This window comes from Hordeum vulgare, chromosome 7H (assembly GCF_904849725.1).
Source record: "Hordeum vulgare subsp. vulgare chromosome 7H, MorexV3_pseudomolecules_assembly, whole genome shotgun sequence".
Classification (NCBI taxonomy): domain Eukaryota; kingdom Viridiplantae; phylum Streptophyta; class Magnoliopsida; order Poales; family Poaceae; genus Hordeum; species Hordeum vulgare.
Genome location: NC_058524.1, coordinates 382353507 through 382497685, shown reverse-complemented (window position 1 = coordinate 382497685; position 144179 = coordinate 382353507).

Sequence of the window (144179 nt, the reverse complement as noted above, 5' to 3'; positions counted from 1 at the left end):
TCCAATCATGTTCATGCTCAACGCAAACACCAAATAACACTTATTTAGGTTTAACACCAATCCCGATGGTAGAGGGAGCGTGCGATGTTTGATCACATCAACCTTGGAAATACTTCCAACACGTATCGTCACCTTGCCTTTAGCTAGTCTCCGTTTATTCCGTAGCTTTTATTTCGAGTTACTAATCACTTAGCAACCGAACCGGTATCTAATACCCTCATGCTACGAGGAGTACTAGTAAAGTACACATCAATGTCATGTATATCAAATATACTTCTATCGACTTTGCCAGCCTTCTCATCTACCAAGTATCTAGGGTAGCTCCGCCTCAGTGATCGTTCCCCTCATAACAGAAGCACTTAATCTCGGGTTTGGGTTCAGTCTTGGGTTTCTTCATTAGAACAACAACTGATTTGTCGGTTCATGAAGTATCCCTTCTAGCCCTTGCCCTTCTTGAAACTAGTGGTTTTACTAACCATCAACAATTGATGCTCCTTCTTGATTTCTACTTTCACAGTGTCAAACATTGTGAATCTCTCAAGGATCATCATATCTATCCTTGATATGTTATAGTTCATCACCAAGCTCTAGCAGCTTTGTGGCAGTGACTTTGGAGAACCATCACTATCTCATGTGGAATATTAACTATCACTTGATTCAAGCGATTGTTGTACTCAGATAATCTGAGCACATGCTCAATGATTGAGCTTTTCTGCTTTACTTTTTAGACAAAGAATCTTGTCGGAGGTCTTATATCTCTCAACAAGGGCACGAGCATGAAATATCAATTTTAGGTCTTAGAACATCGCTTATGTTCCGTGACGTTTCAAAACCTCTTCGGTGCCTTGCTTATAAGCCATTAAGTATTACACACTAAACTATTACGTAGTCATCAAAAACAAGTATGTCAAATGTTTGCAACATCCACAGACGATGCTCGAGGTGCAACACACCGAGCGGTGCATTAAGGACATAAGACTTCTGTGCAGCAATGAGGACAATCCACAGTTAGCCGGACTCAGCCCGCAAAGTTGCTACTATCATCTTTCAACTAAATTTTATCTAGGAACATATAAAAAACAGTAGAGCTATAGCGCAAGCTACATCATATTACGCAAAGACCTTTTGACTATGTTCATGATAATTAGTTCAATTAATCATATTACTTAAGAACTTCCACTCAGAAAAATACATTCCTCTAGTCATTTGAGTGGTGCATGATCCAAATCCACTAACTCAAGTCCGATCATTACATGAGTTGAGTATAGTTTCACTGGTAAACATCTCTATGCTAATCATATCAACTATACGATTCATGCTCGACCTTTCGGTCTCTTGTGCTCCAAGGCCATGTCTGCACATGCTAGGCTCGTCAAGTTTAACCCGAGTGTTCCGCGTGTGCAACTGTTTTGCACTCATTGTATGTGAACGTTGAGTCTATCACACCCGATCATCACGTGGTGTCTCGAAACGATGAATTGTCACAACGGTGCACAGTCGGGGAGAACACAATTTCATCTTCAAATTTTAGAGAGGGATCACCTTATATTTCTACCGTCGTTCTAAGAAAAATAAGGTGCATAAAAGGATTAACATCACATGCAATTCATAAGTGACATGATATGGCCATGATCTTGTGCTTCTTGATCTCCATCACCAAAGCACCGACATGATCTTCATCGTCACTGGCGCCACACCATGATCTCCATCATCGTGCTACCATCGAGGTTGTCGTGCTATCTATGCTATTACTACTAAAGCTACAACCTAGCAATATAGTAAACACATCTGCAAACACAAACGTTAGTTTAAAGACAACCCTATGGCTCCTGCCGGTTGCCGTAGCATCGACGTGCAAGTCGATATTAACTATTACAACATGATCATCTCATACATCCAATATATCTCATCATGTCTTTGGCCATATCACATCACAAGCATACCCTACAAAAACAAGTTAGACGTCCTCTAATTTGTTGTTGCATGTTTTACGTGGTTGCTATGGGTATCTAGTATGATTTCATCTTACTTACGCAAAAACCAATACGGAGATGTGCAAATTGCTATTTAACCTCTCTCCAAGGACCGCCTCGGTCAAATCCAATTCAACTAAAGTTTAAGAAACCGACACCCGCCAATCATCTTTATGCAACGAGTTGCATGTCGGTCGATGAAGCCAGTCTCTCGTAAGCGTACGAGTAATGTCGGTCCGAACCGCTTCAATCCAACAATACAGCTGAATCAAGAAAAGACAAAGTAGGGAAGCAAATAGAACATAAACGCCCACAAAACCTTTTGTGTTCTACTCGAGATAACATCTACGCATGAACCTAGCTCATGATGCCACTGTTGGGGAACGTTGCATGGGAAACAAAAGTTTCCTACACACGCGAAGACCTATCATGGTGATGTTCATCTACAAGAGGGAGATTTGATCCACATACCCTTGAAGATCGCTCAGCGGGAAGCGTTAAGAAACGCGGTTGATGTAGTGGTACGAGTTCATGATTCGAATCACCGTTGTCCCACGATCCGTTCTGATCTAGCGCCCAACGGACGACACCTCCGTGTTCAGCACACGTACAGCTCGATGACAATCTCGGCCTTCTTGATCCTGAAAAAGAGCCGGAGAAGTAGATGAGTTCTTCGGCAGCATGACGACGCGCTGGTGTTGGTGATGATCTATTCCTGCAGGGCTCCGCCCGAGCTCCACAGAAATCTAATCTAGAGGAAGAACTACGAGGTGTGGGTTTGAGTTGCACCTGGCAAAGTTGTGTTTCAAACAGCCCTAAACGTCAATTATATATATGAGGAGCCAAGGGGTGGGGCAAGCCCTTAGGGCGCCGGCCAAGAAGGCCTCCTTGGTTCAGCCGACTTGGGGAAGGGAGGAGTCCTTCTCCAATCCCAATTGGATTAGGACTCCTTCCTTATTTACCCACCTATTTTGGATTTTCCACTTTTTCCTCATGGGCTTTCCTTGGATGACTTTGTCAGCCCATTATACCTTATTGTGCATCCAATAAACCCATGTGGACTGATACGTTTCCAACGTATCTACTTTTCCAAACTCTTTTGCCTTTGTTTTGGACTCTAATTTGCATGATTTGAATGGAACTAACCTGGACTGACGCTGTTTTCAGCAGAATTGACTTGGTGTTGTTTTTGTGCAGCAATGAAAGTTCTCAGAACATCCTCAAAATTTATGAGAATATTTTTGGAAAATATGAAAAATACCTGCGCAAAGATCCACCTGTGGGGATGGGCCAGTGGGCCACAAGCCGTGTAGCTGCCACCCCCTGGTGGCGGCTAGCAAGGTTGTGGGGCCCACGTGGCTCTGCTGCCCCCAATCTCAGCTCTATAAATTCACTTTCATCCCAGAAAAATTAAAAAGATAAGATTTCGTCGCGTTTATGATACGGAGGCGCCGCCACATCCTGTTCTTCATCTCGAGGGCAGATCTGGAGTCCGTTTTGGGCTCCGGAGAGGGGAAATCGTCGCCATCGTCATCATCAACCTTCTTCCCCCTCCAATTCCATGAAGCTCTTCATCGTTCGTGAGTAATCTATTCGTAGGCTCGCTGGGCGGTGATGAGTAGGATGAGATCCATCATGTAATCGAGTTATTTTTGACGGGGATTGATCCCTAGTATCCACTATGTTCTGAGATTGATGTTGCTACTACTTTGCCATGCTTAATGCTTGTCACTAGGGCCCGAGTGCCATGATTTTAGATCTGAAATTATTATGTTGTCACCAATATATGTGTGTTTTAGATCCGATCTTGCAAGTTGTAGTTACCTACTATGTGTTATGATCCGGCAACCCCGGAGTGACAATAACCGAAACCACTCCCGGTGATTACCATAGTTTGAGGAGTTCATGTGTTCACCAAGTGCTAATGCGTTGGTCCGGTTCTTTATTAAAAGGAGAACCTTAATATCCCATAGTTTCCTTTTGGACCCCGCTGCCACGGGAGGGATGGGCAATAGATGTCATGCAAGTTCTTTTCCCTAAGCACATATGACGACACATGGAATGCATGCCTAGATCACATTAACGAACGGGAGCTAGCCACATGTCTCTCCGTGTTATAACTGTTGCATGATGAATATCATCCAAACAAATCACCAACCCATTGCCTACGAGTTTGTCCCACTGCTGATGTTACTTGTCTTGGTCTGCTGCTACTGTTGTTACTACTGTCGCTTGTTACTGTTGCTACTTGCTACTGCTGTCACTACTGCTGTTCCTTTCCACTGCTATTACTCGTTACACTGCTGCTACCTACTACAATTTTGATTCGCTGGTCGTTGACGGGAACAGACAATTTCCGTCAATGGGCAAGTTCTGGCGCCATTGATACAATCGTTAGGAATTGTCTGCCGTCAACAGATCATTTCTGACACCGTTGTTATCATACTAATTTGCTACTGAGACTTTGTTTGCAGATACTAATCTTTCAAGTGCGATTGAATCTGACTCATTCAACTGCTAATACTCGAGAGTATTCTGTCACCTCGTGTCTGGCGTATCAACAAATTTGGTTCGAATACTCTACCCTCGAAAACATATGCGAACCCATGCACTGGTGGGCCATCAACAACATTCTTCTAGTTTCGTTGCCGGGGAGTGCTAGGAGCATTCTTCTGGTGCCGTTGCAGGGGAAGGTCTGTTGTCACAGAGTCAGCATTTTTCCGGTGCCGTTGCCGGGGAGGTATTGCTATATTCTCTGAGTCACTTGGGATTTATATCTGCTGATCACTATGAAGAATCTGAAGGATCCAAAAACCAAAGTCTTGCCCTCAACTACGAGGGTAGGTAAGGAACGGCCATCTAGCTCTGCACTTGATTCACCTTCAGTTATGATAAAGTTTGCTACATCACCTCATGCTAGAAATCTTGATATTTCGCCTATGCCTGATACTGCTTTGCCTGATACTGCTAGAGATGCTATGCCTGATGATGCTAGAGATGCTATGCTTGATACTGCTAGAGATACTACTTTGCGTGATGTTCCACTAGGGGTGTTCCTTGATGCTCATATTGCTAGAGTTACTGCCAATGCTCGTGATGCTTTTGAAACTGCCGATACTATTGAGATAGAACCTCCTTTTGCTCCTGCTAGATCTAGCTCTCCTAGATATGAATTGCATGAGGGTTACGTTATGGAGGGAGAGATAGCTGAGGATTTTCTTGCGTGTAAGGATGCCTATGACGCTGAGAAATTATTTCTCAACTGGAAGGAAAAATCTCTGAAAGCTAGGATGAAATACGACCCGAAGTTTGCCACTTCACCTATCTTTATCACCGATAAGGATCATGAATTCTCCGTCGACCCTGAGATAATCTCTCTAGTCGAATCTGATCCCTTCCACGGTTATAAGTCTGAGACGGTCGTAGCCCATCTTACCAAATTACACGATATAGCCACCCTTTTCACTAGTGAGGAGAAGATCCGCCACTATTATATACTTAAGTTGTTTCCTTTCTCTCTAAAGGATGACACTAAAGCCTGGTCACCTCTCTTGCTCCTGGATGTGTGAGTAGTTGCGAGGATATGGTCTATTACTTCTGTGAGAAATATTTCCCTGCCCATAAGAAGCAAGCTGCCTTGCAGGAAATATACAACTTTGCTCAACTCCAAGAAGAGAGTCTCCCACAAGCTTGGGGGAGGCTCGACCAGCTATAGAATGCTTTTCCTGATCACCCTCTTAAGAAGAACGAGATACTTGATATCTTCTATAACGGACTTACCGATGCCTCTAGAGACCACCTAGATAGTTATGCCGGTTGTGTTTTTAGGGAACGAACTGTCGAACAAGCTGAGACCCTACTGAATAACATCTTGATCAACGATAATGCTTGGACTATTCCCGAACCACCTCTTAAGCCAACTCCGAAGAAAAGAGGTATTCTGTTCATCAGTCTCGAAGATATGCAAGAAGCCAAGAAATCTATGCAAGAGAAAGGCATTAGATATGAAGATATCAAAAATCTACCACCTATCAAAGAGATCCATGGCCTTGATAACCTGATACAAGTAGTAGAAGTGAATTCTCTGCGTAGGTTTGACGAGAGTGATATTCCTTTTGACAAACCTGCTAGCCTATGCTTTAATGAATTTGACAACTTTCTTGCCCAACAATAGAGTTTCAATGATTATGTTAGCAGATATTTGGAACAAAGTACTCATATGCTTAGCCATTTAAGTGCTTGCGTAGACAGAAATGTCAATGATCTGAAGCTTCTGAGTAAATATGCCTCTATGATTACTACTTAGATAGAACAAGTACTTAAAGCTTAGAATGACTTGCTCAATGAATTAACTAACAACTCTGTCAGAGTCATTACTGACAAACTTTGTTACTCAAGGAATTAATGTAGATGCACCCAGTCATCCTAAGGAGAAGAAGAAGGATGATAGAAACCTGCATGTTAGTTCACCAAATACTGTCACACCTGAAGAACCTAATGACATTTCTGCATCTGATAGAGAAACACAATCTGGTGATGAACATGAACCTAGTGACAATATGGACAGTGATGTTCATAATGATGCTCAACCTAGCAATGAGAAGGATGTGGAGATTGAACCTACGGTTAATCTTGATAACCCACAACCTAAGAGATACGATAAGAATGACTGCACTGCTAGGAAGCATGGTAAAGAAAGGGAGCCATGGGTTCAAAGATCTATGCCCTTTCCTCCTAAGACATCCAAGGAAAAGGATGATGAGGATTTTGAGCGCTTCGTTGAGATGATAAGACCCATCTTTTTGCAGATGCGGTTAACTGATATGCTCAAAATGTCTCCGTATGACAAGTACATGAAAGATATCGTGACTAATAAACGGAAGATACCAGATCTTGAGATCTCCAGCATGCTTGCCAATTACACTTTCAAAGGTGGAACTCCTAAGAAACTTGGTGATCCCGGAGTGCCCACTATACCTTGCTCCATTAAAGGAAACTACATAAGAACTGCCTTATGTGACCTTGGAGCCGGTGTTAGTGTTATGCCACTCTCTCTTTATCGTAGACTTGAATTCGATAAGTTGACACCCACTAAAATTTCTCTACAAATGGCCGACAAATCAACTGCTTTCCCTATCGGCATTTGCGAGGATGTGCCTGTTGTGGTTGCTAACAGCACTATCTTAACAGACTTTGTTATCTTGGATATTCCCGAGGATGATGCCATGGCTGTCATCCTCGGAAGACCCTTTTTAAACACTGCAGGGGCTGTTATAGATTGCAACAAAGCCAATGTCACTTTCCATGTCAACGGTAATGAGCACACAGTGCGCTTTCCGAAGAAACGATATCAAGTACATTGCATCAATGCTATCGAAAAGACTTCATCAATTCTTATTGGGAGCTTTGAATGCCCTATTCCTCGTGTCAAGATGAAGTATGATTTGCTTGTTGGGGAGATAAATATCCCCATTGAGGTGACTTAGTGGCTATTCGAAAATTCTCCGTTCTCTCTTGCGATTCGAGAAGGTTTTGTCATGAGGACTTGATCAACCCCATTGACGGGTTTCTTTCGATGACCATGAAATGGATGAATCAAAGAGTCACCTACCTCTGTTTTAAGCTGTCACTTTTTGTTGCTTAGAAGAAAAATGATAGATTTAGTTTAGTTTTTCCTGTTTTCTGTTTTAGCGTCCCGGAAAAAAATACCCCGAAAAAATTTAGTATCATTTTTTCTAGAATATTTGAAAAATACTATGCCTGAGAGCTGGCCTGGGGGCCTGACCAGTGGGCCACAAGCCCTGCAGCTGCCGCCCCCTGGTGGCGGCTAGCAAGCTTGTAGGGCCCACAGGGACCTCCTCCACTCATTCCAGCTCCCATCCTCTTCTTCCACCTCTAGAAAAAATTGTTTTGCAGCTCAAACCCGTGTTATTGCTAATTTGGCTGTGATTTTCGATCTCCTTGCTCAAAGCACCATTCTCCGAACCGTTTTGGGGAAATTACTCCTTGGTAAGTGACTCCTCCATTGGTCCAATTAGTTTTTGCTCTAGTGCTTTATCCTTCGCGTATTCTTTCTACCTTGGTGACCCTGTTCTTGAGCTAGAAATGTGGATTTTAGCTGGTTCCAAGTAGTTTTAGTGTGTGATACGGTCTCTAGGCACTAGTAGGAGTAGTTGCTACGAGTTGGGTTAATCTTTATTCACTTTTCTTTCAAAGTCTCTAAAAAGTTTAGAATTTTTCAGAGCTAGAAAAAGGAAAAGAGGAGGAGGTTCTTGAGAGGCTCTTCAAGCCGTAACCCCAAGGAGGCTGAGGAGAACCACCCCAACTATGTAGTCCCTCGAGTCACAGAAGTTCGAGCATGCGAATGGCCAAGTGATGAATTTTTACGTGCCGCCGAGCTTTATGAAGACTTTTATTACTTGGTGGAGAACACAGGTCTTTCTGCGTTCGTTGAAGATGAGTGCTCGCAATACCTCCTCCTCACCAATATTTTCGTTCAAAGCATCAACTTTTATCCGAGGAAGAATCCTCCCATGGTTGAGTTCATGATATATGATGTCCCCAAGTGGATGACGCTACAGGATTTTTGCAATGTATGCAAATTACCTTATGTTGGGGATATCCGTGACCCTCGTCCACGGGACTTGGAGGATTTCATTGGTACTATTGCTGTTGGAGAGGAGAGAGGAGTGTCTCGCGCTAGAATTGCTAGCATACATTTTCCTGTGCTTTGATACTTCTCATTATTTGTGGGAAAATGTTTGATTGGCTGGATCACTTAGTTCTCCAGACCTTGCAGTTTTGCGCGAAGGCCTTTATAACCATAAAACTTATAGCCTAGGTGCTATAGTAGCCCAGCGGTTGAACACCAATCGTTCCAAAGGTGTCTTCTATGGAGGTATCTATGCTACCCGTCTTGCCAGACACTTTGAGATACCCATTAGATTGGGAGAGGAAGGAGAGATGCTTCTCCCTGAGAAATATGTGGATTATGACAACATGGTTCGCCATGATTTTCTGGATAGAGATGCTAGTAGACGGATAATTTATAACCTAGTATTTAGTCAGGGTACTCGAGAGACTATTACTTTACCTGCTCCTTCTTTGTTCGATCTTCATGCAAGCAGGTACACTATTATGCCCTCGGATATCTACTCATATTGGGGCTTGGCCCAACCACAGGTGCATGTGCCCGAGCCGCCAGTCGAGTACCATACGCCAGTCGAGTACCATACGCCAGTTTATCAGTTTATCAGAGGAGCTCACACCGTAGTGGCATCGACAGTCTGGTCCGGAGTATCCCGGAGCTGGTTATTTCCCACCTTGGGAGTAGACCAAGCGAGGCCAAAAGCCTAAGCTTTGGGGCGGGGTATGTGCTCCCACCGACCTTACATTCATGCTTACGCTTTCCCTTTGTTAGACGGTGTTTACACTTTGCCACTGTATTATCCATGCTAGATTATTTTCGTTTTCTTGTTTTGTGTCCTTTTGAGAAAACCCAAAAAGATTTTTCTTACTTCTTTTGCTTGTTGGGAGCTTTCCCGTGTAAATAGTTTTCTTTTTCTTTGGGTCAAGGTAGAAGATATTGTTTACAATGTTTAGTGGTTCTTGCATGCCTACCTATTTAGCTTTCAAAGAGCCATATTACTTTGTCTTCTTCTTTGTGTTTGCCTACAGATTTCATCTTAGTCCAATGCATGAGCACGCTTATTATTGCTCACATCGTTCGATCGTGCAAGTGAAAGGCAATAATGATAATATATGATGGAGTGACTGAGACTGAAAAGCTGGTATGAACACTATCTATTTTGATTTTATAATTATGACTAGCTTGTCATGTCTGATTCAGCTTTGTTGTGTGAGAACCATGTTTGCAATGACAACTTAGAGATCATAGTTTATGATGCCATGTTTAACTAGCTGAGATCTTATAATGGTTTGTCTTGAATGCCAACATAGATTTTGAGATGACTATGATGTAGTATGATAGGATGGTATTCTCCTTTGAGTGATTCAAGTGGCTTGACTTGGCGCATGTTCATGCATGCAGTTGAAAAAAATTCAACATAGCCTCTATGATGTTCATGTTCAGGTTGATTTATATCTTGTTCATGCTTGCATTCAACGTTAGTCAAACTCATTGCATCTTGATGACTGTTGTCGCTCTCTAGTTGGCGTTTCCCAGTCTTTTGCTAGCCTTCACTTGTACTAAGCGGAATACTGCTTGTGCATCTACTTCCATAAACCCAAAAGTTTTTCCATGAGAGTCCACCATACCTACCTATTTGCGGTATCTACCTGCCGTTCCAAGTAAATTTGCATGTGCCACTCTCTAAACCTTCAACAAATAATTTGTTTTGCATGCCCGAACCGCTCATGTGGTGACAGGGGGCTATTGGTATGTTCCATGCTAGGAGTGTTATCCTCGACATGTGTTTATTCACTGTCATTCACGAGAAAGGGGCCATTAATTGGAATGCCCAGTTCCACGCATAAATCTAAAACATAACTGTAAAACAAGACTCCCCCCGGATTGATGTTAGTATGGACGGTACCCGAGGATTCGGCTAGCCGTGGAGTGTGATTGATTGGTGGTGGGGGAGTTAAAACTTTACTTTTCCGTTTGGGAATCGCCTATAGCATGAGTAGCATGGAAGATATTGAGAACTCTTGGTCATTGCGTTGACAATGAAAGCATGCCACCCAAAACTATTATCTCTGTTTTCAAAGCTTGAGCTCTGACACCTCCGCAAATCAATGCTTCCCTCTGCAAAGGGCCTGTCTATTTATTTTCCTGTTGAGTCATCCTCTTCTTTTATAAGCACCAATTAGAGAGCACCTCGGTCATTTTTATGCTTTGCTTTTGATTGATATTGAGTATGACTATGACTGGATCTTCGTTGCTATGAATTACGATGTTTAGTCAGCCCTTGATCTTTGAAAGTGCTCTGCATTTATGTTCTGCGGTCTCAGAAAGAGCTAGCGAGATACCACCTATTCATGTTGCTTCATGCTTGTTTTGATTGAAGTGTTGATATTTGAAACTCATTATTATTTGCTCGTTAGGTGATTTCGCCATTGATATTAGTTTACCGTGAGACCTTTGTGTCACTTGCTTATGTGGTTAACTTGTGATCTGGCTGAAATTCTGGTTATGAGTTAGACATAGTTGCAACAACAAGATCAAACAGAGTTTGTCAAAGTTTTTCTTTCTCTCTCAGTTTGTCAACTGAGTTGCTTGAGGACAAGCAAGGTTTTAAGCTTGGGGGAGTTGATACGTCTCCATCGTATCTACTTTTCCAAACTCTTTTGCCCTTGTTTTGGACTCTAATTTGCATGACTTGAATGGAACTAACCTGGAGTGACGCTGTTTTCAGCAGAATTGCCTTGGTGTTGTTTTTGTGCAGAAATGAAAGTTCTCACAATGTCCTGAAAATTTACGGAGAATATTTCTGGAAAATATGAAAAATACTTGCGCAAAGATCCACCGGAGGGGATGGGCCAGTGGGCCGCAAGCCCTGTAGACGCCACCCCTCTAGTGGCGGCTAGCAAGCTTGTGGGGACCACGTGGCTCTGCCGCCCCCAATCTCAGCTCTATAAATTCACTTTCGTCCCAGAAAAAATAAAAAGGGAAGATTTCGTCGCGTTTACAATACGGAGGCGCCGCCACATCCTGTACTTCATCTAGAGGGCAGATCTGGAGTCCGTTTTGGGCTCCGGAGAGGGGAAATCGTCGCCATCGTCATCATCAACCTTCTTCCCTCTCCAATTCCATGAAGCTCTTCATCGTTCGTGAGTAATCTATTCATAGGCTCGCTAGGCGGTGATGAGTAGGATGAGATCTATCATGTAATCGTGTTAGTTTTGACGGGGATTGATCCCTAGTATCCACTATGTTCTGAGATTGATGTTGCTACTACTTTGCCATGCTTAATGCTTGTCACTAGGGCCCGAGTGCCATGATTTCAGATCTGAAACAATTATGTTGTCACCAATATATGTGTCTTTTAGATCCGATCTTACAAGTTGTAGTTACCTACTATGTGCTATGATCCGGCAACCCTGGAGTGACAATAACGGGAACCACTCCCGGTGATGACCATAGTTTGAGGAGTTCATGTGTTAACCAAGTGCTAATGTGTTGGTCCGGTTCTTTATTAAAAGGAGAACCTTAATATCCTGTAGTTTCCTTTTGGACCCCGCTTCCACGGGAGGGATGGACAATAGATGTCATGCAAGTTCTATTCCCTAAGCACGTATGACGACACACGGAATGCATGCCTACATCACATTGACGAACGGGAGCTAGCCACATATCTCTCCGTGTTATAACTGTTGCATGATGAATATCATCCAAACAAATCATCGACCCATTGCCTACGAGTTTGTCCCACTGTTGTTGTTACTTGTCTTGCTCTGCTGCTACTGCTGTTACTTGTCTTGCTCTGCTGCTACTATTGTTACTACTGTCGCTTTTTACTGTTGCAACTTGCTACTGATGTCACTACTGCTGTTCCTTGCCACTGCTATTACTCGTTACACTGCTGCTACCTGCTACAATTTTGATTCACTGGTCGCTGACGGGAACAGACAATTTCCATCAACGGGCAACTTCTGGCGCCATTGATACAATCGTTAGGAATAGTCTGCCGTCAACAGATCGTTTCTAACACCGTTGTTATCATACTACTTTGCTGCTGACACTTTGCTTGCAGATACTAATCTTTCAGGTCTGGTTGAATCTGCCTCATTCAGCTGCTAATACTCGAGAGTATTCTCTCACCTCTTGTCTGGTGTATCAACAAATTTGGGTCGAATACTCTACCCTCGAAAACTGTTGCGAACCCACGCGCTGGTGGGACATCAACAAGATTCTTCTAGTTTCGTTGCCGGGGAGTGCTAGCAGCTTTCTTCTGGTGCTGTTGTAGGGGAAGGTCTGTTGTCACAGAGTCATGGACCCCTTGGGGCATGGTTGGCCCACCCAGTGGGCATCCGGAACCCATTCGTCGCTCCCGGTACACTGCCGGCAGTGCCCGAAAACTTTCCGGAATCCAAACACTAAATTCCTATAAAGTAATTTTTGTTTCCGGACCATTCCGGAAACCCTCATGACGTTTGTGATCTCACCTGGGACGACGAACAACCTTCAGTCACCAACACATGTAACTCAACTATTGTAAAACATCATCTAACCTTAAGTGTGCAGACCCCGCGGGTTCGAGAACTATGTAGACATGACCCGAGACACTTCTCGGTCAATATCTAGTAGCGGGACCTGGATGTCCATATTGGATCCTACATATTCTACGACGATCTTATCGGTTGAACCTCTATGTCAAGGATTCATATAATCCCGTATGTTATTCCCTTTGTCCTTCGGTATGTTACTTGCCCGATATTCGATCGTCGGTATCCCAATACCTAGTTCAAACTCGTTACCGGCAAGTCCCTTTACTCGTTCTGTAATACAAGATCCCGTAACCAACTCCTTAGTCACATTTCTTGCAAGGCTTGTTGTGATGTTGTATTACCGAGTGGGCCCCGAGATACCTCTCCGTCACACGGAGTGACAAATCCTAGTCTTGATCCATGCTAACCCAACAGACACCTTTGGAGATAGATGTAGAGCACCTTTATAGTCACCCAGTTATGTTGCGACATTTGATAACCCACAAGGTATTCCTCCGGTGCCCGGGAGTTGCATGATCTTATGGTCATAGGAACAGAAACATTGACATGCAGAAAACAGTAGTAATAAACTGACACGAGCATATACTACATTTATAGTTTGGGTCTTGTCCATCACATGATTCTCCTAATGATGTGATCCCGTTATCAAGTGACAACACTTGTCTATGGTCAGGAAACCTTGACCATCTTCTATCAATGAGCTAGTCAACTATAGGCTTACTAGGGATAGTGTTTTGTCTATGTATCCACACATGTATTTGTGTTTCCAATCAATACAATTATAGCATGGATAATAAACGATTATCATGAACAAAGAAATATAATAATAACTAATTTATTATTTACTCTAGGGCATATTTCCAACATGTGGACCCCCATTTCGGTGCTCTATCGGAGGGGGGTCAATCATGGAGGGCCTCTACATCAACCTTGCTGCTCCCATGGTGATGTGTGAGTACTATACCATAGACCTACGGCTCTGTAGTTAGTACCTAGATGGATCTCTCTCTCTCTCTCTCTCTCTCTCTCTCTCTCTCTGTGTGTGTGTGTGTGTGTGTGTGTTCTTCAATGCAAAGATCACCGTGATTGCCGTAGTGATTTATCATATGTAATCATCTTTGCGTATGTTTTTTGGGATCCGATGAATTGTTGGTTTAGGTTCAGATTATTCATGAAAGTATATTGAATCTTTCTTGGTTATATATATGCTGATTATGATAGCTTTGTATTTGTCTCCGATCTATTAGTTTTGCTTGGCCAACTAGATTATTTTTTCCTTAGCACGGGTGCTGCGTTGTAATGGGTTCAATCTTGCGGTGCTCAATCCCAGTAACAAACGGGGACATAACATGTATTTGTATAGAAATATATGATTTATTCATATTAGTTGAGTTTACTTTGTCTACCTCATGTCATCTTGCTTCAAGTATTACTCTATTTTTACTTAATACTCTAGATGCATGTTGGATAGTGGTTGATGTGTGGAGTAATAGTAGTACATGTAGACAGAAGTCGGCCTTCTTGATTATGGACGTGATGCCTATATATATAATCATTACCGTGAATAAATATTACATAGCTATGCGCTTTTGTATCAATTGCCCAACAGTAATTTGTTTACCCACCACATGCTTTGTTCGAGACACAAGCCTCTAGCAAAAACTATAGCCCCGGGGTCTTCACAAATATAATTACAAAAACAGTAAAAATATTTCTACCTTTTATTTACTATTATTTTATTTGATATTTTTATTATCTATCTATGACTACTTATCGCGTACAAGTAAAAAGTTCAAGGGGATTGGCAACTGTCCCATCCGGTGAGTTTACAAATATTTGTACCAATTAAATTTTTTTGTGTTCTTGTGATGCTTGAATTGATTGCCATTTTCTTGTTTACTTGTTTGGGTTTTATTTCATAAAAATTCTCCTACTCTCAAGACTCATCTTCTTGCTCCAAATCCTTGCCCAATGACCATACCATGTGTCACGCCCAGGATGCGACCCTATCCTCAATATGGCACGAAGGCCTCGTCAGGGATAGAAGCGCATCTCGTCGTGTCGCAAGAATGGATATCGTTACAAGTACATGTAATGAAAAGAAGAGATATATATATAGAATTGGCTTACACTCGCCACAAGATACATCATAGTCACATCAGTACATTACATAATCATCAAGAGTAAGAGCAGGGTCCGACTACGGACGAAAACAAACAACAAAAGAAGAATGACATCCATCCTTGCTATCCAAGGCTGCCGGCCTGGAACCCATCCTAGATCGATGAAGAAGAAGAATAAGAAGCAACTCCAAATGAACAATCAACGCGCTCGCGTCAAGTAACCTTTACCTATAACTGCAACTGGTGTTGTAGTAATCTGTGAGCCACATGGGACTCAGCAATCTCATTTCCAAAGGTGTCAAGACTAGCAAAGCTTAATGGGTGAGGCATGGTTAAGTGGTGAGGTTGCAGCAGCGGCTAAGCATATATATAAGGTGGCTAACTTACGAGTACAAGAATAAATAGGGGGGATGATCTACGCATAACGGACGTGAACTACGGTTGATCAAATGAATGATCCCGAACACCTACCTACGTCAGACATAACCCCACCGTGTCCTCGATCACACAAGGAACTCACCAAAGAGACAATCACGGTTACGCACACAGTTAGCATATTTTAATTTAAGTTAACTTCAAGTTATCTAGAACCAGTGTTAAACAAAGTTTCCACGTTGCCACATAACCGCGGGCACGGCTTTCCGAAAAGATTTAACCCTGCAGGGGTGCTCCAACTAGTCCATCACAAATTACCACAAGCCACACAGAAATCCTCAATCACGAAGCTCGCGATCTCGTCGGATTCCCTAGTGGAAAACCTCAACTCTGAGATTACCCAAAGCATCACCGGAATCCCGATGCACAAGATATTCCGTCAAAGATAAAACTAATCCAGCAAGGCCCCCCGACGTGTAGACGAACCCGATAGGAGTCGCGTAACTCGTTCTCAGGACACGGCGGATGGAAAGGCCTACAGGTACCAAACCTCGAGTTACCCCGTGGTGGCCCCGTAGTCTGTTCATTTTGGACCAACACTCATGAGGAGCACAGGCCCGGGGGTTGATTAAAATATCCTCGGGTTAATTACTCCCTATGCAGTTCATTAGTTATTAGGCAAATGTAGTACCAAAGTTGGGCCCTGCCAGACCAGCTTTAAACTAAAACGAATTATCAAGGGGGTCCCCATAACAACCCCGATCATGTTAGGAGCACTCATTTATGGAACATAACGCCGGTAGCCGAAACTAAGGGGGCAAAGGTGGAACAAAACACTAGGCTAGAAAAGGGCCAAGCCTTCCACCTTTTGCCAAATATATAGGTCCATTAAATTTAAATAGCATTTAATAGGGTGATATGATAAGGAACCCATGTTATCACATGGAAGCAACTACACCTGCAACTAGCAACGCTATCAACAGGGTTAAGCAAGCAGTAACATAGCCAATCAGTGGTTTGCTAGATCGAACAGGTTGAAGGTAATCATGGCATTGTGGAGAGGATGATATTTAACAGGTGGTCGGCAACGAGACAAAAACGATAGAAGCGATAAACTAGCATGGCAATGATAGTAATGGTATCTGGGGAAATGGTCATCTTGCTTGAGATCCCGCTTCGAAGAAGAACTCCGTGAAGTCGGCGATCCAACGTAGTCGAATGGGTCCTCACATTCCGACACGCTTGGGGAACTCTATCGAGACGGAGCAAACCGGAAACAAACATCAACACAAAAATTCACCACACGATGCGCAACATGATGCATAACCTACTATGATGCATGATCAGTTCAATGATGCAAGGGATGGCATGGCAATTCACCTCACGCAAACTCTACACATTAAGTGAAGCTCGATATGCAACTGGTTGCATATCGACGAAACTCCATGTTTAATTATTTAATTCACTCCTGATTATTTATGCGGCATATTAAGTTGTTGTTAACATGGCAAGGGGTGAAGCGATGATTCTACCTGTCATACTAGTCGATAACACGCGGGACTTAGAACGGAGCTATGGCACAAGAACATGCAACACAAGATGTATATGCCATGAATGTGTCATGCATGCGAATTCATAACACGGGCAAGAAGGGAAATAAACATGTGTCACCACGGCGAGCGAGAGGGAACCATGGCGGCAAGACGGAAACGAAGCCACGGCAACGTTCCTATCCCGATAACTCATCAAGATATCGTGCCAACGTATAGGGAGCGTGTGCGGGAACGTTAAATAAAGATGGGGTGATCCCGGTTACTGGGTTCCCATGTGTCGCGGGACAACAAATGAAGTACACGTGCAATGAGCAACATACGGTGCATACATATATTCAACTCATACATCATATGTGTTCGGTACACGACATGTCCCATCGATATACCTTCGAGGCGTGCAATTCGGAGGGGTTCGGTGAAGGTGAAGGGGAACAACGGTCGTCGTGGACGTCGTGGAAGTCGTGGTACCGGTCTCGTCGACGGTAGTCATTCGCTCGGCGTCGTGGTTCACGGTCTTCAGCGTCGGTCCATGGTCTTCGGCGACGGTAGTCGAAGTCATACCTGGGGTCGTCAAGGACGTCGTGGAAGTCGTGAACTCGTCGAATCCACGGCGGCGGGGTTGGTGCACGCGGCAGCGGCAAGCGGCAGCACAAGCAAGCGACACGCCAAGCAGGGCAAGCAAGCAACAAAATCTATCTAGCGGCTACAGATAGCAAGCGCAGCAAAAATCTACCTAGCAACAACAACATACAGCAGCGGCTACCATCTAGCTAGCAACAAACAACTACGACATGTACTAACAACAACTAACAACCTAGCCTAATTAGCTACAGTTAGAAGCAAGCAAACGACAGCAGCTCTATGCATCCTAGCAGCAAGCACCAATAAACAACAACTAGCATTTGCAGGCAACAGGCAAGGCAGCAGCAAAACAACATCTATAGCCAGCAGCAAAACGGCAAGCAGGCAACAGCATTAGGCACACAGGCAAGCAACTAACACCTACTCACAACAGCAACTAAGCAACGGCCTGCACAAGCAAGCTAGCATGCATCAACTACACGCAGGCAACGCGGCACAAACAAACAGCAACACAATCGGCTCAGGCTAGCTACAACACCAGGCATGCATCCGCAAAGCAGCAGCGACAGCAAGCGCAGCAGCTATCTACACGCAACAACGGCAGCAGCACCTGCACAAGGCGACAATAAGCAAACCAGCAGCAAGCAGCAGAGGTGGTCGGGGTCGTGGAGGCGGCGGCCATGGCCGGCGGCGCGGGCAGAGCAGCGAGGAGGAGGTCGGGGGCGACGACGACGGGAGGCCGTGGACAAGGCCATGGCGCGGCGGAGCAGCACGCAGGGAGGCCGGCGAGGCGAGGGCGAGGGGCATCGAGGCCGAGGGCGGCAGGGTGCGGCGACCTGGGCGGGCGGCGCGGCGACCACGCGTGGACGGGCCAGCACGGGGCACGGCGAACACCGGCGAGCATGGCGGCAGCAAGCCAACTCGAGGCCATGGCAGGGTAGCACGGAGAGGGGCGAGGCGACCTGCGCGGGGCACCATGGAGAGGCGAGCAGCGAGGCAGGGGAGGTTGACGGCACTGCGGGGGAGAATGACGCTGGGGGAAGGGGATCGCACGGGGAGGACGAGGGGCTGCGAGAGGAGATGGGGCTGGCTGCGCACGGGAGATGGGAGCTACGGGCTGGGCTAGGTCAGGGTGTATCCGGCTCGGCCTTGGGCCTGGCCAGCAGCTCCTCTCCCTTATGTTTTTTTATTTAAACTTTTAAAACAGGAATTTTAAAATCAAGCAAGGCTTTTAAAAAAAATGCCTTTGACCCCTTTTTGAAAAACAATACTCCCAACTATAAGAAATAGTTGGGCATTTTTAAAAGAAATAATATAAACCCTTTTGAAGAATTAAAATTAAAACCCGTTTTCAAAAGAATAATAAAAATCAAACCCCTTTTATAAATAAAAGGGTCACTAGTTTTAAAACAAATAACAAAGGGAAAAAATAAAGCAAAACCTAGGGGTTGCCCCCACATTTAATAAAATGATTTTCTTTAAAAGAAGACGAATCTATATTTTTAAAAAGAGGGGTTAAAATGGAACTTTAGCAAAACCACAAAATGAAATAAGAGGAGAGAGAGGGGGAACTAGTATCGCTCTACGACTCGGTGATCACTCGAAGCACAACACTCATAACCACATGTGATAGACGATGCAAGATGCCGTGTATGATGCGACGATGCAAACTAAATGACGATGCAACAAATAAAACTACTCACAGGATGGAAACGGAAATAAGAAGGGGGAATCTTCTGGAGCGTCGGTCTCGGGCTGTCACAACTCTCCTACACTACAAGAGGATCTCGCCCCGAGATCCAAGAATTAAAGGGGGAGAGGATGAGAAAGAACAAGAGGTAAAAACTTAGTCCCTTCTTGACAAAGAAGTGAAACCAACGATCCTTGAATGTAGCAAAGCGATGAGGAATGATATGAGAAGAAGGAAGAATTCACGGAAAATTTCGGCAGCACTTCGGTAGGAAAATGGGACAAAAAATTCGATAAGATGGAAGAAATAGACAATATTCACAACCAACAACTAAATATAACAAGGGAACACAATGATCTTGATAGAACAACAAGATTGACCCAAAAGAGCAATATCACAAAGCCTCCGAAACAATAGAATATGAACTAGCTCAAGCGGAAGAAGAGAATGAAGAAAAGAATGACAACTACCATCACAAATGAACTTGACAAGCACCCTTGGAAGAAGGATTGGAGGAGTTGTTGGAAAAACAACAACAAAAAGAACAAGATAGTAGTGGGCTTATGAAAATCATCTCAACAAATATGAGGTGCCAGCCAACCACTAAAAGAAACAAGGGTAGATGAAAGCAAAGATATCAAAACTTCTTACACCAAGAGGGTGCATCAGAACTAGGATTAATGACAAGCACCATGATAGCACAATCCATAGGGAAAGCTTTAGGTGAAATCCAGCCCAAAATAGCTCAATGAAGAAATCATGGGTTGAAAATATCTCATGACCATAGAATTGGTGGGTTTAATTATCTCATTCCTGAAAGGAAAACTCTTCGAGGCTCCTACACTAACAAGAATGCTATAATACCACCTCAAAGGATAAGGAAGAACAATGCACTGAAAATGGAAGAGAAAGGATACTTGAGGTATTCCAACAAGAATCTTGAAGAACACTTGAGAATGGATTGAAATCATGACGAGCCAGCATGAAGGACCTCAGTATACCAATGAATGGTGCAACGATATAAAGGTAGAAAGAATAAGATTAGAACCTTGCCAAGATTTAGATGAAGCAACCCGAAGAGATACTTGAGAAAACTTGGAACTCCGGAAAAGAAAGATAAGAACACTAGAAAAAAGGAATTGATATCGTGAGCCACTCCAGAAGAAGAATTGAAACCATCTGATGAAGTAAAAATAAGTATTATGTTATGCTCATCCTTCATCAAGTAAATTGATGACAAGCAAGGGATTTAGCATATCACTTATTCCTCTTGAAAGAATCTTGAAGAGATAGAGAGAAAAGCACCATTTGAAGCATAATTGAAGGAAGCGCCGGTAAGAATTCACAATTGAATGGGAAAACCAAGAATTAATGGAGATACATGACAATGATTAGATCATAAGCTACCTGAGAGAAATCTTGAATAAGGCACCGGAATAATCGAGAGACGACGAAGAGACAACAATGGAGAAGAATTGAGGATGAAAGCTGAAAGCTGAGAACGAAGAATCTTCTGAAATGATGGCCTTCGGAGGATCGAGAATGAAAACAACTCACAAAAGCACCGGATAGCAAGAAAGGGATTACTCATGATTGGAACAGATAAGGTGACGAAACCACGCTGAAATGATGAATTTCCAAGAGCATGGACCAAGATTCAAGAGAAACACTCCTTCGGTTTGAAAGAAGAGAATGATGAGAAGAACACCACCAAGAATTAATGAGACACTCCGGAATAAAGAAGAATGAAATGTTGAGCCCATATGAGAATTAATTCAAATAGATTTTGAAGAAGGGATATGAATGATGAACTCCATACTTACATCATAGCTGAAAAGAATTAAATGATCTCCGGAAAAGATTAAAAGAGCCAGGAAAAATCCTGGGAAAACCTGTGGGTTATGGGCCCACTCAAAGAAACCACCGTTGAAAGGACTGCTTAGAAAGAGATATATTGCACCCATAAGAATGAAGACTAGATGAGGTTAGCACCTCGAAATATTTGAAAAGATTGGAAACAAAAACTACTAAGATAGCTTCAACGCCCCGGATAGAAAAGAGAGGAATGAATAACAAGAAGACTGACAAGAATTTCCAACATAGGAAAGAATTACAGGGATGAATAGGATATAGAGAACACGGATAGCTTGAACTGAATTCACCGGAAAAGATGACAAGAATGAATAAATATGACACGAATCACTTGAGAATCTTCACAATGAATCACCGGGTAAGAGAGAAAAGAACAAATAGCGGAAGCACCATGAAAATAAAACTCATGGATGAAAATTGAATCACTGAAGAAAAAGGGTGGGAGGGCGGGAAAAAACAAAGACAACTTGAGACACATGTGATAACTCCGGAAAGAATTGAGACAATGATCTCCAAAATTAGGGAGGATTGAATTCACTAAAGAGAAGCACACCGGTTGAATGGAACTGATACGATGACTCCGGTTGAAAAAGAATTGACAGGATAATTGATAGAGCAAAAGAATTAATACTCTCATAAAAATATGAGAACACCTCTTAGAAAAGATCTGAAATCACCACTTGACATCGAAGCAACACAAATTTGTTGGAAGATCGTCCTATAAGTAACTACTTGATTTCCCACCTATGAATTCCTGAAATATCTGGTCATGCAATCTGGTACATGGATACAAGGAGTATTTCACACAACTCCTAAACTAACCCATCACCTGTATCACATCCGTCAAAACACAACCAGAATCTTGAACCTTCATCTACAACAGACCCTCGTTATCACAACGATACAATGTATGGCAGTACTCCCGAACAATCTGCACCAGTACTGGGGACATCGGGGTTATCTCGCCACTACTAGTATTGAAGCAATTACGAACATCCTTTGTTCTGAGATACTACGAAATCTGAATGATAACGATGTGCTCAAGAATCCCCTGGAGCTCAACTCCCCTGAAACTCAAAGCAGATAGGAGGCACCAAGACAGAACTCCGTAACATCGGCATCATATAGATCCCAAGAATATCCGCGTGATCCTAAAAAAAATTGAGGGAGAAGAGGAGTAGAATTAAATTATTATGTCAAGATTCCTCACGAGAGCATAGAAGAGGAGAAAAAAGAATCCTACCCTCCGATATATAACTAGACTCAAAGCAGTTTTTTACTAGACTCGACTCGGCCAAGATCAATCAATCAAGGGGGCTCCTAGGTCGGTACTGCTCTGATACCAACTTGTCACGCCTAGGATGCGACCCTATCCACAATTTGGCACGAAGGGCTCGTCAAGGATAGAAGCACATCTCCTCGTGTCGCAAGAATGGATATCGTTACAAGTACATGTACTGAAAAGAAGATATATATATATATATATATATAGAATTGGCTTACACTCGCCACAAGCTACATCAGAGTCACATCAGTACATTACATAATCATCAAGAGTAAGAGCATGGTCCGACTACGGACGAAAACAAACGACAAAAGAAGAACGACGTCCATCCTTGCTATCCTAGGCTGCCGGCCTGGAACACATCCTAGATCCATGAAGAAGAATAAGAAGAAGCAACTCCAAATGAACAATCAACGCGGTCGCGTCAAGTAACCTTTACTTGTACCTGCAACTGGTGTTGTAGTAATCTGTGAGCCACATGGGACTCAGCAATCTCATTTCCAAAGGTATCAAGACTAGCAAAGCTAAATGGGTGAGGCATGGTTAAGTGGTGAGGTTGCAGCAGCGGCTAAGCATATATATAAGGAGGCTAACTTATGAGTACAAGAATAAAGAAGGGGGATGATCTACGCATAACGGACGTGAACTACGGTTGATCAAATGAATGATCCTGAACACCTACCTACGTCGGACATAACCCCACCGTGTCCTCGATCGGAGAAGGAACTCACGAAAGAGACAGTCACGGTTACGCACACAGTTGGCATATTTTAATTTAAGTTAACTTCAAGTTATCTAGAACTAGTGTTAAACAAAGTTTCCACGTTGCCACATAACCGCGAGCACGGCTTTCCGAACAGATTTAACCCTGCAGGGGTGCTCCAACTAGTCCATCACAAATTACCACAAGCCGCACAAAATCCTCAATCACGAAGCTCGCGATCTCGTCGGATTCCCTAGTGGAAAACCTCAACTCTGATATTACCGAAAGCATCATCGGAATCCCGATGCACAAGATATTCCGTCAAAGTTAAAACTAATCCAGCAAGGCCGCCCGACGTGTCAACGAACCCGATAGGAGTCGCGTACCTCGTTCTCAGGACACGGCAGATGGAAAAGCCTACAGGTACCAAACCTCGAGTTGCCCCGTGGTGGCCCCGCAGTCTGTCCATTTTGGACCAACACTCATGAGGAGCACTGGCCCGGGGGTTGATTAAAATATCCTCAGGTTAATTACTGCCTATGCAGTTCATTAGTTATTAGGCAAATGTAGTACCAAAGTTGGGCCCTGCCAGACCAGCTTTAAACTAAAACGAATTATCAAGGGGGTCCCCATAACAACGGCGATCGTGTTAGGAGTGCTCATTTATGGAACATAACACCGTTTATCACATGGAAGCAACTACACCTGCAACTAGCAACGCTATCAACAGGGTTAAGCAAGCAGTAACATAGCCAATCAGTGGTTTGCTAGGTCAAACAGGTTGAAGGTAATCATGGCATTGTGGAGAGGCTGATATTTAACAGGTAGTAGGCAACGAGACAAAAATGATAGAAGCAATAAACTAGCATGGCAATGATAGTAATGGTATCTGGGGAAATGGTCATCTTGCCTGAGATCCCGCTACGAAGAAGAACTCTGTGATGTCGGCGAACCAACGTAGTCGAACGGGTCCTCCCATTCCGACACACTAGCGGAACTCTATCGAAACGGATCAAACCGGAAAGAAACATCAACACAAATGTTCACCACACGATGCACAACATGATGCATAACCTACTATGATGCATGATGAGTTCAATGATGCAAGGGATGGCATGGCAATTCACCTCACGTAAGCTCTACACATTAAGTGAAGCCTGATATGCAACGGGTTGCATATCGACGAAACTCCACGTTTAATTATTTAATTCACTCCTGATTATTTACGCGGCATATTAAGTTGTTGTTAACATGGCAAGGGGTGAAGCGATGATTCTACCTGTCATACTAGTCGATAGCACGCGGGACTTAGAACGGAGCTACGGCACAAGAACATGCAACACAAGATGTATATGCCATGAATGTGTCATGCATGCGAGTTCATAACACGGGCAAGAAGGGAAAGAAACATGTGTCGCCACGGCGAGCGAGAGGAACCATGGCGGCAAGACGGAAACGAAGCCACGTCAACGTTCCTATCTCGATCACTCATCGAGATATCGTGAAAATGTATAGGGAGCGTGTGCACGTGCAATGGGGTGATCCCGATAACTCATCGAGATAAATAAAGATGGGGTGATCCCGGTTACCGGGTTCCCATGTGTCGAGGCACAACAAAAGAAGTACACGTGCAATGGGACACATACGGTGCATACATATATTCAAGTCATACATCATATGTGTTCGGTACACGACACGTCCCATCGGTATACCTTCGAGGCATGCAATTCGGAGGGGTTCGGTGAAGGTGAAGGGGAACAACGGTCGTCGTGGACGTCGTGGAAGTCGTGGTACCGGTCTCGTTGATGGCAGTCGTTCTCTCAGCATCGTGGTTCACGGTCTTCGGCATCGGTTCATGGTCTTCGACAACGGTAGTCGAACTCGTACCGGGGGCGTCGAGGACGTCGTGGAAGTCGTGAACTCGTCGAATCCACGGCGGCGGGGTTGGTGCACGCAGCGACGACAAGCGGCAGCACAAGCAAGCGACACCCCAAGCAGGGCAAGCAAGCAACTAAATCTATCTGGCGGCTACAGATAGCAAGCGCAGCAAAAATCTACCTAGCAATAGCAACCTACAGCAGCGGCTACCATCTAGCTAGCAACAAACAACTACGACATGTACTAACAACAACTAACAACCTAGCCTAATTAGCTACAGTTAGCAGCAAGCAAACTGCAGCAGCTCTATGTATCCTAGCAATAAACAGCAACTAGCATTTGCAGGCAACAGGCAAGGCAGCAGCAAAACATCATCTATAGCTAGCAGCAAAACGGCAAGCAGGCAATGGCATTAGGCACACAGGCAAGCAACTAACACCTACTCACAACAGCAACTAAGCAACGGCCTGCACAAGCAAGCTAGCATGCATCAACTACAGGCAGGCAACGTGGCACAAACAAACAGCAACACAATCGGCTCAGGCTAGCTACAACACCAGGCATGCATCCGCAAAGCAGCAGCAACAGCAAGCGCAGCAGCTATCTACACGCAACAGCGGCAGCAGCACCTACACAAGGCGTCAACAAGCAAACCAACAGCACGCAACAGAGGTGGTCGGCGTCCTGGAGGCGGCGGCCACGGCCGGCGGGGCGGGCAGAGCAGCGAGGAGGAGGTCGGGGGCAAGGACGACGGGAGGCCGCGGACAAGGCCATGGCATGGCGGAGCAGCACGCGGGGAGGCCGGCGAGGCGAGGGCGAGGGGCGTTGAGGCCAAGGGCGGCACGGTGCGGCGACCTAGGCGGGCGGCGCGGCGACCACGCGGGGACGGGCCAGAACGGGGCACGACGAACACCGGCCAGCACGGCGGCAGCAAGCCAACTCGAGGCCATAGCAGGGCAACATGTAGAGGGGCAAGGCGACCTGCGCGGGGCGCCATGGGGAGGCGAGCAGCGAGGCACGGGAGGTTGACGGCGCTGCAGGGGAGAAAGACGTTTGGGGAAGGGGATCGCACTGGGAGGACAAGGGGCTGCGGGAGGAGATGGGGCTGGCGGCGCACGGGAGATGGGAGCTACAGTTTGGGCTAGGTGAGGGTGTATCCGGCTAGGCCTTGGGCCTGGCCGACAGCTCCTCTCCCTTCTGTTTTTTGTTTAAACTTTTAAAACGGGAATTTTAAAATAAAGCAAGGATTTTAACAAAAAAAATGAAATAAATTCCTTTGACCCCTTTTTGAAAAAAAACACTCCCAACTATAAGAAATAGTTGGGCATTTTTGAAAGAAATAATATAAACCCTTTTGAAGAATTAAAATTAAAACCCATTTTCAAAAGAACAAAAAAAATCAAACGCCTTTTATAAATAAAAGGGTCACTAGTTTTAAAACAAATAACAAAGGGAAAAAATAAAGCAAAACCTAGGGGTTGCCCCCACATTTAATAAAATGGTTTTCTTTAAAAGAAGACGAATCCATATTTTTAAAAAGATGGGTTAAAACGGAACTTTAGCAAAACCACAAAATGAAATAAGAGGAGAGAGGGGGAACTACTATCGCTCTATGACTCGGTGATCACTCGAAGCACAACACTCATAACCACACGTGACAGATGATGCAAGATGGCATGCATGATGTGACGATCCAAACTAAATGAGATGCAACAAATAAAACTAATCACACGACGGAAACGGAAATAAAAAGGGAGAATCTTCTGGAGCGCCGGTCTCGGGGTGTCACACCATGTGTATAGGACCTAAAACTACTTTTAGAAAAATGTTATTCTCACCAAAAAAACATATATTTGACTTAAGCTTTCAAAACCCTGTGAATTGAGGTTTGTACTACAAGTAGTCAAATTAGGGAAGCTTTTTACCCCAAATATTTTATTTGGATCCTATTATCAAAAAGACTTCCCAAAACTACAAAAATGTTATTTTTAAAGTTATTTTTATATTTTATTTAAACACCTTTTTCTAAGGCCAAAAATATTCTTTTATAGGGGAATTATTATTTTTATACTTCAAAAATATTTGAGAAAATTTAGGTAAACTCTATGGACATATATTTTCCATATAAAAAAGTTTCAACACATGGTCATGTTCAAAATATTGGACAAAACCCTTCAAGACCTTTTCTTCCTAATTCTATAAGAAATATTTCTATAAGAAATATTCTCAAAAAATTCTAGGGAAATTCCAGCAATTCACACATGATATATGTGATGATCTTGCCAAGTTTTTTCTCAATCCTTATTGTTTTGACAAACCAAAATATTCGAAAACTCTCTTTGTCTAGATCCAAATTTGAGCAACTCTACATTGCCAAGTTTCCCCAATTGATTCCAAACTTTGTGGGAATGCTTTAATCCCCAAATGATGCCACCACCCCAAGTGGTGCATTAAGGAGAATTGTTTTGCATGACTAGATCTAAAGAAACCTATTTTTCCCCAAGTTTAGGGTTTACAATGTTTGCATTGTCAACTTACCTCAAATCTGATCAAACCTTGTGATCAACCTTGTATTTACTTGCTATTTGACCGTCTTAAATCTCATAGAAAGTGAGCAAGAGTATCTTGCCCAAAGCAGCATCAAAACCTTGTGGTGATTGGTAAAAAATCATATTTTGACCCCTTCCACTGTTCTCCTTGCTCTCAACTTTTTATCACACTACCTACCATGTCCCTTTTACCCCTAGTAAGAACCCCATGGCACAAGATCAATCATGGAGGGGCAAAAACCCAGGTTTACTCCTCTCGACAGCCAGGACCAACAACATTTCTACCTCTCCTCCTTTCTTACCCTATTTCCCTTAGCCTCACTAGCTCCTAGAGCATCTCCAGACCCCCCCCCCCAATAGCTAGCGGGCAATGTGGGTCACGACCAAAACGCATGCAACATGCCATGGCATACAATACACATGCTCTAGAGTGTGCTATAGTGCCAATCCGCACTTGAGCCCCCCTATTCCGAGGCCCTGACAGCCTCCGGCTCCCCATTCTTGCGACCTTGTTGGCCTCGGTGTCTCGGACATGCGGTGTTGTCAGCCCCCTCCTATCTCTCCCCCTACCGGCTCTCTCCGCCAGTAGGAACACTCACATGCACAACGCACCTGGCCTCGCCCCACTCACTCGCTCTCCTCCCAGTCGTGGACGATGTCCACCAACACCCAGACATGCCCTCGCAACTCCTCGTGCCCTATAGCAATAGCAATGACTGCGTCGACGCACAAGCTCGTGGTACACCATCGCGCTTCCAATAAAAAGCCTCCTCGAGCTCTTTCTCCCCTCTGGACTCCCTATCCACCTCCTAATCATACGCCAGAACTACCCAAACTCCCTCCCAAGCCCCTTGCGCTCGAGTCGAATCGGAGCTCCATCGTGTTGGGTATCCGGTGATCTCAAGGTAGAGAGCTTCCCCGACCCCATTTTCTTTCCCCAAAGCTCTCTCTCATTGCCCTAACATGACCCCCCTCTTTCCCAATCATTTTCAGCAAGGGAACATCGATGGCGATCATCCCCGAAGCTTCTCCACCGCAGGACCTCATTGCCGATGAACCCGTGCACTCCGGCGACCACCACCACCTCCTCCCGAACGGCGACAATGCCCTCACTCCATTCCTGCCACGAGCTTGCCTCCGTGTTGCCAGAATCACTGTCGGTGAGCTTGCTGACCTCCCTAACCACGAGGTTTAAGATGACAACTGGCCCCCACCTGTCATCCTTACCTCCCTCTCCCCTCCGCCCTATGTCGCTGATGCCCGGGGCCTGCACGCCAGGTTTAAAACCTGGCGGCGTGCGCGTCTGGATCGCCTCGGGCCGTTTTGGCTTTGCGTCGGCTCAGCTATAGCCTTCTTTTGCCCAGGGCACAATGCCCTTTTTATTTTTCCATTTTCTCACATTTTCCAATAATTCCTCGGGATTAATTAAATGACCAAATCCAAATATTTCACCTCCATAATTCATACAAGATTGCAACCTATTTAATGGCATGGTTTTCACACATGTCAAATAAACTTCCTTGTACGGTTTATAATTCAAATCTTGTTCTAAATATTAAAAGTGTGTGCTAAAATATATATTTTTTATATTTTTGACACTTCAAAACCAAAACCTATCAAGTTTTACAAAGCTAGTATTCACCCCCGGTATTTTACAAAAATGGGTTGACATTTTTAGGAGAGATTTATTTTCCTGTTTTTGTCGTGGCCTTATTTTTTCCAGTTATATTGCGACGATAGATTGCATTATTGTCGAAGAGCTTGGACAAGAATGATTTGAAGAACGAGAAGACTTTGTTGACCCAGGGAAGCGACCCCTTGACCATGTCTAAGAAACCTATTTATGCATGTCATATAGCACTTTAAGTTGATACATCGGAATCATGATGATATGGTGACCACTTTGGTGGATACCTTCGGTACTTTCCTCATTGATACTTGCATTGTGCATGACCCTAACTTCCTATGAATGTTATGCGGGTGGGAAATATATGGGATGCTAGTAGTTGCTACGTAACTGGGATAGGAATGCATGGTGTCAGAGACAAAATGATTTCAAAGACTTCTCTAAAAGCCCTTCTGGCGCCACTAATTCCCGAGGGAGTTGGTGTTGAGCTTGGTAACCACTTGAGAAAGAAGTGGTGTACCAGAGCAAGTTGTAGGTATGTTTTTTGGAAACAGATTAGATTTAAGATATGTCGACTGTTCTCAACCTTACATGTACAACCACGATATCCCTTATGGGACGGGGCTTTGTTGATTACTTTGGTTGGTACTGGTAGAGAGCCCGCATTACTAGTGGAGGGAGTGACGTGGTCACTCCCGATACGGGGTTGTGCTAGGTAGGGCGACCATGGGTTGTTATCACAGACACCGGGCACACCATGGTCAAGGACAGTTGGGTGGTGCTGCTTAAACTACGTTCATTGTTTACAAAACTTGGTGTGTGTGTGTGTGTGAAAGAAGATACTTGAGCTAAGTCAGATGACTTGACTTGATGAATGAACATGACATGTTCAACCACTACTTATACTGATATATGTAACTTGTTCATATGGATATCTACAACCTCATGATGCATGCTTTTACAAGTTTATTGATCATGTCATTGCACTCCAAATTAGCTTTCTGCAAATTACCTACTTAGTGCTATACCATGCATTGTTATACCTTGTTCCAAAACATGGGTTGCTTGCGAGTACATTCAAAGTATTTATTGGATTGCCACTGGTTATTTAATTCACCAGGCATAGAAGAGCAGGAATACCGTGAAGGTTACATTGGGACGAACATACGAACTGGGATGCTTCCGAGTCAGAATGCATGTAGGGTTATGGCACATGGCATGGGTTCACACTTCCGTTCAATATTTCCGATGTTAGTTATGTTTGGTGTTTGGCCTTCATGGCCTTATCTATGTAAGACTTGACCATGATGGCCTTTATTTGTGTAAGAAAGTAGGTATGGATGTAAGACTCTTGTTATCCAGCTTATGTGTCTTTGGTGAGCATTGATCTCTGGGATCATTGTACACATGCATTCGGTGATCATGACTTATGTGTCAGGGTCCCCACAACAACCCTCTTGCCCGCATTGGGTGCAAGTGTTTTCTCTTTTATGTGTAGACGCTGAAGACGGGAACTTGTGTGGTTGTCCTGTTGGTTCGATAACCTTGGTTCTCATTGACGGAAATACTTATCTCTATTGTTCTATAACTCACCTCCTCTTCGGGGAAAATCCCAACGTGGTTTACAAGTAGCAGGGCCCACAAGCCCTGGGCGCACGACTACTCCCTGGTTGCACCACCTAGGCTTGCGGGGGCCTTGTTCCCCGGTTGCAGACCCATATAGATTTATGTTTGGGTGCACTATCGAGCAGTGAAACCATTGGAGTGACCATCTTCATCAACCATGCTTCCTCCATGATGATGTGTGAGTAGTTTCTTTTGGACCTACGGATCCATAGTAGTAGCTAGACGGCCTCCCCCCCCTCTCTCTCTCTTCCTCTCTCTCTCTCTCTATATATATATATATATATATACATATATAAAGTCTATTTAAATCGTAGGTAAGAAATAACTTATTCTTCACCCTGGTCCATAGACCGAACCTAACGCACAATCAGGTTCAACTAGGGCTCAGCCTACCAATGTACTAAAATTTTTTCTCTGTCGATGTAAATTTACGGACACACGCTCACGTCCCATACCATAGTTAGAAAATCCGATGCCCCACCGCCCTGTCTGTTTCGATTCCGCCGCCTCCGACGCCACCATTCACCCGAACAATTTTTTGGTTCTAACATCAAAGGCTAACAAAATGTAGATCTGACCTGAGTTTCATATTTTTTTCAATCTAACCTCTTTGGCTGACGCCAACATCCGTGGCGTTTGGGTTGAACGGGAGACACCAGGAACCCTCGTGTTTGGCCTGGGCCCGTTCGATCCCCCCTGTTGTTAACCTGCTGATGTGGCAAAGAGCCAGATGCCACGCATCGTGGCGCCTGGTCGCGAGGTCCAAACGCCACACACCCTGGCGTCTGGCCGAGTTAAGTCAGCCAGCCGAGCGGTCCCGCCCCACCCGGTGCATCTTGTTCCTCTCCAGCCCTTAAACACATCTGGTTCTCGCCCCCTATTCGCCCTCACACTCCACCTCCCCTGATCTACTCCCTCCTCCACCAAAGTGTGTGGATCCAAGCCCCCCAATCATCCTTGAGGTAATGTCCCCCGATCCCTCCATTTTTTAACATCTTATTTTCTAAGTATTTGTGAAGAATGGGTGATGTTAGATAAGTAGATTATTTCTTAGTTTTATTTGTAGTTGCTAGTTTATATAGGTTTGTTCAATATGTTGGTATATTTTTTTGGTCTTTGGGGCATTTTCTTGAATATGTTAGTATATGATGTGTTGTAGATTTTTTTCAATAATTTAGTGCTGATATGATGGATTGATTTTAGGCAACCAAAAATTTTCATTGATGTGCTTAATTCATTATTGTTGTCTTTAGATGGGGAGACTTGTTAATGTTCATTATATGGACAAGGAGGCATTTTTGACTAACAATGACGATGGGGATGACGAAGCAATTGTTTTCTATACAAGCCCTAGCTATGATGAGGTTGTTGCATAAGTGAGACATATCTTAAAGTGGATGGACCTCAATGATGGTGTTAAGTTAATAAGAAGGTATGATGTTGGAGTTGGAGTCAAATCTCGCTTGAAAAGTATGCCTGTCACCTCTGACTTGCATTGGGACGTGTACAAGGAAAAAGTCGACAAATCAGAAGAGAAGTCAATTGAATTGTTTGCCACCAAGGTTGAACCTCCTCGGGCTGAAATTGACTTGAACCGGCTTGTCTCTTCCCCAATGACCGAGAGGACAAGTGTGCCTTTTGTTGAGCAAAGGATTATGATTGATGCCTCCAATGCTTATAGCCAACCACCAACTAGCAAAGAAAGTGAGGTTGAATTACATGCCCCTAATGCTTATAGCCCACCACAAACCAGCCAAGCAAATGAAGTTGATGTGATTGCTAGTGAGGAAGTCATTCGGAAGGATGGTGATGGTGATGTTGATGGTGATTTTGATGAGGTAGAGGAAGGGTTTCGTGGTATTGATATTGCTGACTTGGATGCGTACATAGCATAAAAGGAGATTGATCGTGAGTTACCTTGTAGGCATCTATATGGGTATGACTTAGATGACGAAGGTCCTTAGGAAGAATTGGACAAAGGTCGATTCACGAAGGAGGAAAACCAAATTCACTTTGATTTGATGGGCTTGGAAAAAACAACTCAATTGTTTTGAGATCTCACCCATGCCCATAAAGCCGTAGTTCATGGTGGAATGAGGAAGATGGAGATTGAGCCAAAACCTTGTCCTCATCGAGGGAAACTAAGGGATGAGCAGGAGGACGAGAATGCTTATTTGAAGAAAGGAGTGAAGTTCCCAAGGAAAATGGTTTTTTGAAGAAAGGAGTGAAGAAAGCAGTGAGGAGGACGAGAATGCTTATTTGAAGAAAGGAGTAATTTGCGGTTCACCGTGAAGTGTGAGAAAGGAGATGAACGATGCCCATGGAAGGTTAGTGCAAGAAAGTTAGAATAAACCACAGAATGGGTGTTAAGAAGTTGTGTTCCCACTCATTTTTGCAGACGACCAAAGAAACATGATCATAAGAAACATCGTCAGCTCACGTGTGAGTACGTCAGATACAAATTTATCAGAGACATAGTTGTTGATCCCACTGTCAAAGTGAGGTTTCTCACGAGGACGACAAAAAACTATATGGTTATGAAGTCAAGTATGGGAAGGCATGGAGGGCCAAGGCAAATGCTATATGCTTATGAAGTCAAGTATGGGAAGGCGTGGTGGAAAATCTTTGACCTGCAATTCATTAACAGAACAAACATTATTATTTGAAAAAGACAAGGTAATCCAAGTTGATTCACGTTAATTCAATTACTAATTCGTCATGCATGGGTGCGTGGTCAACTTGACTCCCTACGGTCTCTCGCACAACCATGTTGAAGGCATGATAACCTTCTGCAGCTGATGGGTCTTCTGACACCAACTCGGACCACTCCTCTTGAGTCCAACCGGGCTTAAGCTGCAACCAATAACCCTGCCCATACCACACAAGATATTTCTGGTATGCTGAATCATTGTGGGGTCTATTCTCTAACTCCACAAACATCTCTCTCTGATTCCACATTGCTATCCAATTATTGTGTTTGGTCGCCCAATCTGATATATCCTGATTGTTCCTTCGACTAAACCAACAAATGGTGCACGTTTTAAAGCATTAGCAAACATAGACTTTCAGAATGCTAGAGTACAAATCTCATCGGAATTTTTGCTCACCTATGCAGGTTTGTGATTGTCTCCTTGCTCTCCTCAATTGGAATACCTTGTAGTTTTCCAAATTTCCTGGCAACATGGTCTACAAAGTGCCACTCGACAGCATAAAAGAATATCATTGGAGACCTTCCCCACCAAAGAAGATTATCATGTGTGCACATCTCGTTGAGGTTGAAATCACGATCATTCTCATAAGGCCACGAGAAAACCTACAATAGGATGAGTTGAGATATTAGGTACACATTCTCATTAGGCCGCCAGAACACCTACAATAGGAGGAGCTGAAATGTTGGTACCTGCACACCAGTCAAGGTGTCCAGCTCATTCACATAACACTTGTATCGCACATGAGAGCTTCCGATGTAAACAGACACCTGATCCCAACAATAGGAAATTGTGGGGCGGCGATATGGATCGTGATCATCAAGCCCTTCATGCGGAACTACACACTAATTAAAATCCCTCTATATTTGTCAAAATCTACAAGTACACAACTATATCATCTAACATACTTAACTACAATATAATTAAAATGACCCAAAGGCCAAAATAAAATCTGCCTAACATATTGAACTACAAAAAAAATATCTAACATCTAATCCGATCCCTAAAACTAAGACAAAATCATCTAATCCGATCCCTACATAAAATGTACCTAACATATTGAACTATATCATCTAAAAATTACAAAACAATCCCTAAAACTAAGACAAAAGCATCTAATCTAACATAACCTAATATAAGAAAATACTATCAAAATAAGATGTTAAAATAAAAAAGAATTGTGTGGTTTGGGAGAGATTACCTCAATGAAGCTTGGGGGGATCCGATCTATTAGTTTAGGTGGAGGAGGGAGTAGATAAAGGGGGTGGGTGAGGGTGAAGAGGGGGGCGAGAGAGAGAGAGGAGATCGTGATCGTTCTATGGAGAGGAGGATGAATGACCGGGTGGGGCGGTCTCGTGGGCAGTTCAGTTAACAGGGCCACGCCTATGATCGATGACGTCTGATTGCCAGACCCAAACACCATTGTCCATGGCGTCTGGTCTTTGCCACGTCAGCCGGTCAACGAAGAGGGGGATGGAGCGGGCCCGTGCTATACGACAGGGTGCGTGGCGTCTCCCGTGCAACCCAAAATTCAAACTCTTAGTTTAGAACCAAAAAATTGTCCCATTCATCCACTCCCTTTGACACGCTTCTTGCACAGCAGACTCAACTGCCAGCACACGCCGCCGGCCATTCCTTCACTACCTTCCCTCCGTCCACATGCATCTAAAGTTCAGTCGGATCCAGAGTCTCCCACTACCGCCAATCTCCTATTCTCCCTGTACTCGACGGTAGGCTCGGGCGCAGGTTCTCCATTTCCTCATACTCGCTCCCTCTTTTTCTCTTTGTGTCCATCCCCTCCGCTCACCCTGCTAGATCTTCTTATTGCCTTGCAGAGATGAAGGTGAATCTCCGCCACCGTATGTCCAGAAGTTATCCCACGTCCGCGTTGAGTTCCACAAGATTGTTGATGCCTTGCATGGATGAAGGTAAGCTCTTTATATTCTATTCATGTAGACAAGAGCGGATATTTAATTAGTAATTTCGTGGTAGCAAGATCGATCTGCTATTACATGACATCAAGTAGCTTTTAGATATGCTACTGTAGACGATCATTCATTGATGAATGGACCATTGCATGGAAATTGATTTCATAAATTGTTGTCAATATACATAATTAAATACTTGAGAACAATTGCTCAAGACGTCTTGGACTTTACTCCGAGTGCTCAAGGGAAATATTTACTTCTCACTAAAGCAATCGTTTCTTTTTTGGATGGGATCTATAACATATGCTTCTAGTTCGAGTATATGCAATCTAGTATTCCCTTTGGAAGCTTTTAATGGTAAATTTTCATGTTGTTCGTATTTTTCTATTTTAATTAGATATTACTTGGATTTCTAAATAAGAAATAGTGGTACTCAATGAAATCTTGTTCATGCTAGCTAAGACATCAACAAACACTGCCGACAAGCTTCCACTATCTATGCACAAATTAAGCATCGTGTTGAGCGATTCAAAACTGGAGGTATATGTCGACTTGTATTACATAGGATGTAGTCATGAGAGGTGGGAGGTTGATACGTCTCCAATGTATCAATAATTTATGAATTATGCATGCCATATTCAACTATGTTTACAATACTTTTATGTTGTTTGATGCATTTTGCATAATTTATTTCGAACTAACCCGGACTGACGCTCTTTTCAGCAGAACTACTGTGATGTTGTTTTTTTGCGGAAATAAAAGTTCTCCAAATGCAACTTTTCGATTATTTTTTTGGAACAAAAGAGACGCTAGAAGCTTCATGGGAGGGATATAAGAGCCATAAGGTGGGCACAACCCACCAGGGCTAGCCAGAGGGTAGATTTTGCAATTGGTGTCTTGTGCTCTCCTCGTGGCCCATCTTCGCGTGATTCCAACTCCCAAAAATCTTATAAATACATAAACCTCCAGAAATAACCCTAGATGAGAAGTTCCCCCACCGCAAGGCCTCTGTATCAACGAAAAACCAATATGGAGAGAACACAGTACCATACCGGAGAGGGTAGATCATCTCCGGTGGCTATCTACATCATCTCGGTGGAGGCCATGATGAGGAGGGAGTAGTCCACCCTTGGGGCTAAAGGTTTGTGCTAGTAGCTATGTGTTCAATATCTCTCTCTCTCTCGTGTTCTTGAGATGGCACGATCTTGATGTATCACGGGCTTTGTTCATATAGTTGGATCATATTGTGTTTTCCCCTCTCTATCTTGTTGGGATGAATTGAGTTTTCCTTTGATATTTCATTATTATTGGATCAAATATTATTATGGATTTGAGACCACTTGATATATGTATTGCATATGAATACCCGTGGTGATAATGGGGTGTTCTATTGATTCACTCGATATATGTTTTGGTACTCAACTTGTGGATTCCCGAGGTGACATTGGGGTAATATATGCATAGGGGTTGATACACGTTCTTGTCCTACTTTCTCTGGTAGATTTCTAGGGGCACTCTTTGAGATTCTTTGTGTTGGATTCAGTATAATGAATCTGAAATTGTTTGATGTGTATCGTGTAATTAACTCATGGACACTCGTGGTGACATTGGACTATCTAGGTGACATTAGATTTTGTTGACGCGTATCATATGGTGTTATTTTAGTACAAACTCTTGAATAGATCATTCAAAAAGGATAACTTGGTATTATATTAGTACAAACTCTTGGATAGAATGATCGAAAAGGATAGATTTATGGTGCATTCATACCCTACAAGCAATTTCTTCTTATGTTCTCCGCTAGATAAGAACTTTGGACTGATTCTTCGTTGCACGTTGAGGGATGGTTATGTGATCCAATTAAATTAGCATTGTTGAGAGATTTCACTAGAGAAAGTATGGACCGCAGGACTTGTTTTCAACCATTGCAATACCGTTTGTGCTCAATTTTGTTACTTGCTACCTTACTTTTTTATTGTTACTATTACGAAAAAACTATATCTACTATCATTACTACACTTGTATCACCATCTCTTCGCCGAACTAGTGCACCTATAAAATTTACCATTGTATTTGGTGTGTTGGGGACAAAAGATACTTTTTATTATTTGGTTGCAGGATTGTTTGAGAGAGACCATCTTCATCCTACGCCTTCCACGAATTTATAAATCTTAGGTCATCCACTTGAGGGAAATTTGCTACTGTCCTACAAAACTCTAGGCTTGGAGTCCCAACACGAGTCTACAAGAACAAGTTGTGTAGTAGACATCAAGCTCTTTTCTGGTGCCGTTGCCAGGGTGGTTAGGTAAGAGGCACTCACATCCCGTCAACAAAACTCTTTTCTGGCGCCGCTGCCGGGGTGGTGAGTGCTTGAAGGTATATGTTTAGATCTTGCAATTCATTGTTTTAGTTTCTTGTTTTTCACTAGTTTGGTCTACAGAAAGAAAGTTACAAAAAATGGAATTAATGTGGTCTCATATCATTCATATCTATCATGTCTTTCTTGAAAATAATGGGAAGGAAAATTGTGCTCAATTGCTAGAGGAAGAATGTATGAAAATGCTTAATGTGAATTCCTTTAATGGGGAGCATGATAGTAATATTGTGTGTATGAATTCTCTGAATATCCATGCAAAGCCACAAGATTGGGGATGCTATGTTTCATGATGATATTTTTAGTCCCCCTACTTCTGATGATGATATTTATTATCATGAAATCATGCCTCCTATTTATGATGATTATATTGATGAAAGTGGGTTTGGAAGAGTGTCAACTCTAGGTCATGATTCCACTATTTTGGAGGGTGTTGAATATTTTCACAATATTGGTAAAAGTGGATTTGGAGAGGTCATGAGTTTATTTAGGGATGAATTCACGATTTTGGAAGAGGTTTCAATTGACTATTATGAGAACAAAGTTGCTATCTATGATGATTATTGTGATGGCATGTATGCTATGAATATTAATAATAACCATGAAATTTTTCATCATCATTTTAATTTTCATTTGGGTTATGCCAATCAAGTATCACATGATAGCAATTTTGTTGAGTTTGCTCCCACTATTATGAATGAGAAGAAGTATGCTTATGTGGAGAGTAATAAATTTTCTATGATTGTGCATCATAAAAAGAATGATGTATGTGATAGTTATATTGTCGACTTCCTTCATGATGCTAGTTAAAATTATTATGAGGGAGGAACATATGCTTGTAGGAATTGCAATAATATCAAGTTTCCTCGCTATGTGTTCAAAGTTTTAAAGTCATGCTTGTTTTGCCTTCCTACACAAGTTGATTCTTGCTACAATAAATTGTGTACTTGCAAAATCCCTATGCATAGGAAGTGGGTTAGACTTAAATGTGTTTTCCATGTGATTAATGATGCTCTCTTGCATGTTTCAACTATTATTCCTATACGAGCATCATTGAAATCATCATGCCTAGCTAAAAGGAATTAAAGAAAAGTGTTTATTGGGAGACAACCCAACACTTTTACTTTATATTTTTGAGTGTTTACATGATTAAACTACTTTATTTATCATGTTGTATTTCAATAAAGTGCCAATTAAAGCCTTTGGAATAGTGTGGATACTTGCTTGTTTGATTATGTGCAAAAATAGAAACATTTACGTCCAGTGCAGAATTTCTTTGATTTGATTGGAGCATCCAAAAATTCTGAAATTTTGACACAGCTTTGGTATGCAAATTCTATACGTTCTCCTAATGTTTCAGAATTTCTAGAATCAGGAAAGTATGGTTTTAATGCAGATCTTCACAAACTGTTTTGTTTTTGACAGATTCTGTTTTTTAATGCATAGTTTGCTTGTTTTCGTGTTTCCATTACTTATGTTGAGTGATATAAATTATGGGAATGATAGAATACAGTAGGTATTGTGTTAGAACAATGATGAATCTTTTCTTCGCAGCACCTAACTGAATGATCTATATTTGTCATATTAACCCATCTTACGAAGTTTTGTTAAGTTTTGTGTGATTGAAGTTTTCAAGTTTTGTGTGAGATGCCAATATGAGGAGAATAAGGAGCACCAAGAACCGAAGCTGGGGATTCCTAAGGCACCACAAGCTAATATCCAAGGTAGACTCAAGCGTCTAAGCTAGGGGATGCCCTCGAAGGCATCCCCTCTTTCGTCTCCAATATTACCGGTATATCTTACTTGGAGTTATATTTTTCTTCGTCACATGATATGTGTTTTTCTTGGAGTGTCATTTTTTCCCTCTTATATGTTATTTATAATCTTTATTTCCAATAAAAATTACCAAGAATTGCCTCTTAGGATGCTTGAGTCACATGTTTTATATGTGTTGTGTAAAAACAAAAACTTTTGCTTTAGTATTTGAATTATCATATTTTAGTGGGACGTGGAAAGTTTCTGAAATTTTTACAATGTACTTTCACACAAATTATTTATCATGTGCTAAAGTTTCAGAATTGTTGGAGATATAGAAGAACACTTTTTAAATAAATTACTACACACTTTTCTGTTTCGACTGATTGCTTTCATAGTTTTGTTATCTACTTATCCTATAATTTCCATGTCTTATATTGGTAGATATAAATTGTGGAAATGATAGTATAAAGTACCTAACGTTTGAAAATTATTAGCAACTTGTCTTGGTAGTACATAAAGAGTTGATTTACTTTTATGTGTACTAACCTATCTTACGAGTTCTTTTTATGTTTTGTGTGGATGAAGTTTTGATATGAGAGGGTTGAACGAGATACAAAAGGTCAAGACTGGGGCTGCCCAAGGCACCCCAAGTAAATATTTCAAGAAGTCTCAAGAATCTAAGCTTGGGGATGCTACGCATCCCACCTCTCTTCGTCAACAACTATCGGTTAGCCTATGTTGAGCCTAAATTTCTATTTGTCCACATGATATGTGCTATTCTTGGAGTGCATTTTATTTAGTTTTCTGTTTGAAATAATGTATCAGATCTGAAAATCTTTATTGAGAGAGAGACCTTACATAGCTACTTGATTGTTTACCTACTCATTGATCTTCACTTATATCTTTTGAGAGTAGTTTGGTCTTTATTCTAGAGCTTCACTTATATCCTATGAGTAAATTATGAATTAATGAAATATCATAAATATGAAGTTTTCAATGTGCTTTATGCTTAGTAGTATGGTTTAGAAAGTAAAGTCTATTGAAGTTTGACAATCACAATATTGGTCATGGTCGGCGATGCTAGGTCGACACCTATGGGGATCAACGTGATACCCTTGTGATCGTAGGGAGGGGAAAACAACGTCAAGAGAAAATCTAACGATCAACACCCGGCAAGCCTTTTTATCTAGGTTCGGGCCACTTACGCGTAAAACCCTATGTCCTTCTCGTCTGATCGTGTTAAGCGTTTGTTTGTTGTTCGTTTATAGTGATGCTAACAATTTTCTTGGCCAATCTCCCAAAACTCTGACCCCTTGTGATTGAGCTAAGGGCCTCCTTTTATAGGAAAAGGGGTCACCTACAGTGCTCGATGGTAGGTTCACGAGATGTTCTAGTGAACCTATAGCGGCACTTATCTATCTACTGCTTGTCAGGTGCATTAAATGCACGTCTTGTCCATGTCAGCTATGTGCTGGTGAAGACATGTGTCCAGGTGCTTCAACACCTGGACGCCCCGCTGGCGCATGCGGAATGCGCTGGAACTCGGGGGGCGGTGGCACTGTGGCAAGGGCGGTCGCCCTCTAGTATCTTCCCACGTCATCCCAGCAAGGGTGCTTGCCGGGGCCTTGGTGCTTCGTCCCGGCAAGGGAGCTTGCCGGGGGGCTTCGGTTGTCTTACCGGCGAGGGAGGCTCGCCGGGGCCTTGCGCTAGGTGTGTTCATCACGTCCATTAGACGATCGTGGCCTTGGGTGTCTTCCCGGCAAGGCAGGCTTGTCGGGGCCTTGGATACCTTGGGGCTGAGTCTTGTGTGGGTCCTGCCGCGCTCTACTGTCAGGGGCTCTTTGCGTCCGTGCACAAGTCTGGGGGACTAGAGACCCCAGTCTTTAGTGCACCGACAGGAGCCCCTTAGCTTGGGTCATACACGCGCAGGGAGCGTTGTTGGGCTAGGCCCAAAGAGGTGTACGGGCCTTCGCGACTGGATCTGCTTGCGGTTGCCTTTCCCCACATCGTGCATCGGATGCGTGAAGTGGGAGATCGTGCTCGGAGTGGCCTCTCCGCCTCCTGAAACGCCTCTGCCATGTGTGTGGCATGCGTAGTCATTGATGGACAGGTCGCAGTCGAGGCCTTGAAAGGCGTAGTAGTGGCTGGGCCCGCCCGTGCATCCATTGGCGCATCAGGGCTGTTCTCTGTTCGCCCGTGAGCTCGAGCGATTGGCCGTAGAGGGTGGTGGCTTCTGGAGTAAGGGAGGCTAACCCCCGCACCCGGTACTATAAATTGGGATGGTTTGCGAGGTGTTTTGCTCACTCAACTCCCCTTGAATCTGCCAACACTTCGATCTTGGCCTTGTGAATCTTCTTCTGTCTGCTGGTGGCACTCACCCCTAACCATGGTTAGGGGACGAGGGCGGCCACCTTCTGCCATGAGGGCAGCGAGGGGATCCCGTTCGGATCATGTAACAACTTGTGAGGGTGCCGCGACGGAAGGTGGCCCGAACGCCCGTGGTGGAGGAAGGGCGAGGGGCCGAGGTCGCTGCGGAGGTCGAGGCCGGGGGAGGCGGAGCTCTACTCCAACGCCTCTGCCTACCCCGGGGCTTGCTCCTGTGGCGTCCCATGCCGCCCACGTCGGAAGGTACCCAATAGAGTTCCTTGTCCAACTGCGAGGGCCCCTCTGGTCCCGTCTCCGACTCCCTGGTGTCTTCGCCGAAGCAATGGAAGGAGACGGGGCCCGACCATGTGGCTCCGCATGCACGACTGTGGTAATGGTGCCGTGCCTGTGGTTGTGGAGTGCACTGGGCCTCGCACCCTGTTCCTCGGCCACGGGTGGAAAAGATTCCCCCACACCCATAAGCTTTGGGATAGGCATGCTCTCCGCTTCAAGAAGGTGGCGGAGAACACGCTCTCCGTCAAGCTATATGGGAGCTCGGGTGTGCATCTCGGCTGCTGCAAAGAGAGCTCGAGCGGGACTGAAAGCCTTTCCTCGCGTGAGAATAGCGAGGAAGGGACGGACGATGACGACAGCGGAAGCGGGTCAGGCCCCTCGCAGTCAATATCTACATGAGGGAGCCTGGCCCCGGGCTTACCGCCGGCCGCTTGTGACATCCTCAGATTTTGCTACAGTAATGTATGTAATTAACCTACAGTGATCCCATGCTAATGATGCCACATCATCGTGAATTATATCATTGATCTCGCGTTAGTCGAAACCGAGTCAAAATTCAAAGTTTAAAAATAAGTCGAACGAGAAAAGTTTTCGAATGTTAAAATAGAAATGTAGGAGGAGTTATAAAAGTTCCCTAATAAATTATAAACGTGAATCGGGCGTTTTTGAATTTTTTTTAAAAACCCCTAATTATTTAAAACAGAAACATTTTGAAAAATAAAATAAAATAAATAACTAAGTAAAAAAACCAAAAGGCCCACCCCAACTAGGCCAGTCGGTCCACCTAACCTAACCCTAACCGAGCGCTACCCTAACCCTCCCGTGCCCACTCACCATCCCACCCCACCGCCGGATCCCACGTGAGGGGAATCCTCTCCGCAGCGAACCCCCTCACTGCTTCGTCCCCCTTCTCACGATCCCCACAAACCCCCAGACTGAAACCCATCTCCCTCCTCTCGCCACTCCCTCCCCTGCTCCCGAGAGATATCCTCTCCCCATCGCCCTTGGATCCCGTTCGGCCCCCCACCTCCCGCTCCACCCCCAGCCTCCCCTCGACGGCAGCCTCCTTCCCCCAAATCCTGTTGGGGAACGTCGCATGGGAAACAAAAAATTTCCTACGCGCACGAAAACCTATCATGGTGATGTTCATCTACGAGGGGGATTTCAGATCTACGTACCCTTGTAGATCGCACAGCAGAAGCGTTAATAAACGCAGTTGATGTAGTGGAACGTCCTCACGTCCCTCAATCCGCCCCGTGAACTGTCCCACGAACCGTCCCGCGATCCGTCCCATGATCCACTCCGATCTAGTGCCGAACGGACGGCACCTCCCCGTTCAGGACATGTACAGCTCGACGATGATCTCGGCCTTCTTGATCCAGCAAGAGAGACAGAGAGGTAGATGAGTTGTCCGGCAGCGTGACGGCGCTCTGGAGGTTGGTGGTGATCTAATCTCAGCAGGGCTCCGCCCGAGCTCCGTAGAAACGCGATCTGGAGGAAAAACCGTGGAGGTATGTGGTCGGGCTGCCGTGGAAAAGTTGCCTCAAATCAGCCCTAAAACCTGTGTATATATAGGGGGGAGGGGAGGGGCCTTGCCTTGGGGCTCAAGAAGCCCCAAGGGGTTCAGCCGATGGGGGGAGGAGGAGTCCTCCTCCAATCCTAGTCCAACTAGGATTGGAAGGTGGAGTCCTTCCCTTCCTTCCCACTTCCCCCTTTTTTCTTTCTCCTTTGATTTTCTATCTCCCTGCGCAGGGGCCTCTCTGGGCTTGTCCACCAGCCCACTAAGGGCTGGTGCGGCACCCCTAAGGCCTATGGGCTTCCCCGGGGTGGGCTGCCCCCCCCAGGTGAACTTCCGAAACCCATAAGTCATTCTCGGTACATTCCCGGTAACTCCAAAAACCTTCCGGTAATCAAATGAGGTCATCCTATATATCAATCTTCGTCTCCGGACCATTCCGGAGACTCTTGTGGTGTTCGTGATCTCATCCGGGACTCTGAACAACATTCGGTAACCAACCATATAACTCAAATATGCATAAACCAACGTCGAACCTTAAGTGCGCAGACCCTGCGGGTTCGAGAACTATGTAGACATGACCCGAGGGACTCCTCGGTCAATATCCAATAGCGGGACCTGGATACCCATATTGGATCCTACATATTCTACGAAGATCTTATCGTTTGAACCTCAGTGCCAAGGATTCATATAATCCCGTATGTCATTCCCTTCGTCCTTCGGTATGTTGCATGCCCGAGATTCGATCGTCAGTATCCGCATACATATTTCAATCTCGTTTACCGGCAAGTCTCTTTACTCGTTCCGTAATACAAGATCTCACAACTTACACTAAGTCACATTGCTTGCAAGGCTTGTGTGTGATGTTGTATTACCGAGTGGGCTCCGAGATACCTCTCCGTCACACGGAGTGACAAATCCCAGTCTTGATCCATACTAACTCAACGGACACCTTCGGAGATACCTGTACAACATCTTTATTGGCACCGAGTTACGTTGTGACGTTTGATACACAGAAAGTATTCCTCCGGTATCAGTGAGTTATATAATATCATGGTCATAGGAATAAATACTTGACACACAGAAAACAGTAGCAACGAAATGACACGATCAACATGCTCATCTATTAGTTTGGGTCTAGTCCATCACATGATTCTCCCAATGATGTGATCCAGTTATCAAGCAACAACACCTTGTACATAGTTAGAAGATCCTGACTATCCTTGATGAACTGGCTAGCCAACTAGAGGCTTGCTAGGGGCAGTGTTTTGTCTATGTATCCACACATGTATCTAAGTCTTCGTTCAATACAATTATTGCATGGATAATAAACGATTATCTTGACACAGGAACTATAATAATAACTTATTTATCATTGCCTCTAGGGCATAATTCCAATAGTCTCCCACTTGCACTAGAGTCAATAATCTAGCCCTCACATCACCATGCAAATTACATTGTAATAAATCTAACACCCATACAGTTCTGGTGTTGATCATGCTTTGCCCGGGGAAGAGGTTTAGTCAGCGGGTCTGCTACATTCAGATCCATGTGCACTTTGCATATATTCACGCCCTCCCCTTCGACGTAGTCGCGGATGAGGTTGAAGCTTCATTTTATGTGTCTGGTCTTCTTGTGAAACCGTGGTTCCTTTGCTAAGGCAATGGCACCCGTGTTGTCACAGTACAAGGTTATTGGATTCAGTGCGCTTGGCACCACTCCAAGATCCGTCATGAACTGCTTCATCCAGAAACCCTCCTTAGCCGCCTCCGAGGTAGCCATGTACTCCGCTTCACATGTAGAATCAGCTACGACGCTTTGCTTGGAACTGCACTAGCTTACTGCACCCCCATTAAGAATAAATACATATCCGGTCTGCGACCTAGAGTCGTCCGGATCTGTGTCAAAGCTTGCATCGACGTAACCTTTTACGGCGAGCTCTTCTTCACCTCCATACACGAGAAACATCTCCTTAGTCCTTCTCAGGTACTTCAGGATATTCTTGAGCGCCGTCCAGTGATCCACTCCTGGATTACTCTGGAACCTGCCTGCCATACTTATGGCCAGGCTAACGTCCGGTTTAGTGCACAACATTGCATACATGATAGAACCTATGGCTTAAGCATAGGGAACGGTGCTCATATGCTCTCTATATTTATCAGTTGCTGGGCACTGAGTCTTACTCAATCTCATACCTTGTAAAACTGGAAAGAACCCCTTCGTGGACTGTTCCGTTTTCAACCTCTTCAAAACTTTATCAAGGTATGTACTTTGTGAAAGTCCTATCACGCGTTTCGATCTATCCCTATAGATCTTAATGCCTATAATGTAAGCAACTTCTCCTAGGTCCTTCATAGAGAAACTTTTATTCAAGTAATCCTTTATGCTCTCCAAAAACTCCACGTTGTTTCCAATCAGCAATATGTCATCCACATATAATATTAGAAACGCAGCTCCCACTCACTTTCTTGTACATACAAGATTCTCCAACCATTTGTATAAACCCAAATGCTTTGATCACCTCATCAAAGCGTTTATTCCAACTCCGAGATGCTTGCGTCAGTCCATAAATGGATCGCTGGAGCTTGCACACTTTGTTAGCATTTTTAGGATCGACAAAACCTTTGGGTTGCATCATATACAACTCTTCCTTAAGGAAACCGTTAAGGAACACCGTTTTGACATCCATCTGCCAGATTTCATAATCGAAAAATACAGCTATTGCTAACATGATTCTGACGGACTTAAGCATCGCTACGGGTGAGAACGTATCGTAGTCAACTCCTTGAACTTGTGAAAAACCCTTTGCCACAAGTCGAGCTTTATAAACGGTCACATTATCGTCAACATCCGTCTTCTTCTTAAAGATCCATTTGTTCTGAATGGCCTTGCTGCCCTCAGGTAGTACTTCCAAAGTCCATACTTTGTTTTCATACATGGATCCTATCTCGGACTTCATGGCCTCCAACCATTTGTTGGAATCCGGGCCCACCATTGCTTCTTCATAATTCGCAGGCTCATTGTTGTCTAACAACATAATTGATAAGACGGGATTACCGTACCACTCTGGAGTAGTACGCGGTCTCGTCGACCTGCGAGGTTCGACAGGAACTTGATCTGGAGTTTAATGATCATCATCAATAACTTCCTCCTCAACCGGTGTCGCAACGGCACGGGTTTCCCCTTGCCCTGCGCCACCATCCAGAGGGATGAGAGGTTCGACAACCCCATCAAGTTCTATCTTCCTCCCACTCAATTCTCTCGAGAGAAACTCCTTCTCGAGAAAAGCTCCGTTCTTAGCAACAAACACTATGAAGACGCACCTTTCCGCTTTGGGTTCCAGCTTTTCAGGCTGAAGCTTTTTGACATAAGCATAACATCCCCAAACTTTAAGAAACGACAACTTTGCTCTTTTGCCATACCATAGTTCGTATGGAGTTGTCTCAACGGATTTTGATGGTGCCCTATTTAAAGTGAATGCAGCTGTTTCTAATGCATAACCCCAAAACGATAACGGCAAATCGGTAAGAGACATCATAGATTGCACCATCTCTAATAAAGTATGATTACGACGTTCGGACACACCATTACGTTGTGGTGTTCCAGGCGGTGTCAACTGTGAAACAATTCCACATTGTCTTAAGTGAGCACCAAACTCGAAACTCAGATATTCACCCCCACGATCAGACCGCAGGAACTTTATCTTCTTGTTACGATGATTTTCAACTTCACTCTGAAATTGCTTGAACTTTTCAAATGATTCAAACTTGTGTTTCATCAAGTAGACATAACCATATCTACTCAAATCGTCAGTGAAGGTGAGAAAATAACGATATCCGCCACGTGCCTCCACGCTTATCGGACCACATGCATCGATATGTATGATTTCCAACAAGTCACTTGCACGCTCCATTGTTCCGGAGAACGGAGTTTTAGTCATCTTGCCCATGAGGTACGGTTCGCACGTGTCAAGTGAATCAAAGTCAAGTGACTCCAAAAGTCCATCAGTATGGAGTTTCTTCATGCGCTTTAGACCAATATGACCTAAGCGGCAGTGCCACAAAAACATGGTCCTATCATTGTTAACTCTAACTCTTTCGGTCTCAATGTTATGTATATGTGTATTATCACTATCAAGGTTCAATATGAACAATCCTCTCACATTGGGTGCATGACCATAAAATATATTACTCATATAAATATAACAACCATTATTCTGTGACATAAATGAGTAACCTTCTCGCAATAAACAAGATCCTGATATAATGTTCATACTTAACGCAAGCACTAAATAACAATTATTCAAGTTCATAACTAATCCTGATGCTAACTGAAGTGAAACTGTGCCGAAGGCGATTGCATCAACCTTGGAACCATTTCCCACGCGCATCGTCACTTCATCTTTCGCCAGCCTTCGCCTATTCCGCATTTCCTGTTTTGAGTTACAAATATGAGCAACAGAACCGGTATCGAATACCCAGGCACTACTACGAGAGCTGGTTAAGTACACATCAATAACATGTATATCAAATATACCTGATTTTTCTTTTGCCGCCTTCTTATCAGCCAGATACTTGGGGCAGTTGCGCTTCTAGTGACCCATTCCCTTGCAATAATAGCACTCCGTTTCAGGCTTAGGTCCAGCTTTGGGTTTCTTCGTCGGATTGGCATCAGGTTTGCCACTCTTCTTTGAATTACCCATCTTTCCTTTGCCATTTCTCTTGAAACTAGTGGTCTTATTCACCATCAACACTTGATGTTCTTTACGGAGTTCTGACTCTGCGACTTTCAGCATTGCGAACAACTCGCCGGGTGACATGTTCAACCCTTGCATGTTGTAGTTCAACACAAAGCCCTTATAGCTTGGCGACAGTGATTGAAGAATTCTGTCAGTGATAGCCTCTTGCGGGAGTTCAGTCCCCAGCTCAGCTAAACGGTTTGAGTACCCAGACATTTTGAGCACGTGTTCACTGACAGACGAATTCTCCTCCATCTTGCAAGCATAGAATTTATCGGAGGTCTCATACCTCTAGATGCGAGCGTTCTTCTGAAAGATAAACTTCAACTCCTGGAACATCTCATATGCTCCATGACGCTCAAAGCGACGTTGAAGTCCTGGCTCTAAGCCATACAAGACTGCATATTGAACTACTGAGTAGTCCTCCTTACGTGTCAACCAAGCGTTCTTAACATCTTGCTCAGCCGTAGCGGGTGGTTCATCTCCTAGCACAACATTAAGGACATAATCCTTCTTCCCAGCTTGCAGGAGCAACTGAAGATTATGAGCCCAGTCTACAAAGTTGCTTCCATCATCTTTCAACTTAGCTTTCTCTAGGAACGTATTAAAATTCAGGGTGACTGTCGCGTGAGCCATGATCTACAACACAAATATATTCAAAGTGGACTTAGACTATGTTCAAGATAATTAGAGTTTAACTTAATCAAATTACTTGCTAAACTCCCACTCAAAAAGTACATCTCTCTAGTCATTTGAGTGGTTCATGATCCAATTCCACTAGCTCAAGTCCGATCATCACGTGAGTTGAGGATAGTTTCAGTGATAAGCATCCCTATGCTAATCATATCAACTATATGATTCATGATCGACCTTTCGGTCTCATGTGTTCCGAGGCCATGTCTGCACATGCTAGGCTCATAAAGCTTAACCCGAGTGTTCCGCGTCTGCAACTGTTTTGCACCCGTTGTATGTGAACGTTGAGTCTATCACACCCGATCATCACGTGGTGTCTCGAAACGACGAACTATAGCAACGGTGCACAGTCGGGGAGAACACAATTTCATCTTGAAATTTTAGTGAGAGATCACCTCATAATGGTACCGTCGTTCTAAGCAAAATAAGGTGCATAAAAGGATTAACATCACATGCAATTCATAAGTGACATGATATAGCCATCATCACGTGCTTCTTGATCTCCATCACCAAAGCACTGGCAAGATCTTCTGTCACCGGCGCCACACCATGATCACCATCAACGTGTCGCCATCGGGGTTGTCGTGCTACTCATGCTATTACTACTAAAGCTACATCCTAGCAAAATAGTAAACGCATCTGCAAGCACAAACGTTAGTTTAAAGACAACCCTATGGCTCCTGCCCGTTGCCGTACCATCGACGTACAAGTCGATATTAACTATTACAACATGATCATCTCATACATCCAATATATAAAATCACATCGTTGGCCATATCACTTTAAAAGCATACCCTGCAAAAACAAGTTAGACGTCCTCTAATTGTTGTTGCATGTTTTACGTGGTAACCATGGGTATCTAGTAGGATCGCATCTTACTTACGCAAACACCACAACGGAGATATATGAATTGCTATTTAACCTCATCCAAGGACCTCCTCGGCCGAATCCGATTCAACTAAAGTTAGAGAAACTGACACTCGCCAATCATCTTTGAGCAACGGAGTTACTCGTAGCGATGAAACCAGTCTCTCGTAAGCGTACGAGTAATGTCGGTCCGAGCCGCTTCGATCCAACAATACCGCGCAATCAAGAAAAGACTAAGGAGGGCAGCAAATCGCACATCACCGCCCACAAAAACTTTTGTGTTCTACTCGAGAAGACATCTACGCATGAACCTAGATCATGATGCCACTTTTGGGGAACGTCGCATGGGAAACAAAAAAATTCCTATGCGCACGAAAACCTGTCATGGTGATGTTCATCTATGAGGGGGATTTCAGATCTACGTACCCTTGTAGATCGCACAGCAGAATCATTAATAAACGCGGTTGATGTAGTGGAACATCCTCATGTCCCTCGATCCGCCCCGCGAACCGTCCCACGAACCGTCCCGCGATCCCTCCCACGATCCGCTCCGATCTAGTGCCGAACGGACGGCACCTCCGCGTTCAGCACACGTACAGCTCGACGATGATCTCGGCCTTCTTGATCCAGCAAGAGAGACAGAGAGGTAGATGAGTTCTCTGGCAGCGTGACGGCGCTCTGGAGGTTGGTGGTGATATAATCTCAGCAGGGCTCTGCCTGAGCTCCGCCGAAACGCGATCTAGAGGAAAACCGTGGAGGTATGTGGTCGGGCTGTCGTGGAAAAGTTGTCTCAAATCATCCCTAAAACCTCCGTATATATAGGGGGGAGGGGAGGGGCCTTGCCTTGGGGCTCAAGGAGCCCCAAGGGGTTCGGCCGATGGGGGGGAGGAGGAGTCCTCCTCCAATCCTAGTCCAACTAGGATTAGAAGGTGGAGTCCTTCCCTTCCTTCCAACTTCCCCTTTTTTCTCCTTTGATTTTCTATCTCCCTGTGCACGGGCCTGATGCTTGTTGTGTATCCCTTGCAATGGCGCCAGAAATAGTTGTGTCGACGGCACCAGGAATCCTTCAGCTACGGCTACGCCTTAAGGGACTTCCTAGGAAAGTATGCAAATGATTTCCCCCGTGGCCTTGGAGCCTTGCGTTGGTGTTGCCTCGAAGCGGAAAGGCTGATGTAGCACAGCTAAGGTAAGTATTTCCCTCAGTTTGAGAACCAAGGTATCAATCCAGCGGAAGAGTATCTCAAGATCCCGCACAAACACAAAAGCTTGCACCCAACGCTATGAAGGGGTTGCCAATCCCTTATAGATTGTTTGCCAAGTGAGAACTGAAAGCAATAAAGTAGCAAAGCAAAGAAACAGCGGAGGTGTAAACGATGGATGTGAATAGACCCGGGGCCGTAGTGTTTACTAGTGGCTTCTCTCATGAAAGAAAGTAGACGGTGGGTGAACAAATTACTGTCGAGCAATTGATAGAACTGTGCAGAGTCGTGATGATATCTATGCAATGATTATTTCTATAGGCATCACATCCGAAACAAGTAGACCGTTACTTTCTGCATCTTGTACTATTATGCCACACATCGACCGCTATCCAGCATGCATCTAGTGTATTAAGTCCATAAGAACAGAGCAACGCCTTAAGCAAGATGACATGATGTAGAGGGATAATCTCAAACCAATGATAAAAACCCCATCTTTTTACCCTTGATGGCAACTACTTGATGTGTGCCTTGCTGCCCCTACTGTCACTGGGAAAGGTCACCACATGGTAGAAGCGAAAACCAAGCACTTCTCCCAACGCAAGAATCATGGATCTAGTTGGCCAAACAAAACCCAACACTCGGAGATACTTACAAGGATATCGAATCATGCATATAAGAAATCAGCAAATACTCAAATATATATCATAGATAATCTGATCACAAGTCCACAATTCATCGGATCTCGACAAACACACCGCCAAAGAATATTACATCGGATAGATCTCCTTGAAGATCATGGAGAACTTTGTATTGAAGATCCAAGTGTCACATCCCTGGATCCCTAACTAGGGTTTATTATTTGTGCTAATGTTTTCTTCCATTGCATTCAAGAAATTGAAACAAACTCCAAAGAAGTGGTGAAACTCAACCAAAAACCCTAGCCACTTCTTATTCAATGGAAATTCAAATCTTGTCAAAATCAATGAACCCAAAATGGCCTTCTTAAAAGTTCAATATTTCTGATAAATATTGAAAACAAATTATCAGGGGAGAAAACTATTTTCAAATCACTTTTGGCATTTTATTTTAAACTAGCAATTCTGTGAATTCAAACATATATTTGAATTCAAAAATATATAGTTTTCAAAAATGCTGAAAACTTTATGGGTGATTGGAAATATTCCAACTAACACCCCGGCATTTTTCAAACTATTTTTAGTTTTCTTTTTGAAGCCAAAATAAATAGAAATCAATGTCAGCAAATAAAACAGAAACAGAAAAATGGAAAAATGCTATCCTACGCTTACCTGAAGCCCAGCCCACCTTACCTGTCGTCTTCTCCCTCCTAGTCGAAGCGGGAGGTGGCCGCCGCTCGATCCGATGCGCCCACACAGTTGCGTGCCTGCCTGGCCGCCGCGTCGCACTGGCGAGGTCGGGGATAAGCTCCCCGAGGCTTGCCCGAGCTCATGTCTTCCCCATTCTCCCCCCTCCTACCTGTCCTCTCGGCCGTCATTGGAGCCCGAGCAGAGCTCGAGCTCGCCGTTGCTCTGACCTTCCCCCTTCCCTCCTGAGCCGCGCAGAAGAACCGCCAGGGTCCCGTGAAGCTTCCAAGCCATGAGCTCGACGCCGAGACGTAGTGAATCACCGAGAAGCCGTCTTCTTCCTCCCCGGATCGCTGACGTTCATCGTCGCCGGTCTTCCTCCTCAGGCCTTCCACAAGCCTACTTTCAACGCCACTTCACTTCTCGTGAGCTCAGGATCCTTTTCCCCCTATTTCCCCTCTCGATCCCGAGCCCTAGCACCTGATTCCACCGCAGCCCGACGATGACCGCCACGGTAGCTCGTCGCCGGTGGCTCTCCGGTGATGAGCTCGTTGATCTGAGGCTTGCAAACGCTTCCGCACGTCGTGTAGATAGCGTAGGAGCCTAGCCCCGCGTGTGAAGCCCCCTGTTTCGATGACCCCGATGACGCCCGAGCTTCAGCCGCCGCTAAGCTCGTCGCCGGCATCATCTCCGGACAGATCAGCCCCGTTTCTGTGCAGAAATGGAACGACGGTTGAACGCTGGTCAGTCTGGTGCCCTCCGCCGTGCGAATGGTCGTCGGAATGAGATTTCCGAGCCCCTCCGCCGTTATGGTGGTCGCCGGAGGCTCATCGCCGGCGAGGACGACCTCGCCACCGGTGGATCTGACCCCCCTGAGTCTATGACAGGTGGGGCCAGCCTTTGGTTAATTAAGATCAGGATTAGTAAAAACAATTAATTAAATAAAAACATAAACAGTCACTCACATGTGGGTCCAGCCCTGATAATTAATCTATTAAGAGAAATTTAAACTAAAAACTGGCCAGAGTCACTGACCTGTGGGTCCCACTGGTCAGGTTTGACTTTCAACGGCCAGTTGGACCTGCTGATGTCATGCTGATGCAATAAAGAGTTTTCTGATTTAAAAGAATTCCAAAAAATGCCCAAAACTTCTAAAAATCATAGAAAATAATTTATATATGAAAAAGTATCAAAAAAAATCCAAGGAATCGGATTTTGATATTTTCAAACATGTTTGAAATTGTTAACTTCACCAAATAGATGAAATGATGATTAGGATAACCTCATTAAATAATTTGGAGTTGGAATTTGAAATCCATTTGAATCCCACTTCAAATATTATGACCAAACCATGATCAAGCACAACCAACAACCCAAGATACCATCATCATGCATGCTAAAAAGAGATTACCTGAGCATCAGGTCGAATCAATTAAAAGGTTATTTGAAAATACCTTGTTTGAAGTGATATTTCAATCTTGATTCAAATCAACTTCTACTTAAGAAATGGTAGCTACATTAGCCTACCACCTTTCATTTTCATGCCATGCTCATGCATCATCTTGTTGCGTATGATTGTTATTGATTGATATTGTTTTACCGATAGGCCCCGCTCCTCCGGATTCCGCCGAATATCCGACTGACGGATATTGTCCCCCTGCTGAGCAACAAGGCAAGCAACCATTTTGATCATCCCGATAAATCCCATGTTCTCGCTCCTGCTCTTATTTCTTGCATTAGGGCAAATGCATCCACTGCTTTTACTACGTTAGTTGAACCCACTTCCTTTGCATGACCTGTCTTTGTCACAGTAACTAGCTGAACCTTGCAACCTAGCATACCTGGTAGATGCTTGAGCCATGATGTGCCTTATCCTGCTATGCATGGTATGCTTAGAGTTGTGTATGGTCTGTCATCTGGGTGATGAACAGAATTGTGAGAATGTGTTCAGTAAGTAAAGGTTGTGTGTTGAACCTGATTTGGTAAAGGTACCGGTGAAAGGCTATATAGGAGTACATGGCGGGTTGTTTCATTGGAACCGTCCTTAGGAACTGAGTTCCGTGTATGTAATCCCAGACGAGATACTACCCACATGGTGGGCCCTGAAATATGACCCCGCTCGACTTATTACCTGCCTAGTACTCGGTCCAGGAGTTGCAAGTAGTTTCTGGTGTTTATAGTCATGCTGGAGGCCGTGCGTAGCGCTGACCTTAGAGGTGGGCTATGATGCGGTAGGCAGTGGCACGGTGTACCAAGTGGCACCTGGATGGTGGGCTTGCACTAGTAGAAAACATGGCATTTGTCCCGATTCGTAAGGGCCATTAGTCCCGGTTCTTGAACCGGGACTAATAGGTCGTTACTAATGCCTCCCCCCTTTAGTCCCGGTTCTTACACGAACCGGGATAGATGGGCATCCAAGTGGCCACTGCGGGCAGCCCAGACAGGGGGGCCTTTGGTCCCGGTTGGTGACATAAACCGGGACCAAAAGGCATCCACGCGTCACGAACTGGCTGCACCTGAGGTTTTTTTTTGAAAGTGCTTGGTTTAGGGGTTTTGGGGGTTAATTTAGGTTATTATTAGCTAGCTAATAGAGAGAAGTGTCCTCTCTTATCTTCGTGCTTGGTTTACCAACGCTACTGCTATGTTCATTTCTCCCGCTGATATATAATAACTCTTCATGCTCGCATCATACATCATCATATATAATAACAAGTCCTACTAATCATGCATCATCATACATCATAATAACAAGGAGCATCCTTGATCATGCACAAAATTTCATCACGCACACCACCATCATACTTAAAAGTGCAGTAGCAGTTCAACACTATCGTACTTAAAAGGTTTATACTATAAAGATTAAAGCCATCAGGTTCTTAAGATATTCACTCCTGCTTCTTCACCTTCTCCTTCATCATCTTGATGCGCTTAGAGCGGCGAATCCCCAGGCCAGGCTGTGGGATGTACACCTCTACCACAATTGGCATGGCCCTATCGCCCAGCTGTGGGACATCCATCGCAAGGCCATCGTCGCTGCTACTTTTGCTGTCGCCAGAGTCGCTGCTACTTTTGCTGCCAGAGTCGTTGCTGTCGTAGACATAGCACCTGTCGCAGTACTCGCTGCTCCTGCTCCCATTGCCTTGCCAAATGAAAAAAAGTTTTTTAAAATTGGGTGTGAGAGATAGCCTAATGTAGAGGAAGACGATACAGAGCGTACCGGCATCGTCGTCGTCCTGGTAGCGCCTCCGACACATAGTCGTGTCGAACACCTTCACGGTGAACGTGGCATTGCCGTCGTACCTGAAGACAAGGAAGTACCGGATCCCCAGGTCGTAGGCACGGACGAACTGCTTCCCGCCACGATCTAGGTACATGCGGCCATCGGCGTCGAACAGTACCTCCATGTCCCACAACTTGCGAAGCCCGTTGCCGGCCTGCCTCAGCTTCATGTTCTGTGGCCGATGGCCGTCCAGCATCTTCACAAAATTGTGCGGCAGCAACAGCCTTGAGGATTTCTCAAGTATAACCGTGAAGAACTCCATCTCTGAAAAGCAACAGAAGAGGCCAATTACTACCCTTTACAACATTGTCATACAACATTTACATCAACATGATCATTAGTATTAGGGAGGACCTAATTAAATACCCTATTTAAGGAAAAATAGCATAAAACAATATAGACCCTGACTCGAGGTCGGAGGGGGGTCGGTGACGGGGACGACGGCGCGGATGATGGAGGGGGGCTCCTAGATTTCTGCATAGTGCTCTCTAATTTTAGCATTCAAAGTAGGAGTACTTTTCCAATTTGAACATACAATAAGGAAAAAAAATCGTAAAATAAAGTAGTATTCAAATTAGCATGCATTCAATTATAAGCAAGACTACATCATCGATGTCTTGTGTCCATACATCGTTGAATATTATCACTAATTAATACTCCTCGAATACTATCATACATAAACCATCATTAATACAGCTAGAACCGTAGCGCCCGATGGGTATCGTCGCGGGCGTTCGACACCCAAAGAGAAGGAACCATCACAGGATCATAGCTCCAGTGAGATCCCCGAAGAACCTGCCAGGTATTGGAGAACCTGCCCTGTAATGCAACCATGTAGCGACGGACGTGCTCGTCCTCCTCGCTGACACGGTGACGTACCACCTCCATGGTGTCCGGAAGCCTCAGCACCGTCACTGGCCCACGCGACCGCCACCAAACAAGGATCGGGTCAACAACGGGCTGCCTCCTCACCAACCTACGCTCCCCGGAAAGTAGCACCTCCCAATACCAGCCGGGCGGAGCCCAGTCCCGGACATGGCCCCTCTGATCAAGCAGGTGTCCTCCGCCGAGTCGACGACGAGGATGCGGGATAGGCATCGTAAAATGAACTAAAAAATAAACTAGTTATATTATTTTTCTTGCTAAAAATAAATTACTTCTATATATAGTAAAATAAAGTAGTTTTATTAAATCAACTAGTTCAACTACTAAGCACTTACTATAAATAAATAAAACCAAAGCTATATTCACTATGGTGGTAATACTAGTTGTTAATTATCTGTCTCATATTGCACTACAACTAACAATCTAATGAACAAGAATTAATATATGCCATCTTTTGGTTGGTAACAACATTAGATTAATTCAACTACCATAAGTTTTGCCAAAGTGACAGAAATGTTTATTCCAGTGAGCAAAAATTGCATATCTAATCCCATTGCTCATGCAGGACAACATACGATAAGCATATCAAAGGAAATGATGTTCCTAGAGTATCCGAAATGCACAAGTATACGAAATGCACAAGTATCCGATATGCAGGACTACCAAAATAGGTCGAGATGCACAAGTATCAGATTCGTAGGACTACCAAAACTAGAACACAAACATATGGTACAAGAAATTTAAGACATTGTTAGTTTAATTTTTTTAAAGAAAGGTTTCGAACAAAGATCTGGATGACTACAAATTTGGTTATACATCCCATTTTCGTTCATTTTTTTGCATACACATTGCTGCTTGGAGAATGCCCGCAATTCTTATGGATTTGTGCTTCCTTCAGATATCATCTAGGCTAATGAATTCTCTAAAAGGACAATTGATTGTTCCAGGGAGAAGTGATAAAGTGGTATATATGGTCTTTTTGAGTGTTTGTCAATATATTAGTTTATATGAAAGCAGACTGGTACTGATTAGGTCAATATGTCAATTACTTTAAATCTTGCTACATGGGTGTTGGGTCTCTGTACACACCACTAACATCTTTTGTCTTGAAATAATCTTATTGTCACCATTTTCTGTTTGCTAATGAATAAAACATCTTTTTTACAAGCTGACCAGTGTAAAACATATTTTCCATCGATGTTCATGCCATGTCGTACTTCTATCTAAGGTACCCTTATCTTACAAAGGAAAATTCATAATTAAACATCTCGCCCTTTCAAGTAAAGGAGGAGAAGTCTATCGAAGAGAAGAGCCGCAGTTACCATGGTGATGCGGTCTATTTTTGCATATATATGAACATACAAACATGCATATTCAACAATAATATCACCAAAAAAATCAAAAATAAAAAACAATAAATAAAAGAACAGAGCCGTGGCGGCGGCGGCTCACATCGGGGGCGGCCGGGGCGACGGCGAGGTCGAGGGCGACGGCGGCTGGGGGCGGAGGGCGAGGGCGACGGTGACTGGTGATGGCTCGGGGGCGGCGGAGGGCGACGGCGACGGTGGGGGGGGCGGAGGGCGATGCCCACGGGCGATGGCGTGTGCTTGGGGGGCGGAGGGCGACGGGCGACGCTGATGGGGCAGCCTGGCGGCGCCGTGGATGAGCTCGCGGCGTCGTCGGGCGTGGATGAGCTCGCGGCACCGTCAAATCTGAAAATTTCCAAAGTGTTGGCATATATAGCAGAAGCATTGGTCCCAAATCGTGGCACCAACCGGGACTAAAGGGTTGCATTGGTCCCGGTTGGTGGCACCAACCGGTACCAAAGGCCTCTTTTCGGCAGCCCAAAGGGCGGGAAGCAGTGGACTTTGGTCCCGGTTGGTGCCACCAACCGGGACTAAAGAGGGGCCTTTGGTCTCAGTTGGAGCCACCAACCGGTACTAAAGGCATGTGCCTGCCACAGCCGCGGTGCGGTTGGATGTTTAGTCCCACCTCGCCAAGCGAAGGGCTGCCGAGCCTGTTTATAAGCTCCGCCGCGGCTGCAATGTCGAGCGGTATGAATTTAGAGACAAAATTCAGCCTAAATTCAAACAGCTAGTTAGGCTAACTTGCACTTTAAATTCAAAGAGCTAGTTAGGCTAATTAGCACTTTGAATTTAGGTTGAATTTCTCTCTAAATTCGAATCTATTTTTTTAATTTTTTTCCATTATTTTTATTTTTATTTTGTTTTGTTTCTACTTAAATTCAAAGTGCTAGTTAGCTTATTTTGTTTTGTTTCTACTTACAACAAAATACTTATTTTTTTATTTTATATTGTTTCTAATTACTTATTTATTTTCTTTTAAGATAATTCTTTTTGCTATTAAACTTTGTAACAAAATTATATATAATTTTGGTTTCAATAATACTAGAGGTTTATAAAAGCATTTTAGTTGATTCCTTTATTTTAATTTTCTCCTAGTTTTTTTTGCTTTCCTTTTTGTTTATAATTACTTATTTATTTTCTTTTACGATAATTCTTTTTGCTATTAAAGTTTGTAAAAAAATTCTAATTACTTATTTATTTTCTTCTATGATAATTATGTAGGTACAGATTTTAAGGCTGGGCCCCACGAGCACCTTTTAGTACCGGTTCGTGGCATGAACCGGTAAAAGAGTTTTTTAGTTGATTATTTCTGTAGCTGGTTTTTAGTCCCACCTCACCAAGCGAGAGGCACTCGCAGCGGTTTATAAGCCTGAGCGTAGAGACGATGAAGGGAGAAGCGCAGTGCTCACCTGTGTGTTACAACATGCATTTCAAATGAACTACAAAAAGGTTGAAAGTTGGCATGGTATCATCATAATAGTTGTGGAGTAAGTCTTCACTTATTCTTCACTTGTGTCCTTTCCTTATTGCACCGTAACCATGGATAATCTTCATCATTTATCAGGATGTTTGGGTCAGTCTTGACTTTGAAGGGAGGAATTTCATGAAACTTTTCATAATCTTCAGACATGTCTGTCTTGCCCTCCACTCCCACGATGTCCCTTTTTTCCTGAAAGAACTATGTGGCGCTTTGCCTCATCGTATGATGTATTCGCTTCCTTATTTTTTTCTTTTTCTCGGTTTGGTAGACATGTCCTTCACATAGATAACCTGTGCCACATCATTGGGTAGGACCAACGGTTCGTCAGTGTACCCGAGATTGTTCTCAACCACTGTTGTCATTCCGTACTGTGGGTCTACCTGTACCCCGCCTCCTGACAGATTGACCCATTTGCACTTAAACAAAGCGACCTTAAAATCTACTCCGTAGTCAAGTTCCCATATGTCCACTATGTAACCATAATATGTATCCTTTCCCCTCTCGGTGGCTGCATCAAAGCGGACACCGCTATTTTGGTTGGTGCTCTTTTGATCTTGGACGATCGTGTAAATTGTATTCCCATTTATCTCGTATCCTTTCCAAATCGTAACAGTCAAAGATGGTCCCCTGGACAACGAGTACAGCTCATCACAAACAGTGTTTTCATCTCTGAGACGTGTTTCCAACCAACTGCTGAAAGTCCTGATGTGTTCACATGTAATCCAGTCGTCGCACTGCTCCGGGTGTTTGGAGCACAGACTGTTCTTGTGTTCATCGACAAAATGGGTCACCAAGGTAGAGTTGTGTAGAACTGTGCAGTGTGCTTCAGACCAAGAATATCCCTCCCTGCATATTATTGTCTCCCCTCTAAGCGTGCCTTTTCCAGTCAGTCTCCCTCATACCGCGATTTAGGGAGACCTGTCTTCTTAAGGTCAGGAATGAAGTCAACACAAAACCCAATGACATCCTCTGTTTGATGGCCCATGGAGATGCTTCCTTCTGGCCTAGCGCGGTTACGGACATATTTCTTTAGGACTCCAATGAACCTCTCAAAGGGGTACATAATGTGTAGAAATACGGGGCCCAGAATGACAATATCATCAACTAGATGAACTAGGACGTGCGTCATGATATTGAAGAAGGATGGTGGGAACACCAGCTTGAAACTGACAAGACATTGCACCACATCACTCCTTAGCCTTGGTATGATTTCTGGATCGATCACCTTTTGAGAGATTGCATTGAGGAATGGACATAGCTTCACAATGGCTAATCAGACGTTTTCCGGCAGAAGCCCCCTCAATGCAACCGGAAGTAGTTGCGTCATAATCACGTGGCAGTCATGAGACTTTAGGTTCTGAAACTTTTTCTCTGCCATATTTATTATTCCCTTTATATTCGACGAGAAGCCAGTCGGGACCTTCATACTAAGCAGGCATTCAAAGAAGATTTCCTTCTCTTCTTTGGTAAGAGCGTAGCTTGCAGGACCTTCATACTGCTTTGGAGGCATGCCGTCTTTTTCGTGCAAACGTTACAGGTCCTCCCGTGCCTCAGCTTTATCTTTTGTCTTCCCATACACACCCAAGAAGCCTAGCAGGTTGACGTCTAGGTCTTTCCAGTAGGGTAGGTCCCAAAATATAGATTTCTTCTTCCACATGGGTGCGTGTCCCCTAGCGTCACTCGGAATAGCTAGTCCGCCGGGACCCTTTCCAAAGATTACGTGTAAATCATTGACCATAGCAAGTACGTGATCACCGGTATGCATGGCGAGCTTCTTCCGGTGATCTGCCTCGCCTTTGAAATGCTTGCCTTTCTTTCGACATTGATGGTTGGTCGGAATAAATCGACGATGGCCCAGGTACACATTCTTCCTGCAGATTCCCAGGTATATACTTTCGGTGTCACCTAAACAGTGCATGCATGCGTGGTATCCCTTGTTTCTCTGTCCTGAAAGGTTACTGAGAGCGGGCCAATCATTGATGGTTACAAACAACAACGCGTGCAGGTTAAATTCCTCCTGTTTGTGCTCATCCCACGCACGTACACTGTTTCCATTCTACAGTTGTAAAAGTTCTTCAACTAATGGCCTTAGGTAGACATCAATGTCATTGCCGGGTTGCTTAGGGCCTTGGATGAGAACTGGCATCATAATGAACTTTTGCTTCATGCACATCCAAGGAGGAAGGTTATACATACATAGAGTCACGGGCCAGGTGTTGTGATTGCTCCTCTGCTCCCCGAAAGTATTAATGCCGTCCTTGCTTAAACCAAACCATACGTTCATGGGGTGTCGTGCAAACTCAGCCCAGTACTCTCTCTCGATTTTTCTCCACTGCGACCCGTCAGCGGGTGCTCTCAACTTCCCATCTTTCTTACGGTCCTCACTGTGCCATTGCATCAACTTGGCATGCTCTTTGTTTATGAACAGTCGTTTCAACCGTGGTATTGTAGGAGCATACCACATCACCTTCGGAGGAACTCTCTTCCTGCGGGGCTCGCCGTCAACATCACTAGGGTCATCTCGTCTCATCTTATACCGCAATGCACCGCAACCGGGCATGTGTTCAAATCCTCGTACGCACCGCGGTAGAGGATGCATTCATTAGGGCATGCATGTATCTTCTGCACGTCCAATCCTAGAGGGCATACGACCTTCTTTGCTGCGTACGTACTGTCGGGCAATTCATTATCCTTTGGAAGCTTCTTCTTCAATATATTCAGTAGCTTCTCAAATCCTTTGTTAGGCACAACATTCTGTGCCTTCCACTGGAGCAATTCCAGTATTGTACCCAGCTTTGTGTTGCCAGCTTCACAATTGGGGTACAGCTTTTTTTTGTGATCCTCTAACATGCGATCGAACTTCAGCTTCTCCTTTTGACTTCCGCATTGCGTCCTTGCATCGACAATGACCCGGCAGAGATCATCATCGGGCACATCGTCTGGTTTCTCTTGATCTTCAGCAGCTTCCCCCGTTGCAGCATCATCGGGCACATCGTCTGGTTCCTCTTGATCTTCAGCAGCTCCCCCCGTTGCAGCATCATCGTATTCAAGGGGCACATAGTTGTCATCGTCCTCTTCTTCTTCGCCGTCTTCAATCATAACCCCTATTTCTCCGTGCCTCGTCCAAACATTATAGTTTGGCATGAAACCCTTGTAAAGCAGGTGGGCGTGAAGGATTTTCCGGCCAGAGTAAGACTTCATATTCCCACATTTACTGCATGGACAACACATAAAACCATTCTGCTTGTTTGCCTCAGCCACTTGGAGAAAAATATGCACGCCCTTAATGTACTCGGAGGTGTGTCTATCACCATACATTAATTTCCGGTTCATCTGCGTGCATTACATATAATTACGTGTGTCAAAATTAAGAAAATCAGACAAATATCTATCTAAAGTAAGAAAATCAGACAAGTATCATAAAGCGAAAAGACCAAGAGGCTCACCACGGTGGTGCCGACGACGAGATCAGCGCGGGCGATCAACGGCGGTGAAAACGGGGATGGGGCGTGACGGACCCCTAAATCTAGACAAATATCGAAAAAATGAAGCTCATAGGTCGAGCTTCGAGAGGAGAAAGCTTAACTAGTGTGGCTCGGGCATTTCATCGAACACCTCATGTGCATAGGAGGTGAGTTAGAGCACCAAAATGCCCTCCCCTCGCCGGCCAAAAAAAACAGGGTGCTCTGCCGCGGCGATGGGTATATATAGGCAACTTATTTGTCCCGGTTCGTGGCATAAATCGGGACTAAAGCCAACCCTTCTGTCCCGGTTCATGCCACGAACCGGGACCAATGGTTGTGGGCCAGCAGCGAGGACCATTGGTCCCAGCGTCTGGCTCGAACCGGGACAAATGGTTCTACACGAAACGGGACCAATGCCCACGAGGCCCCGGCCGCCCCCCTGGCCTCACGAACCGGGTGTAATACCACCCATTGGTCCTGGTTCTTGAAGAACCGGGACTAATGGGCTGGCCAGGGCCGAACGATAGCCCTGTTTTCTACTAGTGTTGGGAACCCTGCGCACATCATTTGGGGCCATGGCGGAAACCTCGGGCGGACTTCCGTGCGGGTTACCCTCAGATAGGCGATAGACCTGGACTAAGTATTAAGCATGGTTAACGGTCGTGGCTGACTCCCTCGATGGGCTTCCGCGTGAAGGTTGCCGAGGTGCATGACGTGCACATGGCGATAAGTGGCGAGAGCGTGTGTGAAGAAGTACACCCCTGCAGGGTTATGATCTAGTCGAATAGCCGCGTCCGCGGATATGGACTAAAGGCATTGGAATGAGATTTCCGAGCCCCTCCGCCGTTCTGGTGGTCGCCGGAGGCTCACCGCCGACGAGGATGACCTCACCGCCGGTGGATCTGACCGCCCTAAGTCTATGACAGGTGGGGCCAGCCTCTGGTCAATTAAGATTGGGATTAGTAAAAATAATTAATTAAATAAAAACATAAATAATCACTGACATGTGGGTCCAGCCGTGATAATTAATCTATTAAGAGAAATTTAAACTAAAAACTGGCCAGAGTCACTGACCACTTGGTCCCACTGGTCAGGTTTGACTTTCAACGGCCAGTTGGACCTGCTCATGTCATGCTGATGCAATAAAGAGTTTTCTGATTTGAAAGAATTCCAGAAAATGCCCAAAATTCCTAAAAATCATAGAAAATAATTTGTAACTCCAATGGAAATAATTTATATATGAAGAAGTATCAGAAAATCCAAGGAATCTGATTTTGATATTTTCAAACATGTTTGAACATGTTAACTTCACCAAACAGATTAAATGATGATTAGGATAACCTCATTAAGTAATTTGGAGTTGGAATTTGAAATCCATTTGAATCCCACTTCAAATATTATGACCAAATCATGATCAAGGACAACCAGCAACCCAACATACCATCATCATGCATGCTAAAACAAGATTACCTGAGCATCAGGTGGAATCAATTAAAAGGGTATTTGAAAATACCTTGTTTGAAGTGATATTTGAATCTTGATTCAAATCAACTTCAACTTAAGAGATGGTAGCTACATTAGCCTACCACCTTTCATTTTCATGCCATGCTCATGCATCATCTTGTTGCATATGATTGTTATTGATTGATATTGTTTTACCGATAGGCTCTGCTCATCCGGATTCCGCCAAATATCTGACTGACGGATATAGTCCCTCTGCTGAGCAACAAGGCAAGCAACCATTTTGATCATCCCGATAAATCCAATGTTCAAGCTCCTGCTCTTATTTCTTGCATTAGGGAAAATGCTTCCACTTCTTTTATTACGTTAGTTGAACTCACTTCCTTTGCATGACCTATCTTTGTCACAGTAACTAGATGAACCTTGCAACCTACCATACCTGGTAGATGCTTGAGCCATGATGTGCCTTATCCTGCTATGCATGCTATGCTTAGAGTTGTGTATGGTCTGTCATCTGGGTGATGAACACAATTGTGAGAATGTGTTCAGTAAGTAAAGGTTCTGTGTTGAACTTGATTTGGTAAAGGTACCGGTGAAAGGCTATGTAGGAGTACATGGCGGTTGTTTCATTGGAACCGTCCTTAGGAACTGAGTTCCGTGTATGTAATCCAAGACGAGATACTACCACATGTTGGGCACTGAAATATGACCCCGCTCGACTTATTAACCGCCTACTACTCGGTCCAGGAGTTGCAAGTAGTTTCTGGTGTTTATAGTCATGCTGGAGGCTGTGCGTAGCGCTGACCTTAGAGGTGGGCTATGATGCGGTAGGCAGTGGCACGGTGTACCAAGTGGCACCCGGATGGTGGGCTTGGGAACCCTGTGCACCCGGATGCGGTAGACCTGGACTAAGTATTAAGCGTGATTAACGGTCGTGGCCGACTCCCTCGCTGGGCTTCCGCTTGAAGGTTGTCGAGGTGCATGACGTTCACATGGCGATAAGTGGCGAGAGCGTGTGTGAAGAAGTACACCCCTGCAGGGTTATGATCTATCCGAATAGCCACGTCCGCGGATATGGACTACTTGGAGACATATGTTGTTCATAGATAACTTTAATGGCTACTCATAAAATTGTCAAGATAAGCGCGAGTGTCGTGGACGAAATGATTCCACGATGGAGTATTGTTGTGGTGTTAGTGGACTCGTGTGCGAGAAATCAAAGTTGTCAATACTATTTAAAAATGCAAGTTGTCTAGCCACGAGTAAAATGTTGGCTTTCCGCATGAAACCCCACAATTCCTTATTGATACATTGCATGAGTAGATAGCTTATCCTAAAGTCTTGCTGAGTACTTTTATACTCACGTTTGCCTAATAAATTGTTGCATAGGTTGTTAATGACCCTAATGGAGGGTTCTATCTAGACATCGACGACGACGAGTAGCTGGTATCCCAGCTATGATCTGGCCCTAGGATGGCCCTGTAGATAGTCAGGCCATGTGCCTTTATCTTTCCATCTATCTGTACTCAGACAGCTTTACTCTTCCGCTGGTTTGTAAGAACTGTGTGTATGACTTGTGATGACGGGTCGTTAGACCCCTACCTTGTAATATTATCTGTGTGGCTCTTCCGAGCCTTCTAAATGAAGTTTGTATGTTATGGTTATGTTGTGATGCCATCGATGTATCTATACATATCGGTATGCCATGCGTAAGTGTGTCGTACTTGATATGTATGGAGTTCGATTACCTAGCCGTAGGCTTTAGAAGCATTCCTTAGAGGGAAATGCCCCTTTGTGATCCAACAAGCCATGGTAGTTCGCTACTGCTCCGGACACATTGGTTGACCGGCATGTGTCCTTCTTTGCTGTTGTGTCTGTCCCCTTTGGGGAAATGTAACGCGATGTAATAAAGTCCCTTTAGGTTGCTACGACTCGTCTACATTCGCTGGTGACCGACACCTGCTTTGCTGGGTCATGTATGCATGTCCCTCTGCAGAATTGCCGCTTTGGTTTATGACTAGACATGTCGATCCGGGTTCTTTGTCATTGGATTGCTAGTGACACAATTGCATATGCGAGTCAAAAGGCGCAAACGGTCCCGGCTAAGGTAAGGCTGCAGCCGTGGGGATAACCGTGCGTGAGACCGCAAAGAGATGCGATGTGTTACAGGCTGGATTCCTATGGCTTAGGATCGGGGTCCGGACAGCGTTGGTATCACAGCCTGACTGACTGTAGGATTACTAAGCCAAACTGGTTGAAGTTGAGTGTAGAATTGCTTTAGTTATATATAAGGGCATTGTTTGTGGAAGGGAATGTAAGACTCTAGTTCTCTTCTCAAGTTATTCTATTCTGGTCATCCTCGTCTTTTCTGTGGGGGTTAAGGACTAGGTTACTTACCTTCTCTTAGGCTCGTGTTTCTGATTGGTAGACTATAGGACAACGGGTCGAGAGTTATTTCGGGTTTCTTTTATCCGTAAGGAAAGGAAGTAAGTTTTGATGATCAGGGAATTGAACTTGATAGTTGAGTGGTTACGCTATCCTATTTTTATGGGTTGTCTCAAAATTGTTTTTGAGCATTTCAGCCGTTATGCTGCCCAATTTTGTCTTCAGAGCTCTAATGCTTTGCATTACTCTCTATTTTCAGATGCCTGGCCGTCCTTCTCATCAGGTGGTTCGTATGACTAGGTGCATTGATGTGCCTGGTCATACGACCATGCTAGTCAGGATGATGTCAGTGTCCGGTTACCGCTCGTACCCAGAGTACAAAGTGGAGGAGCAGTACCGGGATTTTAATCAGAGCCAGTACCTCTGTACTGTTAGGGTATTCTCTGATTACCCTGGAGCTGAGGAGCCAATCCATTGGTCTTATGGATTGGGAGTCACTCTTGACATGGCAGTACAAGATGCTGCCTATTCAATGCTGACCATCATGAGGGCTAGACATGCACTACTGCAGAACTCAGAGTTCTGCTATGTTCCTTCCTCTCAGCCAGGTGAAGAAGGATACCTCAGTGGGGTCTACTTTCATTCCTCTATGGACGATCCACTGCTGCAGTCCACTGCTGAGATGCTAGAGAATAGAGACAGGGATGCTCGTGCCCTTCGTATGGAGCTTTATGCTACACGTTCCCGTCTGTGGACGGCTTTGACGCAGCTGGCACCTGTAGTTCAGACAGGGTATGGAGATATGGACATGTTGAACCCTGTTAGGAACCATCTTCTGGCTAATGTTGACTGGCCTGCGATAGGAGGAGTCACCCCTCTTCAGGGACCTCTACTACTACCAGTTAGGGGACCAAGGACACATCCGTGTCCTTATGGATCCCAGGGGTCTCAGGCTGGAGTATTTCCTGATCCGCTGGTTGAGCTTCCAGGCCATGGAGGCAATCTTTATGAGATGTTCTACGCAGATGCCTGAACCGTGAGTTGAAGGATAGTATGGTAGTAGCTATACTTTCACAGTCCTGTGTGACTTGTGAAGTATGCTTGTGCAGCGAAATGAATTCCGGAGGAATAGATAAATAATGTATAGGAAGCTTGTAAGCCTCTGATATGATAAGTTATGCTGGAGGCAGAGAGAAACAAAAGGGAGACCAACCGACTGTTAGACCGTATTGAGAAAAATACGGCACGTGAGCCTAGGAATGCTGCAGTGTCCCTCAATGACTTTGTGAAGCTGAATCCTCCAAAGTTCCATCACACCGTCGATCCCCTCGACGCTCATGATTGGATGTGTAGTATTTCACGTAAGATTCGCTCTGCGAATGTTTCTGAGGCCAACAAGGTGACCTTTGCGGCGTACTTTCTCGAAGGACCCGCCAATCTGTGGTGGGAGAACTTTGAAGCTATGCGTCCTGCTGAACCAGCAGCTACATTGGCAGATTTTAGTGCAGCCTTCCATCTGCACCATATTCGAGAGGGCCTGATGGACATAAAGAGAGAGCGGTTTTGTGCATTCACCCAGGGAAAGTTGACCGTGGATGCCTATAGCCGTGAGTTCGGTAACCTCGCCCGCTATGCAACAGAGGAGGTGTCTACTGATGCCAAGAAGCAAGCAAGATTCCGTAAAGGTCTGAGCCCTAAGCTTCGTCGTGATTTGTGCCTCCACGAATGTACAAGCTTCCAAGCCGTGGTCAATAAGGCGATCAGTGCCGAGACTGGTCATACCGACTATGAAGCCACAAAGAAGCACTCCCGTGACTTTGGCTCGTCATCTGGTTCCGCGTTTCTAAAACACAGGTTGTGGGTTCCAAATAGTTCTCTGTCGCCAAGATACACTCCGAGGCCATCCTATGTGGCGCCTCAGATGAATCAGACCAACCCTCCAGCAAAAACCTATGGTGGTCCAGCTAGCAATGCTGCACCACGTGCCAATCAGGTGATCTGTTACAAGTGTGGAGAACCAGGGCACTATTCCCGTGAGTGTCCTCAGAATGTGGGTGCCAAGCAACCCGGAAAGTCCGTTGGGCAAGGCAAGTCGGGCAAAGCTTACTATGTGAAGCCAACTCCTGCACGTGTCCGTGTGAACTATGTTTCAGCAGAAGAAGCTGCAGAGGATCCCGACGTCATACTGGGTACGCTCCTTGTTAATCATCACCCAGCGTATGTTATTTTTGACACTGGGTCTTCTCATTCCTTCATTTCAGAAGGTTATGCACAGTTGCATAACATGTCTTTCTGTGATATGCCAATCCCATTGGTTGTCCAAACCCCTGGTAGTTAGTGGCAAACCTCCAGGATAACCTATGACAATGAAATTCTAGTAGACAGGCTAGTTTTTCTAGCATCATTGATAGCCCTGAAATCTTCGGATATTAATATCATCTTGGGTATGGACTGGATGTCAGCTCACTATGCCAAGATTGATACTCATTCCAGGAATGTTCAGCTTAGCCATCCCTCGGGTGAGATAATCAATGTCTCTACTCGAGTTGCCAAATGCTACCTCTATTCCCTCAATGCCAACCCTTTTTCGGAACTTGAAGACATTCCGGTAGTCCGTGACTTCCTGGATGTTTTTACAGAGGAACTGCCATGAATTCCACCTGACACAGATGTAGAGTTTGTGATAGATCTTGTTCCGGGAACTGTTCCAATAGCCAGAAGACCATATAAGATGGCACCCCTGGAGCTAGCCGAACTTAAGAAGCAACTAGATGAGGCCTTGAATACAGGTTTCATTCGTCCTAGCTCTTCTCCTTGCGCTCGTCCCATCCTCTTCGTCAAGAAGAAAGACGGAACGGATCGGATGGTTGTATATTATCGACTAGTTAATCTGGTCACCATAAAGAACAAGTATCCGCTCCCCAGGATCAAGGACCTGTATGATCAGCTCGCTGGATCCTCAGTCTTCTCAAAAATGGATTTGAGGTTCGGATACCATCAAATCAAGATCAAGAACGGGGACATTCCAAAAACGGCTTTTGTCACTCGTTATGGCCAATACGAGTACACCGACATGTCCTTCGGTTTAACCAATGCCCCAGCCAGTTTCTCTCGCTTGATGAATTCAATCTTCATGGAGTATTTGGATAAATTCGTCGTAGTATACCTCGATGATATTCTCATCTACTCGAAGAACGAACAAGAACATGCCGAGCATCTAAGGCTGGTATTGATGAAACTTCGAGAGCATCGCCTTTATGCCAAGTTTTCAAAATGTGAATTTTGGTTACCAGAAGTGACCTATCTAGGTCATGTAATCTCTGGTAAGAGTATTGCTGTCAATCCCGAGAGAGTTCAAGCTGTCCTTGATTGGACTCAATCTGAATCGGTTAAGCAAGTTAGGAGTTTTCTTGGTCTAGCGAGCTATTGTCACCGCTTTGTCGAGAATTTCTCCAAGGTTGTGAAGCCTCTAACTGAACTCCTCAAGAAAGATAAAAAGTTCGAGTGGACACCATAGTGTGAGCATAGTTTTCAGGAACTGAAAAGACGCCTGACTTCCGCACCTGTGTTGCTACCACCAGATTTTTCTAAGGACTTTGTTATCTATTGCGACGCCTCACGACAAGGATTAGGTTGCATTCTCATGCAAGATCGTCATGTGATAGCATACGCATCTCGACAGCTGCGTCCACGTGAGGATAATTATCCCACACATGATCTTGACCTTGTAGTTGTAGTTCATGCACTTAAAACCTGGCGACATTACCTTCTTGGTAATCGTTACGAAATATTCACTGATCACCAAAGTCTGAAATATATCTTCACCCAGCTGGATTTGAATCTCAGGCAAAGACGGTGGGTTGAGTTGATCACGGATTACGACTTAGGGATAACTTACACCCTGGGGAAGGCCAATGTTATGGCTAATGCACTAAGTCGTAAGTCTTATTGTAACAATATGATGCTACAACAAGGTCAACCACATCTCTATGAGGAATTTTGGAAGTTAAATCTCCATATTGTTCTTCAAGGATTCCTTTCTACCTTGGTGGCGAAGCCTACTCCTAAGGATGAAATTATAGCTGGCCAGAAGCGTGATAAGGGTATATCACGGATCAAGGAGAATATTATTAGCGGAAACGCTAATGAATTCTCCATGAATGATCAAGGTGTTGTGTTCTTCCAGAATCGTCTAGTGGTTCCTAAGAATCCACATCTAAGGCAGTTAATCCTTAAGGAGGCTCATGATTCTCCTCTCACCATTCATGCTGGTAGTACTAAGATGTATCAGGACCTACGCCAAAGGTTTTGGTGGACTAGGATGAAGAGAGAAATTGCTGAGTTTGTTGCTAACTGCGACGTTTGTCGTCGAGTTAAGGCAGAACATCAAACGCCTGCTGGCACCCTGCAACCTTTAGCTATTCCTGAATGGAAATGGGATAAAGTCAGTATGGATTTCATTACCGGATTTCCCAAGACCAAGAAAGGAAATAATGCTATCTTTGTGGTCATTGACCGTCTCTCCAAAGTAGCTCATTTTCTTCCAGAGTTATATATCTCTCAAATAGTGTCTCTTCATGGTGTTCCCCTGGAGATTAACTCAGACCGTGGAAGTATCTTTACTTCTCGCTTCTGGGAAAGTTTTCAGAATACTATGGGGACTCACTTATCTTTTAGCACTGCTTTCCATCCTCAATCAAGTGGTCAAGTAGAAACAGTGAATAAAGTCCTAGAAGATATGCTCTGAGCTTGTGTTATATCGTTCGGTATGAATTGGGAGAAGTGTCTTCCATTCGCCGAATTTGCTTATAACAATAGTTATCAATCAAGCTTGGGCAAAGCCCTTTTGAAGTTCTCCGTGGACGAAGATGTCGAATACCTCTTAATTGGTCAGAAACCGGAGAGAGGCAACTCTTTGGCCCGGATATGATCTAGGATGTAGAAGAGCAGGTTCGCATTATTCGTGAAAAGTTGAAAACAGCCCAGTCTCGTGAGAAGAGCCAATATGATCGTCATCATAAGGCTGTGACCTTTGAAGTTGATGAGAAGGCTTAGCTTCGGGTTACACCTTTGAAGGGTACCCATCGATTCGGTATCAAGGGCAAGTTGGCTCCTCGTTACATTCGTCCTTTTCGCATTCTTGCCAAACCAGGAGAAATGGCCTACCAATTGAAACTTCCTCCGCATCTTTCCAAGGTTCATGATGTCTTCCACGTCTCACAACTCAGGCGTTGCTTTTCGGATCCTATCCGTGAAGTGGACCACGAAACGCTTGATCTCCAAGCTAACCTTTCATACCGAGAATACCCTGTGTGTATTCTTGATCAAGCTGAGCGTACCACTCGACGTCGAAACCTCAAGTTTCTTAAAGTTCAATGGTCAAATCATTCTGAAAAGGAGGCAACATGGGAAAGAGAGGATCGTCTCCGACTTGAGTATCCCGCGCTATTCCCGACGACTTCTAAATCTCGGGACGAGATTCTTTTGAGTGGGGGTGAGTTGTCACATCCCTAGATCCCTAACTAGGATTTAGTATTTCTGCACATGTTTTCTTATTCAAAGGAAATTCAAATCTTGTCAAAATCAATGAACCCAAAATGGCCTTCTTAAAAGTTCAATATTTCTGATAAATATTGAAAACAAATTATCAGGGGAGAAAACTATTTTCAAATGACTTTTGGCATTTTATTTTAAACTAGCAAGTCTCTGAATTCAAACTTATATTTGAATTCAAAAATATATAGTTTTCAAAAATGCTGAAAACTTTATGGGTGCTTGGAAATATTCCAACTAACACCCTAGCATTTTTTAAACTATTTTTAGTTTGCTTTTTGAAGCCAAAATAAATAGAAATCAATGTCAGCAAATAAAACAGAAACAGAAAAATGGAAAAATGCTATCCTACGTTTACCTCAAGCCCAACCCACCTTACCTGTCGTCTTCCTCCCTGCCAGTCGGAGCAGGAGGTGGCCGCCGCTCGATCCGGCGCCCACGGAGCTGCGTGCCTGCCTGGCCGCCACGTGGCGCTGGCGAGGTCGGGGATAAGCTCCCCGAGACATGCCCGAGCTCATCCCCTCCCCATTCTCCCCCCTGTTACCTCTCCTCTCGGTCGCCATTGGAGCCCGAGCAGAGCTCGAGCTCGCCGTCGCTCTGACCTACCCCCTTCCCTCCTAAGCCACGCAGAAGAACCGCCAGGGTCCCCTGAAGCTTCCAAGCCACGAGCTCAACACCGAGACGTAGTGAATCACCGATAAGCCGTCTTCTTCCTCCTCGGATCGCCGACGTTCATCGTCGCTGTTCTTCCTCCTCAGGCCTTCCCCGAGCCTACTTTCAACGCCACTGCACACCTCGTGAGCTCAGGATCCTTTTTCCCCTATTTACCCTCTCGATCCCGAGCCCTAGCACCTGATTCCACCGGAGCCCGACGATGACCGCCGCGATACCTCATCGCTGGTGGCTCTCCGGTGATCAGCTCATTGATATGAGGCTTGCAAACGCTTCAGCACGTCGTGTAGATGCCGTAGGAGCCTAGCCCTGCGCATGAAGCCCCCTGTTTTGATGACCCCGATGACGCCCGAGCTTCGGCCGCCGCCAAGCTCGTCGCCGGCGTCATCTCCAGCCAGATCAGCCCCGGTTCTGTGCAAAAATAGAACAGCGGGTGAACGCTGGTTAGTCTGGTGCCCTCCGCCGTGCAAATGGTCGTTGGAATGAGATTTCCGAGCCCCTCCGCCGTTCTGGTGGTCGCCGGAGGCTCACCACCGGCGAGGACAACCTCGCCGCCGGTGGATCTGACCCCCTTAAGTCTATGACAGGTGGGGCCAGCCTCTGGTCAATTAATATTAGGATTATTAAAAATAAATAATTAAATAAAAACATAAGCAGTCACTGACATGTGGGTCCAGCCCTGATAATTAATCTATTAAGAGAAATTTAAACTAAAAACTGGCCAGAGTCATTGACTAGTTGGTCCCACTGGTCAGGTTTGACTTTCAACGGCCAGTTGGACCTGCTGATGTCATGCTGATGCAATAAAGAGTTTTCTGATTTGAAAAAATTCCAAAAAATGCCCAAAATTTCTAAAAATCATAGAAAATAATCTGTAACTCCAATGAAAATAATTTATATATGAAAAAGTATGAGAAAAATCCGAGGAATCTTATTATCATATTTTCAAACATGTTTGAAAATGTTAACTTCACCAAACAGATTAGATGATGATAGGATAATCTCATTAAGTAATTTGGAGTTGGAATTTGAAATCCATTTGAATCCCACTTCAAATATTATGACCAAATCATGATCAAGCACAACCAGCAACCCAACATACCATCATCATGCATGCTAAAACAAGATTACGTGAGCATCAGGTCGAATCAATTAAAAGGGTATTTGAAAATACCTTGTTTGAAGTGATATTTGAATCTTGATTCAAATCAACTTTAACTTAAGAAATGGTAGCTACATTAGCCTACCACCTTTCATTTTCATGCCATGCTCATGCATCATCTTGTTGCATATGATTGTTATTGATTGATATTGTTTTACCGATAGGCTCTGCTCATCCGGATTCCGTCGAATATCCGACTGACGGATATTGTCCCTCTGCTGAGCAACAAGGCAAGCAACCATTTTGATCATCCCGATAAATCCAATGTTCTCCCTCCTGCTCTTATTACTTGCATTAGGGAAAATGCTTCCACTGCTTTTACTACGTTAGTTGAACCCACTTCCTTTGCATGACCTATCTTTGTCACAGTAACTAGCTGAACTTTGCAACCTTGCATACCTCGTAGATTCTTGAGCCATGATGTGCCCTATCCTGCTATGCATGCTATGCTTAGAGTTGTGTATGGTCTGTCATCTGGGTGATGAACAGAATTGTGACAATGTGTTCAGTAAGTAAAGGTTGTGTGTTGAACCTGATTTGGTAAAGGTACCGGTGAAAGGCTATGTAGGAGTACATGGAGGGTTGTTTCATTGGAACCATCCTTAGGAACTAAGTTCTGTGTATGTAATCCAAGACGAGATACTACCACATGTTGGGTGCTGAAATATGACCCTGCTCGACTTATTAACCGCCTACTACTCGGTCCAGGAGTTTCTGGTGTTTATAGTCATGCTGGAGGCCGTGCGTAGCGCTGACCTTAGAGGTGGGCTATGATGCGGTAGGCAGTGGCACGGTGTACCAAGTGGCACCCGGATGGTGGGCTTGGGAACCCTGTGCACATCGTTTGGGGCCGTGGCAAAAACCTCAGCCGGACTTCCGTGCGGGTTACCCTCAGATAGGCGATAGACCTGGACTAAGTATTAAGCGTGGTTAACGGTCGTGGCCGACTCCCTCGCTGGGCTTCCGCTTGAAGGTTGTCGAGGTGCATGACGTTCACATGGCGATAAGTGGCGAGATCGTGTGTGAAGAAGTACACCCCTGCAGGGTTATGATCTATTCGAATAGCCGCATCCGCGGATATGGACTACTTGGAGACATATGTTGTTCATAGATAACTTTAATGGCTACTCATAAAATTGTCAAGATAAGCGTGAGTGTCGTGGACGGCATTTCCGTATGGAGACGGAATGATTCCACGATGGAGTATTGTTGTGGTGTTAGTGGACTCGTGTGCGAGAAATCAAAGTTGTCAATACTATTTAAAAATGCATGTTGTCTAGCCACGAGTCAAATGCTGGCTTTCCGCATGAAACCCCACAATTCCTTATTGATACATTGCATGAGTAGATAGCTTATCCTAAACTCTTGCTGAGTACTTTTGTACTCACGTTTGCTGAATAAATTGTTGCACAGGTTGTTAATGACCCTAATGGAGGGTTTTATCTAGACATCGACGACGACGAGTAGCTCCCAGCTACGATCTGGCCCTAGGATGGGTCTGTAGATAGTGAGGCCATGTGCCTTTATCTTTCCATCTATGTGTACTCAGACAGCTTTACTCTTCCGCTAGTTTGTAGGAACTGTGTGTATGACTTGTGATGACGGGTCATGATACCCCTACCTTGTAATATTATGTGTGTGGCTCTTCCGAGCCTTCTAAATAAAGTTTGTATGTTATGGTTATGTTGTGATGCCATCGATGTATCTATACATATCGGTATGCCATGGGTACGTGTGTTGTACTTGATATGTATGGGGTTCGATTACCTAGCCATAGGCTTTAGTGGCATTCCTTAGAGGGAAATGCCCCTTTGTGATCGAACAAGCCATGGTAGTTCGCTACTCCTCCGGACACATTGGTTGACCTGCATGTGTCCTTCTTAGCTGCTGTGTCTGTCCCCTTTGGGGAAATGTCACGCGATGTAATGGAGTCCCTGTAGCTTGCTACGACTCGTCTACATTCGCTGGTGACCGACACCTGCTTTGCTGGGTCATGTATGCCTGTCCCTGTGCGGAACTGCCGCTTTGGTTTATGACTAGACATGTCGATCCGGGTTCTTTGTCATTGGATTGCTAGCGACCCAATTGCATACGTGAGTCAAAAGGTGCAAATGGTCCCAGCTAATGTAAGGCTGCAGCCGTGGGGATAACCGTGCATGAGACCGCAAAGAGATGCGATGTGTTACAGGCTGGATTCCTATGGCTTAGGATCGGGGTCCTGACACCAAGAGAGAGAAGAAGCCATCTAGCTGCTAACTACGGACCCGTAGGTCTGAAGTGAACTACTCACGAGTCATTGGAGGGGCGATGATGATGATGAAGACGCCCTCCAACTCCAAAGTCCCCTCCGGCAGGGCGCTAGGAAGGGTCTCCAGATGAGATCTCGCGGAAACGGAAGCTTGCGAAGGCGGAAAAGTATTTTCGAGGCTCCCCTGATTTCTGCGGAATATTTGGGAATGTATAGGCGCAAGACCTAGGTCAGGGGGTGGCCAGGGAGGCCACAATCCTGCCCACCGCCGCCCCCCCCTCGTGGCGGAGTGGGGGCTTGTGGGCTCCCAGGAGCCCACCTGGCTTGGCCCAAAAGCCCCCTGGACTTCTTCCGTTCGGGAAAAAATCATTTTGGGGTTTTTCTTTCGTTTGGATTCCGTTCCAAAATCAGATCTGAAAAAAGTCAAAAACATAGAAAAAACAGGAACTAGCACTTGGCACTTAATTAATAAGTTAGTCCCAAAAAGATATAAAAAGGTACATAAAACATACAAAGAAGACAAGATAACAGCGTGAAACCATCAAAAATTATAGATACGTTTGAGACGTATCAGCGCCTCTCTGGGCTTGTCCACCAGCCCACTAAGGGCTGGTGCGACACCACTAAGGCCTATGGGCTTCCCCTGGGTGGGCTGCGCCCCCCCGGTGAACATCCGGAACCCATTCGTCATTCCCGGTACATTCCAGGTAACTCCGAAAACCTTCCGGTAATCAAACGAGGTCATCCTATATATCAATCTTCGTCTCCGGACCATTCTGGAAACCCTCGTGACGTCCATGATCTCATCCGAGACTCCGAACAACATTCGGTAACCAGCCATATAACTCAAATACGCATAAAACAACATCGAACCTTAAGTGTGCAGACCCTGCGGGTTCGAGAACTATGTAGACATGACCCGAGGGACTCCTCGGTCAATATCCAATAGCGGGACCTGGATGCCCATATTGGATCCTACATATTCTACGAAGATCTTATCGTTTGAACCTCAGTGCGAAGGATTCATATAATCCCGTATTTCATTCCCTTTGTCCTTCGGTATGTTACTTGCCCGAGATTTAATCGTGAGTATCCGCATACCTATTTCAATCTCATTTACCGGCAAGTCTCTTTACTCGTTGCGTAATACAAGATCCCGCAACTTACACTAAGTCACATTGCTTGCAAGTCTTGTGTGTGATGTTGTATTACCGAGTGGGCCCCGAGATACCTCTCCGTCACACGGAGTGACAAATCCAAGTCTTGATCCATACTAACTCAACGGACACCTTCGGAGATACGTGTGGAGCATCTTTATAGCCACCCAGTTACGTTGTGACGTTTGATACACACAAAGTATTCCTCCGGTGTTAGTGAGTTATATGATCTCATTGTCATAGGAATAAATACTTGACACGTAGAAAACAGTAGCAACAAAATGACACGATCAACATGCTACGTCTATTAGTTTGGGCCTAGTCCATCACATGATTCTCCCAATGATGTGATCCAGTTATCAAGCAACAACACCTTGTACATAGTCAGAAGACCCTGACTATCCTTAATCAATTGGCTAGCCAACTAGAGGCTTGCTAGGGACGGTGTTTTGTCTATGTATCCACACATGTATCTTAGTCTTCATTCAATACAGTTATAGCATGGATAATAAACGATTATCTTGGAACATGAATTATAGTAATAACTTATTTATTATTGCCTCTAGTGCATAATTCCAACAGATCCCCCATGTCCCAGAACATCGGCGCCTCTCCTACGCCACCGCCTCGCACCAGCCGCCATTGGGGCCTCCCCAAGCCGGCAACCTCCACGCTCGGATCTCCTCGCCCCACGCCTGCGGAGCGCCCCCATCGCCCTTCACCCGGCCCCTACCCCACATTTCCTTCGCCAGCGCCCCTCCTCTCTGCCTCGCACCGCGTAGAGCTCCCTCACCGCACCGGCCATCGTTGTCCCGCTGCCGTGCGACCCCCTCCCCGAGCCACCGGTGCCCGCGCCCCGTGACGCCACCGCCGCTCCACCACTAGCACCCTACGTCATCGGTCACCACCTCGGACACCACTGGCCGGACCTTGATATGTCCATTTTGCATCATGTTTTCATGTTGATATTTATCGCTTCTTGGGCTGTTACTTCACTTCACGGTACAATACTTATGCCTTTTCTCTCTTATTTTGCAAGGTTTACATGAAGAGGGAGAATGCCAGCAGCTGGAATTGTGGCCTAAAAGTGGAGCAAGTTTGAGATACCTATTCTGCGCAACTCCAAACGCCATAAAAATAAACGAGGATTTTTTTCCGGATTTATAAAAAATACTGGGCCGAAGAAGTGCCAGAGGGGCGCCAGCAGGTGGCCACAAGCCTGCTAGGCGCGGCCACCCCCGCTGGCTATGCCTAGGGGGCTTGTGGGCAGCCTGCTGGCCCACTGGCCACCCTCTTCTTCTATATGAAGGGTTTCGTCTGGTAAAAAATCAGGGAGGAGATTTTTCATGGATTCGCCGCCACCAGGAGGCAGAACTTGAGCATAACCAATCTAGAGCTCCGGTAGGACGATCCTGCCAGGGAAACTTCCCTCCTCGAGGGGGAAATCGTCGCCATCGTCATCACCAATACTCCTCTCATCGGAGGGGACTCGTCACCATCAGCATCTTCATCAGCACCATCTCATCTCCAAACCCTAGTTTATCACTTGTAACCAATCTCCGTCTCGCTACTCCGATGGGTACTTGTAAGGTTGCGAGTAGTTTTGATTACTGTTTGTAGTTGATGCTAGTTGGATTACTTGGTGGAAGAGTTTACATTCAGATCCTTGATGCTACTCATTACCTCTCTGGTCATGAATATGATTATTCTTTGTGAGTAGTTACTTTTATTCCCGAGGACATGGGATAAGTCATGCTAATAGTAGTTATGTGAATTTGGTATTCGTTCGATATTTTGATGTGTTGTATGTTGTTTTTCCTCTTGTGGTGTTATGTGAACGTCGACTACATAACACTTCACCATTATTTGGGCCTAGAGGAAGGCATTGGGAAGTAGTAAGTAGATGATGGGTTGCTAGAGTGACAGAAGCTTAAACCCTAGTTTATGCGTTGCTTCGTAAGGGGCTGATTTGGATCCACTAGTTTAATGCTATGGTTAGACTTTGTCTTAATTCTTCTTTCGTAGTTGCGTATGCTTGCAAGAGGGGTTAATCATAAGTGGGACGCTTGTCCAAGTACGGGTAGTACCTAAGGGCCGTTCCACCCACATATCAAACTATCAGAGTAACGAACGCGAATCATATGAACATGACGAAAACTAGCATGGCAGAAATTCATGTGTGTCCTCGAGAGCGTTTTTCCTCCTATAAGACTTTATCCAGGCTTGTCCCGTGCTACAAAAGGGATTGGGCCACCTTGCTTCACTGTTGCTACTTTTGTTACTTGTTTCTTGCTACGAATCATCTCACCACACAATCACTTGTTACCGATAATTTCAGTGCTTGCAGATATTTCCTTGCTGAAAACCACTTGTCAGATCCTTCTGCTCCTCGTTGGGTTCGACACTCTTACTTATCCAAAGGACTACGAACGATCCCCTATACTTGTGGGTCATCAAGACTCTTTTCTGGAGCCGTTGCCGGGGAGGCTAGCGCCTTTGGTAAGTGGAACTTGATAAGGAAACATTCATATAGTGTGCTGAAATTTTTTCACATGTCACTATGTATACTAATCCTTTGAGGGATTTGTTAGGGGTATCTTCACCTCGAACGGAAGCACAAATACTTGCTCCTCAACCTTCTGCACCTACTGAAATTATTTTCTTTGAATTTCCTTCGGGTATGCTTGAAAAACTACTGGCTAATCCTTTTACAGGAGATGGAACATCACATCCAGACTTGCGTCCAATCTACGTAGATGAAGTTTGTGGTTTATTTAAGCTTGCAGGTTTTCCCGAGGATGAGGTCAAGAAGAAGGTCTTTCCTTTATCTTTGAAGGATAAGGCGTTGACATGGTATAGGCTATGTGATGATACTGGATCATGGGACTACAATCGGTTGAAATTGGAATTTCATCAAAAGATTTATCCTATGCATTTAGTACATCGTGATCGGAGTTATATTTATAATTTTTGGTCTGATGACAGAGAAAGCATCGCTCAAGCTTGAGGGAGGCTTAAATCAATGTTATATTCATGCCCCAATCATGAGCTCTCGAGAGAAATTATCATTCAGAACTTCTATGCTCAGCTTTCTCATGATGATCGCACCATGCTTGATACTTCTTGTACCGGTTCTTTTATGAAGAGAGATATTGACTTCAAATGGAATTTATTGGAGAGAATTAAACGCAACTATGAAGATTGGGAGCTTGAAGAAGGTAAGGACTCAGGTATGAATTTCCAGTTTGATTGCATTAAATCCTTTGTTGAGACAAATACTTTTTGTGACTTTAGCGCTAAGTATGGACTTGACTCTGAGATAGTAGCTTCATTGTGTGAATCATTCGCTGCTCATATTGATCTCCCCAAACAGAAGTGGTTTAAATATCACCCTCCTTTAGAAGTCAATGTAGTTAAACCCAATCCAGTTGAAGTGAAAGTCATTGCCTATAATGATACTGTTGTTCCGAGTGCTTACATTGAGAAACCACCTTTCCCTGTTAGGATAAAGGATCATTCTAAAGCTTCAACTTTGATACGTAGAGGCTACATTAGAACACCTACACCCCCTGAGCAAATTAGAGTTGAACCTAGCATTGCTATTATCAAAGATCTTCTGTCCGACGATGTTGAGGGACATGATATTCACTTCTGTGAAGATGTTGGTAGAATTTCTAAACCTCACGCTAGAGACAAACATAGGCCTGTTGTTGGCACACCTATTGTTTCTGTTAAGATAGGTGATCATTGCTATCATGGTTTATGTGACATGGGTGCTAGTGTTAGTGCAATACCTCAATCCTTATATGATGAAATCAAAGATGAGATTGCACCTATTGAGATAGAGCCTATTGATGTCACTATTCAGGTTGCCAATAGAGATACTATCTGCCATGTGAGAATTGTTAGGGATGTTGAAGTCTTGTGTGGTAAAACAAAGTATCCTGCTGATTTCCTCGTTCTTGCTACCGCACAAGATAGCTTTTGTCCTATCATATTTGGCAGACCTTTTCTCAATATCGTCAATGCTCATATTGACTGACAGAAGCAAACTGTCACTGTTGGCTTTGAAGGTGTGTCACACGTGTTCAATTTCTCCAAGTTTGGTAGACAACCTCATGAAAAGGAGTTGCCTAGTAAGGATGAAACTATTGCTTAGCTACTATTGCCGTACCTCCTACTGATCCCTTAGAACAATACTTGCTTGAGGATGAAAATGATATGCATATGGATGAAAGGGATGAGATAGATAGAGTTCTCTTAGAAAAATATCCTATCCTTAAGAATAATCTGCCTTTTGAACTGCTTGGGGATCCACCCCCACCAAAGGGTGATCCTATGTTCGAGCTTAAACAGTTGCCTGATACTCTTAAGTATGCTTATCTTGATGAAAAAGAGATATATCCTGTTATTATTAGTGCTAGCCTCTCAGAGCACGAAGAAAAGAAGTTACTAAAAACTCTGAGGAAGCATCGTGCTGCTATTGGATATACTCTTGCTGATCTAAAGGGCATTAGTCCCACTCTATGCCAGCACAAGATTAAAACTGATCCTGATTCCAAACCAGTTGCTGATCATGAACGAAGATTAAATCCTAAGATGAAAGAAGTAGTAAGAAAAGAAATCCTAAAGCTTCTTGAAGTGGGTATTATCTATGCTGTTGCTCATAGCGATTGGGTGAGTCCGGTGCATTGCGTCCCTAAGAAGGGAGGTATTACCGTTGTCCCTAATGATAAGGATGAATTGATCCCGCAGAGGATTATTACTGGCTATAGGATGGTGACCGATTTTAGGAAATTGAATAAGGCCACTGCTACTGCAACAAAAGACCTTCCAACGGCGCGAGAAACATGCTGACGGGAGACTGTTCTTGTCTTGATACTCCTCAACAATGCCACCAGGAATCCTTCTGCTACGGCTACGCCTTAAGGGACTTCCTAGGAAAATATGCAAAGGATTTCCCCCGTGGCCTTGGAGCCTTGCGTTGGTGTGCCCTCGAAGCGGAAAGGGTGATGTAACGCAGCGGTGGTAAGTATTTCCCTCAGTTTGAGAACCAAGGTATCGATCTAGTGAAGGAGTATCTCAAGTGCGTGCACAAACACAAAAAGCTTGCTCCCAACGCTATGAAGGGGTTGTCAATCCCTTATAGATTGTTCGCCAAGTGAGAACTGAAAGTAACAAAGTAACAAAGCAAAGTAAAAGCAAAATTGGAAACGATAGGTGTGAATAGACCCGGGAGCCGTAGTGTTCACTAGTGGCTTCTCCCATGAAAGCAAGTAGACGGTGGGTGAAAAAATTACTGTCGAGCAATTGATAGAACCGCGCATAGTCGTGACGTCATCTATGACAATGATTATATCTATAGGCATCACGTCCAAAACAAGTAGACCGATACTTTCTGCATCTACTACTATTACTCCACACGTCGACCGCTATCCAGCATGCATCTAGTGTATTAAGTCCAAAAGAACAGAGTAGCACCTTAAGCAAGATGACATGATGTAGATGGACAATCTCATATCTACGACAAAGCCCACCTTGTTACCCTTGATGGCAACTACATGATGTGTGTCTTGCTGCCCCTACTGTCACTGGGAAAGGTCAGCACACGGTAAGAACCCAAAACCAAGCACTTCTCCAATTGCAAGAATCATAGATCTAGTTGGCCAAACAAAACCCAAGACTCGGAGAGACTTACAAGGATATCAAATCATGCATATCACCAATCCACAATTCATCGGATCTCGACAAACACACCGCCAAAGAGGATTACTGTTGGAAATATGCCCTAGAGACAATAATAAATTAGTTATTATTATATTTCTTGGTTCATGATAATCGTTTATTATCCATGCTATAATTGTATTGATTGGAAACACAATACTTGTGTGGATACATAGACAAAACACTGTCCCTAGTAAGCCTCTAGTTGACTAGCTCGTTGATCAAAGATGGCCAAGGTTTCCTGGCCATAGGCAAGTGTTGTTACTTGATAACGGGATCACATCATTAGGAGAATCATGTGATGGACTAGACCCAAACTAATAGACGTAGCATGTTGATCGTGTCATTTTGTTGCTACTGTTTTCTGCGTGTCAAGTATTTGTTCCTATGACCATGAGATCATATAACACACTGACACCGGAGGAATGCTTTGTGTGTATCAAACGTCATAACGTAACTGGGTGACTATAAAGATGCCCTACAGGTATCTCCGAAGGTGTTAGTTGAGTTAGTATGGATCGAGACTGGGATTTGTCACTCCGTGTGACGGAGAGGTATCTCGGGGCCCACTCCGTAATACAACATCACACACAAGCCTTGCAAGCAATGTGACTTAGTGTAAGTTGCGGGATCTTGTATTACGGAACGAGTAAAGAGACTTGCCGGTAAACGAGATTGAAATAGGTATGCGGATAGTGACGATCGAATCTCGGGCAAGTAACATACCGAAGGACAAAGGGAATGACATACGGGATTATATGAATCCTTGGCACTGAGGTTCAAACGATAAGTTCTTCGTAGAATATGTGGGATCCAATATGGGCATCGAGGTCCCACTATTGGATATTGACCGAGGAGTCACCTAGGTCATGTCTACATAGTTCTCGAACCCGCAGGGTGTGCACACTTAAGGTTCGACGTTGTTTTTTGCGTATTTGAGTTATATGGTAAGTTACCGAATGTTGTTCGGAGTCCCATATGAGATCACAGACGTCACGAGGGTTTCCGGAATGGTCCGGAAACAAAGATTGATATATAGGATGACCTCATTTGATTACCGGAAGGTTTTCGGAGTTACCGGGAATGACGAATGGGTTCCGGATCTTCACCGGGGGGGGGGGGGGGGGAACCCACCTCGGGGAAGCCCATAGGCCTTGGGGGTGGCTCACCAGCCCTTAGTGGGCTGGTGGGACAGCCCAAGAAGGCCCTAAGCGCCATAGGAAGAAAATCAAAGAGAAAAGAAAAAAAAGGGAGGAGGTGGGAAAGGGAAGAAGGACTCCACCTTCCAAACCAAGTTGGATTCGGTTTGGAAGGGGAGACCTTCCCCCCTTGGCTCGGCAGACCCCCTTGGGGCCTCTTGAGCCCCAAGGCAAGGCTCCCCCTCTTCGCCCTATATATACGGAGGTTTTAGGGCTGATTTGAGACAACTTTGCCACGGCAGCCCGACCACATATCTCCACGGTTTCACCTCTAGATCGCGTTTCTGCGGAGCTCGGGCGGAGCCCTGCTGAGATAAGATCACCACCAACCTTCATTGCGTCGTCACGCTGCCGGAGAACTCATCTACCTCTCCGTCTCTCTTGCTGGAACAAGAAGGCCGAGATCATCGTCGAGCTGTACGTGTGCTGAACGCGGAGGTGTCGTCCGTTCGGCACTAGATCGTGGGACTGATCGCCGGACGGTTCGCGGGGCGTATCGAGGGACATGAGGACGTTCCACTACATCAACCGCGTTCACTAACGCTTCTACTGTGCATTCTACAAGGGTACGTAGATCGAATATCCCCTCTCGTAGATGGACATCACCATGATAGGTCTTCGTGCGCGTAGGAAATTTTTTGTTTCCCATGCGACGTTCCCCAACAGTGGCATCATGAGCTAGGTTCAGGCGTAGATGTCTTATCAAGTAGAACACAAAAGTTTTTGTGGGCGGTGATGTGCGTTTTGCTGCCCTCCTTAGTCTTTTCTTGATTCCGCGGTATTGTTGGATCGAAGCGGCTCGGACCGACATTACTTGTACACTTACGAGAGACTGGTTTCATCGCTATGAGTAACTCCGTTGCTCAAATATGACTAACGGGTGTCAGTTTCTCCAACTTTAGTTGAATCGGAATTGACCGAGGAGGTCCTTGGATGAGGTTAAATAGCAATTCATATATCTCCGTTGTGGTGTTTACGTAAGTAAGATGCGATCCTACTAGATACCCATGGTCACCACGTAAAACATGCAACAACAAAATTAGAGGACGTCTAACTTGTTTTGCAGGGTATGCTTGTGATGTGATATGGCCAACGATGTGATGTGATATATTGGATGTATGAGATGATCATGTTGTAATAGTTAATATCGACTTGCACGTCGATGGTACGGCAACCGGCTGGAGCCATAGGGTTGTCTTTAAACTAACGTTTGTGCTTGCAGATGCGTTTACTATATTGCTAGGACGTAGCTTTAGTAGTAATAGCATGAGTAGCACGACAACCCCGATGGCGACACATTGATGCAGATCATGGTGTGACGCCGGTGACAAGAAGATCATGCCGGTGCTTTGGTGATGGAGATCAAGAAGCGCATGATGATGGCCATATCATGTCACTTATGAATTGCATGTGATGTTAATCCTTTTTGCACCTTATCTTGCTTAGAACGACGGTAGCATTATGAGGTGATCTCTCACTAAAATTTCAAGACGAAATTGTGTTCTCCCCGACTGTGCACCGTTGCGACAGTTCTTCGTTTCGAGACACCACGTGATGATCGGGTGTGATAGACTCAACGTTCACATACAACGGGTGCAAAACAGTTGCACACGCAGAACACTCGGGTTAAGCTTGACGAGCCTAGCATGTGCAGACTTGGCCTCGGAACACATGAGACCGAAAGGTCGAGCATGAATCGTATAGTTGATATGATTAGCATAAAGATGCTTACCACTGAAACTATTCTCGACTCACGTGATGATCGGACTTGAGATAGTGGATTTGGATCATGTACCACTCAAATGACTAGAGAGATGTACTTTTTGAGTGGGAGTTCTTAAGTAATATGATTAATTGAACTAATTTTCATGAACATAGTCTAATGGTCTTTGCGAATTACGATGTAGCTTGCGCTATAGCTCTACTGTTTTTATATGTTCCTAGAGAAAATTTAGTTGAAAGTTGATAGTAGCAAACTTTGAAGAGGATTGTCCTCGTTGCTGCGCAGAAGGCTTATATCCTTAATGCACCACTCGGTGTGCTGCACCTCGGGCGTCGTCTGTGGATGTAGTGAACATCCGTCATACATGTTTCTGATGACTACACGATAGTTCAGTGCAAAATACTTAATGGCTTAGAAGCAAGGCACCGAAGACGTTTTGAAACGTCACGGAACATAAGTGATGTTCTAAAGAGATGAAATTGTGATTTCATGCTTGTGCCCTTGTTAAGAGGTACGAGACCTCCAACAAGATTCTTTGTCCACAAAGTAAAGGAGAAAAGCTCAATCGTTGAGCGTGTGCTCAGATTGTCTGAGTACGACAATCACTTGAATCAAGTGGGAGTTAATCTTCCAGATGAGATAGTGATGGTTCTCCAAAGTCACTGCCACCAAGCCGTGAGAGCTTCGTGATGAACTATAACATATCAAGGATAGATACAATGATCCTTGAGCGATTCGCGATGTTTGACACTGCGAAAGTAGAAATCAAGAAGGAGCATCAATAGTTGATGGTTTGTAAAACCACTAAGTTTCAAGAAAGGCAAGGGCTAGAAGGGATACTTCGTGAAACGGCAAAACAGTTGCTGCACTAATGAAGAGACCCAAGATTAAACCCAAACCCGAGACTAAGTGCTTCTGTAATGAGGGGAACAGTCACTGAGGCGGAGCAACTCTAGATACTTGGTAGATGAGAAGGCTGGCAAAAGTGGAAAGAAGTATATTTGATATACATGATGTTGATGTGTACTTTACTAGTACTGCTAGTAGCATGAGGGTATTGGATACCGGTTCGGTTGCTAAGTGATTAGTAACACGAAATGAAAGCTGCAGCATAAACGGAGACTAGCTAAAGGCGAGGTGACGATACGTGTTGGAAGTGTTTCCAAGGTTGATATGATCAAACGTCGCACGCTCCCTCTACCATCGGGATTGGTGTTAAACCTAAATAATTCTTATTTGGTGCTTGCGTTAAGCATGAACATGATTGGATCGTGTTTATCACAATACGATTATTCATTTAAAGAGAATAATGGTTACTCTATTTTCTTGAATAATCACCTTCAATGGTTTATTGAATCTCGATCGTAGTGTTGCACATGTTCAGGATATTGGTGCCAAAAGATACGAGGTAATGATGATAGTACCACTTACTTCTGGCACTGCCGCTTGAGTCATGTTGGTATAAATTGCATGAAGAGGCTCCATGCTGATGGATCTTTATACTCACTTGATTTTGAATCACTAATGACATGCAAATCATACCACATGAGAAAGGCCTTGTTTTCATTGAGATGAAATAAGATAGTAACTTGTTGGAAGTGATACATTTTGATGTATGCACTCCAATGGGTGCTGAGGCACGCAGTGGATATCATTATGTTCTTACTTCAATGACGATTTGAGTAGATACTAGAGTATTTGCTTAATGAATCACAAGTCTGAAATATTGAAAAGTTCAATTCTGTTTCGGAGTGAAGTTCGTCGTAACAAGAGGATAAACTGTCTACGATATGATCATAGAAATGAATATCTGAGTTACGAGTTTTGGTACGCAGTTAAGACAATGTGGAAATTGTTTCGCGGTTCATGCCACCTAGAACATCATAGTGTGATGATGTGTCTGAACGTCATAGCCACACACTATTTGGTATGGTGCATGCTATGATGTCTCTTATCGAATTACCACTATCGTTTATGGGTTAAGCATTAGAGACAACCACATTCACTTTAAATAGGGCACCACGTATTTCCGTTGAGATGACATAGTATAGACTGAGATTTAGAGAAATCTAAACTGTCGTTTCTTGAAAGTTTGGGGTTTCGAAACTTATGTGAAAAAGTTTCAGTCTGAGAAGCTCGAACCCAAAGCGGATAAATGCATCTTCATAGGATATCCAAAACAGTTGGGTACATCTCCTATCTTAGATCCGAAAGCAAAGTGTTTGTTTCTAGAAACGAATCCTTTCTCGAGGAAAGGTTTCTCTCGAAAGAATTGAGTGGGAGGGTGGTAGAACTTGATGAGGTTATTGAACCATCACTTCGACCAGTGTGTAGCAGGGCGCGGGAAGTTGTTCCTGTGGCGCCTACACCAATTGAAGTGAAAGCTGATGATGGTGATCATCGAGCATCGGATCAAGTTACTACAAGCCTCGTAGGTTGACAAGGTCGCGTACTACTACAGAGTGGTACGGTAACCTTGTCTTGGAGGTCATGTTGTTGAGCAACAGTGAACCTACGAGTTATGGAGAAAGCAATGGTGGGCCCAGATTCCGACAAATGGCTGGAAGCCATGAAATCCGAGAGAGGATCCATGTATGAAAACAAAGTGTAGACTTTGGAAGAACTACTTGATGGTCATAGGACTATTGAGTAAAGATGGATCTTTAAAAGGAAGACAGACGATGATAGTGATAAGTCACTATTAAGAAAAGCTCGACTTGTCGCAAAGATGTTTCCGACAAGATCAAACAGTTGACTATGATGAGACCTTCTCACTCGTAGCGATGCTAAAAGTCTGTTAGAATTATGTTAGTAGTTGTTGCATTATTTATGAAATATTGCATGTAGGATGTCAAAACATTGTTTCCTCGACGGTTTCCTTGAGAAAACATTGTATGAGATACAACCATGAGGTTTTGTCGATCCTAAAGAAACTAGCAAGTATGCAAGCTCCAACGATCCTTAAATGGACTAGTGCAAGCATCTCGGAGTTGGAATATACACTTTGATGAGATGATCAAGGATTTTGGGTTTGTACAAGGTTTATGAGAAACTTGTATTTCCAAAGAAGTGAGTGGGAGCACTATACAATTTCTGATAAGTATATGTGGTTGACATATTGTGGATCAGAAGTAATGTAGAATTTCTGTAAAGCATACAAGGTTGTTTGAAAGGAGTTTTCAAAGGAATACCTGGATTGAGCTACTTGAACGTTGAGCATCAAAGATCTATGGAGATAGATCGAAAGCGCTTAATGGAAGTTTCAACAAGATGCATGCCTTGACAAGTTTTGAAGGAGTTCAAAATAGATCAGCAAAGAAGGAGTTCTTGGTTGCATTGTAAGGTGTGAATTTGAGTAAGACTCAAAACCCGACCACGGCAGAATAAAGAGAATAGACGAAGGTCGTCTTCTATGCCTTAGCCGTAGACTCTAAAGTATGCCATGCTGAGTACCGCACCTGATGTGTGCCTTGCAGCAAGTCTGTTGAGAGGTACAGAGAGTGATCCATGATTGAATCACTAGCAGCGGTCAAAATTTATCCTTAGTAACTGATGGACTAAGGAATTTTTTTCGATTATGGAGGTGGTTAAAGAGTTCGTCGTAAAGGGTTACGTCGATGTAAGCTTTGACACTAATCCGAATAACTATGAGTAGTGAAACGGATTCGTATAGTACATAGTAGCAGCATCTATAAGATGACATAAAGATTTGTAAAGAACACACGGATCTGAAAATTTCAGAACCGTTGACTAAAACCTCTATCATGAGCAAGACGTGATCAGACCCCATAACTATATGGGTGTTGGATTCGTTGGAATCACATGGTGATGTGAACTAGATTATTGACTCTAGTGCATGTGGGAGACTATTGGAAATATGCCCTAGAGGCAATAATAAATTAGTTATTATTATATTTATTTGTTCATGATAATCGTTTATTATCCATGCTATAATTGTATTGATTGGAAACACAATACTTGTGTGGATACATAGACAAAACACTGTCCCTAGTAAGCCTCTAGTTGACTAGCTCGTTGATCAAAGATGGCCATGGTTTCCTGGCCATAGGCAAGTGTTGTTACTTGATAACGGGATCACATCATTAGGAGAATCATGTGATGGACTAGACCCAAACTAATAGACGTAGCATGTTGATCGTGTCATTTTGTTGCTACTGTTTTCTGCGTGTCAAGTATTTGTTCCTATGACCATGAGATCATATAACTCACTGACACCGGAGAAATGCTTTGTGTGTATCAAACATCGCAACGTAACTGGGTGACTATAAAGATGCTCTACAGGTATCTCCGAAGGTGTTAGTTGAGTTAGTATGGATCGAGACTGGCATTTGTCACTCCGTGTGACAGAGAGGTATCTCGGGGCCCACTCGGTAATACAACATCACACACAAGCCTTGCAAGCAATGTGACTTGGTGTAAGTTGCAGGATCTTGTATTACGGAACGAGTAAAGAGACTTGTCGGTAAACGAGATTGAAATAGGTATGCGGATACTGACGACCGAATCTCGGGCAAGTAACATACCGAAGGACAAAGGGAATGACATACGGGATTATATGAATCCTTGGCACTGAGGTTCAAACGATAAGATCTTCATAGAATATGTGGGATCCAATATGGGCATCCAGGTCCCACTATTGGATATTGACCGAGGAGTCACTCGGGTCATGTCTACATAGTTCTCGAACCCGGAGGGTCTGCACACTTAAGGTTCGACGTTGTTTTATGCGTATTTGAGTTATATGGTTGGTTACCGAATGATGTTTGGAGTCCCGGATGAGATCACGGACGTCACGAGGGTTTTCGGAATGGTCCGGAAACGAAGATTGATATATAGGATGACCTCATTTGATTACCGGAAGGTTTTCGGAGTTACCGGGAATGTACCGGGAATGACGAATGGGTTTTGGATGTTCACCGGGGGTGGGGGGCAACCCACCTCGGGGAAGCCCATAGGCCTTGGGGGTGGCGCACCAGCCCTTAGTGGGCTGGTGGGACAGTCCAAGAAGGCCCTATGCGCCATAGGAAGTAAATCAAAGAGAAAAGAAAAAAAGGGAGGACGTGGGAAAGGGAAGAAGGACTCCACCTTCCAAACCAAGTTGGATTCGGTTTGGAAGGGGAGACCTTCCCCCCTTAGCTCGGCCGACCCCCTTGGGGCCTCTTGAGCCCCAAGGCAAGGCTCCCCCTCTTCCCCCTATATATACGGAGGTTATAGGGCTGATTTGAGACAACTTTGCCACAGAAGCCCGACCACATATCTCCACGGTTTCACCTCTAGATCGCGTTTCTGCGGAGCTTGGGCGGAGCCCTGCTGAGATAAGATCACCACCAACCTCCGGAGTGCCGTCACGCTGCTGGAGAACTCATCAACCTCTCCGTCTCTCTTGCTGGATCAAGAAGGCCGAGATCATCGTCGAGCTGTACGTGTCCTGAACGCGGAGGTGCCGTCCGTTCGGCACTAGATCGTGGGACTGATCGCGGGACGGTTCGCGGGGCGGATCGAGGGACGTGAGGACGTTCCACTACATCAACCGCGTTCACTAACGGTTCTACTGTGCGGTCTACAAGGGTATGTAGATCGAATATCCCTTCTCGTAGATGGACATCACCATGATAGGTCTTCGTGCGCGTAGGAAAATTTTTGTTTCAAATGCGACGTTCCCCAACAATTACATCGGATAGATCTCCATGAAGATCATGGAGAACTTTGTATTGAAGATCCAAGAGAGAGAAGAAGTCACCTAGCTACTAACTACGGACCCGTAGGTCTGAAGTGAACTACTCACGAGTCATTGGAGGGGCGATGATGTTGATGTAGAAGCCCTCCAACTCCAAAGTCCCCTCCGACAGGGCACCGGGAAGGGTCTCCAGATGAGATCTCGCGGAAATGGAAGCTTGCGGCGGCCGAAAAGTGTTTTCGTGGATTCCCTGATTTTTTTCTCTGTATTTTAGGGAATATATAGGCGAAGGAGCTAGATCAGGGGGCGCCAGGGAGGCCACAAGCTTGCTAGCCGCCGCCCCCTGATGGCGGCTATAGGGCTTGTGGGCTCCCTGTAGCTCTCTTGGCTTGGCCCACAAGCCCCCTGATCTTCTTCTATTCGGGATAATTTTATTTCAGGGATTATACTCCGTTTGGACTCCGTTTCAAAATCAGATCTGAAAAGAGCCAAAAACACAGAAAAAACAGGAACTGGCACTTGGCACTGAATTAATAAGTTAGTCCCAAAAAAGATATAAAAGATACATAACACATCCAAAGTTGACAAGATAACACCATGAAACCATCAAAAATTATAGATACGTCTGAGACGTATCAAGAATCACCAAGCTTAACTCCTGCTCGTCCTCGAGTGGGGAAGTGATAAAGAATGAATTATTGATGCTTTCATGCTACCTAGCATAGATGCCCTTTGTAACTCCTCTTATGTGATGTGAATGTTCAGATCCATTAGATTCAAAACAATAGTTTGCTATTGACGTGGAAACAATAATAATTCAAGCAAACTAGCAAGGTAATCATGAACTTTCAAAATAACAAGGCCAAAAGAAAGTTATCCCTACAAAAGAATATAGTCTGGCTATGCTCTATCATCATTGCACAACGAATTTAAATCATGCACAACCCCGGTATTGGCCAAGTAATTGTTTCACACCTTTACTTTCTCAAACCTTTTCAACTCTCACGCAATACATGAGCGTGAGCCATGGTTTTAGCACTATAAGTGGTGTGGAGTGTGGTGGACGTTGCAAGAAAAACAAGGAGAAGATGGTCACATTAACTAGGCATATCAATGAGCTGTGGAGATGCTCATCAATAGATATCAATGTGAATGAGTAGGGATTGCCATACAAATGATGCACTAGAGCTAAGAGTATTTGATAGCTCCTAAAGAAAACTAGTGGGTGTGCATCCAACTTGCTTGCTCACGAAGACCTCAGGCAAATTTGAGGAAGCCTATCATTGGAATATACAAGCCAAGTTATGTAATGAAAATTTCCCACTAGCTATATGGTGGTGACAAAACGAGAGACTCTCAATCATGAAGATCATAGTGCTTAATATGCACAAGTGTGGAAATGTGGTAGCATTGTCCCTTCTCTCTTTTTCTCTCTATTTTTTTTGGATGGGCTCTTTGGCCTCTTTTTTTTGGTGCTCATCTTTGGCCTCTTTTATTTCCTCACATGGGAAAATGCTCCATCAATGATTATCATCACACTTTCAACTCAAAACTTAGAGCAACCATGACTCTATATGGAATGCCTCCGGTAGTGTACCGTGACAATGATCTAGCATGGCATAGACATTAGTGAAAACATCATGCTAGCTATCTTACGATCATGCAATGGCAATGTAGAAGTGGTGGCACGTCTCATGGTGGTAGTTGTATGGCAATATATCTCGGAATGACTTTGAAAAAGCCATAGTAGGTAGGTATGGTGGTTGTTTTGAGGGAGTCTAATAGTGGGTTTTGTGCACCGGCGAAAGTTGCACGGCACTAAGAAGATAGTGATGGTGGAAGGTGAAAGTGCATCTAAACCATCGACTCAACATTAGTCATGAAGAACTCATATACTTGTTGCAAAAGTTTTATTATTAATCGAAACAAAGCATTCAACGCATACTCCTAGGGGAAGGGTAGGTAGGTATAAACCATCGCGCGATCCCGACCGCCACACAAAGGATGACAATCAAAAGACTAACCATGCTCAGACTTCATCACATAGCGATTCACCGTACGTGCATGCTACGGGAATCACTAACTTCAACACAAGTATTTCTAGATCCACAACACCTTACTAGCATAACTTCAATATTACCAAAACCACAACTCAAAACTAATTGAGATGAATCAAACTTCTCTAACTATTCAATGCACATGAAGGTGGAAGTTTTCGTATCCCTTTGGATAACTACCCCTTTTGAGACTACTTTCAAAGCATAGACAACTACCAAGCCACGCACCTCTGTGCTCTAAAAGATATAAGTGAAGCACACAGAGCAAAAGTATCTAGCTCAAAAGATATAAGTGAAGCACATGTGAGCTGAATTGTCTACCAAAAGATATAAGTGAAGCTCGACAAAATCATAGTGAGTGCATGTCTCTCTCTCTAGGTGTGCAACAAGGATGATTGTGACACAACAAAAATAAAGGACTCCTACGATACAAGACACTCCAAGCAAAAACACATAACATGTGGTGAATAAAAATATAGCCCCAAGTAACGTTACCGATGGATTGAAGACGAGAGATGGGATGCCTTCCTGGGGCATCCCCAAGCTTAGGATTTTACGGCATCCTTGAATATCTTGGGGTGCCTTGGGCATCCCCAAGCTTGAGCTCTTGCCACTCTTTATCTTTTTGTCCATAAGAACTTCACCCAAAACATGAAAACTTCACAACACGAAACTTAAACAGAAACTCGTGATAACATTAGTATAAGAAAGCAAACCACCACTTCCTTAGGTACTGTAGCAAACTTAAATTCAACTTATGCTGATGTTGGGTTACTGTATTTTCAATCTTCCATGGCTAATACCCCCCGTTACTATCCATAGTTTCATCAAAATAAGCAACCAACACAACAAAAACAGAATCTGTTAATAGCAGACCAGTCTGTAGCAATCTGTATACTTCGTATAATTCTGGTACTTCAAAAATTCTGAAAACTTACGATAGTCTGAAGAGTTTGCGTAGCAATCAACATAAAAAAGAATCAACTCAAAATCTCTTACAGAAAAAAATGAAAATTCTTTTCGTGAGAAGAAAGTTTCTATCTTTTCCAGCATGACCAAACGATCATCCCCAAGACTAATCATAACGGTTTTTCTTGGCACAAACGAAAAAAGAAACACAAAAAACACAATCATAACAGAATTATGAAAATGTGAAAAACACAAAACAGAAAGAAAATGGATAAATCCGTTGGGTTGCCTCCCAACAAGTGCTTTTGTTTAACACCCCTAGCTAGGCAAAAGGTGATGGAATCACGTATAGTCATCTCTGGTGCTCAAACCATAAGTAGCCCTCATCATATATTCATAAGGCAATCTTATTTTATTTCTAGGAAAGTGCTCCATGCCCTTCTTTAAAGGAAATTGAAATCTAATATTCCCTTCCTTCATATCGATGATAGCACCAATAGTCCTTAGGAAAGGTCTACCAAGAATAATGGGACATGAAGGATTGCAATCTATGTCAAGTACAATGAAATCCACGGGTACATAGTTCTTATTTGCAACAATAAGAACATCATCGATCCTTCCCATGGGTTTCTTGACAGTAGAATCCGCAAGATGCAAATTAAGAGAACACTCTTCAATCTCATGAAAAGCAAGAATATCACATAAAGACTTTGGAATCGCGGAAACACTAGCACCCAAATCACACAAAGCATTGCACTCATAGTTTTTGATCTTCATTTTGATATTAGGTTCCCACTCATCATGAAGTTTTCTAGGTATAGATACTTCTAATTCGAGCTTCTCTTCAAGAGATTTCATCATAGCATCTACGATATGCGCGATAAAGGCTTTGCTTTGGCTATAAGCATGTGGAGAGTTTGCAATGGATTGCATCAAAAAAATGCAGTCAAACAAGGAGCAATTATCATAATTGAATTCCTTTAAATCCAAAGTGGGAGTTTCATTACTACCAAATTTTTTGATTTCTTCTACTCCACTCTCCACACCTTTATCATCAAGATGGGTGGACTCCGAATCATTGGGGCGTTTTTCAACCAAAGTGGATTCATATCCAGCCCCTTCATAAATAGGTTTGACACGTGAAAACAAAGATTCAAGAGGAGTCACACCAAGTACTTTAAGATCTTAGTGATTTGCATCACTATAACGCACCCTTTTAAACCATTCATTCCTAGCGCGAATTTGGGCGGTTCTTTCTTTGCTCTCCTTCATGGAGACGCGCATAGCTTTTAAAGTTTCATCCAAGTTGACCTTGGGAGGAGCACATCTAACTTTCAAAGCATCAATATCACAAGACATCCTATCAACGCTCTTAGCCAAATCATTTATTTTGAGTAGTTTTTCCTCTATGGACGCATGGAAAATCTTTTGAGAGTTGATGAACTCTTTGATATTACTCTCTAAATCAGAGGATAATTTGTTGTGATTTCCATAAGTGTTGTTGTTGGAATTGCCATAATTGTTAGAGGAGTTACTAGGAAAAGGCCTAGGAACATAGTTTCCTCTAAAAGCATTGTTGTTGCCAAAATTGTTCCTACCAACAAAATTCACGTCCAAACTAGCATTGCTACTCTCAATCAAGGAAGATAGTGGCATGTCATTAGGATCTACAATAGCGTTTCTACTAGCAACCAAATTCATCAACTCGTCTACCTTAGCACTAAGCGAGTTAATTTCTTCTATAGCGTGTACCTTTTTGCTAGCAGGCGACCTTTCAGTGTGCCACTGACAGTAGTTGGTCATGATATTGTCTAGGAGTTTTGTAGCGTCTCCTAACGTGATTTCCATGAATGTTCCACCTGAGGCGGAGTCCAAGATATTGCGAGAAGCGAAATTCAAGCCAGCTTAAAAGATTTGTATAATCATCCACAAACTCAAGCCATGAGCGGGACAATTTCTAATCATAAGCTTCATCCTCTCCCAAGATTGTGCAACGTGTTCATGATCAACTAGCTTGAAATTCAAGATATCGTTACGTAAGGAGATGATCTTAGCCGGCGGAAAATACTTGGATATGTAAGCATCTTTGCACTTATCCAAAGAATCGATACTATTTTTAGGCAAAGAAGAAAACCAAGTTTTTGCGCGATCTCGCAACGAGAAAGGAAAAAAGCCTCAACTTAATCACGTCATTATCCACATCTCTTTTCTTTTGCATATCACAAAGCTCAATGAAGGTATTGAGATGGGATGTGGCATCTTCACTAGGAAGGCCAGAGAATTGCTCTTTCATAACAAGATTCAGCAAAACTATGTTGATTTCATATGATTCCACACTAGTGGCGGGAGCAATCGGACTACTAATAAAATCATTATTATTTGTACTCGAGAAGTCGCAAAGTTTGGTGTTTTCAGCCATGATGACTTCAACAAACAAACAAGCACACAAGCAAGCAAGAAAACCGGCAAAGGAAAACGACAAAAAGGCAAAAGGAAAAAGAAAACGGCAAAGGAGAAAGGCAAATGAAAACGGCAAATGTGAAGTGGGGGAGAGGAAAACGAGAGGCAACTGGCAAAAAAGTAAATGCAAGAGATGAGTTTCTGAGAACTACTGGGATAGATTTCTCCTTCCCCGGCTACGGCGCCAGAAATACTTCTTCTACTGCAACAGAAGACCTTCCAACAGCCCCAGAAACGTGCTGACGGGAGACTGTTCTTGTCTTGATACTCCTCAGCAACGGCACCAGGAATCCCTCTGCTACGGCTACGCCTTAAGGGACTTCCTAGGCAAATATGCAAAGGATTTCCTCTGTGGCCTTGGAGCCTTGCGTTGGTGTTCCCTCGAAGCGGAAAGGGTGATGTAGCGCAGCGGTGGTAAGTATTTCCCTCAGTTTGAGAACCAAGGTATCGATCTAGTGAAGGAGTATCTCAAGTGCCTGCACAAATACAAAAAGCTTGCTCCCAACGCTATGAAGGGGTTGTCAATCCCTTATAGATTGTTCGCCAAGTGAGAACCGAAAGCAAAAAAGTAACAAAGCAAAGTAAAAGCGAAAGTGGAAACGATAGGTGTGAATAGACCCGGGGGCCGTAGGGTTCACTAGTGGTTTCTCTCATGCAAGCAAGTAGACGGTGGGTGAACAAATTACTGTCGAGCAATTGATAGAACCACGCAAAGTCGTGACGTCATCTATGGCAATGATAATATCTATAGGCATCACGTCCAAAACAAGTAGATCGATACTTTCTGCATCTACTACTATTACTCCACACGTCGACCGCTATCCAGCATGCATCTAGTGTATTAAGTCCAAAAGAACAGAGTAACGCCTTAAGCAAGATGACATGATGTAGATGGACAATCTCATATCTACGACAAAGCCCACCTTGTTACCCTTGATGGCAACTACACGATGTGTGCCTTGCTGCCCCTACTGTCACTCGGAAAGGTCACCACACGGTAAGAACCCAAAACCAAGCACTTCTCCCATTGCAAGAATCATAGATCTAGTTGGCCAAACAAAATCCAAGACTCGCACAGACTTACAAGGATATCAAATCATGCATATAAGAAATCAGCAAAGACTCAAATATATATCATAGATAATCTGATCACAAATCCACAATTCATTGAATCTCGACAAACACACTGCCAAAGAGGATTACATCGGATAGATCTCCATGAAGATCATGGAGAACTTTGTATTGAAGATCCAAGAGAGAGAAGAAGCCAGCTAGCTACGAACTACGGACCCGTAGATCTGAAGTGAACTACTCACGTGTCATTGGAGGGGCGATGATGTTGATGTAGAAGCCCTCCAACTCCAAAGTCCCGTCCGGCAGGGCACCGGGAGGGTCTCCAGATGAGATCTCGCGGAAACGGAAGCTTGCGGCAGCAGAAAAGTGTTTTCGTGGATTCCCTGATTTTTTTTCTGTATTTTAGGGAATATATAGGCGAAGGAGCTAGATCAGGCGGGCGCCAGGGAGGCCACAAGCCTGTTAGCCGCCGCCCCCTCGTGGCGGCTACAGGGCTTGTGGGCTCCCTGTAGCTCTCCTGGCTTGGCCCACAAGCCCCCTGATCTTCTTTTGTTCGGGAAATATTTATTTCGGGGATTTTATTCCGTTTGGACTCCGTTCCAAAATCAGATCTGAAAAGAGCCAAAAACATAGAAAAACAGGAACTGGCACTTGGCACTGAATTAATAAGTTAGTCCCAAAAAAGATATAAAAGATACATAAAACATCCAAAGGTGACAAGATAACAGCATTAAACCATCAAGAATTATAGATACGTTTGAGACGTATCAACCACTAGGAAAGATCATTACCCTTGGCCTTTTATCGACCAAATGCTAGAAAGACTGTCTAAACACACACACTTCTGCTTTCTAGACGGTTATTCTGGTTTCTTCCAAATACCAGTTGCACAATCTGATCAGGAGAAAACCACTTTCACCTGCCATTTCAGTACCTTTGCTTATAGACGCATGCCTTTTGGCTTATGTAATGCACCTGCCACCTTTCAAAGATGTATGATGGCTATATTCTTTGACTTTTGTGAAAAGATTGTTGAGGTTTTCATGGATGACTTTTCCATTTATGGGTCTTCCTTTGATGATTGCCTCAACAACCTTGATCGAGACTTGTAGAGATGTAAAGACACCAACCTTGTCTTGAATTGGGAAAAGTGCCACATTATGGTTAATGAAGGCATCGTCTTAGGACATAAAATTTCTGAAAGAGGCATTGAAGTCGATAATGCTAAGGTTGATGCAATCGAGAAAATGCCATACACCACAGATATCAAAGGTATAAGAAGTTTCCTTGGTCATGCTGGTTTCTATAGAAGGTTCATTAAAGACTTATCTAAGATTTCTAGGCCTCTTACCAATCTCTTGCAAAAGGATATTCCTTTTGTCTTTGACGAAGATTGTGAGGAAGCCTTCGAAATACTTAAAAGGGCTTTGATAACTGCACCTATTGTTCAACCACCTGATTGGAACTTGCCTTTTGAAATCATGTCTGATGCTAGTGATTATGCTGTTGGTGCTGTTCTAGGGCAAAGAGTTGATAAGAAGTTGAATGTTATTCACTATGCTAGTAAAACTCTAGACAGTGCCCAAAGAAACTATGCTACTACGGAAAAGGAATTCTTAGGAGTCATGTTTGCATGTGAAAAGTTCAGGTCTTACATAGTTGACTCCAAAGTCACTATTCACATTGATCATGCTGCTATTAAGTACCTTATGGAGAAGAAAGACGCTAAACCTAGACTTATCAGATGGGTTCTCTTGCTACAAGAATTTGATTTGCACGTTGTCGACAGAAAGGGTGCTGATAACCCCGTAGCAGATAACTTGTCTAGGTTGGAGAACGTTCTTGATGACCCACAACCTATTGATGATAGCTTTCCCGATGAGCAATTGAATGTCATCAATGCTTCACGTAGTGCATCGTGGTATGCTGATTATGCAAACTATATCGTTGCCAAATATATACTACCTAGTTTCACATACCAGCAAAAGAAGAAATTCTTCTTTGACTTACGACACTACTTTTGGGATGATCCTCACCTTTATAAGGAAGGAGTAGATGGTGTTATTAGACGTTGTGTACCTGAGCATGAACAGGGACATATCCTACAGAAGTTTCACTCCGAGGCCTTGGGAGGACACCATGCGGGAGATAGAACGGCACATAAGGTATTGCAATCAGGTTTCTATTGGCCCACTCTCTTCAAGGATGCCCGTAAGTTTGTCTTGTCTTGTGACGAATGTCAAAGAATAGGCAATATTAGCAAACGTCGGGAAATGCCTATGAACTATTCACTTGTCATTGAACCATTTGATGTTTGGGGCTTTGATTATATGGGACCTTTTCCAAGATCCAATGGGTATACTCATATCTTAGTTGTTGTTGATTATATCACTAAGTAGGTAGAAGCTATCCCCACTAGTAGTGTTGATTTCAACACTTCTATCAGCATGCTTAAATAAGTTATTTTCCCTAGATTTGGAGTCCCTAGATATCTAATGACCGACGGGGGTTCACACTTCATTCATGGTGCTTTCCGTAAAACGCTTGCTAAGTACGATGTCCACCACAGAATTGCTCCTCCCTATCACCCTCAGTCCAGTGGTCAAGTAGAGCTAAGCAATAGAGAGATTAAACTAATTCTGCAAAAGACTATCAATAGGTCTAGAAAGAATTGGTCTAAGAAGCTCGATGATGCACTGTGGGCTTATAGAACTGCCTATAAGAATCACATGGGCATGTCTCCGTACAAAATGGTGTACGGTAAAGCATGTCATTTACCTCTTGAGCTAGAGCATAAAGCTTATTGGGCAATCAAAGAGCTCAATTTTGATTTCAAACTTGCCGGTGAGAAGAGGTTATTTGACATTAGCTCGCTTGATGAATGGAGAACTCAGGCATATGAGAATGCCAAGTTGTTCAAAGAGAAGGTTAAGAGGTGGCATGATAAGAGGATACAAAAGCGTGAGTTCAACGTAGGTGATTATGTCTTGCTATATAAATCTCGGTTAAGATTCTTTGCAGCAAGCTTCTCTCTAAATGGGAAGGTCCCTATGTTATTGAGGAAGTATATCGTTCCGGTGCTGTCAAGATCAACAACACGGAAGGTAATTGTCCGAGAGTTGTAAATGGGTAGAGAATCAAGCATTATATCTCAGGTACTCCCATAAATGTTGAAATAAATATCATCAATACCGTAACTCCGGAAGAATACCTAAGAGACATTTATCAGCCTGTTTCAGACTCCGAAAACAGGAGATTTTTGACTTTTACGAAGGGTTGTATTAGTCCCAAGGGTACAATAAAATGGATGATTTTTGTTGAACTGTGTTCAACCCCGAGTGTCGGAGGCAATGAACTTTGGTCTCTAGAAGGATTTTGTGGCAAAGGAAGTTCGTAACGCTCTCTTTGACATGGCTCCATCGAAAGCACCGGGGGTGGATGGTTTCACGGCTAGTTTCTTCCAATGACACTGGAATGTTCTTGGTGAAGATGTGACAGCGGCAGTTCTTGGTCTCCTTAATGGACCTGAAATGCCAGCTGGGTTGAATGACACTGCAATTACATTGATCCCCAAGGTAACACACCCTATGAAGATTTCCTAATACGGACCGATATCTCTTTGCCCGTTGCTCTACAAGATTGCTTCCAAGGCGGTTGCAAATAGAGTGCGCGGGATTCTGGACGAAGTGATTAGTGAAGAAGAAAGTGCTTTTGTCCCAGGCCGTTTAATTACGGACAATATCCTTGTTGCTTACGAGACTATACATGCAATCAAACGCCGGAAACGTGGCAACGATCCTTGTTGTGCTATCAAGCTTGATATGCTCAAAGCATATGATCGGGTGGAGTGGCATTATCTCGAGGCAATGTTAACTAAATTTGGATTCGGAGCTCGTTTTGTTAGACTCATCATGAACTGTGTCACCTCGTACAGTTCACTATAAAGGTAAATGGAGAGCTTTTGCCTTTCTTCAGTCCAACAAGAGGTTTGCGGAAAGGATGCCCCGTGTCCCCGTACCTGTTTCTCATTTGTGCTCAGGGGCTCTCTTCGTTGTTGAACTTTTATAATGGAGCACCATTGAATAGAGGCATCCGGGTTAGTATTCATGCACCTTGGGTTAATAACCTGCTTTTTGCTGATGATAGTTTGATTTTCCTAAGAGCAAATAGCGAGAGTGCTGCAAGGCTTAATGAGATTCTCTGCATCTATGCTGAATGCTCGGGTCAAGCAGTCAACAAGGAGAAGAGCTCAATTTACTTTAGTGCAAATACAGTACACACGCTCTGCGAGGATCTCAAGGTTGAGCCGGGGAACACCGTGGAAGCTTTTTTGGAAAGATACCTTGGATTGCCCACGACAATCGGCAAGATCACGAGTGGGACTTTCATGCACATCAACGAACGTATTCGTGGCAAGGTCCGGGGTTGGTCCGAGCGTAATCTTGCCTGTGTGGGACGAGAGGTTTTGTTGAAATCCATCGTTCAAGCAATTCCGACCTTCAGTATGAGTTGTTTTCAACTTACTAAACAGGTGTGCACGGGTATCACTTCGTGCATGGCCAAATATTGGTGGGCAAGATCTGTCGACAAGCGATCGTTGCACTAGCTTTCTTGGGATAAATTGGCGACACCAAAGATCAAAGGAGGAACGGGATTCAAAGACCTGCAACTGTTCAATCTAGCCATGCTGGGCAAGCAGGGTTGGAGACTCCTTACGCATCCTTTGTCGCTTTGTTCCCGAGTTCTCAAGGGGAAATATTTCCCTACTTCGGATTTTCGCAAATCTACGGTACCGACAAGGGCGTCAGCTACCTAGAGAGCAATTGTGGCAGGACGAGAATCCTTGGAGATGGGTCTGGTTCATCGCAGTGAGGATGGCGCTACTACTTCGATCTGGGATGATCCGTGGATCCCAAATATTGCAGCTCTGAAACCTACAGGTCGGATGGGCAATGCACCTGTTGAGCTTATCTCAGATTTAATTGAGCCTTATAACAATTCTTGGAACATAGACTTGGTTCGTCAATCGTTCTTTCACCATGAATCTGATGCCATTCTCAATACCCCTTTGAGCCAATCTAGTGGGGAGGATAGCCTAGCATGGGCTCTAGAAAAGTCAGGAATCTACACTGTTAAATCAGCGTATCGTTCTCTTGTGGCCCGCAACGAGCTACGCTCAATAGGGGAAGGGACGATCACCGAACCTTCATCGGAAAATAAACGGATGTGGACTGATCTCTGGAAGCTCAAAGTGATGCCCAAGGTTAGAGTTTTCTGGTGGAGAGTGCTAAGGGGTATCCTACCAGATTCAATGACCTTGCAATATCGGCATATAAAGCCTCGCGGCATTAATGCCAACTCTTCTTCCCCTTTGCAACAGCACCAGAAGAACGCAACTAGCACTCTCCGGCATTCGAAACTAGAAGAATGTTGTTGACGGCCCACAAGCGCATGGGATCGCAACAGTTTTCGAGGGTAGAGTATTCGACCCAAATTTTTTGATTTGCACGACGGGAGGTGAGAGAATACTCTCAAGTATTAGAAATTGAATTGTCAGATTCAACCACACCTGAAAGATTAGTATCTGCAAGCAAAGTAGTAACAGCAAAGTAGCGAGTAACGGCGGTGTAATGAGCAATAGGAGCGGCAAGGAAAAGCAGTAGTGATAGTAGTAGCAAGTAGCAACAGTAGCAAACGACAGTAGTAGCAACAGTAGTAGCAGAGCAAGACAAGTAACATCAGTAGCAAGAGTAGTAGCGAAAGTAGAGCAAGACAAGTAACAGCAGTAGCAACAGTAGTAGCAGCAGCAGAGCAAAACAAGTAACAGTAGTAGCAACAGTAGTAGCAGCAGCAGAGCAAAACAAGTAACAACAACAGTAGGAAAAACTCGCAGGCAATGGTTCGGTGATTTGTTTGGATGATATTCATCATGCAAGAGCTATACCACGGAGAGATATGTGGCTAGCTCCCGTTCGTCAATGTGATGTAGGCATGCATTTCGTGTGTTGTCATACGTGCTTCAGGAAAAGAACTTGCATGACATCTATTGTCCATCCCTCCCATGGCAGCGGGGTCCAAAACAAAACTACGGGATATTAAGGTTCTCCTTTTAATAAAGAACCGGACCAACGCATTAGCACTTGGTGAACACATGAACTCCTCAAACTATGGTCATCACCGGGAGTGGTTCCGGTTATTGTCACTCTGGGGTGGCCGGATCATAACACATAGTAGGTAACTACAACTTGCAAGATCGGATCTAAAACACACATATATTGGTGACAACATAATAATTTCAGATCTGAAACCATGGCCCTCGGGCCCTAGTGACAAGCATTAAGCATGACAAAGTAGTAGCAACATCAATCTCAGAACATAGTGGATACTAGGGATCTATCCCCATCAAAACTAACTCGATTACATGATAGATCTCATCCTACTCATCACCGACAGTGAGCCTACGAATAGATTACTCACGAACGACGAAGGGCGTCATGGAATTGGAGAGGGAAGAAGGTTGATGATGACGATGGCGAGGATTTCCCCTCTCCGGAGCCCAAGACGGACTCCCGATCTGCCCTCCAGATGAAGAACATGTGGTGGCAGCGCCTCCAAAACTTCTCTTTTCATTTTTTCTAGGACGAAAGGGGACTTATAGACCTGAGGTTGGGGGCGGCAGAGCCGTGTGGGCCCCACAAGCCTGCCCACTGCCACCAGGGGGTGGTGGCAGAGCCAGGGCTTGTGTCCCACTGGCCCAGCCCCTCAGGTGGAACTTGGCGCAGATATTTTTTTTATCTTCCAAAACTGCTCCCCGTAGATTTTTAGGACATTTGGAGAACTTTGATTTCTGCACAAAAATAACACCAAGGCAATTCTGCTGAAAACAGCGTCAGTCCACGTTAGTTCCATTCAAATCATGCAAATTAGAGTCCAAAACAAGGGCAAAAGAGTTTGGAAAAGTAGATACGATGGAGACGTATCAACTCCCCCAAGTTTAAAACCTTGCTTGTCCTCAAGCAACTCAGTTGACTAACTGAGAGAGAAAGAAAAACTTTAACAAACACTGTTTGATCTTGTTGTTGCAACTATGTCTAACTCACAACCAGAATTTCAGCAAGATCACAAGTTAACCACATAAGCAAATGACACAAAGGTCTCACGGTAAACTAATATCAATGGCATAAACAGCTAACGAGCAAATAATAATGAGTTTCAAATACCAACACTTCAATCAAAACTAGCATGAAACAGTATGAATAGGTGGTATCTCGCTAGCTCTTTCTGAGACCGCAAAACATAAATGCAGAGCAGTTTCAAAGATCAAGGGCTGACTAAACATTGTAATTCATAGCAACGAAGATCCAGTCATAGTCATACTCAATATCAATCAAAAGCAAAGAAGAAAAATGACAGAGGTGCTCTCTAATTGGTGCTTAAATAAGAGGAGGATGACTCAATAGGAAATAAATAGACAAACCCTTCGCAGAGGGAAGCATTGATTTGCAGAGGTGCCAGAGCTCAAGCTTTGAAAACAGAGATAATAATTTTGGGTGGCATGCTTTCATTGTCAATGCAATGACCAAGAGTTCTCAATATCTTCCATGCTACTCATTCTATAGGCGGTTCCCAAACAGAAAAGTAAAGTTTTAACTCCCCCACCACCAATCAATCACACTCCACGGTTAGCCGAATCCTCGGGTACCGTCCATACTAACATCAATCCGGGTGGAGTCTTGTTTTACAATTATGTTTTCTATTTAAGCATGGAAATGGGCATTCCAATTACCAGCCCCTTTCTCTTGAATGACTGTGAATAAACACATGTCGAGGATAACACTCCTAGCATGGAAGATATCAATAGCCCTCTGTCACCACATGAGCGGTTCGGGCATGCAAAACAGATTATTTCTTGAAGGTTTAGAGAATGGCACATGCAAATTTACTTGGAATGGCAGGTAGATACTGCAAATAGGTAGGTATGGTGGACTCTCATGGAAAAACTTTTGGGTTTATGGAAGTGGATGCACAAGCAGTATTCCGCTTAGTACAAGTGAAGGCTAGCAAAAGACTGGGAAGCGACCAACTAGAGAGCGACAACAGTCATCAAGATGCAATGAGTTTGACTAACATTGAATGCAAGCATGAACAGGATATAAATCACCATGAACACGAACATCATAGAGGCTATGTTGATTTTGTTTCAACTACATGCATGAACATGCGCCAAGTCAAGCCACTTGAAACATCCAAAGGAGAATACCATCCTATCATACTACATCATAGTCATCTCAAAATCTATGTTGGCATTCAAGACAAACCATTATAAGCTCTCAGCTAAATAAGCATGGCATCAGAAACTATGATCTTTAAGTTTTCATTGCAAACATGGTTCTCTCACAACAAAGCTAAATCTGGGTCGACAAGCTAGTCATATTTACAAAAACAAAATAGATAGAGTTCATACCAGTTTTTCAGTCTCATTCACTTCATCATATATCATCATTGTTGCCTTTCATTTGCACGATCGAATGATGTGAACAATAATAAGCGCATTGGACTAAGCTGAATCTGCAGGCAAACACAAAGGAGAAGACAAAGTAATATGGCTCTTTGAAAGCTAAACATGTAAGCATGCAAGAACCAATAAACATTGTAACCAATATCTTCTACCTTGACACAAAGAAAAAGGAAACTATTTGCACGGGAAAGCTCCCAACAAGCAAAAGAAGAAAGAAAAATCGTTTTGGGTTTTATCAAAAGGACACTAAACAAGAAAACAAGAAAACAAAAATAAACTGGCATGGATAGTATAGTGGCAAAGTGTAAACACCGGCTAACAAAGTGAAAGCATAAACATGAATGTAAAGTCGGTGAGAACACGTACTCCCCCAAGCATAGGCCTTTGGCCTAGCTTGGTCTACTCCCAAGGACGGTCCTGGCGAAACCCAAAATCATAATGGGTGTTATAGGGGATCGCTGCAGCCACTGCCTGAATAGGTGCCTCACAAAGTCGAGCAGCAGTCGCCTCCCTCTCATACTCCTCTGCCTCTCCTGTGGTTATGTAGTATCTTCGTTTTACCTGAAAGTCAAAGAAAGAAGGAGCAGGAAGGGTAATATGGAAAACACGCTGCCGGTTAAATATCAAGCGGTATAGGAGGGATCGATGATCTCTCTCAAGGAAATGGTAGCGTGTTAGAGCGACACGATCAAGGTAGGCTGTACAGAGAGGAGGGTCTTCTGGACGAATGGATACTCCAAGAAAATTTGCTAAGCGTGTAGCATAAACTCCACCAAAGAAATCCCCCTCACTGGCATTTTTATTCAGCCTCCTTGCTATTATAGCTCCCATATTGAAGCTCTTGTCATCTGTTACTGCGCTCTTAAGGATACTAAGGTCGGAAGCGCATAGGTGACAATGTGCACCCTTGTTGTTAATGCACCTACCTATGAAGAGGGCAAGGTAGTGCAAGGCAGGGAAATGGATGCTTCCTATGGTGGCTTGCGTGATATCTCTGGTTTCTCCAACAGTTTACTGGAGACAAAGTCTCTGACCGAAGACTTAGAAGGATCATTAACACTACCCCCATCGGGTATCTTGCAAATCCTATTGAAATCCTCCAGATCCACGGTATAGGATTTATTGTACAGATCAAACAGTATGGATAAGTCATGGCCAACTGAGAATTTAAATCTACGCACGAAAGAGGCAGTGAGCATAGCATATTGTTCACATTTATCTGAGAGGAATTCTTCTAACCCGGCATTGCAGATAAGTGTATCAAACTCATCCTGGAAACCTGCTTCGATCATGAACTCATCGGAAGGCCATTCACATGGTTGTACCGGTGCATCCGTTAGTTGAAAAGGTTCGGGCCCCCGAAAGGAAAGACGAGGACCCTTCTTACTTGAGGAACCACCATGAAACTTCCACCTGAACATAATTTCCTTTTGCGGATATTTTTGAAGTTCAAGAGAAAAGTGAATAAATACCCACCACACCTTGTAGCAACTACTCCTACTAGTGCCTAGAGACTGTATCACACGCTAAAACTACTTGGGACCAGCTAAAATCAACATTTCTAGCTCAAGAACAGGGTCACCAAGGTAGCAAGAATTCGCGAAGGATAAAGCACTAGATTAAAAACTAACTGGACCAATGGTGGAGTCACTTACCAAGGAGTAATTTCCCCAAAACGGTTCGGAGAATGGTGCTTTGAGCAAGGAGATTGAAAATCACAGCCAAATGAGCAAGAACAGGGGTTTGAGCTGCGAAACAATTTTTTCTGGAGGTGGAAGAAGAGGCTGATAGCTGGAATGAGTGGAGGGGGTGCCTATGGGCCCCACAAGCTTGCACCCCGCCACCAGGGGTAGGTGGCGGTGGCAGGGCTTGTGGCCCACTGGTCTGGCCCCCAGGCCAGCTCTCACGCCCAGAAATTTTCAAAAATTCCAGAAAAAATCATACTAAATTTTCAGGACCATCGGAGAACTTTTATTTTCGAGGTATTTTTCTCCGGGACGCTAAAACAGAAAACAGGAAAAGCTAAACTAATTCTATCATATTTCTGCTAAGCAAAAGAAAATGAAAGCCCCAACAGTGTTTCGAGGTATGTGATTCTTTGATTCATCTGTTTCATGGTCATCGAAAGAAATCCGTCAATGGGGTTGCTCAAGTCCTTATGACAAAACCTTCTCGAATCGCAAGAGAGAACGGAGAATTTTCGAATAGCCACTAAGTCACCTCAATGGGGATATGTATCTCCCCAACAAGCAAATCATACTTCATCTTAACACGAGGAATAGGGCATTCAAAGCTCCCAATGAGAATCGATGAAGTCTTTTCGATAGCATTGATGCAATGTACTTGATATCGTTTCTTCGGAAAGTACATGGTGTGCTCATTACCGTTGACATGGAAAGTGACATTGCCTTTGTTGCAATCTATAACAGCCCCAACAGTGTTTAAAAAGGGTCTTTCGAGGATGACAGCCATGGCATCGTCCTCAGGGATACGCAAGATAACAAAGGTTGTTAAGATAGTGGTGTTAGAAACCACAACAGGCACATCCTCGCAAATGCCGATAGGGAAAGCAGTTGATTTGTCGGCCATTTGCAAACAAATTTCAGTGGGTGTCAACTTATCCAATTCAAGTCTATGATAAAGAGAGAGCGTCATAACACTAACACCGGCTCCAAGGTCACATAAGGAAGTTCTTACGTAGTTTCCTTTAATAGAGCAAGGTATAGTGGGCACTCCGGGATCATCAAGTTTCTTAGGAGTTCCACCTTTAAAAGTGTAGTTGGCAAGCATGGTGGAGATCTCAAGATCTGGTATCTTTCGTTTATTAGTCACGATATCTTTCATGGACTTGGCATACGGAGACATCTTGAGCATATCAGTTAACCGCATCTGCAGAAAGATGGGTCTTATCATCTCAACGAAGCGCTCAAAGTCCTCATCATCCTTTTTCTTGGATTTCTTAGGAGGGAAGGGCATAGGTCTCTGAACCCATGGCTCCCTTTCTTCACCATGCTTCCTAACAGTGAAGTCATTCTTATCGTATCTCTTAGGTTGTGGATTATCAGGATTAACCGAAGGTTCAATCTCCACATCCTCATCATTGCTAGGTTGAGCATTATTATAAAAATGACTGTCCATATTGTCACCAGGTTCATGTTCATCACCAGATTGTGTTTCTGCATCAGACGCAGAAATATCATTAGGTTCTTCTGGTGTGACAGTATTTGGTGAACTGGCATGCAGGCTTCTATCATCCTTCTTCTTCTCCTTAGGATGACTAGGTGTATCAGCATTGATTCCTTTAGAATCTTAATCAATTCTCTTAGGATGACCTTAAGGATACAAAGGTTCCTGAGTCATTTTGCCTCCTCAAGTAATGACTCTGACAGAGTTGTCATTTAATTCATTGAGCAGGTCATTCTGAGCTTTAAGTACTTGTTCTACCTGAGTAGTAATCATAGAGGCATGTTTACTCAGAAGCTTCAGATCATTGATATTTTGGTCTACACAAGCACTTAAATGGCTAAGCATATGAGTACTTTGTTCCAAATGTCTGCTAACATAATCATTGAAACTCTGTTGTTTGGCAAAAAAGTTGTCAAATTCATCGAAGCATAGACTAGCAGGTTTATCAAAAGGAATATCACTCTCATCAAACCTACGCAGAGAATTCACTTCTACTACCTGTATCGGGTTATCGAGACCATGGATCTCTTCGGTAGGTGGTAGATTTTTGACATCTTCAGATCTAATGCCTTTCTCTTGCATAGATTTCTTGGCTTCTTGCATATCTTTGGGACTGAGGAATAGAATACCTCTTTTCTTTGGAGTTGGCTTAGAAGGTGGTTCGGGAATAGTCCAACCATTATCGTTGATCAAGATGTTATTCAGTAGAGTCTCAGCTTGTTCTACAGTTCGTTCCCTAAAAACACAACTGGCACAACTATCTAGGTGGTCTCTAGAGGCATTGGTAAGTCCGTTATAGAAGATATCAAGTATCTCGTTCTTCTTAAGAGGGTGATCAGGCAAAGCATTCTGTAGCTGGACGAGCCTCCCCCAAGCTTGTGGAAGATTCTCTTCTTGGAGTTGAGCAAAGTTGTATATTTCCTACAAGGCAGCTTGCTTCTTATGGGCAGGGAAATATTTCTCACATAAGTAATAGACCATCTCCTAGGGACTACACTCACATCCAGGAGCAAGAGAGGTGAACCAAACTTTAGCATCATCCTTTAGAGAGAAAGGAAACATCTTAAGGATATAGTAGTGGCGGATCTTCTCCTCATTAGTGAAAAGGTTGGCTATATCATGTAGTTTGGCAAGATGGGCTATGACCGTCTCAGACTCATAACCGTGAAAAGGATCAGATTCGACTAGAGATATTATCTCAAGATCGACAAAGAATTAATAATCCTTATCGGTGATAAAGATAGGTGAAGTGGGAAACTTCGGGTCATATTTCATCCTAGCTTCCCGAGATTTTTCCTTCCACTTGAGAAGTAATTTCTCAGCGTCATAGGCATCCTTACATGCAAGAAAATCCTCAGCTATCTCTCCCTCCATAACATAACCCTCAGGTATATCAGGTAATTCATATCTAGGAGAGCTAGATCTAGCAGGAGAAAAAGGAGGTTCTATCTCAATAGTACCGGCAGTATCAGAAGCATCACGAGCATTGCCAGTAACTCTAGCAATATGAGCATCAAGGAACACTCCTAGTGGAACATCAGGCAAACTAGCATCTCTAGCAGTGTCAAGCATAGCATCATTAGGCAAAATAGCATCTCTAGCATCATCAGGCAAAGCAGTATCAAGCATAGCATCTCTAGCAGTATCAAGCATAGCATCATCAAGAATAGTATCAGGCATAGTATCAAGGATAGCATCTCTAGCAGTAGCATCATAAGCATCATCAAGCACTGGCGAGAAATCAAGATTTCTAGCAGGAGGTGATGTCGCAAACTTACTCATAACTGAAGGTGAATCAAGTGCAGAGCTAGATGGAAATTCCTTACCTCCCCTCGTAGTTAAGGGCAAGACTTTGGTCTTCGGATCCTTCAGATTCTTCATGGTGATCACCAGATATCAATCCCAAGTGACTCAGAGAATATAGCAATACCTCCCCGGCAACGGCGCCAAAAAATGCGTCATGCCAATTGTTCTTCCCCTTTGCAATGGCACTAGAAGAATGTTGCTAGCACTCTTCGGCAATCGAAACTAGAAGAATGTTGTTGACGGCCCACAAGTGCATGGTGTCGCAACAGTTTTCGAGGGTAGAGTATTCGACCCAAATTTGTTGATTCGCACGACGGGAGGTGAGAGAATACTCTCAAGTATTAGCAGTTGAATTGTCAGATTCAACCACACCTGAAAGATTAGTATCTTTAAGCAAAGTAGCGAGTAACGGTGGTGTAACAAGCAATAGCAGCGGCAAGGAAAAGAAGTAGTGAAAGCAGTAGCAAGTAGCAACAGTAGCAATCGACAGTAGTAGCAACAGTAGTAGCAGAGCAAGACAAGTAACAGCAGTAGCAACAGTAGTAGCAGCAGTAGAGCAAGACAAGTAACAGCAGTAGCAACAGTAGTAGCAGCAGCAGAGCAAAACAAGTAACAGTAGTAGCAACAATAGTAGCAGCATCAGAGCAAAACAAGTAACAACAGCAGTAGGACAAACTCGTAGGCAATGTGTCGGTGATTTGTTTGGATGATATTCATCATCCAACGGCTATAGCACGGAGAGATATGTGGCTAGCTCCCGTTCGTCAATGTGATGTAGGCATGCATTTCGTGTGTCGTCATACGTGCTTAGGGAAAAGAACTTGCATGACATCTATTGTCCATCCCTCCCGTGGCAGCGGGGTCCAAAAGGAAACTACGGGATATTAAGGTTCTCCTTTTAATAAAGAACCGGACCAACGCATTAGCACTTGGTGAACACATGAACTCCTCAAACTATGGCCATCATCAGGAGTGGTTCCGGTTATTGTCACTCCGGGGTTGCCGGATCATAACACATAGTAGGTAACTACAACTTGCAAGATCTAAAACACACATATATTGGTGACAACATATTAATTTCAGATCTGAAATCATGGCACTCGGGCCCTAGTGACAAGCATTAAGCATGGCAAAGTAGTAGCAACATCAATCTCAGAACATAGTGGATACTAGGGATCTGAAATCATGGCACTCGGGCCCTAGTGACAAGCATTAAGCATTAAGCATTAAGCATGGCAAAGTAGTGGCAAACTAACTCGATTACATGATAGATCTCATCCTACTCATCAACGCCCACCGAGCCTACGAATAGATTAATCACGAACGACGAAGAGCTTCATGTAATTGGAGAGGGAGGAATGTTGATGATGACGATGGCGACGATTTACCCTGTCCGGAGCCCAACACGGACTCCAGATCTGCCCTCCAAATGAAGAATAGGTGGTGGCGGCGCCTCCGTATCGCAAACGCGGAAAAAACTTCTTTTTTCATTTTTTCTGGGACGAAAGGGAACTTATAGACCTGAGGTTGGGGGCGGCAGAGGGGTGGTGGTGGCGGAGCTAGGGCTTGTGGCCCACTGGCCCACCCCCTCAGGTAGAACTTGGCGCAGATATTTTTTATATTTTCCAAAACTGCTCCCAGTAGATTTTCAGGACGTTTGGAGAACTTTCATTTCGACACAAAAATAACACCAAGGCAATCCTGCTGAAAATAGTGTCAGTCCAGGTTAGTTCCATTCAAATCATGCAAATTAGAGTCCAAAACAAGGGCAAAAGAGTTTGGAAAAGTAGATATGATGGAGATGTATCAGGCATCTGCGAAATATGTCGCTCCTCGCGGGAAAATCTGAAGCATGCCTTGGTGGAGTGTGTTCATGCAAAAACCTTTTGGATGGCAGCCAGGGAAAGGTTTGATTTTCATCTCCCAAATTTGCACCCGCTTACATGGGCGCAAGATATTCTGCTAGACCCAATGTTTACTGCAGAAAATAGGTGCTTGGTGATTTCTATCATGCATGCTATTTGGTCTTCGAGGAATAGATGGACCCATGATCGAGATGGTTATGATCCAGTGCAGACGATCAAGTGGGTACACGAAACCCTTGCGGTTCTTGAGCTTCCTAGGGCAAGACCAGTGCGTGGAGGTCAGCTATGGCGGCCACTAGAGGCAGGATGGATCAAAATTAATACCGATGGATCAATTGCCCAGGCGCTCTATCGGGAGGGGCTGGTGGCGTCGCTCGTTCTCATCTTGCTCTCCTTGGAGCATGGAGTAAACCCCTGCCAGACATCTCAGATCCTTTCGTTGCCGAGCTATTATCCTTCCGCGAGGGGGTGATTTTTGCACAGCTGTGGGGTTACTCACATGTGATAATGGAAGTTGATAGCCTTGAGCTTGTCAACTTATGGAATTTGCGACGCAATTCTCGTTCTATTGCAGAGCCTATCTCGAATGAAGTGGAGGATATTACCTTTAGTTTGTCTTCTTTTTTGTTTCGACATGTTAGTAGAGAGCTTAATTTTCCGGCTTATTTGTGTGCGAGGCGTGCTTCTACGCTCGAGGGTACTAATAGCTGGGTTGAGTCTTGCTCGGATTTTCTTATCAGCAGCTTGAAGGCTAATTGTAACCGAACCATATTACGTTAAATAAAGCCCCTATCTTCGATGCAAAAAAAGACTCCGAAAATGAAGAGGTATGTGATTCGGTAAGAAAACAGAGTCCAGAACTTTTCCAGTAGGAATTTTTCTCCGTTTTGGAATATTTGAAAAAATACAAAAATTGGAAGTAGTCCGGAAAGTGCGCGAGGAGGCGACAAGCCTACCCGGCACGGCCCACCCCCTGGCCGCGCCTGGGGGGCTTGTGGCCACCTCGTGCGCCTCCCGGACTTCGTTTTCGTGCGGAGTACTCCTTGTGGTCTGGAAAAAAGCAATATATATATTCTCCCGTGAGGTCTGAACCCTGTATCACGTAGATTTCCTCTATTTTTCGTTTCGAGCCTGTTTTCTGCCGTAGATTTAGAGCAAGATGTCGTCCTAGGAATCTGTGGGGGAGAAAAATCTCCCTCAAGTCTATGGAGAAGTACATGTGATCTGAAAAGGATGGAGGTCATGGAGGCTAAGGAAAGGCTACCTAAAGAAACCAAGGGCAAAGCTAAGGAGGAGAATCAGGCATGGGATGAAGTGTAATCTGTGCTCAACAAGGAAGAAGTTGAAGAAGTGGATTTCGTCCAACCCTACCTCCACCTACTATCTCCATCCTTTATTGAACTCTTGAGGTTTTGTGAAACAACTCGTGCTCGCAATACTTATCTCACTCGTGAAGTTGTTTTGCTGGAGAAACATATCACATATCTCCAAGGTATAAATCAAAGATTGATGGCCCTCTTGGAATCAAAGCTTGCAACAACTCCACCACCATCACCTCCAAAGGAAGACAACTGAACATGGGTATGGGCAATCCCCTTGGCTTGTGCCAAGCTTGGGGGAGTTGCCCCGGTATCGTATCACCATCACATGTTTTGCCTTTACCTTTGTTTTAGTTTGTTCCTTTTCAGTTTTCTCTTTCTCTAGTAGACTAAAAGTCTTGGTGTTTTAGTCTTGAGTTTGCTTTGTGTCACCCCCGATGTATTCGATCTCGTGAGCCATATAATAGAGAGTGTCTTAGTTGAAGGGCTTTTGCCTCTAGCCATGATCAAAAGAGTGAGAAAAGAACAAAAGCATGAAAGATCATGTAATGATCTTATGGGAAGTGATGGCTTCACATATAAAAGGGATGTTGATTGAAACTTGTTGAGGGTAGACACACGTAGGCCTTGGTCATTGTTGCAATTAATAGGAAGTGATAAGGAAGGAGAGGTTCACATATAAATACATCATCTCTGACACCATCTATGATTGTGAACACTCACTAAACTATTACATGCCTAGAAGTAGATGTTGGACAAGGAAGACAACATAATGAATTGTGTTTGCTTGGTTCCGAACAATGTTATATGACTAGAGATCCCTTAGCATGTGATGATTGCTTCCACCTCATATTAGCCAAAACTCCTGCACCAAGTAGAGATACTACTTGTGCATCCATAAACCTTCAACCCAGTTTTGCCATGAATGTCCACCATACCTACCTATGGATTGAATAAGATCCCTCAAGTAAGTTGTCATCGGTGCAAGCAATAAAAATTGCTCCCTAATATGTATGATATATTAGTGTGTGGGAAATAAGCTTTTTACGAACCTGTGATGAGGAAGACATGAAAGCGACAGACTGCATAATAAAGTTCTTTATCACATGAGGCAATATAAAGTGATGTTCCTCTCCACTAAGAGGACACGCATCCAAACCTCAAAAGCACTTGACAACCTCTACTTCCGTCTGCAAATGGCGTATCCTGTACCTTTACTTTTTGTCCCTGAAAGAGTCATCGTGATCTTCACCAATTCCTTGTTTCACCTTTGTCTTGGCTAACGTCATATGCTTGGGAAAGATCTATATTCATATGTCAACTTGGAGGGAAGCATTCATGAATTATTATTGTTGACATTACCCTTGAGGTAAGCAGTTGGGAGAAAAAAATATAAGCCCCTATCTTTCTCTGTGTCCAGCTGAAACTTTGATCTCATGAGTACCACGTGAGTTGTAGCAATTGTAGAGAAAGAAAGGATGATTGAGTACGTGGATTTGCTTTACAAGCTCTTATTTGACTCTTTCTGATGTTGTGATAAATTGCCATTGTTTCCATGACTAAAGGCTATCGATTGTTACTTCTCGGTAAGGTTCTTGATCCATGCTTTACTTTGTGAAGGAATTCTCACTTTAGCATGAGATATTATATGTTGGTATTTCTGTTCTGATCATGATCATGATCATGATGCATGCATGTTCGTATCTTGTTTTGTCGACACCTCTCTCCCTAAACATGTGGACATATTTATGGAGCTTGGCTTTCGCTTGAGGACAAGCGAGGTCTAAGCTTGGGGGAGTTGATACGTCCATTTTGCATCATGTTTTCATGTTGATATTTATCGCTTCTTGGGCTGTTATTTCACTTCACGGTACAATACTTATGCCTTTTCTCTCTTATTTTGCAAGGTTTACATGAAGAGGGAGAATGCCGGCAGCTGGAATTCTGGCCTAAAAGTGGAGCAAGTTTGAGATACCTATTCTATGCAACTCCAAACGCCGTGAAAATAAACGAGGATTTTTTTCCAGATTTATAAAAAATACTAGGCCGCAGAAGCGCTAGAGGGGCGCCAGCAGGTGGCCACAAGCCTGCTAGGCGCGGCCACCCCCTGGCCGCGCCTAGAGGGCTTGTGGGCATCCCGCTGGCCCACTGGCACCCCTCTTCTTCTATATGAAGGGTTTCGTCCGGAAAAAAATCAAGGAGGACCTTTTTCGTGGATTCGCCGCCACCACGAGGGGGAACTTGAGCAGAACCAATCTAGAGCTCTGGCAGGTTGATCCTGCCTGGGAAACTGCCCACCCAGAGGGGGAAATCGTCGCCATCGTCATCAACAACACTCCTCTCATCAGAAGGGAGTCGTCACCATCAACATCTTCATCAGCAACATCTCATCTCCAAACCCTAGTTCATCACTTGTAACCAATCTCCGTCTCGCGACTCTGATTGGTACTTGTAAGATTGCTAGTAGTGTTGATTACTCTTTGTAGTTGATGCAAGTTGGATTACTTGGTGGAAGAGTTTATGTTCAGATCCTTGATGCTACTCATTACCTCTCTGGTCATGAATATGATTATGCTTTGTGAGTAGTTACTTTTGTTCTTGAGGACATGGGATAAGTCATGCTAATAGTAGTCATGTGAATTTGGTATTCGTTTGATATTTTGATGTGTTGTATGTTGTTTTTCCTCTAGTGGTGTTATGTGAACGTCGACTACATAACACTTCACCATTATTTGGAAATAGAGGAAGGCATTGGGAAGTAGTAAGTAGATGATGGGTTGCTAGAGTGACAGAAGCTTAAACCCTAGTTTATGTGTTGCTTCGTAAGGGGCTGATTTGGATCCACTAGTTTAATGCTATGGTTAGACTTTGTCTTAATTCTTCTTTCGTAGTTGCGGATGCTTGCAAGAGGGGTTAATCATAAGTGGGATGCTTGTCCAAGTAAGGGCGCAGTACCTAACTCCTGCTCGTCCTCGAGTAGGGAAGTGATAAAGAATGAATTTTTGATGCTTTCATGCTACCTAGCATAGATGTCCTTTGTAACTCCTCTTAAATGACATGAATGTTCAGATAAATTAGATTCAAAACAATAGTTTTCTATTGACTTGGAGACAATAATACTTCAAGCAAACTAGCAAGGTAATCATGAACTTTCAAAATAACAAGGCCGAAAGAAAGTTATCCCTACAAAATCATATAGTCTGGCTATGCTCTATCATCCTTGCACAACGAATTTAAATCATGCACAACCTCGGTATTGGCCAAGTAATTGTTTTCACACCTTTACTTTCTCAAACTTTTTCAACTCTCACGCAATACATGAGAGTGAGCCATGGTTTTAGCACTATAAGTGGAATGGAGTGTGGTGGAGGTTGCAAGGAAACAAGGAGAAGATGGTCACATTGACTAGGCATATCAATGAGCTGTGGAGATGCTCATCAATAGATATCAATGTGAATGAGTAGGGATTGCCATACAAATGATGCACTAGAGCTAAGAGTATGTGAAAGCTCTTAAAGAAAACTAGTGGGTGTTCATCCAACTTGCTTGCTCACAAAGACCTAAGGCAATTTTGAGGAAGCCCGTCATTGGAATATACAAGCCGAGTTATATAATGAAAAATTACCACTAGCTATATGGTGGTGACAAAACAAGAGACTCTCAATGATGAAGATCATGGTGCTTAATAAGCACAAGTGTGGAAAGATAGTAGCATTGTCCCTTCTCTCTTTTTCTCTCATTTTTTTGGTGGGCTCTTTGGCCTCTTTTTTTGTTGGTATCTTTGGCCTCTTTTTGTAAATGGGCTTCGCTGGCCTCTTTTATTTCCTCTCATGGGACAATGCTCCATCAATGATGATCATCACAATTACAACTCAAAACTTAGAGCAATGATGACTCTATATGAAATGCCTTCGGTAGTGTACCGTGACAATGATCTAGCATGGCATAGACATCAATGGAAACATCATGCTAGCTATATTATGATAATGCAATGGAAATGTAGAAGCTGTGGCACATGTCATGGTGGTAGTTGCTTGGCCATATATCTCGTAATGGCTTTGAAAAATGCCATAGTAGATAGGTATGGTGGCTGTTTTGGGGGAGGCTATATGGTAGGTTTATGCACCGGCGAAAGTTGCATGGTACTAAAGAAGATAGTGATGGTGGAAGGTGAAAGTGCATCTAAACCATGGACTCAACATTAGTCATGAAGAAATCATATACTTTTTGCGAAAGTTTTAGTAGTAATCGAAACAAAGCATTCAACGCATACTCCTAGAGGAAGGGTTGTTAGGTATAAACCACCGCGCGATCCCGACTGCTACACAAAGAATGACAATCAATAAACTAATCATGCTCATACTTGATCACATAGCGGTTCACCATACGTGCATGCTACGGGAATCACTAACTTCAACACAAGTATTTCTAGATCCACAACACCTTACTAGTATAACTTCAATATTACCACAACCACAACTCAAAACTAATTGAGATGAATCAAACTTCTCTAACTACTCAATGCACATAAAGGTGGAAGTTTTCATATCCCTTTGGATAACTACCCCTGTTGAGACTACTTTCATAGCATAGATCAACTACCACGCCACGCATTGCCGTGCTCCAAAAGATAGAAGTAAAGCACATAGAGAAAAATCAACTAGGTCAAAAGATATAAGTGAAACACATGTGAGCTGAATTGCCTAACTCAAAGGATATAAGTGAAGCTCAACAAAATCACGGTGAGTGCATGTCTCTCTCTCTAGGTGTGCAGCAAGGAAGATTGTGACACAACAAAAATAAAAGACTCCTACGATACAAGACGCTCCAAGCAAAACACATATCATGTGGTGAATAAAAATATAGCTCCAAGTAACATTACCGATGGATTGAAGACGAAAGAGGGGATGCCTTCCCGGGGCATCCCCAAGCTTAGGATTTTTCGGCATCCTTGAATCAACTTGGGGTGCCTTGGGAATCCCCAAGCTTGAGCTCTTGCCACTCTTTATCTCTTTGTCCATAGGAACTTCACCCAGAACTTGAAAACTTCACAACACAAAACTTAAACAGAAACTCGTGATATCATTAGTATAAGAAAGGAAATCACCACTTCCTTAGGTACTGTAGAAAACTTAAATTCTACTTATGTTGGTGTTGGGTTTCTGTATTTTCACTTTTCCATGGCTAGTACCCTCTGATACTATCCATAGTTTCATCAAAATAAGCAACCAACTCAACAAAAACAGAATCTGTTAACAATAGACCAGTCTGTAGCAATCTGTATTCTTCGTATACTTCTGGTACTTCAAAAAATATGAAAAATTACGACAGTCTAGAGAAATTGCATAGAAATCGGCAGCAAAAATAATCAACTCAAAAGCTCTTACATAATAAAAATGAAAATTATTTTTATGAGCAGAAAGTTTCTTTCTTTTTCCACCATGATCAAACAATCATCACCAAGACTAATCATAACGGTTTTGCTTGGCACAAACACAAAAAGAAACACAAAAGACACAATCATAACAGAATTATGATGGTGTGGGAAAAAACAGGAAGCAAAAATCAAAGAAAAATGTATTCATTGGGTTGCCTCCCAACAAGCGCTATCGTTTAACGCCTTTAGCTAGGCATTGATTACAATGATGCTCACATAAAAGGTAAGGATTGAAACACAATGAGAGCATCGTGGAGCATATTGCTAGCACATTTAAGTCTAACCCACTTCCTATGCATAGGGATTTTGTGATCAAACAATTTATTGGAGCAAGAATCAACTAGCATAGGAAGGCAAAACAAGCATAGCTTCAAAAATTTCAACATATGGAGAGGAAGCTTGATACTATTGCGATAAGTAGAAGCATATGATCCTCTCTCATAGTAATTTTCAATAGCATCATGAATGAATTCAACAATATAACCAGCACCTAAGGCTTTCTTTTCATGATCTACAAGCACAGGAATTTTACTACTCTCCACATAAGGAAATCTATTCTCAAGAATAGTAGTGGGAGTATCGTAAAATACTTGAGCACTACAAATTGTGTCCACAATGAAAAAGCAAGGTTTAGCAAAGGGGTTCTCGAGTGTATGACAAGTTTTATCATCCCACTTCTTTAAATCATAAGTATCCTCACAATAATCATCATAGATAGGGGGCATGCTTTCATCAAAATAATTTTGATCATTCAAAGTGGAAGAACTAAAAAGATCATCTTCATCAAATATAGCATCCCCAAGCTTGTGGCTTTGCATATCATTAGCATCATGGGTATTCAAAGAATTCATGCTAAGAACATTGCAATCATGCTCATCATTCACATATTCTATGCCAAGCATTCTATGTAATTCTTCTTTCAAAACTTGAGCACAATTTTCCTTCCCATCATGCTCACGAAAGACATTGAAAAGATGGACCATATGAGGCATCCTCAATTCCTTTTTTTTGGTTTTCTAGCGAAAGAACAAGAAACAAAAAGATTCAATTGCAAGATCTAAAGATATACCTTCAAGTGCTAACCTCCCCGGCAACTGCGCCAGAAAAGTGCTTGATGTCTACTACGCAACCTTCTCCTTGTAGACGTTGTTGAGCCCCCAATTGCAGAGGTTTGTTGGACAGTAGCAATTTTCCCTCAAGTGGGTGACCTAAGGTTTATCAATCCATGGGAGGCCTAGGATGAAGATGGTCTCTCTCAAGCAACCCTGCAACCAAATAACAAAGAGTCTCTTGTGTCCCCAACACACCCAATAGAATGGTAAATTGTATAGGTGCACTAGTTCGGCGAAGAGATGGTGATACAAGTGCAATATGGATGGTAGATATAGGTTTTTGTAATCTGAAATTACAAAAACAGCAAGGTAACTAGTAACAAAAGTGAGCATGAACGGTATTGCAATGCGTGGAAACAAGGCCTAGGGTTCATACTTTCACTAGTGAAGTTCTCTCAACAATAATAACATAATTGGATCATATAACTAGCCCTCAACATGCAACAAAGATACACTCCAAACTCACTAATAGCGGAGAACAAACGAATAGATTATTGTCGGGTATGAAACCACCACAAAGTTATTCTTTTTGATCGATCTATTCAAGAGCCCGTAGTAAAATATCACAAAGTTATTCTTTCCGTTCGATCCATCATAGAGTTCGTACTAGAATAACACCTTAAGATACATATCAACCAAGACCCTAATGTCACCTAGATACTCCATTGTCAACTCAAGTATCCGTGGGCATAATTGTACGATATGCATCACACAATCTCAAAATCATCTATTCAACCAACACATAGAACTTCAAAGAGTGCCCCGAAGTTTCTACCGAAGAGTCAAAACGTGTGCCAACCCATATGCATAGGTTCCCAATGTCACGAAACCCGCAAGTTGATCACCAAAACATACATCAAGTACTCACATGAATATCCAAACATGTGCCAACCCATATGCATAGGTCCCAATGTCACAAACCCGTAAGTTGATCACCATAGATAGACACGTGCAAGGCATACATCAAGTGTTCTCAAAGACTCAATCCGATAAGATCACTTCAAAGGGGAAACTCAATTCATTACAAGAAGGGAGAGGGGGAAGAACATCATAAGATCCAACTATAGTAGCAAAGCCCACGGTACATCGAGATCAAGACATCTCAAGAACATGAGAGAGAGAGAGATCAAACACATAGCTGCTGGTACATACCCTCAGCTCCGAGGGAGAACTACTCCCTCCTCGTCATGGAGATCACCGGGATGATGAAGATGGCCACCGGAGGTGGATTCCCCCTCCGACAGGGTGTCGGAACGGGCTCCAGATTGGTTTTTGGTGGCTACAGAGGCTTGCGGCGGCGGAACTCCCGATCTAGGTTTCTTTCTGGGGGTTTCTGAATTTATAGGAATTTATGGCGGTTGAATTGCGTCAGTTGGGCCCACGAGGAGGTCACAAGCCTTCACGGTGCGGCCTGGAGGGGTGGCCGCGGCGTGAGGGCTTGTGACTCCCTCGTGGCTCTTCTCTCCTTCTTCCAAAGCTTCGAGGGTCTCTTTTGGTCCAAAAAATCATCGTAAAGTTTCATTCCATTTGGACTCCGTCTGAAAATGGGCCAAAAACACGGAAAAAACAGAAACTGGCACTTGGCACTGAGTTAATAGGTTAGTCCCAAAAAAGATATAAAAGGCATATAAAACATCCAAAGTTTACAACATAACAACATGAAACCATCAAAAATTATAGATACGTTTGAGACGTATCAGTACCCAAGCGCCGGTCCACCCACATATCAAACTACCAAAGTAATGAACACGAATCATATGAACATGATGAAAACTAGCATGGCAGACATTCCCGTGTGTCCTCGGGAGCGTTTTTGCTCCTATAAGACTTTGTCCAGGCTTGTCCCTTGCTACAAAAGGGATTGGGCCACCTTGCTGCACCGTTGCTACTTTTGTTACTTGTTGCTTGCTACGAATCATCTCACCACACAATCACTTGTTACCGATAATTCCAGTGCTTGCAGATATTTCCTTGCTGAAAACCACTTGTCAGATCCTTTTGCTCCTCGTTGGGTTCGACACTCTTACTTATCGAAAGGACTACGATTGATCCCCTATACTCTTGGGTCATCAGGCCCCTCCGCGCCGTTCCGCGCCGGATCCGCCCCTGCACCGACGTTGACGGCCGTCGCCCCTCCTCACGCCCATTGCCTCCTCCCTAGAGGATTTGTGAGCCACCTCTCCTCCTTCTCCATTCGGTCCATCGCCCCCTACAAATTGAGTATTGGGTATAACCCCTATGACTTGTGTGTTTGTGTATGTAAAGAACAAAAACAAAAAAAGAGTATTTAGGTATATGTATGTGTATAGGCATGTATACGTATGTTTGTATATGCAAAATATGTATGTATGTAAAAATGTGTGTATGAGTAAATTTGTGTGTACGGATGCGTGTGCATGTAGGTGGGTGATTGTTGTCCCAATGACAGTTGGGCCCCAGAGATCCCATCAAATGATAGGTGGGGCCCTCGTAAGAACCTACAATAATAATAATATAGTTTTATAAATATTTAATATTAATATATTAATTAATTGGGTTAATTAATTAGTTAAGCAGTAATTACTATTTTAGAAAATTAGGATATAATAATAATAAATAATAATAATAAGTATTTAGTTAATTTCAATGTTTAAAGATTAGGTAAATTAATTACTTAAAATATTTGCTAAATTTGTTTACTAAAATAAATTAGTATCCTAAGTAGAGTATGGCACGTGGGTCCCCCACTAAATTAATCTGATTAATAATAATTAAACCTGATTAAAAATTTGTGTCTATGACACGTAGGACCCACTAGTCATTTGACCAGTCAACTACTCATGTCAGCATGGCATCATGCTGATGTCATAATAGTATTTAATTGAATTAACTAAATCTGTTTTTAATTCCTAAACAATTAATAAAACTTTAAAAATTAATATAAAATAAATCGTAAGTCAAATGAAAATATTTTCAACATGAAAGTTGATCACTAGAACGAGACAAACCCGGATACGTTATCTGTTCGTGTGTCACGCGTCCCTAGCATAGCAAACGTGGAACTTTTCCATCGTTATTCATCTAAACGGTAATAGCCAAAGACCCGGAAAATATCGTCAGATATTCTTCCGACCCGTCTATGACGGATGTCACTGCGTTTGATCATGCGTAACCTGCATAATGCCATGTCATGCTTAGTGTTGCACCTCTTGCTATTATTTATTGTTTCTCTCCCTCTTCTTACTGGTAGACCCCGAGACTGACGCTGCTATCGGTTACATCTTCGACCCTGCCGACGAACCCTTTGTCGCAGAGCAACAAGGCAAGCAAACCCCCTTGATCATTCCTATATTTCCTATTTCCTTCTTCCTACTGCTTGCATTAGAATTTTGATACTGTTGTAGTTAGCTTCTATATCTGATGCATAGCCTTATTTTGATGAACTGCTACTTTTAGTATCGCACTTTAAACTGTTTAGTATAGGTGGAGCAGTCATCCCCTTGGACCCCGTAGTCTAGTTTCCTCGCTTTGTTTTCAAGTATCGATCCCTGATCGACGAGCCAGAACCGGCACAGCACTTACACCCCCTTAGTTGTGCGTAGCTACACAGATACTATCGGGTACCGAGGGTGACACCTCGCGAAGTACTCCTGATGATAAGTTTGTAGTACAGCTAGTCGGTCGTGTCTATCGAGGGTGATTCCTCTTTGACCATTCCCGACGATGCCTCTGTCGTGCAACCCCTCAAGTGTGGGACCCTCGAGGGTGATTCATCTTGGTCCACCTTAACGGATACATCATTGGGAATCCAATGAGGGTGATGCCTCGGATCCCCCTGATGTTACAACCACACAGTTACTTGACCATGTTACTGGGATCGTTGATGAATAGATGTTAGGCGGGTGGATTCCCGCGTGTTTCTGTCATTGAGCATAATTAAAATGAGAATGGATTTGGGTATTTGATATGGGTTGGTCGGAGACCTTTTCGCACTAACCGTCTACGCGGGAAGAATTATGGGTACTCGACGTCACGATATCAGCCGAAGCTCTTCAGACGTCAGCGATGTAGCGGCGGGCTCCCGAGTGGTCCCGAGATGCATCGCTCTTGTATTAAGGGGTGCTAGGACTGACATCGGCCGCCCACAACCCCTTTGTGCTTAGGAGTTAGACCGGCGGGCTGTCCTTTCTGTTGAGCTTAGGTGGTGCTACGACGTGTCGATATTCCGAGGCTGGGCATGACCCAGAAAAGTGTGTCCGGCCATAGTATTATCGAGCGTGGCGGGAAACTTCGTGCACCTGTGCAGGGATGAAAATTAACTATTCGGATAGCCGTGTCCACGGTTACAGGACGACTTGGAGTTGTGCCTTGATCTTATACAACTACAATTGTTACTTAACTGGAATTATTTACCCCGGGATTGCTTCCTCGCACGGAGTCGAGGAAGGATCTCTGGGCGTGACCTCATATTAATATTGCTGCAACAATATGACTATTAATTGTGTTACCTTGCTTTACTCTCGTCTATTGTTGCAAGACCCTGAAGATACTAGTCTTAGATAGGACTAGGCCTTATCCCTGTTTTCTCGCATTGCTGCAGTCATTCCACATATAAAACCCCTTCTTTGATACTGATGCATACTTAGAATAGTTCTGATACAAGTCTTGCGAGTACTTTGGATGAGTACTCAGCGTTGCTTTGCTCCCCCTTTGCCCCCTTGATCCGTTGGTGCGACCAGATGATGGAGCCCAGGAGATGGAGTATCCCGCCGACGATGACTGCTCCCCTGACGGTGCCTACTACTACGTGTAGGCCGCTAAAGACCGGGAGTAGTTAGGAGGTTCCCAGGCTGGAGGCCTCGCCTCGTTCCATCGTTGTATCTTTTGTGCTAGCCTTCTCTAAGGCACCCCATGTTTTATGTCTGTACTTAGATATTGTTGCTGCCGCTGACTCGTGTGTTTATCGAGCTTCCGTATTCTAGCCCTAGAGGCCCCTGGCTTGTAATATGAAGCTTGTATGTTTTATTTGTGTCTAGAGTTGTGTTGTGATATCTCCCCGTGAGTCCTTGAGTTTGATCGAACGCATTTGCGTGTATGTTTAGTGTACAATTAAATCGAGGGTGTCACAAGTTGGTATCAGAGCCGACTGCCTCTAGGTAGCCCCCTTTCCAACTCTTTGGCCGAAGTTGAGTCTAGTGTTTGAAAAACTTTACTAACGCTGATGCTGTGGCTTACGGGCCCACATCTCAATTGGTGGGATTAGTATCTTTTACTCCTTTCCTATACTCTGGGCTCTACTCTCTCTTCTCTTTCGGGATAAAGATTTAGCTAACTCTAACATTAGGTTCTCGTAAATACTTCCTCCCGGAGAGCCCCGTATTCCAGACGATGGCTTTACCGTCAGAAGAACTGCAGATACTCTCCGATGTTCTATCGAGACCTGATACTCATCGCTTCTGCGATTTCCCTCCCTTCGTTACTGCATACAAATAATCGTTCATATTTTTTCTTTCCCAATTGCTCTTGTTTTATGAGATGTAATGAATTATCTTATCGGGGTTACGTCCGTCATCAGTTGTCGTGGGTTGCGGAAGTCCTTCGAATTACTATTCGATCTTCCGGAATCCCCAGTAGCCTATTTCTCTTGACCTTTCGCACATGCTTGCATTATGGTTAAAATCCATATGTCTAGCCGCATTCATTAAAATCCTTTGTGATTTTCATGTGATCTTATTGATTCTACCTTTGTGTGAGTGCACACAATCATGTGTTGATGCTCATAAATTATCTTTCCGGCTCATACGTCCTTCCAGATAGAGCTGGTTCTCGACAAATCAACTTTGGTTGGTTGTCCATCTAAGTCCATTCAACTTACTTGTATATTGGTCGGAGCATGTTATTATGATACACCAACCTGGAAATCTTAATTCCTTTGGTAATTAAGTATCAATATTTTTTAGATGTTCTATAACCCGATGCGTTGCATCCTATCTCCCTCTGATTGAGTACCGATACTCACATCAGGTCCTTTGTGGATTGCCAGACCCATTGTTGGGTTATTATCCGACGGCATCCTTTACATTCAAAAAATTCTTGTGATATTGTTCCGTTGATACATAATGCCATTGGTAAATTGTGTCTTCTCCTTCTAATGAGTTGTATCCTGTGCCCTTGTCAGCCATGCTCTTCAAGCATGTGTTAATTACTCTTGAAGTTTGCGGTATATGTTCCTAGGATGCCCCGATGGGTTGAACGTATGCCTTCCTAAAATAATATGACCCAAAGAGTTTTACGAGTCTTACTCTTCTGGTGTTTTCCTAGATAATCCTTCCAAGCTGCAACCTGATCAAAGGCGAAGAGTAAATGGCAGGTGATGCATTGATGAAGTGGGAGTCGACCTTGAACTTTGTGTTCATGCCCATGGAGACGACATTAATCTTACCATAGAAGCTTCTCGTATCAATAATCATTCATTTTGTGGTTCAATCTGGTATCTGTGATCTTGTACTTTGCAATCATGGTTCCGACCATGTTGTCCTACCTTGATTTCATTCTCAGTCGAGTTAAAGTACTTGTCTTCTTTAGATCAACACATCGGTACAAGCCTTAATGTTGATCTACCTTCGAGTATTGTCCCTCGTATCCCGAGAATATCATGGAGCTACATAACTTATGAGCTCCTCATCAACTATGATATTTTCAGTGATTCCATTTTCCTCGTGTTTGAGATGTTGAACACTCAAGGACACCGATAGCTGAATCGAGTACGCATTGCGATTCAGCAACTTTTAGTAATCTTCCTTGTTTACGAGTTTGTACTCGATCATGTCATTCCAAGCTGTTAAGCTACATCATCATCGTCATGTCGGAGCTCGACCATGCTATCTATACCCTTCATCCCTGGAACACAATTCCAAATGTGCGTTAAGCTTGCATCGAGCTTTCCACATCCTATTGGTTGTCTTGAAAGGCAATCTCAATTCTAAGCTAGCAGTCTTATCTGTGTTTCTGACAGCCTCTTGCTTCATCATTCCCTTGCTTGATGTCGTCGGTGAACGATTATATCTTCCTGAATCTTCTCAACAAATTTGTCGTGATCAATCATCAGCACTCTGAACTCTTTCACGGTATCAATCATATTCTTCATAATAAGGACCATCCTTGCTTCTCGATGATTCGGGCTATCATTGGTAAACCTTTTTGCCTTCCTTCCAACACAAACGTGTTCGTGTTTTGTGTTGTCCTTTGAGTTCCTTGCTATCCAGCTTATGTTATCTTCTACCTTGGAGTATTACCATCTTTATGTCAAGAATGTTGTGAGCATCATTGCACCTCTTAATAATTCTTGATATAGTAATACTTCTCACCATCACCATTCATTTCTTGGTCCCTTGTTATTTCAAACCGGAATACCAACAAGTGAACACTGATGTGTGATCCCAATACTTCTAGCAACCCTATTGCCTTGAGGTTAACAACTAATTGTTTCATCCTTAGTGTGTTGGCTCTTGACTCATCATTTTGACATTAGTCGTGCTACTCCATCTGTTGTTCCCTCGAGCATACGACATTATGCCATTTGACTTGACAAATGCTATCTCCTTGATATTATAAATTTTGAAGATTCATCCCTATCAAAATCTTGTGGGATTGTTGTCGAGCCCATCGGCTACACCCTCAACTTATTCATGGTGCAACGGTGAAACTCTTGAGAGAATTAGCCTTGTGCCTAGCTCATGAAGGATATGTTGATAAAAGAAGTATTTTTCTTTTTCAAAGTTCATGTGCACTCTTGTCGTCGTGAATATGTGAAAGTTTTGTTTCGCTTCCTCTAGAATCATCCCAATTCATTCATGCATGTGCGAAGTGTTATATGTTTGAAGAATTGCTATCTTCACTTCATATAGTTTCTCTTAGCACCCAAAGGCACTGATTCTTTTGATCAAGGAAAAGAAGTTCCTTCATAAGAGCTAATCGAGGCTTACTCAAGGACCTTGATATCCTTGCTGAGGGTTATCAAATCAGAACTCGGTTGCATTGTGTTGTAAGAATTCCACGTGGGTACGAATGCCTTGACATTGTGTTCATGTGTGTTACAATCCAACTCATGATCCAATACTTGCTTCCATAGTTCATATCCCGGGAATCTTGCATTATCATCTCGTCTAATTTTGGTGGTCTCCTTTTTCTCCTCAAGCACCGTGAGACTGAGGTATCCTAACACCAATCAGATCTGGATCTCAGGCAGATATGATGGTTGGAACATTTTCCAATAATTATAAATTTGGTCTTTAGGTAAATCAGTACGGTGCTGTCTTTCCAACACACCGGCCCGATGGACCTATTGTTATAAATTCTTCCATACCCAAGGATTCACCATCTTCCATGCGGAAACTATATGACTTATTTCATAAGTTGATCCTCATGAATCACCTTCGTATACCCATAAGTCCAACCTTTATCTGATGACCATGTCGATGCTACCCCAAAGCACGGATGTGGTACTTCAAAGTTCAACAGGAACATTGGAAGCGCAATGCTAAGATTGTTAATGATCAATTATCCAGACCGCGTGGTATGGGTAAACATCATGATTCTTCTGGCCTCTTTATCAAAATGGTTATGTACGGGATGACCTATCATATATACCATACTCTATGTTTTCCTCGGGAATGGTATACTCTAATACTTGTGTGTGTGAACACATTTTCCCTTCCCATTGGTCTGTTTGACCTTTCTTGTGGCATAACTTATCTAAGCAGTGTTAATTCCCTGCTTAGGTAAAATTCTCGGTATACAACTCTGTCAGTAAAACCCTGTTACTATTGTGGATAACATTCCGGTAACCGCCGGTGGACGAGAGCCTTGCCTATTGACCCGCCTCGTTTCAACGAGCAGGAAAATGGTTCTATTTGTCCCTCGCACTTGGTACCGACGTTGTTGCCAACATAACTGACAGTTTATCCTCTAACATGTCTTGCTACCAATACTGTACAAGATGCCACCCCTCTACCTAATCTCGGCCCACATGGTGGACCCATAACCCAAAGTTCCACAGGATTGAAACCTGGCTCTCCTATACATCTTTGACTCCAAAGTATCCTTTGCACTTGGCTTCGTATGAAATTCGCGAGCCACCGTCCAATAGAGAGATCACTCTTCGGTTCTGATATATACAACATGCTGAAGATCAAGTCCGCATTATCCATGACAATCTGAAGGCTGCTCAGTCTCGTTAGAAAGAGTCAGTATGACTGTCATCATCAAGATATGGTCTATCAACCTAGCAGAAAGGATTATCTTCATGTCACACCAATGAGAGGTGCACACCGTTTTGGGATCAAGGGCAAGTTAGCTCCTTGCTATATTGGTCCTTTCACTGTTCTCGAAAGGTGCGGAAAAGTGGCTGATCAATTGGAACTGCCGGCAAACCTTTCTCAGGTTCACGATGTCTTCTATGTGTCTCAGCTCCGCCGCTCCTTCAAGGATCCTATTCGAGCTCTGGATCATGATATGCTTGAGCTGCAACAAGACCTCTCTTATAAAGAGCATCCGGTTCGCATTCTCAACCAGGCTGAACGTCAGACTCGTCGCAAAGTCACCAAGTTCCTTAAAGTGCAGTGGTCAAATCATTCTGAAGATGAAGCCACTTGGGAACGCGAGGATCATCTTCGCGATAAAATACCACGAGCTCTTTCCTTCTACCTCTTAATTTTTGGGACGAGAATTCTTATTGGTAGGGGAGAGTTGTGACATCCTCAGCTTTCGCTACAGTAATGTATGTAATTACGCTATAGTGATCCCATGCTAATGATGCCACGTCACTGTGAATTATATCGTTGATCTCGCGTTAGTCGAAACCGAGTCAAAATTCAAAATTTAAAAATAAGTCGAACGAGAAAAGTTTTTGAATGTTAAAATAAAAATGTCGGAGGAGTTGTAAAAGTTCCCTAATAAATTATAAACGTGAATCGGGCGTTTTTGATTTTTTTAAAAACCCCTAATTATTTAAAACAGAAACATTTTAAAAAATAAAATAAAATAAATAACTAATTAAAAAAAACCAAAAGGCCCGGCCCAGCTCGGCCAGTCGGCCCACCTAACCTAACCCTAACCGAGCGCTACGCTAACCCTCCCATGCCCCCTCACCATCCCACCCCGCCGCCGCATCCCACGTTAGGGGAATCCTCTCCCCAGCGAACTCCCTCACTGCCTCGTCCCCCTTCCCATGATCCCCACCAACCCCCAGACCGAAACCCATCTCCCTCCTCTCGCCACTCCCTCCCCTGCTCCCGAGAGATCTCCTCTCCCCATCGCCCCTGGATCCGTCTCGCTGCTACTTCTTGAGCTTGCGTTGGTTTTTCCCTTGAAGAGGAAAGGGTGATGCGGCAAAGTAGAAGTAAGTATTTCCCTCAGTTTGAGAACCAAGGTATCAATCCAGTAGGAGTATCAAGGTGAGGCACCAATTAACCTGCGCAAAAGCAAACAAACTTGCACCCAACGCGATAAAGGGGTTGTCTATCCCTTCACGATTATTTGCAAGGTGAGGTCTGATAGAGATGAAAGGTAAAGTGCAGCAAGTTATTTTTGGTATTTTGTATGTAGATCTGAATATATGATGTGTAAAATAGACCCGAGGGCCATAGTGTTCACTAGAGGCTTCTCTTATGATAGCAAATATTACGGTGGGTGAACGAATTACTGTCAAGCAATTGATAGAATCGCGCAAAGTCATGACGATATCTATGGCAATGATCATACATATAGGGATCACGTCCGAGACAAGCAGACTGATACTTTCTGCATCTACTACTATTACTCCACACATCGACCGCTATCCAGCATGCATCTAGTGTATTAAGTTCCTAACAAACAGAGTAACGCCTTAAGCAAGATGACATGATGTAGAGGGATAAATTCATGCAATATGAGATAAACCCCATCTTTTTACCCTTTATGGGAACAACATGATGTGTGCCTCGCTACCCCTTCTGTCACTAGGTGAGGACGCCGCACGGTTTGAACCCAAAACCAAGCACTTCTCCCATTGCAAGAATTATAGATCAAGTTGGCCAAACGAAACCCATAACTCGAAGTGAATTACAAGGATACAATATCATGCATATAAAAAATCAAAGGAGACTCAAATAATATTCATAGATAATGTGATCATAAATCCACAATTCATCGGATCTCGACAAACACACCGCAAAAGAAAGTTACATCGAATAGATCTCCATGAAGATCATGGAGAACTTTGTATTGAAGATCCAAGAGAGAGAAGAAGCCATCTAGCTACTAGCTATGGACCCGTAGGTCTGTGGTGAGATACTCACGCACCATCGGAGAGGCAATGGTGTTTATGGTAGAAGCCCTCCGTGTCCGAATCCCCTTCCGGCAGGGCACCAGAACGGTCCCCAGATGGGATCTTGCAGAGACAGAAGCTTGCGGCGGAGGAAAAGTATTTTCGTGGCTCTCTTTGGAGGTTTCAGAATTTTTGGGAATATTTAGGCGAAAGATGAAGGGCAGAGGAGGCACATGGGCCCATGAGCCTGCTAGGTGCGCCCCCTAGGCCGCACTTAGGGGGCTTGTGACCTCCCCCGAGATCTCCTTCCTTGGTTCTCATGTCCCGTGCGTATCTTCTGTTATGGAAAAAATCATCCCGCAGGTTTTATTCCGTTTGGACTCCGATTAATATTCTTTTCTGAAAAAGGTCAAAAACACAGAAAAAACAGAAACTGGCACTAGGCACTGAGTTAATAGGTTAGTCCCAAAAATGATATAAAATGGCATATGAATGCATATAAAACATCCCAAGTTGATAACATAATAGCATGGAACAATAAAAAATTATAGATATGTTGGAGACGTATCAAGCATCCCCAAGCTTAACTCCTGCTCGTCCTAGAGTAGGGAAGTGATAAAGACCGAATTTTGGATGTGGAATGCTACCTAACATATTTGTTTTCTGTAACTTCTTTATTGTCGCATGAATGTTCAGATCCGTAAGATTTAAAACAATAGTTTAATATTGACATGAAAACAATAATACTTCAAGCATACTAGCAAAGTAATCATGAACTTTTGAAATAAAAAGGACAAAGAAAGTTATCCCTACAAAATCATATAGTCTGGCTATGCTCCATCATCCCCACACAACAAATTTAAATCATGCACTACCCCGGTATTGGCCAAGTAATTGTTTTCGCACTCTTACTTTCTCAAACTTTTTCAACTCTCACGCAATACATTAGCGTGAGCCATGGATATAGCACTATAGGTGGAATAGAGTGTGGTGGAGCTTGTGAGGCAAAAAGGAGGAGATGGTCACATCGACTCGGCATATCAATGGAGATGCCCATCAATAGATATCCATGTGAATGAGTAGGGATTGCCATGCAACAGATGCACTTGAGTTATAATTGTGTGAAAGCTCAAAAAGAAACTAAGTGGGTGTGCATCCAACTCGCTTGCTCACGAAGACCTAGGCTAATTGAGGATGCCCATCACTGGAATATACAAGCCAAGTTCTATAATGAAAATTCCCACTAGTATATGAAAGTGACAATATATGATACTCTCTATCATGAAGAACATGGTGCTACATTGAAGTACAAGTGTGGAAAAAGATAGTAGCATTGTCCCTTCTCTCTTTTTCTCTCATAATTTTTTTGTTTGGGCTCTTTGGCCTCTTTTTTTCATTTCATTTTTTTTGGTGGGCATCTTTGGCCTCTTTTTTTATTTCCTCACATGGGACAATGCTCTAATAATGATGATCATCACACTTTTATTTACTTACAACTCAATACTTAGAACAATAATGACTCTATATGAAATGCCTCCGGCAGTGTACCGGGATGTGCAACGATCTAGCTTAGCGTATGACATTGAAACATCTCGCTAGCTATCTTACAATCATGCAATGGCAATATGAAAGTGATGGCACATGTCATGAGACGGAACAGTGGAAGTTGCATGGCAATATATCTTAGAATGGCTATGAAAATGCCATAAAAGGTAGGTATGGTGGCTGTTTTGAGGAAGGTATATGGTGGGTTTGTGCATCGGCGAAAGTTGCACGACACTAGAGAGGCTAGCAATGGTGGAAGGTGAGAATGCATCTATACCATGGACTCACATTAGTCATGAAGAACTCATATACTTATTGCGAAAGTTTAATTAGTAATCGAAACAAAGTGTTAAGCGCATAATCCTAGGGGACGGGTTGGTAGGTGTGAACCATCGCGCGATACCGACCGCCACACAAAGGATGACAAACAATAAATCAATTATGCTCCGACTTCCTAACATAGTGTTCACCATACATGCATGCTACGGAAATCACTAACCTCAACACAAGTATTTCTAGATTCACAACACCCTACTAACATGGCTCTAATATTACCATATCCATATCTCAAAACTAATTGTGAGGAATCAAACTTCTCTTACTAATCAATGCACTTGAATATGAAAGTTTTTATTATATCCTCTTTGGATGCCTATCATATTTAGGACTAATTTCATAGCACACGCCAATTACCAAGTTACTTAGAGAGAGCACTCTCAAAATGATATAAGTGAAGATCGAGAGTTTTTATTTCTACAAAATATGACACCGCCGTGCTCTAAAAAGATTTAAGTGAAGCACTAGAGCAAAATTATCTAGCTCAAAAGATATAAGTGAAGCACATGCGAGCTAAATTGCCTAACTCAAAAGATATAAGTGAAGCTCATTGAGTATTCTAACAAATTCACGATGAGTGCATGTCCCTCTCAAAAAGGTGTGCAACAAGGATGATTGTGACAAAACAAAAAGAAAATACTCCTATAATACACGATGCTCCATTCAAAACACATATCATGTGGTGAATAAAAATATATCTCCAAGTAACATTACCGATGGATTGAAGACGAAAGAGGGGATGCCTTCCCGGGGCATCCACAAGCTTAGGATTTTTGGTGTCCTTGAATTTGGCTTGGGATGACTTGGGCATCCCCAAGCTTAAGCTCTTTGCACACTTTGTTCCATGGTCCATAAGAACATCACCCAAAACTTGAAAACTTCACAACACAAAACTTAAACAGAAACTCGTGATATCATTAGCATAAGAAAACAAACTACCAACTTTTTAGGTACTGTAGTAAACTTGATTTCCATTTAGATTGATTATATGTTACTGTATTCTCACTTTTACATGGCTCGTACCCCCCGATACTAACCATAGTTTCATCAAAATAAGCAATCAACACAACAAAAACAGAATCTATCGAAAACAGAACATTCTGTAGTAATTTGTATATTTCGTATACCTCTGGTATCCCAAAAATTCTGAAAATTTATGAAAATTAGGGACATTTGCATATCAATCAGCAGCAAAAAGAATCAACTCAAAAGCTCTTTGTGGATAGGAAATAAAAATAATTTTGTGAGCACAAATTTTCTTTCTTTTTCAGCATGATTAAACAACTATCACCAAAACTAATCATAAAGGTTCTACTTAGCACAAACACTAATTAAAATATAAAAAAAACAATCATAACAGAATCATGATGGTGTGGACTCAACAAAAACAGAAAGTCAAAAGCAAAAATAAATTTATTCATTGGGTTGCCTCCCAACAAGCGCTTTTCTTGAAAGCCTTTTAGCTAGGATTGGTAATTCAATGATGCTCACACAAAAGACAAGAATTGAAGAACAACGAGAGCATCATAAAGCATGTGAAAATCACATCAAAGTCTAACATACTTCATATGCAAAGGAATTTTATGAGCAAACAATTTATGGGGACAAGAATTAACTAGCATAGGAAGGCAAAACAAGCATAACTTCAAAACGTTGAACACATAGAGAGGAAGGTTGATATTATTGCCATATATAAAAGCATATGTTCCTCTCTCATAGTAATTTTCAGTAACATCATGAAGGAATCTTGCAATATAAATATCACACAAATCATTCTTTTCACAATCAATTATAGCATAAGGGTCATCACCAAAACATGGGAAACAAAAAATATCATCTTCATCAAGCATAGCATCCCCAAACTTGTGGTTTTGCATATCATTAGCATCATAGATATTCAGAGAATTCAGACTAACAACATGGCAACCAAGTTTTTCATTCAAGAAGATATCATGAACCACTTTATAATTTTCTTCTTTCAACACTTTATCAAAAATTTCAGATTAATGATTTTCAAACAAAACCCATAGAGATAGTCAAGTGCACTCAACTCACTAGCAAATTGTTCATCATAATTTGGTCCTTTGAAAAGATTAGCAAGTGGATGAGGATCCATATCAATAGAGTTTTAGCAAGCGAAGATGCAAGCAAATAGAAGGCACATGGTAACACAAGCAAACAAAAAGCAGGCGAAAGAAAGGGCGAACGAAAAAGGCAAATATTTTTGTAAATTTTGTTATTTGGAAGTGGGGGAGAGGAAAATGAGAGGCAAAAGGCATATAATGTAAATGCAAGAGATGAGTTTGCGATAGTTACTTGGTAGATATGCTTCACTTGAATACTCCCCAACAACGGTGCCAGAAATTCTTCTTGCTACTTCTTGAGCTTGCATTGGTTTTTCCCTTGAAGAGGAAAGGGTGAAGCAGCAAAGTACAAGTAAGTATTTCCCGCAGTTTGAGAACCAAGGTATCAATCCAGGAGTATCAAGGAGAGGCACCAATTAACCTGCGCAAAAGCAAACAAACTTGCACCCAACGCATTAAAGGGGTTGTCAATCCCTTCACTATTATTTGCAAGGTGTTTTTGGTATATTTGTATGTAGATCTGAATATATGATGTGTAAAATAGTCCCGAGGGGCATAGTGTTCACTAGAGACTTCTCTCATGATAGCAAGTATTACGGTGGGTGAACGAATTACTGTCAAGCAATTGATAGAATCGCGCAAAGTCATGACGATACCTACGGCAATGATCATACATATATATAGGCATCACGTCCGAGACAAGTAGACCGATACTTTCTGCATCTACTACTATTACTCCACACATCGACCGCTATCGAGCATGCATCTAGTGTATTAAGTTCATAACAAACAGAGTAAGGCCTTAAGCAAGATGACATGATGTAGAGGGATAAATTCATGCAATATGATATAAACCCCATCTTTTTACCCTTGATGGCAACAAGACGATGCATGCTTCGCTACCCCTTTTGTCACTAGGTGAGGACACCGCACGGTATGAACCCAGAACCAAGCACTTCTCCCATTCCAAGAATTATAGATCAAGTTGGCCGAACGAAACCCATAACTCGAAGAGAATTACAAGGATACGAAATCATGCATATAAGAAATCAGAGGAGACTCAAATAATATTTATAGATAATCTGATCATAAATCCACAATTCATCGGATCTCCTCAAACACACCGCAAAAGAAAGTTACATCGGATAGATCTCCATGAAGATCATGGAGAACTTTGTATTGAAGATCCAAGAGAGAGAAGGAGCCATCTAGCTACTAGCTATGGACCCATAGGTCTATGGTGAACTACTAACGCATCATCGGAGAGGCAATGGTGTTGATGGTAGAAGCCCTCCGTGTCCGAATCCCCTTCCGGCAGGGCACCGGAACGGTCCCCAGATGGGATCCTGCAGAGACAGAAGCTTGTGGCGGCGGAAAAGTAATTTCGTGGCTCTCTCTGGAGGTTTCGGAATTGTTAGGAATTTATAGGCGAAAGAGGTAGGGCAGAGGAGGCATAGGGGCCCACGAGCATGCTAGGGGGGCGCGCCTAGGGGGCTCATGACCTCCCCCGAGATCTCCTACCTTTGTTCTCAAGTCCCCTGCGTATCTTCTGTTATGGAAAAAATCAACCCGCATGTTTTATTCCGTTTGGACTCCGTTTGGACTCCGTTTAATATTCTTTTGTGAAAAAGGTCAAAAACACAGAAAAAACAAAAACTGGCACTAGGCACTGAGTTAATAGGTTAGTCCCAAAAATGATATAAAATGGCATATGAATGCATATAAAACATCCCAAGTTGATAATATAATAGCATGGAACAATCAAAAATTATAGATACGTTGGAGACATATCACTCGCCCGCCCACCTCCCGCTCGACCCCCACCCTCCCCTCAAGCGGCAGCCTCCTTCCGCCAAATCCCCGCTGTCCCTGCTCCCTCCCTTTGACTCGCCCGTCCCCCACATCCCAGAATGCCGGCGCCTCCCCTACGCCACCGCCTTGCACCAGCCGCCATCGGGGCCTCCCCTCGTTGGCTCCCTCCACGCTCGGATCTCCTCGCCCCGCGCTGGCGGAGCGCCCCCATCACCCTGCGCCATGCCCCTGCCCCACTGCTCCTTCGCCAGCGCCCCTCCTCTGTGCCTCGCACCTCGCACAACTCCCTCACCGTGCCACCATCGTCATCACGCCGCCGCGCGACCCACTCCCCGAGCCACCAGCACCCGCGCCCCGTGACGCCACCGCCGCTCCAACATAGGCACCCTACGTCATCGGTCACCACCTCGGCCAACACTGGCCGGGCCCCTCCGTGCCGGATTCGCCCCTGCATCGACATCGTTGGACGTCGTCCCTCCCCACGCCTATTGCCCCCTCCCTACAAGAGTTGTGAGCCCCCTCTCCTTCTCCATTCGGTCCGGCGCCCCCTGCGAATTGAGTATTGGGAATAACCCCTGTGACTTGTGCATTTGTGTATGTAAAGAACAAAAACGAAAAAAGAGTATTTAGGTATATGGATGTGTACTGGCATGTATACGTTTGTATGTATATTCAAAATATGTATGTATGTAAAAATGAGTGTATGAGGAAATTTCAGTGTAGGGATGCGTGTGCATGTAGGTGGGTGCTTGTTGTCCCAATGACAGTTGGGCCCCACAGATCCCATCAAATGACAGGTGGGGCCCTCGTAAAAACCTACAGTAATAATAATATAGTTTTATAAATATTTAATATTAATTAATTACTTAATTGGGTTAATTAATTAGTTAAGCAGTAATTACTATTTTACAAAATTAGGATATAATAATAATAATAAATAATAATAAGTATTTAGTTAATTTAAATGTTTAAAGATTAGGTAAATTAATTACTTAAAATATTTGCTAAATCTGTTTACTAAAATAAATTAGTATCCTAAGTAGAGTATGACACATGGGTCCCCCACTAAATTAATCTGATTAATTAATAATTAAACCTGATTAAAAATTTGTGTCTATGACGCGTAGGACCCACTCGTCAGTTGACCAGTCAAGTGCTGATGTGAGCATGGCACCATGCTGATGTCATTATAGTATTTAATCAAATTAATTAAATCTGTTTTCAATTCCTAAATAATTAATAAAACTTTAAAAATTAATATAAGATAAACCGTAAGTCACATGAAAATATTTTCAACGTGAAAGTTGATCAGCAGAAGGAGAAGAACCCAGATACGTTATCCGTTCGTCTGTCACGCGTCCCTAGCATAGCAAAGATGGAAATTTCCATCGTTTTTGGTCTGACCGGTAGTAGCCAAAGACCTAGAAAATATCGCCACATATTCTTCCGACCCATCTATGACGGATGTTACTGCGTTAGATCATGCCTAGCTTGCATATTGCCATGTTATGCTTAGTGTTGCACATGTTGTTATTTTTTTGTTTCTCCCCCATTTTCTTACCGGTAGACCCCGATACTGACGCTGCTACCGGGTACATCTATGACCCTGCCAACCAGCCCTTCATCGCAGAGCAACAAGGCAAGCAAACCCCCCTTGATCATTCCTATATCGCCTATTTCTTTCTTCCTACTTCTTGCATTAGAATTTGGCTACTATTGTAGTTAGCTCCTATATCTGATGCATAGCCTAATTTTGATGAACTGCTACTTTCAGTATCGCACTTAAAGCAGTTTAGTATAGGTGGAGAAATCATCCCCTCTGACCCCGTAGTCCATTTGCCACGCTTTGTTTTCAAGTCTCGATCCCTGATCGATGAGCCAGACCCGACACAACACTTACACCCCCCTTAGTTGTGCGATGCTACAAAAATACTATCGAGTACTGAGGGTGATACCTCGCGAAGGACTCCTGATGATATCTCTGTAGTACAGCTAGTCGGTCGTGGTTATCGAGGGTGATTCCTCTTTCACCATTCCCGACGATGCCTCTGTCGTGCAACCCCTCAAGTGTGGGACCCTTCAGGGCAATTCCTCTAGGTCCACCTTGACGGATAGATCGTTCAGAATCCAACGAGGTTGATGCCTCAGATCCCCCTGATGTTACAACAACACAGTTACTTGACCATGTTACTGGGATCGTTGATGCATAGATGTTAGGCGGGTGGATTCCCGCATGTTTGTGTCGTTGACCATAATTAAAATGATAATGGATTTGGGTATTTCATCTCGGTTGGTCGGAGACCTTTTCGCACTAACCGTCTACGCGGGAAGAATTATGGGTACTCGATGTCGCGGTATCAGCCGAAGCTCTTCAGATGTCAACGATGTAGCGACGCGCGCCCGAGTGGTCCCGAGATGCATCGCTCTTGTATTAAGAGGTGCTAGGACTGACATTGGCCGCCTTCGCATCGTGCAGGAGCGCGGAGGGCAAGTGGTCCCACAACCCCTTTGTGATTAGGAGTTAGACCGGTGGGCTGGCCTCTCTGTTGAGCTTAGGTGGGGCTGCGACGTGTCAATATTCCGTGGTCGGGCATGACCCAGAAAAGTGTGTTTGGCCAGAGTATTATCGAGCATGACGGGAAACTTGGTGCACCCCTGCAGGGATGAAAATTAACTTTTCGGATAGCCGTGTCCATGGTTACAGGACGACTTGGAGTTGTGTCCTGATCTTATACAACTACAATTGTTATTTAACTGGAATTAGTTGCCCCGGGATTGCTACCTCGCAGGGAGTCGAGGCAGGATCTCTGGGCTTGACCTCATATTAATATTGCTGCAACAATATGATTATTAATTGTGTTACCTTGCTCTATTCTCGTCTATTGCTGCAAGACCCTGAAGATGCTAGTCTTTGATAGGACTAGGCCTTCTCCCTCTTTTCTCGCATTGCTGCAGTCAGTCCACATATAAAACCCCTTCTTTGATACTGATGCATACTTAGCATAGTTCTGATAGAAGTCTTGCGAGTACTTTGGATGAGTACTCACTATTGCTTTGCTCCCCCTTTGCCCCTTGATCCGTTGCTACGACCAGATGATGGAGCCGAGGAGATGGAGTATCCCACCGACGATGACTGCTCCCCCGACGATGCCTACTAGTACGTGGAGTCCGCTGAAGACCAGGAGTAGTTAGGAGGTTCCCACGCACGAGGCCTCGCCTCGTTCGATCATTGTATCTTTTGTGCTAGCCTTCTCTAAGGCACCCCATGTTTTATGTCTGTACTCAGATATTCTTGCTTCCGCTGACTCATGTGTTTATCGAGCTTCTGTATTCTAGCCCTCGAGGCCCCTGGCTTATAATATGAAGCTTGTATGTTTTATTTGTGTCTAGAGTTGTATTGTGATATCTCCCCGTGAGTCCTTGAGTTTGATCGTACGCATTTGCGTGTATGATTAGCATACGATTAAATCGAGGGAGTCACACCGCACCATCGCCGTCAGTCTTTCGCTTGCTCCCTTCCGCACCAGACCGAACGCAGCAGCCTCATCTTCCCGTCAGCGCCCGGGCTTCTGCTCCTCCATCACCTCGGCTTAGTTTTCCTCCGTGCAATGCTGGTCCCGGGGAAACCATCCTGGATTGCGCGGAGGGCCGCTCCTCATCTTCCCGAGCTCCAGTTCGGCGAGCGTAGTTCCTTGCCAAGGACATAAGTTCTAGGTTAGAGTAGATCATATCAACCATGTGACTTGTTTGAGAAATGCCCCAAACAGATGAATGAAAAGACTAATTTTCTCATTTTCGATTCTGCTCTCTGTGTGATTTTTTCTTGCATATCCGGGAGCGTGCCGGCTACTACCGACAAGGCTCCTTGTTGCGCTCAGTGCTACCATGAAAATCGCCAAGCGCGGCTTGCTCTGTTCATCAGATTCGCAACTGTTTGAAGGCGCTCTATGGCCGTTAAGGTTGTTTGAACGAGTTCGAAACAAAGACAAGGTGCACCGAGCTTTGGGAAGGTCCCAATACGCGCAAACTCCTCACACAAATATTTGAAACTTTCGAAGGGAAAAAGCAAAATATCTATCTACTTCAAATCTGAATCTCAAACTTAAAAACTTATATGTCCGCGCTGCGGATGCGAGGCGCTTGAGTCTTTTGTTGGGGCGTAGGAGCCCTCGGGAAGCAGGGAATTACCGCTCGTGGTTGTCTCTTCTCCGGCAAGGACTTCTTGCCGACGGTCCGTGACCATCGCTTGGAGGAAGAGCCAGCCAGGGTGTAACCCCTTTTGTTTTTCTCTTGCTAGGTCGTGCTTGCGGAGCCCCCGAGCGTGTCTTTGGGGGATGATGCGACGCTCCTAGCGGCGCAAAAATAGCATTGGAGTGCGCGCCGGGACTTCGGGACCGTGTGGCGCATCCTCAATGACTATACATCGCTTCGCAGAGGTGCGTCCGCTGGAGTATGCGTCGGGGCCTCTATGAAGCGGCCAGGCACGCCATCGACATTTGCGCGTCGCCCGCCTCCCCCCGAGCGACGCATCGGCCTGACGATGCTGCTCTTGGAGTCTCAGCCTCCCTGACCCGCTCGCGCGTGTAGCAATACGCTTGCACAGGCCTTGGGAAGCCCTAGCAGAATAGGGCGCCCGCCGTGGCACTCCTTTTCCGGAGGAACGTGACATAGCGCCCAAACTTCGATGGAGCTGGCATTGAGCCTGCTCCTGATTCACGCGTCTTTCCCCCTCCCCCTACTTGGTGCACCAAAGATGTCGGCGATGCTAGGTCGACACCTATGGGGATCAACGTGATACCGTTGTGATCGTAGGGAGGGGAAAAACAACGTCAAGCGCAAACCTAACGATCAACACCCGACAAGCCTTTTTACTCAGGTTCGGGCCGCTTACGCGTAAAACCCTACATCCTGCTTGTCTAATCGTGTTAAGCGTTCGTTTGTTGTTCGTTTACCGCAATGATAACCGTTTTCTTGGCCAATCTCCAAAAATTCTAACCCCTTGTGAATGAGCTAAGGGCCTCCTTGTATAGGCTATAGTGCTCGATGGTAGGTTCACGAGATGTTACAGTGAACCTACAGCGGCACTTATCTATCTACCACTTGTGATGTGCATTAAATGCACGTCTT